Consider the following 144,179-nt stretch of genomic DNA (forward strand, 5'->3'; position numbering starts at 1 on the left):
CTTTCATCAGTCTCGGGCCCTCTGTCAGCTCTCCGCAGAACCGCCGCCGTCGATGCACAGGACCGCTGAAATCAGCGGGGCATGCCTTCCTGCTGCTGCGGCGGTGGGGCTCCCCAGTAGGCGACTGGCTCCCGGACGAGCCCCAAATTGTGAGAAACACTCCGTAGCCAAGAACTTGGGCTCAGGCGAGGAGCTCAGCGAAGCAGGAATTTATTCGCGATCGCAGTGGCGGGCGTCCCACGAGCAGGAGCGCCCCTGCTGGTTCCAAAACCCAGTTTATATACTTTTTGATGACGGGACCCTCCCCTGTTTCCCCACTGAGGGGGCGATCCAGGCTCACAATCTGTCTGATGCTTCCCAGACAATGCATGGCCTTCAGTTGCCGGCCTGTTAAATTTCGAATTTGACTTTTTTACTGGTTGAAGCGGTGATGTTTCTTCACTTACCTGACTTGACTCAACACCGTGATTTTCCCCGAATTGTTCTACGGAGTCTGGTTGTCTGCGTTTTACAAGGTCGCCTGCTAAGCGTTCTTATCGCTGCAAGCACACCTCAATACCCCATTCCTTACCTTTAAACAACGTAACTCTGCAAAAACAACATTTTTATTCCCACGAGGGGCAGGGCAGGCCCCGCGGCGCGTGGCGGCGGGGGGCGGGGGGGCCCCGTGACGGCACCGAACGCGGGGGGGGGGCGGTATGGCCTCGGGCGGCGCGACCGGTAGCGGCGCGACCGGCAGCGGCATGGCCGGCGGTGGCAGGGCCGGTGGCGGCGGGGCGCCGGGCGGCAGCCCAGGAGCCCGATCAGGAGGAGGAGGAGCAGGAGGAGGAGGAGGAGGAGGAGGAGGAGCGGCCGGCGGCAAGGTGAAGAGGCGGCGCCACCGTTTGGGCGCCGCGAAGCCCCCCTGTGCCAGGAGCAAGCGGGTGAGGAGCGGCCCCCCCACAGCGGGCCCTTCCCCCTCAGCCCACCAGTTACCCCCTTACTTACCCCCTTCCCTTACCCGCCCCTTTATCCCCTTAGTTACCCCCTACCCACCTCCTTACCCCCTTAGTTACCCCCTCGACCGCTTAGTTACCCCCTTAGTTACCCCCTCAACGGCTTAGTTACCCCCTTAGTTACCCCCTTAGTTTCCCCCTCAACTGCTTAGTTACCCCCTTAGTTACCCCCTCAGCCCCTTACTAACCCCCTCAGTTACCCCCTCAGCCCCTTCCTAACCCCCTCAGTTATCCCCTCAGCCCCTTACTTACCCCCTTACCCCTCTACCCAGCCCATTACCCCCCTCCTCCCCCTCCCCTTCACCCCCAGCCCGCTGCGCTCAGGACCCCCAGTGCCACCCCCAGGGCTTTCCCCGCTCCCTGCACCCCTCCTCAGCCCATCATCAATTCTCTGAACGTTACCTGCCAGGCTTTGCTTCTCGTTTGTGCTGTAGGGTACAGCAGGTTGACGGTGAAAGCGGTCCGTCAATTCGGGCTGTGAAAATCCCCGTGCTGGAGGGGGGACGCGCCGAGATCCCTCCCAGCAGCTCTTTGCTAAGAAATGTCAGGACGCCCAGAGAGATGCTCTGGAGATGCCCTCTGCACGTTTGTTCAGCCAAAACCTCTCCGCTATTAAATGAGCAACGTAGCTGAGGGGATTGATTATCATATGCAAAACCAAGGGAGCGCTACGCGTGGATAGCTGCTCAATTAGGTTTTTATCACTTGCAGAAATGCCAAGTCCCTTATACCATATATTGACAATCAATCTTGTCCATCTAAAGCTGGCCTGGAAGGGCAATGCAAACATTCCCCACGCTTACAGAGCAACCGTTGAAACCTCTGGCTTGAACAGTGCATTAATGTTGAAAGTGCCATAGCTTGCGTGTGCCGACACTGTGTAGCTAACTGATAAACCTTACACGTGGATTAAAAATAATCAGTGGAGATGGTTTTCTAACTTTTCCATTGTCTGTTATCTCTGCGTGTTTTCCAGTAGGTTTATTTAAAGAGTGTGCCAGAGCAAACACGTGCGTGGGGATATCTGGGGGATTCTGCACAGAGAATGGCTGCTGCACATCCAGCGCAGATCAAATTAACAGTAACTTATCGGGGAAGAATTTTAATGATTGATAAATAGACAAACTGATCGGTGTTACATGTGTGCATTTATTATAGCAGTTAGCTTTGTAACCAGACGAATCGTGCAAATGTTCATAACGTAAAAGGGCGAGCTTTGAGCAGATAGCTTGCTTAGAGCATTTGTCAATTAATTTCAGTTTATTTTCAATATCATGTCCACTCTGCAGAAGGTTCTGTGGCTTAATGTTAATTGTCTCTCAGTGATGCAGTTGGGGAGGCACGAAAGCGACCGATGCGATTTTGTGAGGTTATACCTCTGGTTCTGATCCCTACCCCGCTGTTTTTCTCATCCTTCCCCCTACAACTTTAGTCGATAAGTCGATTCTTAGAAATACTTAAATAGATGTGTTTTGTGTGCTTGTGATCATAATTACAGCCCACCAAACCCTCTGTCTCTTACCATTAAGCTCTGAAGGTGCCTGGGCACTGTAGACAGTATAGTTAGCAGCTTTGAAGTTCCTGGGAACTAGTCCTGGATCTATTTTACTTTTTTTTTCCCCCTACCTGCAGGAGGGATGATTAGCAGGATGCCTAGCTCATGATTGTCAGTTTTCTGGATATTATTTAACCGTAGTTCCTGGGGATTTCGGCCAGGTGGGAATTCTCCGATCGTACCCGATGTATGCCGCAGAGTCAGTCTTCTACAAAATACGGCAACAGCTTTAGAAGGCTCTTGCAAGAGGAGGTGCTGGTGCTATAGCTATAGCTGTGTTTCTTCCAGGACATCTTCTGGGTTAGCCTGACTGTTGAGAGCAGAACTGTTTTTTGTGCGTATAGTCACTGCAATTCAGCATTACTAAAATTGAAAATATTTAGATTCACTGATTTTAATGGGTAGTATGGTCCTGACTGTCGCAGTAGATAGTTGCTGAACTTCTGGTTTAGTTGGTTTTCACGTGAGGGTGCGAAGAGGAAGAGTCCTGGAACAAGTCTGTAGGTCAGGAGCTGTTCAGGCGTAGAGTTTCCTGATAGCCTTGCAGATTGACGACCTGCTGGTGAATTTTGGCAGAGGTTTCAAAACTTTGAACCTTGCCAAGGTCACTTGGAAGTGCAGAAAGTGATAGGTAGTTGTAAATCAATCTTAGGTGAATTTTAGGTTTACCAGAAGTGTAGCGATCCTATGCCAGGGATCAACCTCGTCGTCGTCTTGTGAATATTTGCTGTATAATATCTGTCTTCAAGGTCCGTGGAAGGTGGTATCCCAGCATATGCTGTTGACTGTGTTTCTGTAATTAAACAAGTGTTTTTTCTTTCAAGCAGGGAATAATTAGCAGAATGACAGAAACGGTGAAATATATTGTACCGGCGTGGCTGCAGAAGTATTTCAATAAGCGTGAGGAGGAGTGTGTAGACAGAAATGAATCTGCAAACCAGGAGGAGACTCCGGTAAACTATCACCACGATTATGCAGATGAAGATACCATAATCGATGAGAGATTCACGCATGAACCAGCAAGAATAAGTAGACAAGGTATGTAAAAAATCATTTGGAATTCTGGCCATCTGTATTTATTCACAGATTTCTAGTTTTGAATCTGAATTTCAAAAGGAAATTGGAATGAGGGTTTTGACAGAATGAAAAAAAAACAAACAAAAAAGTCGAAACAACTGTTTGTGAAACCGTCTTAGCTTTAAACTGTATACACAGTTACAAAGCATACATCTTATGCTCTTGGAAGGCATCAGTTAACTTTAGGTACTCTATTAGCCAGGTGCTAAATGCTGAAAATAAGTCATTTGCAAGTGTGCTGGGTTGCATTTTCCATCTTTTAAAAGATATGGAATGAAAATCTGTCTAATTGCCTAAGGCAATTAAAAAAATTAATTTGTTTTGCAGTCTTCGAAACAAAAGACTAGATGCTAGAATGGCAGAGGAAAATTCCGTCTCGTGTCCCGACTTTGTTTGTTTTGTTTTGTTTTGTTTTGTTTTGGGCTTTGATCAATTTAGTAAAGTTCCTTGTTAACTTGATGGTGAACTGGGGAACTTGTGCACGGATGTGGTTTATGAGATTATTATCCTTAAAATATTCAATAACTTTAAGGTCTACGCGGGGGGAGGGGGTGTCTTTGAAAAGGTATTTGACCGTTGGCAACGAGGTTTGCAAGTCCTTTACCTCATGAAAGATTAATTTGTCTTATATCCAGCGCCTCTCACTGTTCCTGTAGTCCTGTTGTATAAATTTGCATCTATTCTTATTTGAGTTTCTCTTAAATTAGCTGTTTTGGGGAAGTCAGCTTTTAATAAGTAAAGAAGTTTTGTCTGAGCGTGCGTAGGTAACCATAGATAATGTGGAAAGTCAGTTGCTTCTGTTGTTGGCAGAATCAAAAAATAAGGAGGAAATATCTTTGCCTCCAATCTCATCTAATTGTAAACAAGGAGATTGATGGCTTTGTGTGTAGCTGTAGCTTGGGAATGAGTTTGGAGAAAAGAATAGAGAAGGTCTTCGTGACTGAGGAACACATGTTGGCTTTCCTATGTAACTGCGTGAAAGGAGCTTTCAGTAAGAACAGCTGCACTGCAAGCTTGCTAACTCCAGGAGATCAGGAGCAGGCGGACACCCTCGAACCTTATGCAGCTTATGTTGCTGTCCGTGGGTGTTACTATGCTTAAGAATAAGATTATTTTTTTTAATTCTTACTACATTTTGAAACCAATGTGTCTCTTCATTTCTGAGGTATCATTGTGCTGGAGCCTATATTGGGTGGCCTTCCGCCTCAATAACTTTCTGTATCTCAAACGGTGCTGTCCTAAAAATCTGCTCATGGTTTGGAGAGCTAATTAGTGGTACTGCAGTGGTTATGAAGATTGAACTAACTAGTTTAAGCTTCAGTTCAAGTATCAAGAGGATAGTGGCTCAAAGTCATTTGAATTGCCCAGATTCCTGGGAGAGACAGTAGGCTTTCATCAGGCAAAATACCCATGAATAGTTCCATTCATTTAGCAAGATAGACTTCAAGGCCACCTATTCCAGGCCACTGGCATTGTTTGCAGACCTTTTGCTTCAAGAGGCAAAAATGCTTATCTGGTTACTTGGGTCAACATCCTTGTCCCTTGGGTCAAAATCCCAATAGTTAATGGGTAGATGATGTTTTGCCTCTAACGTGAGCTGATATGGAAGAACTTGGGAAAAAAGTACTGCAAACGTTCATTTTCATGTTGTGTATTCAGATTAATATAACCTTTGTTCCAATATTATGGAAGCTGCAGTGTTATCTGTAACTTACCGTGTAATCTCAAATTTTGTAAAGCTTATTGCAAGCTGTACATGGGAGAAGGAGTATATATGTTTGATTTAGTGAACGGCCAAGTCAGCGTTAGAGCATTTGAGCACGGGGTCAGAATGTGGTGTTGTAAAACCTCATAGTTAACTACTTCTGGATGCAACATTAATACTGTGTATCGCAAGCAGTGTTGTTGTTGTAGCCAGACAGTTAGATGCAACCGTATCTGGGTGAGGAAGAAGTTAAATTTGGCTTCTCTCTTTTTGCCTTAGAACTTGGCAATAGCATGGCTGTCGATAGGAAACAGGTTTTGGCTTCTGTGAGCTTGTTAATAGCAAAGCTAATTATCTCCCTGTTCTTGTCTAGAACCATCCACAAGTAGATCAGCACTGAACTTCCCAGTTGTGTTAACAAGGCCCTCTCTTCGTTTGAGCCATCTGAATTATACCATGCTGGATTCTCCTGTCCCACCTTGTCAGCCCTCGACATCTTCTATATTTGGCATTGGCAGTCCTAGGCTGTCCTTCATAAAAGAAATAGAAGATTCTACCTCTGAAAAAGACGATGATAACATCTCAACAACCAGTGATTCCTCCTCTAGAGCATCTGCTGAAGGTGATTTTTGTGTTCTCTGTTTAATTGACTTTTTTTTTAATGTGAAGTACCTTGCGTTCTTTAATATTCCACATCACCTTAGTAAATAAAATAGGTGAATGTCAACTTTGGATGCGAGAATTAAATTGAATTTTTAGTGTTTTAGAAGTATATAATCCTATCACCTTTTTAATAGAAGCGTGCTTTGGAATACGTTTATGATACCCTGATGTTAGAAAGAGTCGATGCTGAAATATACACATTCAGCTAGGTTATATGTAAATTTTGAAGTGGGACGGTAGGAAATCAGGCTGACTTGCCGTAGCTTGACAACTAGGCTGATTGTCTAGAAGAGTGACTCAGACCTTTCTTGGTAGAAGGCTTCAGCTGTCAATACTTTCATGTCTTTTGCCAAATTCATTGAGCAAAGCACACCATTTTAAAATAAAAAATAAGCATCGTGTCGATGTAGGTTGGTACCTAGGTCTTCTCGCTGAAAGGGCGAACAGCAGGTTTGCAGCTTTTTCTAGTCCCCCATAGAGACAGGGACTGACGTGTGCTCAGCAGGTTTTCCAGAGAACTTTTGTACAGCTGAGAGTAGAGTTGCTGGGCTTTAGCAATATAACCTGAGTGCACTAGAACTTTCTGGTGTGTCTTCGTAAAACATACATGGGCAGAAGATCGTTAACTCTTAGAGCAGCCTTTGGGGAATCTTCCAGGTTTAAAACCTGTGCGATTATGATCTGTGCTGGCCTCCAGCCTTTTACCAACATAGTAAAAAGCTTTGTCTGTACAAATGCACTGATGTTTATGCGGTCCTCTTTTATCTTAGCATGAAGGAAAAAAAATCTGCATTGGAAGCACAGTATTAACTTGGTAAGATTGCTGAAAACTACTTGCAGCTCTGTGAACAGTTTTCAAGTTTGTAGGTGATACTTGGTTTTCAGTCTGTACGTGAAGTTGATCTATTTAAAGAAGCTGAAGTCATGCTTATTTTTCTGTATTGAAGAACTTGAATTAGTGTGATCTTTATTGTTAAAGTTCTGTACGTACTAGAGGCATTTACATCTAGCATACGTCATTTTGGCAGATGTTGCAGTTTTAAAAAATACTTCATCGTCACTGCTCTGGCCCACAGAAGCTGAAAGAACTCATTCCCTCTCGCAGCATTCTGCAGCTAGCTCTAAGAAACCTGCATTCGGTTTATCTGCTTTTGGAGGACTGTGTCCTGTAAGTACTGCACAGTATTTCTTTTAATCAGTTTGAATGTGTACCTGTTTTTCTATCCACTTATCGTACTGTGTTTCCGTAGGCATGTGGAAGCACGTCTGTTTTTAAGGAAAAGCAGCTTGGGTTTTCTCCATTTTACCCCGGAAAGACGGCCTATGGTGGTGCAGCTGCAAGATCTAGGCAGCGAGAGACAGAACCTTATCGGGTATGAGAAAAGTAGTGTAGTGGGAAATAGTGATGGAAATAAAAAAAGCAGCACTGCCAAAGGAGCTTGGAGCAGGGAGCTGAATATGTGGTAACAGTTGCTCTTCTGCCCTCTTGGTCTACAAAAATAGACGAGATTGATTTCTGTTTAAATTCTTTTATAACGGTTTTTACCACAGGTAATACTTGTCAGAAAGAACAAGAATGGCAGTTTGGGCTAGTTGTTGGTAGTTGGGGTTTCCTCTGTTGTTAGGTCTTTCAAAAAATTCCATTTAAGTGCCATTGTCTGCCTCTGACTACATTACGTTAAAATAACTTGATGCAAAAAAACCAATGACAGCCTAACTTTGAAAACTTGTGTTTATGGTAGCAAAAGCTACTGTAGTCAAACCTGGCTAATATTTATCTGTGGATCTTCTTTTCCAAGCATGCCTACATTCATGCTATGGATATGTTGTATAAGCCTGCAGTCTTTGAAAATATCTAAAATCAACTTTGCTGATCCTTTGTTCTTCTGGTACACAGAGGCATGCAGGACTAAATGCAGTCTCAAGATAAGCAGTAACATGCTTTCTGTTTTGAACGATTCATATAGTTCTTGAAGAGAGTTATTTGCCCCCAAGAGTTCTTGGAAATAGCAAATAAAAACTGCTGACAACTCTGATTAGCTAGAGCTGAATCGAAATGGAAAATCAAATCAGGTTTGGTAGGAATGTATTTAAATGAAAGTGACTTTTATCAATAAATCAAAAGGAATTTTAAGAAAATGAAAACGCGGGTTTGCTGGCTCTGTTCTGACAGTCCATTTCTGCAACGGAAAAAGGGCAGTACAAGTACCTCACTTACGGGAAACCTTGAAACCTTGTGGTGCAAAGCTGGGAACCCTCTTTGGTCGGCTATTTTTGTTTTTTACAATATTACTGCATTATAGTAAAAAGAGGAACCAAAATACTAGGCTTTTAAAGGAGAGAGTAGCTTGCTTCTTGCTGCTTGCTGTGAATGACAGCAAGGTACTAGAGAGTCCAGCGAAGGGCCACCAAGATGATCAAGGGACTGGGAGCACCTCTCCTCTGAGGAGAGGCAGGGACTGCTGGGCCCGTTTAGCATGGAGGAGAGGAGGTTCAGGGGGGATCTTATTGGTGTATATAAATACCTGAATGGATGGTGCAAAGAGCATAGAGAGCCATTGTGTTTTCAGCGGTGCCCAGTGCCAGGTCAAGAGGCAACAGGCACAAACTGAAACGTGAGGCTCTGTCTGAACATCAGGAAATGCTTTTGCACTGTGCGGGTGATGGAGCCCTGGCACGGGTTGCCCGGAGAGGCTGTGGAGTCTCCCTCTTTGGAGGTCTTCAAGAGCTGACTTGACATGGTCCTGGGCAACCTGCTCGGGGTGGCCCTGCTTGAGCGGGGGGGTAGACCAGGCGATCTCTAGAGGTCACTTCCAACCTTAACCATTCTGTGGTTCTGTGAGTCTCACTTGTGTTTTTACATGCTGCGTGGTCTGCTTCCTGTCTTCACATCGTGTGATAAGCACAGGGTGGTTATATGAGGGGTTTAACCTGGGAAGAAAAAAAGTCACACCAAAGGAAGTTTTTGACTGATATTTGAAGTTGGGTGGTGCAAATACACAGTTTACTTTTTCAGTGTAATGTTTAGATCTGTTACAGTTTAAATCAGATCTTTATCTTTTAAGACAAAGATTTGCAGCCAACTTTAATCTTGGGGGAAGGGAGGAAGCAAGAGAGAAGTAAAACTAGTTCCTGGTTATGATTGTATACACTGATTTTAAGATGGTACACTTAGACCATCGTGAAACTCTGAGGTCTGTGTTGTTACTGAAAATGCTTTCTGTACCACCACAAGCCTTTTCTTGAGTTCTGTTTCCCTGATTACTGCTTCGGAGGCCTTAGCAGTCCTAGCATCATCCGTCTTGACCTTTTACAAGTACGGAGTTCTTTTATTGCTCGTGCAACAAGCACATGCAAGATGCACTGAGGCCCAAGGTAAACTTCATTAAACTCCGAATGTATTCTCTTCTTTATGGCTTGAACTCCCAGTGACTGCATTTTTCTCTGTCATCGGAATATATTGATTGTATCATCAGTGTAGCCTTGGGACATAAAATACATGCCTCCTTAGCTGAGAATTGACCATTGTAACACTTAAAATGCTAATTTTTCAGGCACAAAAGAGAGCGAAAGCTAGACAAGAAACTGTGCGGCCCCGCGCTACCTTAAGTACCGCTGCACGGTGCATCTTGGAGGCAGTGGAGAAGCTGTCAAGCTCTTTGTTGGTAAATAGCACATCTTTTAATCTGTTTTTGCTTCATGTGTTTATAAAACTTAGTAAATGTGCCATCAAAGGATAAAGATAAAACTATTCTTCCTTACGTTGTGGCCGGTTTAATTTATTGCGCTATTTTTTCAACAGGATGCTAAAAGAATGGCATCTCTTTTGCCGCTGTGTTGTATAAGTTGACCATGAACCCCCACATTTTTGTTGCAGGGAACCCTCTGTCTCAGGAAAAAAAAATTGCCCTCTAATATTTATGCTTTGTTTTTTCCCTTAGCCTCCGGACATAGATAAACCGGATATTACTGACTTCCAGTCCAAACGAAGAAAGGTAAGAACCAATAATGTCTTAAGCTGAGGTAGATAACTTTTTCAATGCTTTATCACTATTAGAAAAATTTTCTCAAACCTTAGTGACAACATAGACATCAAATCAAGTTAATATTGGCATGTATCCACAATAGATGATGGGCTGTGAAGATTACTCAGGTTAAGAATTATGTTATCTTTGTAAGTTGAGAGCAGCAACTCTAGAACACACCAAGTCGTTTTATCTTGTCCCCCAACTTGGGGTGAAGCTGCATATTAAAATTCCTGTTGAGGCAAGTTTTCTCTTGAAGAAATGATCACAAATAGAAAAATGGTGATTGAGTGGTCATATAGACTTTGTACAGACTTCCGTGTTCATTCGGGCACAGAAAACTAGTTTTTCTACTTTTTATCACCATTCAAAGTAAAGACGAGGAAAACCGTTAATTTCCGACGCTATAAATCTTACGCTCCTAAATTCCTATTTGGAGGTAGCACAGAACTGGTGATAATACTGTGGTAAAGCATGACTTCCTTTCATTTTGTTTAAAAAATGAAAACTAGTCATCTTTTTTTGATGACTTTAGTTAGGGGTATCCTTGGGCTTATTAAATTGCAAAACCCTTAAATGACCACTTGAAGATCAGGTGACTGAAGGAAATAACAAGATGTGCAAACTTTTCATCTTCTGTTCTAATGAGCAAAGGGACAGTGTCTCAAGAAGTTTCTGTGCTAATTCCTTGATTGGATGGATGTATAATTAAGTTTACAATCACTTCAGAGTTTACAAACATCTCAGATTTCCTGGACCATCTTTTCACCATCTGCCAAATTACAAGGGCATGGAGAAGTGAAGTATATCATAAATATTATCCAAATAACTAAAACCAAATCTGGTGTGAATTCTCAGTTATATTATAGCAATACACCTGTGATAAGGCATTAAGAAAGATCTGCCAGATTTGCAAGAGAGAGCCTGAAATTGTCAGCCACTAAATGAATGTTGCACGCAGCTGTCAGTGGGTGAAAGGAGATAGATTGTCTATTCATAATACTAGAATTCATAATGGTGGCGGGAGAAGGGTAGCCCGTGATGAGAAGCAATTATTTGCTGAGGAGACGATCGTGTGTTTTCCTGCTAAAGTGAACATGCGGTTGACGGAACACTTGTGCACTCGGGCTAAACTTCTGCAGTGGGTAGCAGTGATGTGGTATTTTTCTTATTTCAAGGAACTGTACCAGGCAGAATAGCTCTTGGTGTATTGAATGCCTAACTGGGGGATTTAATATTTTTCTTTTTTACCTTTAAAACCAGCAATGAACCATCGTTCACTCGAAGTAGATTTGTGAACTTACATAAAACATGTCTTATTCAAGGTTTCAAACTGAATGTAATATTTTTTAGAAAGATGCATTTTTGTATACTTTAGAGAGAGTGTGAATCCTATTACTAAGAGCTGGGAGATACTGTGAAATTAAAGCTGCAGCGTAAACAAAAATTTCCTGTTGGTATTGATTTGAACAATAGCATGCTTCCTAAGACTGTATTTTCTGATCCTTAAGACCGCAGGCGGAGCCATCGGTAAATCTTGTAGCCTTTAGGCTTTGTTTTCTGTCTGACAGTTCAGTTAAGTCAGTTTTGCAGAACACGCAGTGGTCTGTGTTAAAAATTAACTCTGGTCTGTGAAAATGCTTTGAAAAGGGAAGTCAAACCCACTACTTGAAGTGCATCTAATGCACATGTAAAGCATTGGATCATATTTTAATGAATGAGATTATTGTAAGATTGACAAGGTGTTTTTTTTTGAGTGTGTTCTATTGTTTGTGTAACTTTGAAGAGGGAAAATGTAGGGAATGTGAAGCCCAGAAGCCTGTATAATTAGTTGCTTAACACTTCGAATGTTAAATTAATGAATTAAGCTACTAAAAAAAAAAATCACAGTGTGGGCAGAGGAAAAGATAGGAGCATATTCTAGGAACATGGGTTATTTTAATTATGGTAGCATGAATTATTTTGTCTATGAAGCTAACTGCCAAATTTTGAAATGGAATTCAGTCAGACTTTGGCTACTTATATATAGCTTTATGGATTTCGTTACTGGTTTTCTGGTGATTTCCCTCTACAAGTTGAACGGTCTTCAGAATTTTCAAATTGTATTCACTGAGTGCCAAGACCGATGGGGGGAGGTTTATAGTTCTGTAATTTGTTTTCATCAATAAATATTGGAATTAATTTGGGTGGACGTAAGGATAAATTGATTGCTGTTTCCCTTTCAAAGCTGGAATCCCAGAATGCATTCCAGCCTCCACCTGTTAAGAGACTTGTGACACCAACGGTAAACCGTCAACCGATGCGTTATACGCCGTATTCTGAACCATCACCGACTTCAACTACTCAGTCCAGCAAAATTTGCCAGAGAGTAGACACAAAGTTCCAAGTGAGTACATTTTTGAGTCCTTATGTGCCTGTTTTTTTTTTCCAGTCTTGGAATGTTTCTCAAACCAATTGTTATCCTATCTTTGCAAAAAGTACTGATAGTATGTTTGAGGCGAGCTTTAAGGCAGTGGGAACCATTGTGAAATAGATTGAGCTTTTATGGATTTAATTCTGTTTTTGGAACACTCAGTGTCTTGTGGTTGTTTTCACGATGTCATGATGTGCTATTGAGTCATCCTGTTCTCAGTGAAAGAATATTAAAAGACAGAAATGTTTTCCTTCTATATTCTCATGTACACAAAGGTGTCACTGATGAAACATGCTCGTGTTCTGTGTAAACTATTCCAGGTGAGCTATGTGCTCCAAGTGAGAGTTCTGACAATGTGCTGAGTTATCGTTTTTGATTGCTTTGGAGTAGATGGAGTCTGATAAATTTTCCATAAAATTAAATGGGCATCTCTTTCTGCGAAAACATCTGTGTTTCCAGTATCGGTCTGAGTGTACAAATGACCACGTGTTAAGTGTATGGGCTTTTTAGGCTGGAAATCAAAGTGGACAGTAATACTGGTTGCTTATTGCTTTTAACTCTTTCAATCTCTGTATTGTTTAGCCAGCACAATCTCCATTTGGTAAAGTTCTAAAATGAATGTAGCAGCAACTGCTTAGTTTTTTGGGGGGGTAGAGTTTTTTCGGTTTTTTTTGCTTGTTTGTTGATAAATGATAGAAAACAGAAAAGTATGTCCCTTTTACGGGGTTGGTAAACACAAGTTTTGATGAAAACTCTCCCCCCCACACGCACAATTTTTGTTATTTTGTTTAAATTAATTACTTTCTTTGTTAGAGGATTTGACAAATTTGATTTAGTGTTCTATCAGTTTGTCCTCAATGCTGAGTGAAGCAGTGATGCTTACTTTAGCCCCAAAATTTAACTGAACTGTACCCACAATGCTGAATTAGGGAACAACGTTAAGTAGGTGAGGTGTATTCAGTGCTATAAAATTAAAAATAAATAAATAAAATAAAAACCAGAAAAAAACACATTAAGTGGTTGTTGGTACTTTGTGTATTCTGTACATAGTCAGCTAACTCTTGAACTAAACTTAACTTGCAGGGGATGAGAGAGAAGACTTTGCCTGCAGAACAGCGAGCAGAACCATCTGAAAGGTATGACATCTATTAATTTAAAACTTACTTGAAGGAAGAAAGAAATTTCCTTTTTCAGTACGGTCTGCATGCCTGTCTTTTTGGAAAGGTGGTGACAGTTCTCAGTAAAAGGAATGGGAAATCCAATGAAAATTTTGTATTTTGAGGGAGCTGCAAAGTCTGGATTGTGTTTGAAGATCAATATAACTTTGAGAAAATTGTTGTTTTTATGAAAGGAAGGAAGATGAGCAAGAATAAAACTACTGATACACCACTTTTTATCCCGAGTTTATCTTCTGAGTAGGATACGAAGATGGGAAACGAGGCACGTTATAATGCTGTATCCACAGAAAGGATCTTTGCTATTGGAGGCCTAATTTTTTCCTTCTATAGGAAATATGGCTCATTTTGTAGTTTAACTAAATCTGTAGCGTTACAAATTTTGCTTTGACAGATATTTCATGGTTTATAACTCAGTTTACTTATAACAAAATAATTTGTCCCTCCTAATGTTCCCTAGGGGAAAAGCTATTAGTTTTAGCTATTTAATTGCTTGCAGTTTGAAAGCTCTGTCCTAATGGGATGATTCTTTCTGAAGTATTCTTTAGAAGGTGAAGTAGGGGAAGTGAGTTACGGTTCAGGAGGATGTTTACTGATGTGTTTTTTTCTTTATTTTTTAAGCAAAAACATGGAGGAAGATTTATGATTTATTATTCTTTTTTTAATACTCCTTTCATGATGAAGTTAAGTGTCTGCTTTGAGTTCACATGAAGACCATGTGTTCTTTAGAATCATTTGAGGCCAAATGCTAACTCATCTCTAAAATAAAAAAAAATCCAGAAGAATTAATTGAATTTCTTCTTGAGGAGACTGCTTTGTGTTATACTGCTTTCTTGGTTTAGGTCAAATGAGTTATCCTCCAGATAATATTGATGGCTTTTCCTTCTGGGCAAATGGTGTTTTGGGTAATAATACTTGAGTTAAGAGACTTTGCACTGGGTTTTTAGGGGGTTGCTCTTTTCAAAGAACAGTGGCAGGGAATTTTGTTGACTCTATGCTCATCTGCCAAGCAATTCTTGTGTGACCATGGGCATTCTTTGGCTTGCAGAAAGAACTCAACACTTTGTTTTGGCATCTAAAAGTTCGACTTCACAACAACCACCTTTTTAGGGGTGGAAGCGACTGGCTTTAAGGTTCTGGTACAGGTGCAATCAGGTGCTGGGTTTTAATTATGCTTTTTTCAAACTGTTCTAAATTGTCTCTGTTAGAACTCCTTTCTACTTCTCCATTTAGGAAGGAGATACAGAAAACTCATACTGCTTTTGATTTCGTTCACAAAGTTTATTGCAATACCCTGCCTTTTGTTTGTAGAGTAGGTAGTGGGGGTAGTGTTTTTTGTGACGCTGGTCTCTGTTGGGTGCCATGTTCTGGAGCAGGAGCACCACACTGATCTGCTGGCAAGAGTCCCTTTGGACAGTTGAGTTGGAATACTCAGTAAATCTCTGGCCCACCAATGCTATATATCTACGTGTGTGTGTGTGTGTATATATATTTTAAACCTGAGTCCAATTGTAGATTAGACTTGCTTGAAGGCTGACAACTGTCTTTGCCCCCTTGAAGCTCACAGGTGTTAACAGAAAGAGGAATATGGGCTATTACGGGCAAGCGATAGTTGTCTGAATGAAGATCTATTTTGATGTAAGACTTTTTTCAGAATTCTAATGGATTGACAGTTTGGATTAGAGAAAAGTCTGAGCATATGCCTTAGGGATCTGTCTTCCTCTATGCAGTTACAGTGCTAAGCAGGCTGTTGTCAAGTATTTGACAAGTTTAGACCAGTTCTCCTCCGCAGTATTGTGGGAGTCTGACCTGGTGTCTTCCAGTGCGATCTAACGCACTTTTGTACTGACTGACTGATTGGCTGCAAGATAAGCTTTGATGTCACAGTTTTTCCAGGCATACTTCATTTTCTTGCCATAGTACTTTTGTTAGAGTTATTCCCTATTCCACTTCTGGTTTGGGTTATTTTTTCCCCATTTGCTCTTGGATTAGGATATCTTTCTGGTTTTGAGCTAGGCTTTTTTAAGTACCAGAAAAATGCCTTTGTATGCCTTACAAAAGGGATCTGTATTCATGTCTGAAAAGACTTCTGGAATGTTGGCATACCCAAACACCTCTGCTGTTCCTGCTGATGGCCACATGAAAGCCAGAGCTGCTTCTGAAGCTTAGGCCATATTACCTTGCCACACAAGTCTAAGGCGTCCCTATTCTATCAGAGCTGTTGGCAGTGTTTCCCATGTGTATGTGTGCATATGTGCACTCTTTCTGTATTTTTGTGAGCTGTTCTTTTATATCCCTGCAAAAGATACACGTGCATCGCAGAATCAGAGAACCAGTCCTATTTAAAGGAAGCACTGGAAAATAACAATCTAAATCAGCTCTTCTATTTCAGGTCTTCTGGCTTAGTCATTGTTCCCATGTGAACGGTGCACTTATGTATGTCCTTTTCATTGCTGCTGTTAATAAAGTTTTTCCTATTTAGAACATCAAGTATTTACCAGCGTTTAGCAACTTGTGAGACAGCTTTAGTTTTTTTCTGATCAGCAGGTTTCAATTCTAGGACTAATAACAGCTCTAATATCTTGAAAAAACAATTTGGCTGGTAATTTTTTTTTCTCTTGTTTCCCCCAACTTCTGTACTGTCGTGTGCTAGCAATGTGACCAGCTACAAATTCAGTACTGCTGCGTCCAATGGTCTGTCTTCAGGAGTGAGTAGCGGAGGCGGCAAAATGAGAAGGGAAAGAGGAATACACTATTTATCAAGAGCTGTACAAGAACAGGTAAGTGACTCTTAAATTAATTGCTGTCACTGAGCTTACTGAAGGAACTAGCTAAGTGTGTCAGTTTTATTGCATCATAGTAAATTATAACAATACCGCTTTATTTTTGCATTGTTTTTGTTTTCTTGTGGGTTTCAGAGCAGGCTCCAATTGATTTCCTGTGTTTGAATACCTGAACTTTGCTTATGTAATTTTGAAATTTTTAATTCTCTTACCTTGGAGATTCTTCAAACTATAACATTTCTCGTTAGCAATTGAATGAATGAGTCCTAAGAAGAGAAGTAATGTTTTGGTGAAGGTTTGTATAGTTTTTCTACAGGAATGATACTTGAAACGAGTGCCAAGTATAAAAAGAAAAAAAAAGCTTAATTTTTGGTTTCATATTTAAGTCATACAGAAAGATACAGGCCAAGAGTGTGAAAAAGAGTAGTAGAAGACAGCATTCTGCATGTCTGCTAACGATGACTCAGTTTTTGATACTCACCAAACTCATTGTGAGAGAGTTTTTTTCTCATTTTAATAGGAAAAATCTATTCCATAAAACTATGACCATGAATATTCAGATTATTTTTTCTTTTATTGGATGTTATATAAGCTGCCTGTAAGTTAATTTAAGTATTTACGTTAACATTAAGTATTTAATTAATATTAAGTTAATATTAAGTATTTAAGTTAATTTAAGTTTCAAATCATTAAATGGGACTTCCGGATGATGCAATATAAAGAAATCATAAACACTGTTGTTTATTCCTGTAACACAAATAAAATAATGGTCCAAATATCAAAAGTTCCATAAACTTTTCAAATCAAAACTGTGAAACAGATGTAAGCTACAGGATGCACTGAATATCAGTAGTACCAACTTACATCCCTGCCTAGTCATTTCTAAGTAGATCATGATAGTACTGTACAAATTTTGGTCAGATTTTCTATGCCATTTAAAACATAACTCATCCAATCTTAGTAATCAAATAAAGTAAGTGGCAGGGATGAAAACTGAAGCTGTTAGGAGGCTGTTTTCTGATTTTTATATTTGCATCCTGATACATGGTATAGACTGTATTTACCAGAACACAATCTTCAGGGCTGCTAGTCTGACTTTCTTTGGTGCTTTTTGTGTTTAGTTTGGTTGTTGAACCTACCTGCTTCTTTAAACATTACCTTTTTCCACGTTCCCTGCTGTAGTGACTTTAGAAACTTTGGCAGCTATCCTGCCTAATTTTGCAAGAGGAACACTTTCTCACTTGTCTTGAGAGTGTACTCTTAATTGAAGCCATGCGAGGGTAGTTAGAAAGGATGATGCTTCTCCAGAGCTTTGATGACTAAAGTATAGAAAAGAAAGAAAAAAAATGTGATCTGTGCCTCTCTGTTCTGCACAGGTTTTGAGTTAACTTTCAGTGTTCTTGCTGTACAGTTGTTGAATAGAGTATAATGTGGAAGCAGGCCTGCCATAAATTAAAATGACGTGGTAGACAGAGGTGGGGAGATCGGGATTTCTTCTGGAAACTTGCTTTCTCTTAATTTGTATGGATTTTTGTTCTATTTAATTTTGTTAATAAATTGGGTGCGATGGGGTGAGAAAGTAGTATGTCTTGTATAAGAAAAATTAAAATTTGCAACTTTAGGAAGTGGAGGAACCAGTGCTACCGAAAATACCCCTACCCATCAGTGCTGCATCGCTGCCTCAGTTCAATTCTAGTTTCGTTGGTAGTAGCGCTGTCTCAGCGTCACCGAGCGCTGTTTCAACAGCAGCAATGAGCACGGCAACTCCAGCAGCTGCGACGGGCATGGCAAATCCATCAGAGGTGGAGGGCATGACAGATCCATCAGAGGTGGAGGGCATGACAGATCCATCGGAGGTGGAGGACTTGACAGATCTATCAGAGGAGGAGGTGGAGGACATGATATATACAACGGCGACGTCAGGCATAACATGTTCAACAGTGCCCTCAGGCTTGACATATCCAATAATGGCGGCGGGCATGCCATATCTACTGAAGACAAAGGACAAGGCAAAGTCAACAGTGGCAACGACAAGCGTGGCAAATTCAACGGAGGCGGCAGGCATGGCAGATGCAGCAGCGACGGCAGCGGGCAAGGTAAATCTTTATGCTATAAATAATGTTTACAATGAGTATACTGCTTTATTGCGAGTTGACTTTTACTGTGGTGCTCATGAAACTAACAAATATTAGTTTCTACGCAGCTGAATGAATTGGGGTTGTATGCCAGTTTGGGGAAAAGGCATAAATGTTTTGATTCTGCTTCTCTCAGTCTTAGAGCCTGCCAACTCCCATTTAACGTGATTGTATAACTGCTTCAAATGCTGTGGAAGTCTGGGGGGGAAGGGGGGTGTGGACTTTATGCCAAGTTATTTATAGTGGTTTTGGCAGGGGTAGAGTTAATTTTCTTCGTAGTAGATGATGCTAGATGATGCTGTGTTGCAGATTTGTGAGCAAAACAGTGTTGGTAAGGCACTGGTGTTTTAGCTGTTGCTGAGCAGTGCTTACACAGTGACAAGTCCTTTTCTGTGTCTCACGCTGCCCTGCCAGCGAGGAGGTCGGGGATGCACAAGAGGCTGGGAGGGCACTCAGCCAGGACAGCGGAGCCCAGAGGACCGAAGGGATATTCCACACCATTTAGCATCGTGCTCAGCAATAAATGCTGGGGGAAAGAAGGGGAAGGAGTGGGGAGTATGTACAGGGTTATGGCATTTGTCTTTCCAGGTAGCCATTACATGCGATGAGTCATTAATGCTACCTCAAATTTAACAACTTTACTTCTTTACTTCCAGTTCTTTTCCCTGTTCCATTTGGAGGGAGTGAGCGAGTGGCTGTGTGGTGCTTAGTTGCCTGCAATGGTTAAACCACAACTTTATTTAAGTTATTAAATTAGAGGTAACGTGGTCATATAAGCCTCACATAGAATGAGCCTAGGGTGCAATAATTGGCATATTATTGCAATAAAATAAACATTAATCTGTTCCAGAGTACTTGAAATATTTTTTGTACGGTTTGAAGTAGACAGCTGCTTTAACATTTTGAGGTGTTTGCTGAAGTTCTTGGAGTATCATTGGGCTGAGTTTGCCGTTCTTCAGCTTCCTGGCTTGCTTTTCCGTGCATTTAGACCTAAGTAGCATCTCCAGCTTTTCCTCTCAGTTTCTGGAATTTGGTTTTGAAGATATTGTCCTATACCCACTTGGAAACTTCCCTGTGTTTTATTATTACTTTTATCTGCAAAATAACTCAAACATCAGGTTTTTCGACGTCACTGCGGGACTTCTGTTGGGTAGTGAATTCAGGTAGTTGTTGCTCTTAAATATAAACCTTTAATTCTTTTGAAAATACAGATACAACCAACAAGTACCGTTAGCAGTCCTGAGTTCGCGTTTTCATCTCCAGTTGTGAAATCTACTGAGGCAGAAGTGCTACCTACGTCTTCTGTAAGTAAAATAATAAAGGAGCTTGACTTTTTTTCTTAGGCATTTAGTAGGCTGTTGCAGAACACTAAAGCAGAATCTGCCTTGATGGAGAAAAGTATGTAGGCTTCTGGCTTATAATTTGTCATTCAGCATGCGTGCTACAAATGTGAAGAGCAGCTTTCAGATTTGGTTTTGTGTGTGCATTCGATTGAAGTTCCTGTGGCTTGAGAATCTGAAAAACCTCTCTTGTTCATAGCAGATTGGGTTTACATTTAGTGTTCCCGTTGTAAAATCGGCAGAACTTTCTGGACCCAGTGGTACTCCAGTGACGCCCTTTCTTACCCTAGGTAACTGAAACTTTAGCACTTCAGATCTGAAGTGCTGATTTTTCTTTTTTTCTTTATTAAATCTTCAATCTGTCCTGTCTGCGCATGCTAGCAATTCCAGGCAGTGTTGGACTTCTGCAGTATTTTTCCAGTGACAGATCTGCTTTTATAATTTTTGTTTTGTTTTGTTGCTTTTTGTTTTGCTTGTAATCATAAAGCATTGCAAAGTAAGTAGAATTTGTGAAGATTCTTATGTGAGAAGCATGAAAGCTGGAAATTCTTGTTTCTAACAAAAGTGAGTATAATCTGCTCTAACTAGGTCACATTGTGAAAGCTGTTTTTGTTTTCTTTTGTTTCAAAAGACACCACCACCTCAACCAACATCAACACACAGAAAGAGGAGGTCAAAGATTTTGCTGGTGGTCCCTTCACCACTGCCCTCGTATTAATGGAAGGAAGCGTCTTAGACGTTCTAAAAAATCCTGGAGAGATAATGAACTCCTTTTAAAAAGATGCTGCAAAAAATACGCTAGCATTTTTTATTAAAAAAAAACCAACACACGACTTATGGTTAATAGAGTATCTGCTATAAATACGAATGTAGGAGAGCATTACATTAAGCGCTGCGTTTGTTAGGGTGCATCTGCCCCCTTCTATTCTAAGTGGTGTTTGTTGCTGGAAGTAAAACTGCAAGATGAAAAGCAGATGGGTTGCATCTCCTTTACGTGTTAGGATGTAATTGTAAATGAGGTACTAAGAGAATTAGCCAGATAATCGGTGTTTCATTTTAAGTAAATACAATTTATGGAATTGAAAAGGAAATGTTTGTAAAACTCAACACTCCTGTCCCACCTCCAGCCCAGGTGAAGAAAGAATAGGAAAGAGCTTCAGTTCCAAATTCATGGCGAAAGCTGCGAATCTTTGGGCCTTAGCTTACAATGGCTCCTGTGGATTAAAATTTAAACTGCAAACAGCAGTGGAGTGTTTTACGTTAAAAACCCTTTTCTGAATTTTGTTTTTAAGCAATTGCAATTGTTTTCAACAGTTTCATAAAGTGTGTCTGTGGAAAAGATATCTTTTAAGAAAAAGGGCTTTATTGAATTTGATCTTTTCCCAAAAGTCTTCTTCTAACTTACATACTTGTTAAGAAGGCAGCACATTTCTCTACTGGAAAGAGCTAAGTGAGAGAAAATACATTGTGCATTTTGTTTAAGGAAAGACCTCTGAGTGAAGTGACATTCACTTTCTTTATCGGTTTAAAAGAAGCAGAATCTAAATCCACATTGTTCAAAGACTTCATTTTTGACTAAAAAAAAACCAACAAACAAACCACAAAACAACTATGTTCAAGGTAGATTTACAAGCAACTTGAGCTGCTGTTTAAGATGCATTTCCTTTAGTCTTTCTGTATTAGTAGCTTGTCTTTTCTGTTAAAATTGCCACCTTTTAAATAAGTAGTTGTCCTGTGTCCGATGCATTTTGAACAAAGATTATAGAAAATTAGACAGTTGTTCAATTGTCTTGAGTTTTTATTATTTAATTAATATTCGGCATCTGTGGGAAAATACCGTATGGATTGCTGCTCCGAGTACAAACTTCTGTACAGTTACTGGAGTAGATTTGAGTCATCTGCTACGGAAGGAGGAGCTTTAGAAATCTGATTCGATTGGGCATCGCGTCTTAATCAAATTGTATTATTTCCATTCCACGTTGGACTGTCAGATTTCAGTCAGCTACTGTCTGTTTGTACTTGTATCGACCAGTGAAAATGTTGATTTAAAGCTTGCTTGGAAACAAAGAGTTAAATGAAGCTTTAACGAAATGTTCTGTTGTGACCCAGTGCAGCAGATGAAATTTCATCCGTTTCGATAAGATTTCTGGGGACTTCCTGTTGCGCTCGGTCTGAATGTCTAGTTGTAACCATTGGCACCTGAGTTGAAATTTTTGCCCTCTAGTAAAGTCACTTAGTTACATGTAGTGAGGTGCTGCGCTAACAGGAAGACTTTTTTTTCTTGCTTCCTAGACTTTGGATTGTTGAAAACACGCTCTTCTACGTCTGCACAACCTACGACAAGCACAGTGGTTTATACTAGGCCTGCAATAACAACTTTTTCTGCAGGTAAAGAGACTTCTAAACAAGCATCGTACTGGCAATCTGATACATGTGACCCTTTTCTGCAAAACAAAGACATAAAGGACAAATGTGTAACTTGTCAAGCTACTAAAGCCTCAACAGTTGAGAGTATGAAACAGACAGTAAGTTCAAGTCAATGCGACACCTCAAAGCCAGCAGCGCCCCCAGCAGGGATGCTGGGCTTTGGAGACAAATTCAAAACAGTACCTGGAACGTGGGATTGTGATACATGTCTTGTCCAAAACAAACCGGAAGCTACAAAATGTATAGCATGTGAGACACCAAAACCTGGAACGGGAGTAATGCCTGCTCTGACATGACCAGTGGTCACAGACAGCTCGGTGACAGTGACATCCTCCTCGAGCAGCACTGACACAACAGCCACTCTGGGCTTTGGAGACAAATTTAAGAAGGCGAAAGGCTCTTGGGACTGTGGAATATGCCTTGTACCAAATAAGACGGAAGATAACAAATGTGTAGCCTGTCAGTCTGAGAAACCAGGTATGGTCCTTTTTTTCCTGTTGTTTCCATCCTAGCCTCTGTGGATCTTGTACAGAATAAAAGTACGTTGCATATATGGAATATTTTAAGCAACACGATTCCCAGGTACGGTTGATGGGTTAGCGGCTGTCTGCAGGATTGGTTTACAGGCACTTCAGAGGTCTCAGCCCAGGTTCCAGCCTGTCGCATAAATTGAACTGATTGTGAAATGTATTAGTACGGAGCTGGATCAATGCAGATACCCCCGGCTTTGCAGCTGGTGAGGGAAGATGGCTGAAGTGGGTGACTTAATTTAAAAACAACATAGTGATTTTTCACTGGCGAAAATGAGAACTCCATAGAAAGAGTTAAAAATGACTGCGTTTTTCTCTTTCAAAAAATAAGTAAAAAAAATTACAGAATGTGGCCAAAATGCCTCTACTCACCGTTTGTATGTAATTGAGGGGAGATGTGAAGCCAGATTTCAAGACAGTGTAGTCTTAACTAGTCTTAAGCTAAAGCAGAGAGATGCCTATGAAGGTCAGTGGTAGGCTTCAAGAAAGCGAGTGACCCGCTGGGTAACTTCTTCAGGGCAGTACTGGGTTGTTTCCCATTGTGTGTGACCATAGTTGATTTTGAGCGTGGTTGTATTGTTTTTAAAATACGATTCTAATTCTAACTTTGACTCTAAATGTCATTTAACATGCCATTACATCGAAAAACACCTGTGCAAATATATCGTGGAAGAAACAAATTAAGATGGACTAGACCGGGCTTTTGTAATCATCCTGTGCGGTAAGACTGAAATTTCCTGAGGTAAGATAATGGATTTCAGACAGAGTTGATTCTCTTGGACTTCCAACCTCTGAGCGGTCAGTCGGCATCTTTGTCTGAGGCTCTTGCCATTGCAAGGAGGAATTTTGGAAATGAGGGCTTTACTGTGACCATGGTGCAGTGAATTGCACGGTTACGTTGCACTTGTCAAGAGGAAGAGCGATGCAAGTAATACTAGGATAAAAGTTTTCTGCGTGTGCTGTGGAAGGGAAGAGCCATTCTTGTCTTTCCGGTTTTGAATTTGAAGCGTTATCTTCTGCTTCTCTCTTAAAAGGCACCTTTTTTTTAAAAGGCACCTGTCAGGCCTCTTTATGGAGGTTACACTGTGGTCAACAGCAGCAGAAGCTTGTGTGCTGAACAGAGTTGTGTGTTGTTTGGAAGCTTTGAGTTCCACTCTGTTTTTTTTGTTTGTTTGTTTCTTTGTGGGTTTTTGGTGGCTTTTATTTTTTTCAGGGGCGGGGGGGGGGGGAGTTGCGGAGTAGTTTTGAACATTTCTGTGGGATGTGACAAATCAAATTTAAAAGTTAATGTTCATTTTATAGTTCATGTTCAAACAGGATGGTTAACTGTCTTGTTTGTCTCACAGAGGGTCCAACACCTGTGACCAGTAGCAGTGCATCTGCATTTTCTGCTCCTTCTGGAGAATTTCTGGATTTAGACAAATTCAAGACGCCCGAAGGAAGCTGGGATTGGGAGACCTGCTTGGTTCAAAACAAAGCAGAGGCCACGAAGCGTGTAGCCTGTGAAAGTGCAAAGCCAAGCACCAAAGCAGAGCTCAAAGGTAATACTTAATGATTAAAACGAGGATGCATATTCTGTGATTTATTTTTTGGTTTGCTCTGATTTTTTTTATATTTTCTTACCTGTTAAGCACAATTATTTTTTCCTTTGAGGTGTGGCAAAATTATTCGTTTTTCCTGTAGGAATATTGCCTAGATAACATCTGTTTCCACACTTTTCCCCAAGAATAAGTTTATCCTTTTTAGAGAAAAGCTTTCATTAATGACGTGCTTGTTCTTTACATGCCCTACACGTTGTTCATTTGGAGTTCAGACTAAAAACATGATCTTTCAAAGAAGTTCGTATACTTTTTAAAGCCAGGTGGTGGGCAGAAAACACAGTTGTGAAAAGTTTTATGTAGAGAGGAAGCATGGGGTTTTCTTGTTTGTTTTACTGTTTGGTTGGTTGTTTTTTAAACAGTTTTGACTGGAAAGATCAGGACTAGAATGTAGTTCAAACCTTCATGTACTGCAGATACACCGTGGGTTACGGACTTGACATTCACTTATTTCTGCAGGTTTTGGTACTGCGACTGCGTCCACAAAATGCTGCCTTGCCATCATTTACATTCGGTGTTCACTCAGAGTGTTCAGGTGCAGAGTCTGCAGCTGCCTCACAGTTTACTTTGGGAAGGACAGAAGAGAAGCAGGATTCTGTCACTACTGCTGCTCCGTTAGTGTTTGGAAAGAAAGCTGACACTGAAGAGTCAAAGACACAGCCTATCTTTTCCGTTGGGAAGTCCGAGCGTACAAAAGAAGAGAGCACAGCAAAACCTATGTTCAACTTCAGTTTCGTTAAACCATCAGAGAAGGAACCTGAGCAAGCAAAGCCAGCTTTTCCATTTGGGGTCCAAACCAGTACTTCAGGTAAACAGAGTATCTTTTGTCTTCACTTGTGCGCTTATGTCCATCAAGTAAGACCTCTGAAACCATACTAGAAAAAATCTGCGGGATTTGATATGTTCATGTACTAGAGCTTTAGAAAAAGTTTAATTCCTATATGCAGCATGTCTTCTGTCCTGGTTATTGATACGTACGCAATTAGTAGCAATCCCTTTTTTGATCTCAACACTAGGTTTAGACAAAAAATTGCGACACCTTAAGGAACCTGTCCTGCATCTCATACAAGCACAGAAGTTGCAGTGTCTCAATGCTAGCAGTACAGTTGGTGGTAAAATCTTTAGTAGGGTGAAATAGAGGCCTCACACTTTTCAGAGAAAAAAAGAGATGAGAGAGAGTATCTTATTCCCACGTACTTGCAACTATGCTGCAGAGTGTACTGCTGTTACTCTAGTGCTACAAAGGTCCAAAAATCACTGAACAGTTATTAGCCAGTTTTGTATTCCTTTAATTTGTTGAAAGACTGCAGTAGAGGATTGAAGTTTTTATTGAGGATCACTGTGTGGAAAAATTCTGATTGTTAAATGTCATTTGTATGACTTAAGAACCGCGTTTTGGAGTACAGAATTCAGTATTAATTCCAGAAGGGGTAAGGGGAAGGACATTAGCTAGTAATCCCGAACAAAAGCAGTGTATAGAGCTATACTGATTTTAATCGCAGTATTCTTACAGTTGACCTGTTACTGAACAGATATGTTTTGGGGAGATATGGTGGCCAGGGAGGCGTGTGTGTTTGTGTGCTTCCTCTTCTAGTTAAGGTTCTGGGGTTTGGTTTAGTCAGGAAAATTTGATGAGGCACCTTGTGTAAAAGGAAATGTTAACCAGCATTTTTCAACACGGTGTAGTCCCTTAAAAGTGTCATAGATGAAAAGAGGCCATAAACGCTGGGGGAAAAAGTTAGTGGGAAACTGAGAGCAGGATCACATTCAGTAGTGAGAGAGCAGCAGCCTAGGGAAAGCCGATGAATGACCGTAACAGATAGTTCTATTTTAAGTGTAAAACAACACTCAGTACTTTATAATGGTGGTCTTACCAGAGGGTTCTTCTCCATGGCTCCTAAAAGCACGTCTTGAAGGCATTCGAGTGCAGTGAACTTAAGCTGTAAGAGTTGGGCTGGTAAGCTTGGCCTGATTTGAAGCTGTAGGCACGGGGCTATAATTTCTGAACAGGCTACAAAAGAAACTGTACCACTGTGCTTTTCAGTGCTCCGTTTAGCAAAGCCATCAAATTGTTGCAGGCAATTGATGTTGTTCTTCTAAGAGCACCTGAAAGATATTTTTGTTTGAAGAGTTCAGAGGTACCGGTTAATACTGGTTCAGATAATTACAGCCAGCTCTTGGTGTTTGTGACCAATAAAGTTTGTGGCTCCAAAAGGAGTGGGTTAGTGCTAACTGATTAACTGCTGTATATGCAGAAATATGGAATCTGATTACTTACGCAGAGAGCACTTAAAATGTATTGTTTTGCTGGCTCTCAGTGAGTTGCATCTTAATGCTACCAAGGAATAAGCTTTTTGCTTCTGGCCCAAGTGTTTTAATTTGGTGAAAGCCTTTTCTGTGCACGTGCACATGCCAGAGAGGTTGCTTAAGTAATAGAAGCTATAGTAGCTGCTATCTTCTGGTTTTTGTAGAAGACAGAAATTGAATTCGTTAGCTTTGTAACTGTTATGCATACCAGAATTGGTTTTCTCCCTTTTGAAAATAGTAGAGGGTATGCCTATGTCAGATTTGGTGAGCAAGGTGATCAGATGAGGGCACTGCAAGACTGCCAGAACGCACCAGGTCTGGGGGGAAAAGGAATCCGGCTGAGCATAGGAATTTCTAAAAGGTAACCAAGGAGTTGTGCATTGATACAGTTATTCTAAATAATCAGATTCTCGTAGCTCTGCCTTTGGAAAGTCTGTGGCCCTTGCTGTAGTGGCTGTACACAGGATGCAGTCTACAAAACCAGAAATGCAGAAGTCCTATGTTTTGACTCCCTGGATTCATCAACCTGCTTCAGGATGGCTGGGGGAATCCAACTGTTAAGTCTAGCCAGACAGCGCAACTTGGGCTTAGCTGCCATTGTAACCAGCCTTGTTTCTCAACAGCAGCAAAGCTGAATGCATTGGAAAATATTTTCAGGTTTGGGCCTGCATAAGGTAGAAGGGACAACAAGTGGTTTTATATGCTAGGGAGTTCTTGTTCTTAGAGCTTTCCCTCTAGTTTGAGAGAAGCACATAACTAGTTTTATAGTGGGTTGACAGGAAAGAAGTGGGGGGGAAAAATGGGAACGCAGGGAGAAAGCCAAAGGCGTTATTACTAGAACAGGTTTAGAATGCTATTCTTTGCTTTTCATGAGCTTAGGGCAATGGGGAGTTTAAAGCTTAGCACTTCCTGAGAGGGTTTCTTACTCTACCGGCTCAGTTCTATCACTTATTTAAGGCAATTCAGGTCTCTGAACGGTTAAAGAACTGATACCAAATTTGATGAACTTTGATCCAGGATACTGACAAAACAGGACTTCATATAAACAATTTCAGTATGTTCATGAGGTTAGCTTGTGTGTTCTGTTAAATAGTAAAAAATGACACTTCTGTTTCTGTTTACCTAGCATAATTCTGCAAATGTTGCCTCCTTCTGCTTTAGAATGGAAATGCTCTTCTCCAAGAGAGCACTGTCCAAACTTCTTTGCCAAAATTTTTTGATTAAATTAATATTGTTTTATTTTGAAAACAAGAATAAGCCACAAACATGTTTTCTTGCTTCGGCTATCCAGAAGAACGTCAACAGTATTTTCAGATTTTCCTTCCCTACACAACTGTATGTAGGAAGAGTGCAGTTGGAAGCAGAAGACCTAAGATGATGTATCTTCTGTTTGTTTACTACAGTAACAAGACAATGGATTACCTCTTTATTAGAACTTGTGTAGCTTTGCAGTATTGAAACAAATGTAGGTATTAAAATACACATCAGTAATACGTTTCTGAATGGCTGAGTACCGTGCTCTCTTAGCATTGAAATACCCAGCCATTGGATTAGTTTGTCCCTCATGTTTGCTTAGTTTGGAAGCTATTTCAGAATGCCTTCAGCTTGTATTCTTCCCCAAAAGCATAGAACTCACTTCTCTGCATCCCCAATTCAAGTGAGAGAAACTGGGCACTGCAAACACAGGAGGTCTGCCTGTACAGAATCAGTGAAGACAAGTCTAAACAGCGGATTTTTTTGAATATGCAGCTGGGTTATCTGAATGTTCTTTATGCAGTGTACCTCAGTTTTAGTACAGATAGCACTTGTCTTGGTTCTTGTCATTAGTCTGAAGCTGCCCCTGAGAAAATCTTGAAAGGGAAAGTAGTGAAAGCTAATCAGCTGGCCCTTTCTTCTTAAGAACCAGTGTATTTTGTAATTCTCCCACTAATAATAAGGCGTCACGCTGGAGAATCGCGATTGTGTTGTTAAGCAAGACTGACTTCACCTGAGCGGTATAGTTGGCAGCTGTTGAATGTTTAATGGACTTTAAACAAACAAAAAAACTGAGCAGGTGGAGGTAGACATGGCAAACTGACAGGCGGTGTCAGATGCTTCTTTGAAATGGATAATCTGACTCCATTCACTTCTTTCTGGAAATAAGATCTAGTAATTAACCAAACAAAAGATAGAAGGGTTAAGACTGCATCTTTAAAGCAGCTGTGCTTGATAAATGTCTCTGGTCTTAAATCAATCTTTAGCAAAGCACAGAGACTTAGCAGCAGCTTGCTTATGCCAACGCTAAAAATACTTGATGTGTACAGGTAACCATGTCAAGGCTCTGGAGTTAATCCATGAGAACAATTCCTTCTGGTATTGGCAAAGGTGAGGATGCTTGCTTCTATAGAAATGAGGTTTTGAGCTGTGACTTAAGCTGTCACTTAGGTGACTGTTTAGGAAAGCTTCCTTTTAAGTTTTGAAGTATGTAAGCTGACAAATTGTTTAAGTTCAGAACTGGGTTTACAGTCTCTTGTTCTCTGACTGTATGCAACTTCTCATGTTTCAGACTGAAAGCAGAATTGCAGCGGTACCAGTCATACAACTATAATGCTTATTGCCAAGATTACCAGAACTACTACTCGCAGCGGAGTTACGATGCTTACGCTGACTACAACTACAGCTCCTATGCTCCCTATGACAGCATGCAAGCTGTTGGAGACTGCTCTTTAGGAGATTCTTTAATGGCTCCAGCTGTTTTTGAGGTAAAGATAGTGCACGCTTGCTATAAAGAAAATATTTCACAGATAGTATGTTGTACAGATTTGTGTGAATCAGCAAAAAGAATCCGAAGTTGAAAACATGCTTTCTGCTTAGTGTGAAGTTAAAAGAGCAGATTCCATTCAGAGGTGTTTGTATTTAAGTGCTTAAATAGTAAATCCATAGAATTAGTGATTTATACACCATTATTTGTTCACGCATACCAAAGAATGGTTTTGACAGCATAATTGCGTACGCTTCTTCTGTTCCTGTTCTTCTGATTTGCTTTGCTTAAAGCAAATTAAACAGTTGTTGTAAGTGGTCTTATCGTGGTCAATGTATTAGTTGTGACCTCCGGAGGTCCCTTCCAACCTGTACTGTAATATTGGCTTTCTTCTAAAAATAAGTAGATAAAATGCCATCTATCCTTGTAGTTGTAGGAAGAAGGAATGGATTGAGACTGCAGCACTTTGAATCTGTGATGCTTTCTGAAATGAGTTATGATTAACCTTAGCCTTTTCTGTCTTTCAGGAATCTTCAGTTATGACTGCAATCGGTGATGACCTAATTACTGACGGTAATAAGGGTTCTATCATTGTCACTTGAGTTTAGCCATCCTTGTGCCTTTTAACAATACAAGCCAACCTCTACTGGATGAAGAACATCTTGAAAATTCAGCTGAGGTCAAACCTCTGTGGGGTTGATCTGCAATCAGCTGGGGTTTTAAAGCTGATACAGCATACACTGACCGCATCAAGTAAAACGGGACACTGTCAATGCTTCGCAGCAGGTTTCTTGTACCTGTGCCTTCATTCCCATTTGAAAATGGTCTAAGACAGAATTTTGTTCTTTGTATTGGTTCCGCTAAACAGGTTTTATATTAGAAACTCAGTAATATGCAAAAGCTTTGTTCTCCACCCTGAGGTAAAAGCTTATGTTGCAGATTCCAAAAGGAGGATTCAGCTTGCACTTACAAATACGGTACAAAACATATTTGTGTCCTGTGTGGAAGGTTTGCAAAGTTCCTCACGTGGAGGCATTTTGTGTTAGTGTTTAGAAACTATCCTATGTAACGTGTATTGCCGTAGAAGTGAATTAAATGACTCTTGGGAGGGTTTCATGGCTGATTATCCTTAAACGTTATCTTTACTATCTTAAACATTGTCTTTGTCTTTATCTTGAAAGACAATTCTAGTCCCAGCCTTCTAATATACAAATTCCCAAAAGTTGGAGTTGTGAGGCTCAAAATTTTAGAGGACTAAATACCTCACTAAAATTAGTAGATCTAATAGCTTATTACACTTAGCTTAAAATACATTTTGTTAGCCATTTCACATGAAGTTTTTTTGTGTGCATGCCTCAGATTTGATACTTGTACTTACCAGGCTTTTATTTTCAGATCCACAGCTCTACTTGGATGTTGATGAAATGAACAGACAATTCACGGAGACAAGCGAAGAACTCTACAATTCACTCCTGAATTGTCACTGGCAACCTCTGGATACGGTCACTTCTGAAATCCCCTCTGCTATTTAAGTGTCTTCTAGAGCATGACCGTTAGGACCAAAGTGCTAAAACTACATTTCTTCTACATTATTCTAGCTCATAAGTTTTAAAGCACAATGATAGGTTGGGGTTTTTTTGCTATGCTTTTGACAGTTTCTGTAATCTTTTTGTTCATCACTCTCTTCTTGGAGCATCATGAAGTCATGTAAATATTCGAGAAATGTAAAGAGGTAAATGGGGTCTAAAGATAGACTTGCCTGTGTAAATAAAAAATTTGTTTCTGCAAACCTGCCAGCAAGGGATTTTACTTGTACCTGTGTGCAGCACGTTCTCTTCCGGCTTATGGAATTTAACAAGGTAGTAAGGGTATTTCATCTGTCTTTATTTTTATATGGGCATTAGGACACAAGCAAAATCTAGCTTTCCCTTGTTTTCCTGGTTCCTTAGGTAAGCGACAAGCCAAGCCTTTCATGTGCTTGCTTAGACTGGAAGTATGTATGGGAGACACTCACAGGCCTTGCTATGGAAACACCTGTGCCCACTTTTTCCTGCAGGCTGCTGGCTCTAACTGTACTACTGATACATGCTAGGTCAGCTAAAATTGGCTTATAAATAGGGTATGTTAAGCATATGGAAGTGTAGACTTCAACTGCCATAGCTACAAACATCCCGTGGAATGAGGATGATGTCTGCTGGCACTCTCTGCATCAGCATTCCGTTTTCCCTTGCCCTTCTTACTGTTAGACTTCTCAGCTGACGCTTTACAGCGAAGAAATTGCTACAACATAATCCGTGTTCTTAAACCTAAAAAAAAAATATTGGAGAAAACAACTTGCTGGTTTTCCCTCCTTGCTGGCAAGGAGAAAAATAGTCCACCAGGAACAACAAAAAAATCCTGGTAACAGCTCCTTAAGTTATACCCTCTGCTACCCTCTCTGATTGCTATGGTCTTCCTTCATTCATGGTAATGAAGTTTTAGAGCTCTGGTAGAAGGATGACAGTACTCAAGTCAAAGGAGATGAGAGCAATGAGGAAAGCTTTGCTTTAAGCTAGAGCAGTCTTGCGAGTTGCTGCCTTTATGCTGTTCTTATCTTGAAGGGTACAGAGTCTTTTGAGTCTTTTCCAGTCATAGGGACTCCATAACCCTATGAGTATGGAGAAATAGTTGCTAATTAACAGTGTGTATAAGTGAGTAAGTGAGGCTGGAAACAAAAGAATATTCCTCCAAGAAAAAAAAGGAAGCAGAAATTACTGTACTTAATAGCTGGGGAAGCTGTTAAAGCTAGTTGACACAGTTCTGGTACTGCCGTGTGTGTTTTGGGGGCAACATAAACCATAATTGCTGTGATGGCAGGTAAGAATCCAATTCTTTTTTATGGCTTAGTGTAGTCAGTGAAAGCAGTGGTCCTAAGCTGCATGCTGTTCTTAAATGTAATGCAAATTCTCTTTTGTGACTCCTCAGTACTTCCAGGTTACTTGTAGCTGATCACCAGCAACTGCTTCTGTTAGCTATTAGCTGTTGGGTTTTTGCTAGGAATACTTTCAGTCCTGAATTGAAATGATGACATCCTGAAACAGAAGAGGCTCTTGGAGTATTGTAGGAAGCACATTCTTCCTGGTTCTAGTGCAGGTGTACACGTAGGAGGGGACAGAAGGCAAAGAACCTCACATAGGTGGAGGGGGTGAGGTGGCATCACAGTTAGAGCTGTCGCAGTTAACTCTTCCCAAAGCATGAAAGCAACGTGGCGGGGAACAGGGATTTGTTGGGTTGCTTCTTTGTGTGAGCCAGGGAGTCTTTTGAGGGGCAGATTAATAAGAATATGACACAAGGTAGAGGTGGAATAGATGAAGCAAAGAATCTGGGTGGGAAAAGGGTTGCTTGTACGTGTCTATGGAATTGTTTCAGGGGACTGAGCCGGGGCAAATTCAAGATAATAGATGCAGCCTCCTTGAATTTGGATGGCAGTGCTGAAGCTTCAAAACCTTACAAGGTTTGATGCCACTTCAATTGTAGTGCATAGCTGTGGTACTTGAGCTCAGAAGTGCAAACTGCACAGGATTTTTTTATCTATTTTCTTCAACGTGAGCAGCAAAACATCTTCCAGGAATGTGCCTGGGTGCTACGCTGCTTTGACACGGCTTGCTTTGCATCACCAAACACAGTAGTTAGGTTGCATCGAGTACTTTGTGGAAACATTCATTGTGTTGTCACCCAGAAATGGGATGCTACAGATATGTGTTGGCCCGGCAGTATCAGTGCTGTTTTTTGGCCTTTGAGAGGTTGGTCCATAACATGTGACCTGTGTAATGAGGGGCCCACATAGATTGGTGACTTCATTAAGTCTGATACTGTGGTGGTGTGTGACCCAAGGCCCTGAACGTCAGAAAATCAGGCTGTGGCCACCTATTTTATGCAGACTTTGCCTATTAACAAGGTCTCTACACTGTACGTTAGAGACGTGCGCCTCCTTTTCCGGACTAGATAGTGAAAATACCAGTTTTGTAGTTCAGTGAATGAGATTGGTTGGGCTGTTTGTTCTCCAGAGCTGAAAAATGTTGGGAGTGTATTCTCTTGGAGTCCACAGAAATGAAAATGATGAGAGGAAGAGAACGTTGGTTGCAGCCCGCGTGCTGCTGTTATAAAGTAGTTCTCTGATGTCTTTTTCCCTCTGCTGAGACTTATCAGCCTATCGTCCTTTCCTGTTAGGAGCGCATACCTGGCTTGGGATGGTGTGCGCAGTGCAGATTCTTTACCGTAAGAGCACAGTGAATGCCAGACTTCTTCCTGTACTGCCGTGTTAACCATGAGTCACAAATTCAGGAAGCAGTGATTGCATCGGAACTGCTAGAATGCTTTGCGGAGTCTTTTTACTGGGTAAACTTCACAGCTGCAGTTACAACTTCCAGCCTGTGTTAGCTGAACACATCGTACTGGTGCCCGCCATCAGTTTGACAAAGATGGGATTGCAGTAGGGACTTGCTTTCTTCCTTCTTTTTAATTAAACAAGTCTTTGAAGCAACTTTTCCAACACCGCCATACTTCACTTCTTCCAGTTATTTTCTGTTTTACTTAACTGAAATGTTTTTTTTTCTTCCAAGCTTGAGGAAGTTTTCTACAAGAATGTCCCGTAATGATTTCATAAACTCTTTTCGTTGTACCTAGCTGCAACAGAGAGTGCTTTTATTCAAAAACCTGCTGGTTTTCTTTTCCAAGAAGTAGTGGGGTTTTTCCTATCTCTTCACTGATGGGAAAGGCTGTAGGACAGTAGCTTGAGGGGCTACTAATGCTGTCATCAGTGAGCCGGGAAAAGGCAGGAGTCCGAAACGGGTAAAAAGTACTTAAAAGGATACCAAAAGAGTAAACGGTACTTAAGCCGTGGATGTTTCTTTTTGCAGGGATGCTCTGGACCAACCGCTTCGTTCTAGCGCTACCTCAAAGTAACTTGCAGATAGAACTCACAGGGAAGGTTGATCAAATGGTGATGATCGCTGTCATTCTGCTGGACACGCAGATACTTGCCTTTCGTTTTGGCTCATTTTTAATACCAATTAACTTCAGTGCCTCGCGTTAATAGACACCGTTTGACTGCATCGGCAAATGTTTCTGAGTCGTGAGTGTCGTTAAAGGCCTGTCACCTGTTGTGGTTTAACCCGGCTGGCAGCTAAACACCACACGGCCGTTCGCTCACCCTCCCCCCTCCCTCTCTGGGATGGGGGAGAGAAACGGGAAAGTGAAGCCGGTGAGTTGAGATAAAGACAGTTTATTAAGACAGGAATATAATAATAACAATAATAGTAATAATAGTGATAATGATAATAGTATTAACAATAATAATGTGTAAGAAAACAAGTGATGCACAACGCAATTGCTCACCACCCGCTGACCGATGCCCAGCCTATCCCCGAGCAGCCGGCCCCCCACCCCGGCCAGCCACCCCTATATATTGTTTAGCATGACGCCAGATGGTATGGAATACCCCTTTGGCCAGTTTGGGTCAGCTGTCCTGGGTCTGTCCCCTCCCAGCTCCTGCTGCACCCCCAGCCTGCTCGCTGGCAGGACAGAGCGAGAAGCCGAAAAGTCCTTGGCCTGGTGTAAACACTGCTCTGCAACAATTAAAACATCAGCATGTTATCAGCGCTCTTCTCATCCTAATCCAAAACATAGCACCCTACCAGCTACTATGAGGGAAAATTAACTCTGTCCTAACTGGAACCAGGACAAACTGCTTCAGCACTTTTGATCTTTTACAAACTCAGCTAAATTATTTAAGTTCTACTTTGGGCACCGTGTTCCTTCATCAGCCAGGATTTTGTGGATAGAGTTGAGTCTTCTTATCACGCGAGGCCAATAAAACAACTGAGTAATTTAAACCTTTGTGGCTGCTCCCACCCCCAACACTTTCCCATTCCCATGACGACTTCTCATCCCCCAAATGACTTCTCACCCGGGGACCCGAGGTCTCACTCGGGGACCCACCACCCGCAGCCGCTCCCCATCAGGAGCAGACATCCCCAAACCAATTGGCGACGCGGGCAGCGGCAGAGGGCTGCGTTCAGCCCCCACCCCCCCCACCCCCCCCCGCTGACCGATGCAGGAAATAAGTGCAGGCAGAGGCTTTGCAGGGTGGAACAGTTTGTAATTTATTCCCGGGGTAATTAATTGTGGCTGCCACCCCCAGCCCGTCCCCAGGTGAGGCCCGGCCGCCTGCTCAGGCGGGGGGCCCGGCCTGCTGGCCCGTGCGGTCTCCGGCCCCCGGCTCCTCCTGCCTGACCCTATGCAGCCAGGACGTGTCCCCGACGTCGTCGTCCTGCTGGGACCTTGGCAGTCTGCGCCCCACCTGCCCCGCGTGCCAGGAGAAGCTCCTGACGAGCTCTCCTGCCATGGAGGGGCTGCGCTCCCTGCGCCGGGGCGAGACGCTGCGGGAGCGGTAGCTGGAGGGGCTCGTCTGGCGCTGCTGCTGCTGCTGCCGCTGCCCCAGCCGTGCGTTGCGCTGGAACCTCCTGCGTGGTCGTCGGGCCAGGCGCACGATGCCAATGATGTGCCCGCGGCACAGCGGGCAGGTGTCTCTTTCGGCAGCCCAGACGTGGACACACTCCAGGCAGAAGATGTGCCTGCAGGGGTCGATGCGAGCCGCGCTGGACATGCGCTCCAAACAGATGGGGCACGTCTCCTCCTCGGGGGCCTCCTCTGGCTGCCGCCGTGGCCGCCAGCTCATGATGCCTGTGGCCGCCGCAACGTGGAGCTGGTTTTCGTCTGGGGGAGGCTGCCCTGGTGCCAGGCACTCAGCAGCAGCCTGGGGTCTTCAGCACCCCCCGGGTCGCCGGCAGGACCTCGATGCCTTGCGTGTCGCTGTCTGGATCTCGACGCTTGGCGTGACACCAGCAGGACTACTGCAGATAGGAGCAGGAAGAAAACATTGCAGCAGCAAAGAGACATCAGCTTTCTAGGTTCAACCAATTGTCTAGAGTACTGTAGCGGTAACTGTTCTGTGTATGGATTGCAGACATTGCCGTTAGAATGGCAAATCTGCTTGTGGTAGGTTATACATGGCAAGACCGCGCTTAGGACAGACGAAACAGATAGATGTCTATAGATTTGAGAACATTACCGAAGGACCTCGATGGCTCGGGTGCAACAGCAATGGCTTCTCGTGTGCCTCTCGGCACACCTCCGCCTCTCTCTTTCCTTCCAGCCTTAGGACCTCGAGCTTTCGATACCACCAGCTGGACTGGCCGCAGGCGCGCCGCTCAGGGCATTTATAGCCAGCCACCTTTTGTGAGGCAATAGGGTGACATCACCAGGGTCTCGGGGTGCCCATCAAGCACTGACTTGATGGGAGTCTCACGTATTTGAAGTGACACTTCATTCTTGATACCTTAGGGCCCACTCCTTGGCCCACTCTTGGGTTCGGTCTCTTCCGAGATGGCTTTTCTTAATTAGCCTGATACCGCTCTCCTTGCTTGGCTTCTGTCAGCATGGAGCAGCCATCTCACATCAGCATTTTCTCGCAACAGTCAGGTGACCTCTGTCAGTGCTGCCAACAGGGGCACCCCGAGACCCTGGTGATGTCACCCTATTGCCTCACAAAAGGTGGCTGGCTATAAATGCCCTGAGCGGCGCGCCTGCGGCCAGTCCAGCTGGTGGTATCGAAAGCTTGAGGTCCTAAGGCTGGAAGGAAAGAGAGAGGCGGAGGTGTGCCGAGAGGCACACGAGAAGCCATTGCTGTTGCACCCGAGCCATCGAGGTCCTTCGGTAATGTTCTCAAATCTATAGACATCTGTTTCGTCTGTCCTAAGCGCGGTCTTGCCATGTATAACCTACCACAAGCAGATTTGCCATTCTAACGGCAATGTCTGCAATCCATACACAGAACAGTTACCGCTACAGTACTCTAGACAATTGGTTGAACCTAGAAAGCTGATGTCTCTTTGCTGCTGCAATGTTTTCTTCCTGCTCCTATCTGCAGTAGTCCTGCTGGTGTCACGCCAAGCGTCGAGATCCAGACAGCGACACGCAAGGCATCGAGGTCCTGCCGGCGACCCGGGGGGTGCTGAAGACCCCAGGCTGCTGCTGAGTGCCTGGCACCAGGGCAGCCTCCCCCAGACGAAAACCAGCTCCACGTTGCGGCGGCCACAGGCATCATGAGCTGGCGGCCACGGCGGCAGCCAGAGGAGGCCCCCGAGGAGGAGACGTGCCCCATCTGTTTGGAGCGCATGTCCAGCGCGGCTCGCATCGACCCCTGCAGGCACATCTTCTGCCTGGAGTGTGTCCACGTCTGGGCTGCCGAAAGAGACACCTGCCCGCTGTGCCGCGGGCACATCATTGGCATCGTGCGCCTGGCCCGACGACCACGCAGGAGGTTCCAGCGCAACGCACGGCTGGGGCAGCGGCAGCAGCAGCAGCAGCGCCAGACGAGCCCCTCCAGCTACCGCTCCCGCAGCGTCTCGCCCCGGCGCAGGGAGCGCAGCCCCTCCATGGCAGGAGAGCTCGTCAGGAGCTTCTCCTGGCACGCGGGGCAGGTGGGGCGCAGACTGCCAAGGTCCCAGCAGGACGACGACGTCGGGGACACGTCCTGGCTGCATAGGGTCAGGCAGGAGGAGCCGGGGGCCGGAGACCGCACGGGCCGGCAGGCCGGGCCCCCCGCCTGAGCAGGCGGCCGGGCCTCACCTGGGGACGGGCTGGGGGTGGCAGCCACAATTAATTACCCCGGGAATAAATTACAAACTGTTCCACCCTGCAAAGCCTCTGCCTGCACTTATTTCCTGCATCGGTCAGCGGGGGGGGGTGGGGGGGGTGGGGGCTGAACGCAGCCCTCTGCCGCTGCCCGCGTCGCCAATTGGTTTGGGGATGTCTGCTCCTGATGGGGAGCGGCTGCGGGTGGTGGGTCCCCGAGTGAGACCTCGGGTCCCCGGGTGAGAAGTCATTTGGGGGATGAGAAGTCGTCATGGGAATGGGAAAGTGTTGGGGGTGGGAGCAGCCACAAAGGTTTAAATTACTCAGTTGTTTTATTGGCCTCGCGTGATAAGAAGACTCAACTCTATCCACAAAATCCTGGCTGATGAAGGAACACGGTGCCCAAAGTAGAACTTAAATAATTTAGCTGAGTTTGTAAAAGATCAAAAGTGCTGAAGCAGTTTGTCCTGGTTCCAGTTAGGACAGAGTTAATTTTCCCTCATAGTAGCTGGTAGGGTGCTATGTTTTGGATTAGGATGAGAAGAGCGCTGATAACATGCTGATGTTTTAATTGTTGCAGAGCAGTGTTTACACCAGGCCAAGGACTTTTCGGCTTCTCGCTCTGTCCTGCCAGCGAGCAGGCTGGGGGTGCAGCAGGAGCTGGGAGGGGACAGACCCAGGACAGCTGACCCAAACTGGCCAAAGGGGTATTCCATACCATCTGGCGTCATGCTAAACAATATATAGGGGTGGCTGGCCGGGGTGGGGGGCCGGCTGCTCGGGGATAGGCTGGGCATCGGTCAGCGGGTGGTGAGCAATTGCGTTGTGCATCACTTGTTTTCTTACACATTATTATTGTTAATACTATTATCATTATCACTATTATTACTATTATTGTTATTATTATATTCCTGTCTTAATAAACTGTCTTTATCTCAACTCACCGGCTTCACTTTCCCGTTTCTCTCCCCCATCCCAGAGAGGGAGGGGGGAGGGTGAGCGAACGGCTGTGTGGTGTTTAGCTGCCAGCCGGGTTAAACCACAACAGGTGACAGGCCTTTAACGACACTCACGACTCAGAAACATTTGCCGATGCAGTCAAACGGTGTCTATTAACGCGAGGCACTGAAGTTAATTGGTATTAAAAATGAGCCAAAACGAAAGGCAAGTATCTGCGTGTCCAGCAGAATGACAGCGATCATCACCATTTGATCAACCTTCCCTGTGAGTTCTATCTGCAAGTTACTTTGAGGTAGCGCTAGAAAGAAGCGGTTGGTCCAGAGCATCCCTGCAAAAAGAAACATCCACGGCTTAAGTACCGTTTACTCTTTTGGTATCCTTTTAAGTACTTTTTACCCGTTTCGGACTCCTGCCTTTTCCCGGCTCACTGATGACAGCATTAGTAGCCCCTCAAGCTACTGTCCTACAGCCTTTCCCATCAGTGAAGAGATAGGAAAAACCCCACTACTTCTTGGAAAAGAAAACCAGCAGGTTTTTGAATAAAAGCACTCTCTGTTGCAGCTAGGTACAACGAAAAGAGTTTATGAAATCATTACGGGACATTCTTGTAGAAAACTTCCTCAAGCTTGGAAGAAAAAAAAACATTTCAGTTAAGTAAAACAGAAAATAACTGGAAGAAGTGAAGTATGGCGGTGTTGGAAAAGTTGCTTCAAAGACTTGTTTAATTAAAAAGAAGGAAGAAAGCAAGTCCCTACTGCAATCCCATCTTTGTCAAACTGATGGCGGGCACCAGTACGATGTGTTCAGCTAACACAGGCTGGAAGTTGTAACTGCAGCTGTGAAGTTTACCCAGTAAAAAGACTCCGCAAAGCATTCTAGCAGTTCCGATGCAATCACTGCTTCCTGAATTTGTGACTCATGGTTAACACGGCAGTACAGGAAGAAGTCTGGCATTCACTGTGCTCTTACGGTAAAGAATCTGCACTGCGCACACCATCCCAAGCCAGGTATGCGCTCCTAACAGGAAAGGACGATAGGCTGATAAGTCTCAGCAGAGGGAAAAAGACATCAGAGAACTACTTTATAACAGCAGCACGCGGGCTGCAACCAACGTTCTCTTCCTCTCATCATTTTCATTTCTGTGGACTCCAAGAGAATACACTCCCAACATTTTTCAGCTCTGGAGAACAAACAGCCCAACCAATCTCATTCACTGAACTACAAAACTGGTATTTTCACTATCTAGTCCGGAAAAGGAGGCGCACGTCTCTAACGTACAGTGTAGAGACCTTGTTAATAGGCAAAGTCTGCATAAAATAGGTGGCCACAGCCTGATTTTCTGACGTTCAGGGCCTTGGGTCACACACCACCACAGTATCAGACTTAATGAAGTCACCAATCTATGTGGGCCCCTCATTACACAGGTCACATGTTATGGACCAACCTCTCAAAGGCCAAAAACCAGCACTGATACTGCCGGGCCAACACATATCTGTAGCATCCCATTTCTGGGTGACAACACAATGAATGTTTCCACAAAGTACTCGATGCAACCTAACTACTGTGTTTGGTGATGCAAAGCAAGCCGTGTCAAAGCAGCGTAGCACCCAGGCACATTCCTGGAAGATGTTTTGCTGCTCACGTTGAAGAAAATAGATAAAAAAATCCTGTGCAGTTTGCGCTTCTGAGCTCAAGTACCACAGCTATGCACTACAATTGAAGTGGCATCAAACCTTGTAAGGTTTTGAAGCTTCAGCACTGCCATCCAAATTCAAGGAGGCTGCATCTATTATCTTGAATTTGCCCCGGCTCAGTCCCCTGAAACAATTCCATAGACACGTACAAGCAACCCTTTTCCCACCCAGATTCTTTGCTTCATCTATTCCACCTCTACCTTGTGTCATATTCTTATTAATCTGCCCCTCAAAAGACTCCCTGGCTCACACAAAGAAGCAACCCAACAAATCCCTGTTCCCCGCCACGTTGCTTTCATGCTTTGGGAAGAGTTAACTGCGACAGCTCTAACTGTGATGCCACCTCACCCCCTCCACCTATGTGAGGTTCTTTGCCTTCTGTCCCCTCCTACGTGTACACCTGCACTAGAACCAGGAAGAATGTGCTTCCTACAATACTCCAAGAGCCTCTTCTGTTTCAGGATGTCATCATTTCAATTCAGGACTGAAAGTATTCCTAGCAAAAACCCAACAGCTAATAGCTAACAGAAGCAGTTGCTGGTGATCAGCTACAAGTAACCTGGAAGTACTGAGGAGTCACAAAAGAGAATTTGCATTACATTTAAGAACAGCATGCAGCTTAGGACCACTGCTTTCACTGACTACACTAAGCCATAAAAAAGAATTGGATTCTTACCTGCCATCACAGCAATTATGGTTTATGTTGCCCCCAAAACACACACGGCAGTACCAGAACTGTGTCAACTAGCTTTAACAGCTTCCCCAGCTATTAAGTACAGTAATTTCTGCTTCCTTTTTTTTCTTGGAGGAATATTCTTTTGTTTCCAGCCTCACTTACTTATTATACACACTGTTAATTAGCAACTATTTCTCCATACTCATAGGGTTATGGAGTCCCTATGACTGGAAAAGAGTCTGTACCCTTCAAGATAAGAACAGCATAAAGGCAGCAACTCGCAAGACTGCTCTAGCTTAAAGCAAAGCTTTCCTCATTGCTCTCATCTCCTTTGACTTGAGTACTGTCATCCTTCTACCAAAGCTTTAAAAACTTCATTACCATGAATGAAGGAAGACCAGAGCAATTAGAGAGGGTAGCAGAGGGTATAACTTAAGGAGCTGTTACTAGGATTTTTTTGTTGTTCCTGGTGGACTATTTTTCTCTCCTTGCCAGCAAGGAGGGAAAAACAGCAAGTTGTTTTCTCCAAGATTTTTTTTTTTAGGTTTAAGAACACGGATTATGTTGTAGCAATTTCTTCGCTGTAAAGCGTCAGCTGAGAAGTCTAACAGTAAGAAGGGCAAGGGAAAACTGAATGCTGATGCAGAGAGTGCCAGCAGACATCATCCTCATTCCACGGGATGTTTGTAGCTATGGCAGTTGAAGTCTACACTTCCATATGCTTAACATACCCTATTTATAAGCCAATTTTAGCTGACCTAGCATATATCAGTAATACAGTTAGAGCCAGCAGCCTGCAGGAAAAAGTGGGCACAGGTGTTTCCATAGCAAGGCCTGTGAGTGTCTCCCATACATACTTCCAGTCTAAGCAAGCACATGAAAGGCTTGGCTTGTCGCTTACCTAAGGAACCAGGAAAACAAGGGAAAGCTAGGTGTTGCTTGTGTCCTAATGCCCATATAAAAATAAAGACAGATGAAATACCCTTACTACCTTGTTAAATTCCATAAGCCGGAAGAGAACGTGCTGCACACAGGTACAAGTAAAATCCCTTGCTGGCAGGTTTGCAGAAACAAATTTTTTATTTACACAGGCAAGTCTATCTTTAGACCCCATTTACCTCTTTACATTTCTCGAATATTTACATGACTTCATGATGCTCCAAGAAGAGAGTGATGAACAAAAAGATTACAGAAACTGTCAAAAGCATAGCAAAAAAAACCCAACCTATCATTGTGCTTTAAAACTTATGAGCTAGAATAATGTAGAAGAAATGTAGTTTTAGCACTTTGGTCCTAACGGTCATGCTCTAGAAGACACTTAAATAGCAGAGGGGATTTCAGAAGTGACCGTATCCAGAGGTTGCCAGTGACAATTCAGGAGTGAATCTCAGAGTTCTTCGCTTGTCTCCGTGAATTGTCTGTTCATTTCATCAACATCCAAGTAGAGCTGTGGATCTGAAAATAAAAGCCTGGTAAGTCCAAGTATCAAATCTGAGGCACGCGCACAAAAAAACTTCACGTGAAATGGCTAATAAAATGTATTTTAAGCTAAGTGTAATAAGCTATTAGATCTACTAATTTTAGTGAGGTATTTAGTCCTCTAAAATTTTGAGCCTCACAACTCCAACTTTTGAGAATTTGTATATTAGAAGGCCGGGACTAGAACTGTCTTTCAAGATAAAGACAAAGACAATGTTTAAGATAGTAAAGATAACGTTTAAGGATAATCAGCCATGAAACCCTCCCAAGAGTCATTTAATTCACTTCTACGGCAATACACGTTACATAGGATAGTTTCTAAACACTAACACAAAATGCCTCCACGTGAGGAACTTTGCAAACCTTCCAGGACACAAATATGTTTTGTACCGTATTTGTAAGTGCAAGCTGAATCCTCCTTTTGGAATCTGCAACATAAGCTTTTACCTCAGGGTGGAGAACAAAGCTTTTGCATATTACTGAGTTTCTAATATAAAACCTGTTTAGCGGAACCAATACAAAGAACAAAATTCTGTCTTAGACCATTTTCAAATGGGAATGAAGGCACAGGTACAAGAAACCTGCTGCGAAGCATTGACAGTGTCCCGTTTTACTTGATGCGGTCAGTGTATGCTGTATCAGCTTTAAAACCCCAGCTGATTGCAGATCAACCCCACAGAGGTTTGACCTCAGCTGAATTTTCAAGATGTTCTTCATCCAGTAGAGGTTGGCTTGTATTGTTAAAAGGCACAAGGATGGCTAAACTCAAGTGACAATGATAGAACCCTTATTACCGTCAGTAATTAGGTCATCACCGATTGCAGTCATAACTGAAGATTCCTGAAAGACAGAAAAGGCTAAGGTTAATCATAACTCATTTCAGAAAGCATCACAGATTCAAAGTGCTGCAGTCTCAATCCATTCCTTCTTCCTACAACTACAAGGATAGATGGCATTTTATCTACTTATTTTTAGAAGAAAGCCAATATTACAGTACAGGTTGGAAGGGACCTCCGGAGGTCACAACTAATACATTGACCACGATAAGACCACTTACAACAACTGTTTAATTTGCTTTAAGCAAAGCAAATCAGAAGAACAGGAACAGAAGAAGCGTACGCAATTATGCTGTCAAAACCATTCTTTGGTATGCGTGAACAAATAATGGTGTATAAATCACTAATTCTATGGATTTACTATTTAAGCACTTAAATACAAACACCTCTGAATGGAATCTGCTCTTTTAACTTCACACTAAGCAGAAAGCATGTTTTCAACTTTGGATTCTTTTTGCTGATTCACACAAATCTGTACAACATACTATCTGTGAAATATTTTCTTTACAGCAAGCGTGCACTATCTTTACCTCAAAAACAGCTGGAGCCATTAAAGAATCTCCTAAAGAGCAGTCTCCAACAGCTTGCATGCTGTCACAGGGAGCATAGGAGCTGTAGTTGTAGTCAGCGTAAGCATCGTAACTCCTCTGCGAGTAGTAGTTCTGGTAATCTTGGCAATAATCATTATAGTTGTATGACTGGTACCGCTGCAATTCTGCTTTCAGTCTGAAACATGAGAAGTTGCATACAGTCAGAGGACAAGAGACTGTAAACCCAGTTCTGAACTTAAACAATTTGTCAGCTTACATACTTCAAAACTTAAAAGGAAGCTTTCCTAAACAGTCACCTAAGTGACAGCTTAAGTCACAGCTCAAAACCTCATTTCTATAGAAGCAAGCATCCTCACCTTTGCCAATACCAGAAGGAATTGTTCTCATGGATTAACTCCAGAGCCTTGACATGGTTACCTGTACACATCAAGTATTTTTAGCATTGGCATAAGCAAGCTGCTGCTAAGTCTCTGTGCTTTGCTAAAGATTGATTTAAGACCAGAGACATTTATCAAGCACAGCTGCTTTAAAGATGCAGTCTTAACTCTTCTATCTTTTGTTTGGTTAATTACTAGATCTTATTTCCAGAAAGAAGTGAATGGAGTCAGATTATCCATTTCAAAGAAGCATCTGACGCTGCCTGTCAGTTTGCCATGTCTACCTCCACCTGCTCAGTTTTTTTGTTTGTTTAAAGTCCATTAAACATTCAACAGCTGCCAACTATACCGCTCAGGTGAAGTCAGTCTTGCTTAACAACACAATCGCGATTCTCCAGCATGACGCCTTATTATTAGTGGGAGAATTACAAAATACACTGGTTCTTAAGAAGAAAGGGCCAGCTGATTAGCTTTCACTACTTTCCCTTTCAAGATTTTCTCAGGGGCAGCTTCAGACTAATGACAAGAACCAAGACAAGTGCTATCTGTACTAAAACTGAGGTACACTGCATAAAGAACATTCAGATAACCCAGCTGCATATTCAAAAAAATCCGCTGTTTAGACTTGTCTTCACTGATTCTGTACAGGCAGACCTCCTGTGTTTGCAGTGCCCAGTTTCTCTCACTTGAATTGGGGATGCAGAGAAGTGAGTTCTATGCTTTTGGGGAAGAATACAAGCTGAAGGCATTCTGAAATAGCTTCCAAACTAAGCAAACATGAGGGACAAACTAATCCAATGGCTGGGTATTTCAATGCTAAGAGAGCACGGTACTCAGCCATTCAGAAACGTATTACTGATGTGTATTTTAATACCTACATTTGTTTCAATACTGCAAAGCTACACAAGTTCTAATTAAGAGGTAATCCATTGTCTTGTTACTGTAGTAAACAAACAGAAGATACATCATCTTAGGTCTTCTGCTTCCAACTGCACTCTTCCTACATACAGTTGTGTAGGGAAGGAAAATCTGAAAATACTGTTGACGTTCTTCTGGATAGCCGAAGCAAGAAAACATGTTTGTGGCTTATTCTTGTTTTCAAAATAAAACAATATTAATTTAATCAAAAAATTTTGGCAAAGAAGTTTGGACAGTGCTCTCTTGGAGAAGAGCATTTCCATTCTAAAGCAGAAGGAGGCAACATTTGCAGAATTATGCTAGGTAAACAGAAACAGAAGTGTCATTTTTTACTATTTAACAGAACACACAAGCTAACCTCATGAACATACTGAAATTGTTTATATGAAGTCCTGTTTTGTCAGTATCCTGGATCAAAGTTCATCAAATTTAGTATCAGTTCTTTAACCGTTCAGAGACCTGAATTGCCTTAAATAAGTGATAGAACTGAGCCGGTAGAGTAAGAAACCCTCTCAGGAAGTGCTAAGCTTTAAACTCCCCATTGCCCTAAGCTCATGAAAAGCAAAGAATAGCATTCTAAACCTGTTCTAGTAATAACGCCTTTGGCTTTCTCCCTGCGTTCCCATTTTTTCCCCCCACTTCTTTCCTGTCAACCCACTGTAAAACTAGTTATGTGCTTCTCTCAAACTAGAGGGAAAGCTCTAAGAACAAGAACTCCCTAGCATATAAAACCACTTGTTGTCCCTTCTACCTTATGCAGGCCCAAACCTGAAAATATTTACCAATGCATTCAGCTTTGCTACTGTTGAGAAACAAGGCTGGTTACAATGGCAGCTAAGCCCAAGTTGCGCCGTCTGGCTAGACTTAACAGTTGGATTCCCCCAGCCATCCTGAAGCAGGTTGATGAATCCAGGGAGTCAAAACATAGGACTTCTGCATTTCTGGTTTTGTAGACTGCATCCTGCGTGCAGCCACTACAGCAAGGGCCACAGACTTTCCAAAGGCAGAGCTACAAGAATCTGATTATTTAGAATAACTGTATCAATGCACAACTCCTTGGTTACCTTTTAGAAATTCCTATGCTCAGCCAGATTCCTTTTCCCCCCAGACCTGGTGCGTTCTGGCAGTCTTGCAGTGCCCTCATCTGATCACCTTGCTCACCAAATCTGACATAGGCATACCCTCTACTATTTTCAAAAGGGAGAAAACCAATTCTAGTATGCATAACAGTTACAAAGCTAACGAATTCAGTTTCTGTCTTCTACAAAAAACAGAAGATAGCAGCTACTATAGCTTCTATTACTTAAGCAACCTCTCTGGCATGTGCACGTGCACAGAAAAGGCTTTCACCAAATTAAAACACTTGGGCCAGAAGCAAAAAGCTTATTCCTTGGTAGCATTAAGATGCAACTCACTGAGAGCCAGCAAAACAATACATTTTAAGTGCTCTCTGCGTAAGTAATCAGATTCCATATTTCTGCATATACAGCAGTTAATCAGTTAGCACTAACCCACTCCTTTTGGAGCCACAAACTTTATTGGTCACAAACACCAAGAGCTGGCTGTAATTATCTGAACCAGTATTAACCGGTACCTCTGAACTCTTCAAACAAAAATATCTTTCAGGTGCTCTTAGAAGAACAACATCAATTGCCTGCAACAATTTGATGGCTTTGCTAAACGGAGCACTGAAAAGCACAGTGGTACAGTTTCTTTTGTAGCCTGTTCAGAAATTATAGCCCCGTGCCTACAGCTTCAAATCAGGCCAAGCTTACCAGCCCAACTCTTACAGCTTAAGTTCACTGCACTCGAATGCCTTCAAGACGTGCTTTTAGGAGCCATGGAGAAGAACCCTCTGGTAAGACCACCATTATAAAGTACTGAGTGTTGTTTTACACTTAAAATAGAACTATCTGTTACGGTCATTCATCGGCTTTCCCTAGGCTGCTGCTCTCTCACTACTGAATGTGATCCTGCTCTCAGTTTCCCACTAACTTTTTCCCCCAGCGTTTATGGCCTCTTTTCATCTATGACACTTTTAAGGGACTACACCATGTTGAAAAATGCTGGTTAACATTTCCTTTTACACAAGGTGCCTCATCGAATTTTCCTGACTAAACCAAACCCCAGAACTTTAACTAGAAGGGGAAGCAAACAAACACACACGCCTCCCTGGCCACCATATCTCCCCAAAACATATCTGTTCAGTAACAGATCAACTGTAAGAATACTGCGATTAAAATCGGTATAGCTCTATACACTGCTTTTGTTCGGGATTACTAGCTAATGTCCTTCCCCTTACCCCTTCTGGAATTAATACTGAATTCTGTACTCTAAAACGTGGTTCTTAAGTCATACAAATGACATTTAACAATCAGAATTTTTCCACACAGTGATCCTCAATAAAAACTTCAATCCTCTACTGCAGTCTTTCAACAAATTAAAGGAATACAAAACTGGGTAATAACTGTTAAGTGGTTTTTGGACCTTTGTAGCACTAGAGTAACAGCAGTACACTCTGCAGCATAGTTGCAAGTACGTGGGAATAAGATACTCTCTCTCATCTCTTTTTTTCTCTGAAAAGTGTGAGGCCTCTATTTCACCATACTAAAGATTTTACTACCAACTGTACTGCTAGCATTGAGACACTGCAACTTCTGTGCTTGTATGAGATGCAGGACAGGTTCCTTAAGGTGCCGCAATTATTTGTCTAAACCTAGTGTTGAGATCAAAAAAGGGATTGCTACTAATTGCGTACGTATCAATAACCAGGACAGAAGACATGCTGCATATAGGAATTAAACTTTTTCTAAAGCTCTAGTACATGAACATATCAACCTGGAAGACACCAGGTCAAACTCCCACAATACTGAGGAGGAGAACTGGTCTAAACTTGTCAAATACTTGACAACAGCCTGCTTAGCACTGTGACTGCATAGAGGAAGACAGATCCCTAAGGCATATGCTCAGACTTTTCTCTAATCCAAACTGTCAATCCATTAGAATTCTGAAAAAAGTCTTACATCAAAATAGATCTTCATTCAGACAACTATCGCTTGCCCATAACAGCCCATATTCCTCTTTCTGTTAACACCTGTGAGCTTCAAGGGGGCAAAGACAGTTGTCAGCCTTCAAGCAAGTCTAATCTACAATTGGACTCAGGTTTAAAATATATATACACACACACACACACACACACAAACACACATAGATATATAGCATTGGTGGGCCAGAGATTTACTGAGTATTCCAACTCAACTGTCCAAAGGGACTCTTGCCAGCAGATCAGTGTGGTGCTCCTGCTCCAGAACATGGCACCCAACAGAGACCAGCGTCACAAAAAACACTACCCCCACTACCTACTCTACAAACAAAAGGTAGGGCACTGCAATAAACTTTGTGAACGAAATCAAAAGCAGTATGAGTTTTCTGTATCTCCTTCCTAAATGGAGAAGTAGAAAGGAGTTCTAACAGAGACAATTTAGAACAGTTTGAAAAAAACATAATTAAAACCCAGCACCTGATTGCACCTGTACCAGAACCTTAAAGCCAGTCGCTTCCACCCCTAAAAAGGTGGTTGTTGTGAAGTCCAACTTTTAGATGCCAAAACAAAGTGTTGAGTTCTTTCTGCAAGCCAAAGAATGCCCATGGTCACACAAGAATTGCTTGGCAGATGAGCATAGAGTCAACAAAATTCCCTGCCACTGTTCTTTGAAAAGAGCAACCCCCTAAAAACCCAGTGCAAAGTCTCTTAACTCAAGCGTTATTACCCAAAACACCATTTGCCCAGAAGGAAAAGCCATCAATATTATCTGGAGGATAACTCATTTGACCTAAACCAAGAAAGCAGTATAACACAAAGCAGTCTCCTCAAGAAGAAATTCAATTAATTCTGCTGGATTTTTTTTATTTTAGAGATGAGTTAGCATTTGGCCTCAAATGATTCTAAAGAACACATGGTCTTCATGTGAACTCAAAGCAGACAATTAACTTCATCATGAAAGGAGTATTAAAAAAAAGAATAATAAATCATAAATCTTCCTCCATGTTTTTGCTTAAAAAATAAAGAAAAAAACACATCAGTAAACATCCTCCTTAACCGTAACTCACTTCCCCTACTTCACCTTCTAAAGAATACTTCAGAAAGAATCATCCCATTAGGACAGAGCTTTCAAACTGCAAGCAATTAAATAGCTAAAACTAATAGCTTTTCCCCTAGGGAACATTAAGAGGGACAAATTATTTTGTTATAAGTAAACTGAGTTATAAACCATGAAATATCTGTCAAAGCAAAATTTGTAACACTACAGATTTAGTTAAACTACAAAATGAGCCATATTTCCTGTAGAAGGAAAAAATTAGGCCTCCAAAAGCAAAGATCCTTTCTGTGGATACAGCATTATAACGTGCCTCGTTTCCCATCTTCATATCCTACTCAGAAGATAAACTTGGGATAAAAAGTGCTGTATCAGTACTTTTATTCTTGCTCATCTTCCTTCCTTTCATAAAAACAACAATTTTCTCAAAGTTATATTGATCCTCAAACACAATCCAGACTTTGCAGCTCCCTCAAAACACAAAATTTTCATTGGATTTCCCATTCCTTTTACTGAGAACTGTCACCACCTTTCCAAAAAGACAGGCATGCAGACCGGACTGAAAAAGGAGATTTCTTTCTTCCTTCAAGTAAGTTTTAAATTAATAGATGTCATACCTTTCAGATGGTTCTGCTCGCTGTTCTGCAGGCAAAGTCTTCTCTCTCATCCCCTGCAAGTTAAGTTTAGTTCAAGACTTAGCTGAATATGTACAGAATACACAAAGTACCAACAACCACTTAATGTGGTTTTTGGGCTTTTTTATTTTATTTATTTATTTTTAATTTTATAGCACTGAATACACCTCACCTACTTAACGTTGTTCCCTAATTCAGCATTGTGGGTACAGTTCAGTTAAATTTTGGGGTTAAAGTAAGCATCACTGCTTCACTCAGCATTGAGGACAAACTGATAGAACACTAAATCAAATTTGTCAAATCCTCTAACAAAGAAAGTAATTAATTTAAACAAAATGACAAAAATTGTGCGTGCGGGGGGGAGAGTTTTCATCAAAACTTGTGTTTACCAACCCCGTAAAAGGGACATACTTTTCTGTTTTCTATCATTTATCAACAAACAAGCAAAAAAAAACAAAACTCTCCCCGCCCTTAAAACTAAGCAGTTGCTGCTACATTCGTTTTAGAACTTTACCAAATGGAGATTGTGCTGGCTAAACAATATAGAGATTGAAAGAGTTAAAAGCAATAAGCAACCAGTATTACTGTCCACTTTGATTTCCAGCCTAAAAAGCCCATACACTTAACACGTGGTCATTTGTACACTCAGACCGATACTGGAAACACAGATGTTTTCGCAGAAAGAGATGCCCATTTAATTTTATGGAAAATTTATCAGACTCCATCTACTCCAAAGCAATCAAAACCGATAACTCAGCACATTGTCAGAACTCTCACTTGGAGCACATAGCTCAACTGGAATAGTTTACACACAACACGAGCATGTTTCATCAGTGACAGCTTTGTGTACATGAGAATATAAAAGGAAAACATTTCTGTCTTTTAATATTCTTTCACTGAGAACAGGATGACTCAATAGCACATCATGACATCGTGAAAACAACCACAAGACACTGAGTGTTCCAAAAACAGAATTAAATCCATAAAAGCTCAATCTATTTCACAATGGTTCCCACTGCCTTAAAGCTCGCCTCAAACATACTATCAGTACTTTTTGCAAAGATAGGATAACAATTGGTTTGAGAAACATTCCAAGACTGGAAAAAAAAAACAGGCACATAAGGACTCAAAAATGTACTCACTTGGAACTTTGTGTCTACTCTCTGGCAAATTTTGCTGGACTGAGTAGTTGAAGTCGGTGATGGTTCAGAATACCGCGTATAACGCATCGGTTGACGGTTTACCGTTGGTGTCACAAGTCTCTTAACAGATGGAGGCTGGAATGCATTCTGGGATTCCAGCTTTGAAAGGGAAACAGCAATCAATTTATCCTTACGTCCACCCAAATTAATTCCAATATTTATTGATGAAAACAAATTACAGAACTATAAACCTCCCCCCATCGGTCTTGGCACTCAGTGAATACAATTTGAAAATTCTAAAAACCGTTCAACTTGTAGAGGGAAATCACCAGAAAACCAGTAACGAAATCCATAAAGCTATATATAAGTAGCCAAAGTCTGACTGAATTCCATTTCAAAATTTGGCAGTTAGCTTCATAGACAAAATAATTCATGCTACCATAATTAAAATAACCCATGTTCCTATAACATGCTCCTATCTTTTCCTCTGCCCACACTGTGATTTATTTTTTTAGTAGCTTAATTCATTAATTTAACATTCGAAGTGTTAAGCAACTAATTATACAGGCTTCTGGGCTTCACATCCCCTACATTTTCCCCCTTCAAAGTTACACAAACAATAGAACACATTCAAAAAAAAAAAGCAACTTGTCAATCTTACAATAATCTCATTCATTAAAATATGATCCAATGCTTTACATGTGCATTAGATGCACTTCAAGTAGTGGGTTTGACTTCCCTTTTCAAAGCATTTTCACAGACCAGAGTTAATTTTTAACACAGACCACTGCGTGTTCTGCAAAACTGACTTAACTGAACTGTCAGACAGAAAACAAACCCTAAAGGCTACAAGATTTACCAATGGCTCCGCCTGCGGTCTTAAAGATCAGAAAATACAGTCTTAGGAAGCATGCTATTGTTCAAATCAATACCAACAGGAAATTTTTGTTTACGCTGCAGCTTTAATTTCACAGTATCTCCCAGCTCTTAGTAATAGGATTCACACTCTCTCTAAAGTATACAAAAATACATCTTTCTAAAAAATATTACATTCAGTTTGAAACCTTGAATAAAACATGTTTTATGTAAGCTCACAAATCTACTTCGAGTGAACGATGGTTCATTGCTGGTTTTAAAGGTAAAAAAGAAAAATATTAAATCCCCCAGTTAGGCATTCAATACACCAAGAGCTATTCTGCCTGGTACAGTTCCTTGAAATAAGAAAAATACCACATCACTGCTACCCACTGCAGAAGTTTAGCCCGAGTGCACAAGTGTTCCGTCAACCGCATGTTCACTTTAGCAGGAAAACACACGATCGTCTCCTCAGCAAATAATTGCTTCTCATCACGGGCTACCCTTCTCCCGCCACCATTATGAATTCTAGTATTATGAATAGACAATCTATCTCCTTTCACCCACTGACAGCTGCGTGCAACATTCATTTAGTGGCTGACAATTTCAGGCTCTCTCTTGCAAATCTGGCAGATCTTTCTTAATGCCTTATCACAGGTGTATTGCTATAATATAACTGAGAATTCACACCAGATTTGGTTTTAGTTATTTGGATAATATTTATGATATACTTCACTTCTCCATGCCCTTGTAATTTGGCAGATGGTGAAAAGATGGTCCAGGAAATCTGAGATGTTTGTAAACTCTGAAGTGATTGTAAACTTAATTATACATCCATCCAGTCAAGGAATTAGCACAGAAACTTCTTGAGACACTGTCCCTTTTCTCATTAGAACAGAAGATGAAAAGTTTGCACATCTTATTATTTCCTTCAGTCACCTGATCTTCAAGTGGTCATTTAAGGGTTTTGCAATTTAATAAGCCCAAGGATACCCCTAACTAAAGTCATCAAAAAAAGATGACTAGTTTTCATTTTTTAAACAAAATGAAAGGAAATCATGCTTTATCACAGCATTATCACCAGTTCTGTGCTACCTCCAAATAGGAATTAGGAGCGTAAGATTTATAGCGTCGGAAATTAACAGTTTTCTTCGTCTTTATTTTGAATGGTGATAAAAAGCAGAAAAACTAGTTTTCTGTGCCCGAATGAACACGGAAGTCTGTACAAAGTCTATATGACCACTCAATCACCATTTTTCTATTTGTGATCATTTCTTCAAGAGAAAACTTGCCTCAAGAGGAATTTTAATATGCAGCTTCACCCCAAGTTGGGGGACAAGATAAAACGACTTGGTGTGTTCTAGAGCTGTTGCTCTCAACTTACAAAGATAACATAATTCTTAACCTGAGTAATCTTCACAGCCCATCATCTATTGTGGACACATGCCAATATTAACTTGATTTGATGTCTATGTTGTCACTGAGGTTTGAGAAAATTTTTCTAATAGCGATAAAGCATTGAAAAAGTTATCTACCTCAGCTTAAGGCATTATTGGTTCTTACCTTTCTTCGTTTGGACTGGAAGTCAGTAATATCCGGTTTATCTATGTCCGGAGGCTAAGGGAAAAAACAAAGCATAAATATTAGAGGGCAATTTTTTTTTCCTGAGAGAGAGGGTTCCCTGCAACAAAAATGTGGGGGTTCATGGTCAACTTATACAACACAGCGGCAAAAGAGATGCCATTCTTTTAGCATCCTGTTGAAAAAATAGCGCAATAAATTAAACCGGCCACAACGTAAGGAAGAATAGTTTTATCTTTATCCTTTGATGGCACATTTACTAAGTTTTATAAACACATGAAGCAAAAACAGATTAAAAGAAGTGCTATTTACCAACAAAGGGCTTGACAGCTTCTCCATTGCCTCCAAGTTGCACCGTGCTGCGGTACTCAAGGTAGCGTGGGACCGCACAGTTTCTTGTCTAGCTTTCGCTCTCTTTTGTGCCTGAAAAATTAGCATTTTAAGTATTACAATGGTCAATTCTGAGCTAAGGAGGCAGGTATTTTATGTCCCAAGGCTACACTGATGATACAATCAATATATTCTGATGACAGAGAAACATGCAGTCACTGGGAGTTCAAGCCATAAAGAAGAGAATACATTCGGAGTTTAATGAAGTTTACCTTGGGCCTCAGTGCATCTTGCACGTGCTTGTTGCACGAGCAATAAAAGAACTCCGTACTTGTAAAAGGTCAAGACGGATGATGCTAGGACTGCTAAGGCCTCCGAAGCAGTAATCAGGGAAACAGAACTCAAGAAAAGGCTTGTGGTGGTACAGAAAGCATTTTCAGTAACAACACAGACCTCAGAGTTTCACGATGGTCTAAGTGTACCATCTTAAAATCAGTGTATACAATCATAACCAGGAACTAGTTTTACTTCTCTCTTGCTTCCTCCCTTCCCCCAAGATTAAAGTTGGCTGCAAATCTTTGTCTTAAAAGATAAAGTTCTGATTTAAACTGTAACAGATCTAAACATTACACTGAAAAAGTAAACTGTTTATTTGCACCACCCAACTTCAAATATCAGTCAAAAACTTCCTTTGGTGTGACTTTTTTTCTTCCCAGGTTAAACCCCTCAAATAACCACACTGTGCTTATCACACGATGTGAAGACAGGAAGCAGACCACGCAGCATAGAAAAACACAAGTGAGACTCACAGAACCACAGAATGGTTAAGGTTGGAAGTGACCTCTAGAGATCGCCTGGTCTACCCCCCCGCTCAAGCAGGGCCACCCCGAGCAGGTTGCCCAGGACCATGTCAAGTCAGCTCTTGAAGACCTCCAAAGAGGGAGACTCCACAGCCTCTCCGGGCAACCCGTGCCAGGGCTCCATCACCCGCACAGTGCAAAAGCATTTCCTGATGCTCAGACAGAGCCTCACGTTTCAGTTTGTGCCTGTTGCCTCTTGACCTGGCACTGGGCACCGCTGAAAACACAATGGCTCTCTATGCTCTTTGCACCATCCATTCAGGTATTTATATACACCAATAAGATCCCCCCTGAACCTCCTCTCCTCCATGCTAAACAGGCCCAGCAGTCCCTGCCTCTCCTCAGAGGAGAGGTGCTCCCAGTCCCTTGATCATCTTGGTGGCCCTTCGCTGGACTCTCTAGTACCTTGCTGTCATTCACAGCAAGCAGCAAGAAGCAAGCTACTCTCTCCTTTAAAAGCCTAGTATTTTGGTTCCTCTTTTTACCATAATGCAGTAATATTGTAAAAAACAAAAATAGCTGACCAAAGAGGGTTCCCAGCTTTGCACCACAAGGTTTCAAGGTTTCCCGTAAGTGAGGTACTTGTACTGCCCTTTTTCCGTTGCAGAAATGGACTGTCAGAACAGAGCCAGCAAACCCATGTTTTCATTTTCTTAAAATTCTTTTTGATTTATCGATAAAAGTCACTTTCATTTAAATACATTCCTACCAAACCTGATTTGACTTTCCGTTTCGATTCAGCTCTAGCTAATCAGAGTTGTCAGCAGTTTTTATTTGCTATTTCCAAGAACTCTTGGGGGCAAATAACTCTCTCCAAGAACTATATGAATCGTTCAAAACAGAAAGCATGTTACTGCTTATCTTGAGACTGCATTTAGTCCTGCATGCCTCTGTGTAACAGAAGAACAAAGGATCAGCAAAGTTGATTTTAGATATTTTTGAAGACTGCAGGTTTATACAACATATCCATAGCATGAATGTAGGCATGCTTGGAAAAGAAGATCCACAGATAAATATTAGCCAGGTTTGACTACTGTAGCTTTTGCTACCATAAACACAAGTTTTCAAAGTTAGGCTGTCATTGGTTTTTTTGCATCAAGTTATTTTAACGTAATGTAGTCAGAGGCAGACAATGGCACTTAAATGGAATTTTTTGAAAGACCTAACAACAGAGGAAACCCCAACTACCAACAACTAGCCCAAACTGTCATTCTTGTTCTTTCTGACAAGTATTACCTGTGGTAAAAACTGTCATTAAAGAATTTAAACAGAAATCAATCTCGTCTATTTTTGTAGACCAAGAGGGCAGAAGAGCAACTGTTACCACATATTCAGCTCCCTGCTCCAAGCTCCTTTGGCAGTGCTGCTTTTTTTATTTCCATCACTATTTCCCACTACACTACTTCTCTCATACCCGATAAGGTTCCGTCTTTGGCTGCCTTGATCTTACAGCTGCACCACCATAGGCCGTCTTTCCGGGGTAAAATGGAGAAAACCCAAGCTGGTTTTGCTTAAAAACAGACGTGCTTCCACATGCCTACGGAAACACAGTACGATAGGTGGATAGAAAAACAGGTACACATTCAAACTGATTAAAAGAAATACTGTGCAGTACTTACAGGACAGAGTCCTCCAAAAGCAGATAAACCGAATGCAGGTTTCTTAGAGCTAGCTGCAGAATGCTGCGAGAGGGAATGAGTTCTTTCAGCTCCTGTGGGCCAGAGCAGTGACGATGAAGTATTTTTTAAAACTGCAACATCTGCCAAAATGACGTATGCTGGATGTAAATGCCTCTCGTACGTACAGAACTTTAACAATAAAGATCACACTAATTCAAGTTCTTCAATACAGAAAAATAAGCATGACTTCAGCTTCTTTAAATAGATCAACTTCACGTACAGACTGAAAATCAAGTATCACCTACAAACTTGAAAACTGTTCACAGAGCTGCAAGTAGTTTTCACCAATCTTACCAAGTTAATACTGTGCTTCCAATGCAGATTTTTTTTTCCTTCATGCTAAGATAAAAGAGGACCGCATAAACATCAGTGCATTTGTACGGACAAAGCTTTTTTCTGTGTTGGTAAAAGGCTGGAGGCCAGCACAGATCATAATCGCACAGGTTTTAAACCTGGAAGATTCCCCAAAGGCTGCTCTAAGAGTTAACGATCTTCTGCCCATGTATGTTTTACGAAGACACACCAGAAAGTTCTAGTGCACTCAGGTTATATTGCTAAAGCCCAGCAACTCTACTCTCAGCTGTGCAAAAGTTCTCTGGAAAACCTGCTGAGCACACGTCAGTCCCTGTCTATATGGGGGACTAGAAAAAGCTGCAAACCTGCTGTTCGCCCTTTCAGCGAGAACACCTAGGTACCAACCTACATCGACACGATGCTTATTTTTATTTTAAAACGGTGTGCTTTCCTCAATGAATTTGGCAAAAGACATGAAAGTATTGACAGCTGAAGCCTTCTACCAAGAAAGGTCAAAAAACAGCCTATAGCTTATGTCAGAGTAGTTTCTTTATCTTCTCTTGCTGAAACACAGGAAAACATCTCGTGTTCCTATTTGTCACCTGCACTTATTCACATTTAACCAGCTGTCTGTTAGATATTCTGAGTCACTCTTCCTTCTAGACAATCAGCCTAGTTGTCAAGCTACGGCAAGTCAGCCTGATTTCCTACTGTCCCAGTTCAAAATTTACATATAACCTAGCTGACTGTGTATATTTCAGCATTGACTCTTTCTAACATCAGGGTATCATAAACGTATTCCAAAGCACGCTTCTATTAAAACGGTGATAGGATTATATACTTCTAAAACACTAAAAATTCAATTTAATTCTCGCATCCAAAGTTGACATTCACCTATTTTATTTACTAAGGTGATGTGGAATATTAAAGAACGCAAGGTACTTCACATTAAAAAAAAAGTCAATTAAACAGAGAACACAAAAATCACCTTTATCAGATGCTCTAGAGGAGGAATCACAGGTTGTTGAGATGTTATCATCGCCTTGTTGAGAGGTAGAATCTTTTATTTCTTTTATGAAAGAGCGCCTAGGAATGCCAATGCCAAATATAGAAGATGTCGAGGGCTGACAAGGTGGGACAGGAGAATCCAGCATGGTATAATTCAGACGGCTCCGATGAAGAGAGGGCCTTGTTAACACAACTGGGAAGTTCAGTGCTGATCTACTTGTGGATGGTTCTAGACAAGAACAGGGAGATAATTAGCTTTGCTATAGACAAGCTCACAGAAGCCAAAACCTGTTTCCTATCGACAGCCATGCTATTGCCAAGTTCTAAGCGCAAAAAGAGAGAAGCCAAATTTAACTTCTTCCTCACCCAGATAGGGTTGCATCTAACTGTCTGGCTACAACAACAACACTGCTTGCGATACACAGTATTAATGTTGCATCCAGAAGTAGTTAACTATGAGGTTTTACAACACCACATTCTGACCCCGTGCTCAAATGCTCTAACGCTGACTTGGCCGTTCACTAAATCAAACATATATACTCCTTCTCCCATGTACAGCTTGCAATAAGCTTTACAAAATTTGAGATTACACGGTAAATTACAGATAACACTGCAGCTTCCATAATATTGGAACAAAGGTTATATTAATCTGAATACACAACATGAAAATGAACGTTTGCAGTACTTTTTTCCCAAGTTCTTCCCTATCAGCTCACGTTAGAGGCAAAACATCATCTCCTACCCATTAACTATTGGGATTTTGACCCAAGGGACAAGGATGTTGACCCAAGTAACCAGATGAGCATTTTTCCCTCTTGAAGCAAAGGGTCTGCAAACAATGCCAGTGGCCTGGAATAGGTGGCCTTGAAGTCTATCTTGCTAAATGAATGGAACTATTCATGGGTATTTTGCCTGATGAAAGCCTACTGTCTCTCCCAGGAATCTGGGCAATTCAAATGACTTTGAGCCACTATCCTCTTGATACTTGAACTGAAGCTTAAACTAGTTAGTTCAATCTTCATAACCACTGCAGTACCACTAATTAGCTCTCCAAACCATGAGCAGATTTTTAGGACAGCACCGTTTGAGATACAGAAAGTTCTTCAGGCGGAAGGCCACCCAATATAGGCTCCAGCACACTGATACCTCAGAACTGAAGAAACACATTGGTTTCAAAATGTAGTAATAATTAAAAAAAAAAATCTTATTCTTAAGCATAGTAAGTAACACCCACGGACAGCAACATAAGCTGCAAAAGGTTCCAGGGTGTCCGCCTGCTCCTGATCTCCTGGAGTTAGCAAGCTTGCAGTGCAGCTGTTCTTACTGAAAGCTCCTTTCACGCAGTTACATAGGAAAGCCAACATGTGTTCCTCAGTCATGAAGACCTTCTCTATTCTTTTCTCCAAACTCATTCCCAAGCTACAGCTACACAGAAAGCCATCAATCTCCTTGTTTACAATTAGATGAGATTGGAGGCAAAGATATTTCCTCCTTATTTTTTGATTCTGCCAACAACAGAAGCAACTGACTTTCCACATTATCTATGGTTACCTACGCACGCTCAGACAAAACTTCTTTACTTATTAAAAGCTGACTTCCCCAAAACAGCTAATTTAAGAGAAACTCAAATAAGAATAGATGCAAATTTATACAACAGGACTACAGGAACAGTGAGAGGCACTGGATATAAGACAAATTAATCTTTCATGAGGTAAAGGACTTGCAAACCTCGTTGCCAACGGTCCAAATACCTTCTCAAAGACACCCCCTCCCCCCACGTAGACCTTAAAGTTATTGAATATTTTAAGGATAATAATCTCATAAACCACATCCGTGCACAAGTTCCCCAGTTCACCATCAAGTTAACAAGGAACTTTACTAAATTGATCAAAGCCCAGAACAAAAAAAAACAAAACAAAACAAAGTCGGGACACGAGACGGAATTTTCCTCTGCCATTCTAGCATCTAGTATTTTGTTTCGAAGACTGCAAAACAAATTAATTTTTTTAATTGCCTTAGGCAATTAGACAGATTTTCATTCCATATCTTTTAAAAGATGGAAAATGCAACCCAGCACACTTGCAAATGACTTATTTTCAGCATTTAGCACCTGGCTAATAGAGTACCTCAAGTTAACTGATGCCTTCCAAGAGCATAAGATGTATGCTTCGTAACTGTGTATACAGTTTAAAGCTAAGACGGTTTCACAAACAGTTGTTTCGACTTTTTTGTTTGTTTTTCATTCTGTCAAAACCCTCATTCCAATTTCCTTTTGAAATTCAGATTCAAAACTAGAAATCTGTGAATAAATACAGATGGCCAGAATTCCAAATGATTTTTCACACACCTCGTCTACTAATTCTTGCTGGTTCAGGCGTGAATCTCTCATCGATTATGATATCTTCATCTGCATAATCGTGATGATAGTTTACCGGAGTCTCCTCCTGGTTTGCAGATTCATTTCTGTCTACACACTCCTCCTCACGCTTATTGAAATACTTCTGCAGCCACGCCGGTACAATATTTTTCACCGTTTCTGTCATTCTGCTAATTATTCCCTGCTTGAAAGAAAAAACACTTGTTTAATTACAGAAACACAGTCAACAGCATATGCTGGGATACCACCTTCCACGGACCTTGAAGACAGATATTATACAGCAAATATTCACAAGACGACGACGAGGTTGATCCCTGGCATAGGATCGCTACACTTCTGGTAAACCTAAAATTCACCTAAGATTGATTTACAACTACCTATCACTTTCTGCACTTCCAAGTGACCTTGGCAAGGTTCAAAGTTTTGAAACCTCTGCCAAAATTCACCAGCAGGTCGTCAATCTGCAAGGCTATCAGGAAACTCTACGCCTGAACAGCTCCTGACCTACAGACTTGTTCCAGGACTCTTCCTCTTCGCACCCTCACGTGAAAACCAACTAAACCAGAAGTTCAGCAACTATCTACTGCGACAGTCAGGACCATACTACCCATTAAAATCAGTGAATCTAAATATTTTCAATTTTAGTAATGCTGAATTGCAGTGACTATACGCACAAAAAACAGTTCTGCTCTCAACAGTCACGCTAACCCAGAAGATGTCCTGGAAGAAACACAGCTATAGCTATAGCACCAGCACCTCCTCTTGCAAGAGCTTTCTAAAGCTGTTGCTGTATTTTGTAGAAGACTGACTCTGCAGCATACATCGGGTACGATCGGAGAATTCCCACCTGACCGAAATCCCCAGGAACTACGGTTAATAATATCCAGAAAACTGACAATCATGAGCTAGGCATCCTGCTAATCATCCCTCCTGCAGGCAGGGGGAAAAAAAAAAGTAAATTAGATCCAGGACTAGTTCCCAGGAACTTTGAAGCTGCTAACTATACTGTCTACAGTGCCCAGGCACCTTCAGAGCTTAATGGTAAGAGACAGAGGGTTTGGTGGGCTGTAATTATGATCACAAGCACACAAAACACATCTATTTAAGTATTTCTAAGAATCGACTTATCGACTAAAGTTGTCGAAAGGATGAGAAAAACAGCGGGGTAGGGATCAGAACCAGAGGTATAACCTCACAAAATCGCATCGGTCGCTTTCGTGCCTCCCCAACTGCATCACTGAGAGACAATTAACATTAAGCCACAGAACCTTCTGCAGAGTGGACATGATATTGAAAATAAACTGAAATTAATTGACAAATGCTCTAAGCAAGCTATCTGCTCAAAGCTCGTCCTTTTACGTTATGAACATTTGCACGATTCGTCTGGTTACAAAGCTAACTGCTATAATAAATGCACACATGTAACATCTATCAGTTTGTCTATTTATCAAATCATTAAAATTCTTCCCCAATAAGTTACTGTTAATTTGATCTGCGCTGGATGTGCAGCAGCCATTCTCTGTGCAGAATCCCCCAGATATCCCCACGCACGTGTTTGCTCTGGCACACTCTTTAAATAAACCTACTGGAAAACACGCAGAGATAACAGACAATGGAAAAGTTAGAAAACCATCTCCACTGATTATTTTTAATCCACGTGTAAGGTTTATCAGTTAGCTACACGGTGTCGGCACACGCAAGCTATGGCACTTTCAACATTAATGCACTGTTCAAGCCAGAGGTTTCAACGGTTGCTCTGTAAGCGTGGGGAATGTTTGCATTGCCCTTCCAGGCCAGCTTTAGATGGACAAGATTGATTGTCAATATATGGTATAAGGGACTTGGCATTTCTGCAAGTGATAAAAACCTAATTGAGCAGCTATCCACGCATAACGCTCCCTTGGTTTTGCATATGATAATCAATCCCCTCAGCTACGTTGCTCATTTAATAGCGGAGAGGTTTTGGCTGAACAAACGTGCAGAGGGCATCTCCAGAGCATCTCTCTGGGCGTCCTGACATTTCTTAGCAAAGAGCTGCTGGGAGGGATCTCGGCGCGTCCCCCCTCCAGCATGGGGATTTTCACACCCCGAATTGACGGACCGCTTTCACCGTCAACCTGCTGTACCCTACAGCACAAACGAGAAGCAAAGCCTGGCAGGTAACGTTCAGAGAATTGATGATGGGCTGAGGAGGGGTGCAGGGAGTGGGGAAAGCCCTGGGGGTGGCACTGGGGGTCCTAAGGGCAGCGGGCTGGGGGTGAAGGGGAGGGGGAGGAGGGGGGTAATGGGCTGGGTAGAGGGGTAAGGGGCTGAGGGGATAACTGAGGGGGTTAGTAAGGGGCTGAGGGGGTAACTAAGGGGGTAACTAAACGGTTGAGGGGGTAACTAAGGGGGTAACTAAGCGGTCGAGGGGGTAACTAAGGGGGTAAGGAGGTGGGTAGGGGGTAACTAAGGGGATAAAGGGGCGGGTAAGGTAAGGGGGTAAGTAAGGGGGTAACTGGTGGGCTGAGGGGGAAGGGCCCGCTGTGGGGGGGCCGCTCCTCACCCGCTTGCTCCTGGCACAGGGGGGCTTCGCGGCGCCCAAACGGTGGCGCCGCCTCTTCACCTTGCCGCCGGCCGCTCCTCCTCCTCCTCCTCCTCCTCCTCCTGCTCCTCCTCCTCCTGATCGGGCTCCTGGGCTGCCGCCCGGCGCCCCGCCGCCACCGGCCCTGCCACCGCCGGCCATGCCGCTGCCGGTCGCGCCGCTACCGGTCGCGCCGCCCGAGGCCATACCGCCCCCCCCCCGCGTTCGGTGCCGTCACGGGGCCCCCCCGCCCCCCGCCGCCACGCGCCGCGGGGCCTGCCCTGCCCCTCGTGGGAATAAAAATGTTGTTTTTGCAGAGTTACGTTGTTTAAAGGTAAGGAATGGGGTATTGAGGTGTGCTTGCAGCGATAAGAACGCTTAGCAGGCGACCTTGTAAAACGCAGACAACCAGACTCCGTAGAACAATTCGGGGAAAATCACGGTGTTGAGTCAAGTCAGGTAAGTGAAGAAACATCACCGCTTCAACCAGTAAAAAAGTCAAAAGAAATTCGAAATTTAACAGGCCGGCAACGGAAGGCCATGCATTGTCTGGGAAGCATCAGACAGATTGTGAGCCTGGATCACCCCCTGAGTGGGGAAACAGGGGAGGGTCCCGTCATCAAAAAGTATATAAACTGGGTTTTGGAACCAGCAGGGGCGCTCCTGCTCGTGGGACGCCCGCCACTGCGATCGCGAATAAATTCCTGCTTCGCTGAGCTCCTCGCCTGAGCCCAAGTTCTTGGCTACGGAGTGTTTCTCACAATTTGGGGCTCGTCCGGGAGCCAGTCGCCTACTGGGGAGCCCCACCGCCGCAGCAGCAGGAAGGCATGCCCCGCTGATTTCAGCGGTCCTGTGCATCGACGGCGGCGGTTCTGCGGAGAGCTGACAGAGGGCCCGAGACTGATGAAAGAGGCAGGATCCGTGAAGGAGTGGGGAAGGGAAGAAGGCAGGCACTCCGGGTTTGAGAATCGATCCGGTAACTCTGTGCACAGACCAAGGTAAGAAATAGGAAGTATTGCCTTGGGGGTCGGGTGAGACTCTGTGTGCCGTGGGATTGAGACGTACTTTTGTACGGAGCGAGTGTGGAGTCCTGATCCGCGGTTCCGCAGCTCCGCGAGGGGCGCGGCCGGAGACGGACGAAGCGTGAGCTAAGGGAGAGAAAGGAAGAGTCTCGGGAAATGCGGTGTATGGTAAGCCCTTGCACGGGGAAGTGCTTGGCAATACACCAGGGAAATTTGGTGTGCGGTAGTCCTTGCACAGGGAAGTGCTTGGCAGTACACCAGGGAATCTGGTAAACTCATAGGTGTGCGGTACCCCTTGCACGGGGAAGTGCTTGGGAGTACACCCTCATTTTCCAGAATCGGAACGTTAGTGTGTGGTACCCTGCAGGAGGGAAATTTCTGTAGCAGCACACTGACAAGGGCTAGGAAAAATGGGAAATATGAGTTCCAGAGGACAGGGAAATATCCCTGGGGGAGTGCCTACCGAAAGTTCTTCCTGAAGAATTATAAGAAATTGGAAAAATAATCTCAAAATTAGAGGAGATGATAAAAGAAAAAAAATGGTTAAATATTGTGTATTAGTCTGGACAAAAGAACCAATTAAGGAAACAGCAGTATTTTGGCCAAAATACGGGCCTGATGAAAATTCAGGCTTTAAATTTATGTGTAAACAATAAGATTCCTTTTTTTTTTTTGAGGAGGAGTCAACTTATGCTCCCTGTAATCCTAATATTGCACCGGTGGCAGCAGCAGTCGCTCCAGGAAGGGAGACAGGGACTGCAATTAACACTGTCCATAGAGAAGAGCGTACTCTAGGCTCTGGCAAGAATTAGAACAAGGTAGAAGAGGCACTGAGAATTTTGCCTTCCCTGATACTAACAGTACTAGCACTAACTGTGTATCCTCTTAAGTGAACTTCCCCCCCTCCTTACCAGCAGAGAGGTTAGGAGTTTTAAGGAGATGAAGTCTTTAACTGAGGACCCCAACAGGCTAGCTGAACTATTAGACCAGTTCCTAGGACTTAACTTATACTCTTGGGGTTGGGGGGGGAATTATGTATATAAATATGCTGTTTACAGGGAAAGAAATGGGAATGATCAGGAGGAGAGCTGCTATACAAAAATGGGAAAGAGCTCATCCTCCAGGACCAGGGGTAATACCGGCAGGGCAGAAATAACCACTTGCTGATCCTGGCTGGAATACTCTTAGCGTGCAACACAGAAATCATATGAGAGGCTTGGGGTCAGAATGAGAAAGGACTTGAGGATGAATCCTGAGGCCCCTGTATCCCGAGGGCCCTTGAAAGTTCATTTTGTGATTAAAGCCTGGCAAGATACCCAGAAAATGCTCCAGAAGGTGGGGGGATGTAGTGAACAGTCACTGGGGGGCCCTCCTGCGGGAGGCCCTGAAGGTGTGTGTCAGGAGGGGAGATGAGAAGGAAAAGCAGAGAGTGAAACTAATGGTCTTGACAGTGTAGCAGGGAGTCAGGCAGAGGGTTGGAGAAAGAGGAAGAAAATCTTCAGGGGGAGTCAGGGCCAGGATGGAAAGGAGAGGAAGAGAGATGAAGGAATGGCAGGCAAGGAAAGATCAGGGACAGCCTTTGAATAGGAGGAGAGAAGGAAAATGGGAAAGCACAGGCTGGAGAAAGATGACAAGAAGTGTTAAAAAGGGTTATTGAAGGTGTTAAAGGTGTGGTACGTAATGTTTGACAGAGCTGTTTTTTGAATGAGTTGGGGAAGTTGAATGAGCAGGGAAAGAGGATGTAGGCATTATCCAAGTAACAGTCTAGAAGTTTTGGTATATTTGCTGTGGTGTTTGGTCAGTTTCCCAAGTATCGAGAAGGGGGGGGTACGGGGGGGCAGCCTGCTCCACCAGGGGCCTCTCCACAGGCCGCAGGGGGCTTCGGCTCCAGTGCCTGGAGCGCCTCCACCCCCTCCTTCTGAGCTGACTTTGGTGTCTGCGGGGAGGTTTCTCACTCCTCGCTCTCCCAGCTGCTGTTGAGCAGCAGATTTTTGTTTGTTTGTTTGTTTGTTTGTTTTCGTGGATGTGCTCTCACAGAGGCACGGACTGTGTTGCTCATGGCTTGGCTCTGGGCAGCGGTGGGCCCCTTTGGGGCCGGATGAAATTGTCCCTTATCTGCCACGGGGCAGTTTCTGGATTCTCCTCGTGGGGGCTGCCACTGCAGTGCCCTAACCCCGAACCTTGCCATCGAACCCAGTCCACTGGGGCAGCTAGGTCATTACTGGCCTGTAAAGTATCAGGGATTAAATTGACTAATGAAGCCCTAAAAAGTGATGGGGGTAGAAGGGGCTGGGATAACAGTGCCACCTGTGGGGGATACCAAGCTGAGACTAGGGGATAAAATGATCTCTGGGCAATTATTGTATGTACCCAAGGCAGGGACTAACTTGTTGGGAAGGAATTTGATGATGAAATTGGGCATTCAAATAGTAAATTGTTAGACTGGAATAACAGTGTTATTAATGGAGTGCTCTCAGGCCCTGAGAGCAAAGATATATTCACCTCTGACTGGAAAGACTCTGAAGTGGGGGCGGAAGCAACAATACATATGGACAGTTTTACCTCAGGGGTTTACAGGGTCACCGATTTATTTGGGCAAAGTTCTAGAACAGATTTTGGAGCAATTCCAACCTCCCAAGGAGGAATTACTGTTACAAAATGTGGATGATCATTTATTGTAAGGACAGGAGAAAACAGTTGTGAAGGAAGCTACTAACAAGATATTCAACTTTCTGGGAAAGCAGGGCTTGGGAGTATTGAAAAATAAATTACAATATGTAGAAAGAGAAGTCAGGTATTTAAGGCATCTAATGTCTGAGGGAAAACGGATACTCCGTGATGGGAGAGAAATGCTGAATAAAGCACCAATGAGGCAAATATGATGTTTTACACCAAGAGAGTCATTGGGAGGTGCAAGCAATGTGTGATGTTGTGCTAAGAAAGTATGTCTGTGTGGGAATATACACTTTAGTGAAGCAAATATGCAGAGGATGTACCATATGTCAAAAGGCAAATAAAAAGGTCATCCGTAACTCACCTAGAGGGGGACAGGAGCCAGGGATTCGACCTTTCCAAAGTGTACAGGTAGACTTTACTGAGTTACCTAAAGCAGGGAGACTTAAGTACTTGTTTGTCCTAGCTGACCACGTGACTGGATGGGTGTAAGCTTTCCGCTCTGTGTCTGCCACTGCAAACACGGTGGCTAAGGTATCGCTGGAGCAAATAGCCCCTAGATATGGGATAGCTGAAAACATTGATTCAGATCAAGGAAGTCACTTCACTTCACAAGTACTGCAAGGGTTAATGCAGGCCTTAGGGATTGAGTCGGATTTTTACACCCCCTGGCACCCCTCCTCTTCTGGGAAGGTAAAGCAAATGAACCAGACATTACAGAAGCACTTAACTAAATTAGTGTTAGAAACCCAGCTTCCTTGGGTAAATTGCTTACCTTTAGCACTCCTGCAGGTTCAAACAGCACCAAGAAACGGTATAGGAATTTCACCGTATGAGATGCTGTTCTGATTCCCCTATCTGGGCAGAAGGGATGAGATACCACAATTCGAAACAAGAGCATTTTCTTAAGCACTGTATTCTGGGGTTGTCATCTCTCAGGACCCATGGGAAATTGGGTCCTGATTCAGACCTGGCGAGGATCAACTCCGGCCTGAATGGGAAGGACACTTCCAAGTACCACTAACCGCTGAAACAGCCATAGGAACTGTGGAAAAAGGTTGGGCTCACTATACTTGAGTGAAGGCATCCGTCGACCCTAGTGCCTGGGAAGCTGTTCCTACAGAAGACTTGTTGGAAGCTGAAATGGAAGAGAAAAAAATCTCATACTGGACTCTGAGCTGGATAAAAGCTTACAATTATAAACTAACCTTTTATTTTCACAGGTAGCTAGTGAGTGTGACTTGTGATTGAGAGAAAGGACAGACCTATAGTGAATTGAAGTGCTCCCAAGGGGGGGTTGTTATAGTAGTAGTGTACATCTTATTCTTTGTACTGATAGTTATTTGGAAACCTAAGTTTTAAAAATAATGACAGGGAAAAATCAATTATTAATTTTGTTTTTAGTGATCGTAGGCTTCAGAGAAAGCCTTGGTCAATTGGCAACTTGGAAAAGGCATGACCAGATAATAGTAAGACGGGATACCCCGTAAAAATATGGGTGAATGTGACAGAGGGTTATGTACCACAATCTGTCACGGTTGATGCTTGTGAGGTGTTAGCTTGTGGAGATTTAAATGCCCAATGACAATTGAGCAGAGAGATCAAATAACTGGGAGAGACCCAACAGCCAGACTGAGAATAGCTGTATGGAAACGATCCTCTATTTCCATCAGAGAAAGGGAGAAACTCAAGGAGAAAACAGGAGAGAAAAGGAGGCCCTCTTTGAAATGCGGCAGTTCAAACATTTGAGATTGAAACAGGGTATGGGGATGTGAATGCCTGGATGGAATGGGTCAAATATACTGTCCAGAGTCTCAACCACAGCGATTGCTATGCTTGTGCCTCGGGATGACCGATTGCCCAGATAGTGCCCTGCCCATTGAGGTGGACCAAGGATTCCCAGGGGATGCGATGCATGATTGCATTGTACCAAGAAAAGACTGCCTGGGGAAATGAGGCCTGTAAGTCTCTCTCTTTGCTGTTCCCTTCCTTGCGTGGTAGCAATACCAGGGTTCCCCCTGCATTCTCTACAGCTCTAGGTAACCATACAGCTCGCCTCTCACGGCAGGGTGTGAGTGCTACCCGGCATCTGGGAGAATTTGCCTTGTGCACGAGGACCTTGAATGCTACCAAGGACTTGATGGGAAACTGCTCAAGACTTGAGATCCCCAGGGCAGATCTCTGGTGGTACTGTGGAGGGAAGATCTTACGGTCCACCCTGCCATCTAACTGGGGAGGCACTTGTGCACTTGTTCAATTAGCTATACCCTTCACCCTGGCATTTGAAAGAGAAACATCACAAATACCCAGAAGAAGTAAAAGAAGCTTAGGAGTATCACTTGATGATAGAGCGTACATAGATTCTATTGGGGTGCCTAGAGGAGTACCCGATGAACAGGAAGCCAGGAATCAAATTGCTGCAGGGTTTGAGTCACTGCTCTGATGGGTAACAATCAATAAGAACGTGGATTGGATTACTTATATTTATTATAATCAGCAGAGATTCATAAATTATACAAGGGATGCGGTAAGAGGAATCGCTGAACAACTAGATGCCACCAGCAAAATGGCTTAGGAAAACAGAATAGCATTAGATATGATGCTTGTGGAGAAAGGAGGTGTGTGTGTGTGATACTGAGCAACCATCGTGGCACTTTTATACCCAACAATACTGCCCCGGATGGCATAGGAACTAGTGCATTGCAAGGGTTTACCACCCTTGCCAGTGAATTGGCACAAAAATCAGGCATATTTACATCCTTGATCGTAGTAGCAGGAGTTTTGACAGCCGTTGGTTGTTGCATTATCCCCTGTGTAAGAGGACTAGTACAGCGGTTAATTGAAACTGCACTATTGAAACAAATGACCACGAAGCCCCCACCTTACTCAGATAAGGTGATGATAGTAGAGGAGATGGAAAGCAAAGAAGGTGAAGAAGAGGAAGGTATCTACCAAATTACACCTTAGAGAAAAGTTTTCCAAAAGTCAACAATTTATAAAAAAAGAAAAGGGGGGAATTGTGGGAATAAAAATGTTGTTTTTGCAGAGTTACGTTGTTTAAAGGTAAGGAATGGGGTATTGAGGTATGCTTGCAGTGATAAGAAAACTTAGCAGGCGACCTTGTAAAATGCAGACAACCAGACTCCGTAGAACAATTAGGTGAAAATCACGGTGTTGAGTCAAGTCAGGTAAGTGAAGAAACATCACCGCTTCAACCAGTAAAAAAGTCAAAAGAAATTTGAAATTTAACAGGCCGGCAACGGAAGGCCATGCATTGTCTGGGAAGCATCAGACAGATTGTGAACCTGGATTACCCACTCAGTGGGGAAACGGGGGAGGGTCCCGTCATCAAAAAGTATATAAACTGGGTTTTGGAACCAGCAGGGGCGCTCCTGCTCGTGGGACGCCCGCCACTGCAATCGCGAATAAATTCCTGCTTCGCTGAGCTCCTCGCCTGAGCCCAAGTTATTGGCTACGGAGTGTTTCTCACAATTTGGGGGCTCGTCCGGGAGCCAGTCGCCTACTGGGGAGCCCCACCGCCGCAGCAGCAGGAAGGCATGCCCCGCTGATTTCAGCGGTCCTGTGCATCGACGGCGGCGGTTCTGCGGAGAGCTGACAGAGGGCCCGAGACTGATGAAAGAGGCAGGATCCGTGAAGGAGTGGGGAAGGGAAGAAGGCAGGCACTCCGGGTTTGAGAATTGATCCGGTAACTCTGTGCACAGACCAAGGTAAGAAATAGGAAGTATTGCCTTGGGGGTCGGGTGAGACTCTGTGTGCCGTGTGATTGAGACGTACTTTTGTACGGAGCGAGTGTGGAGTCCTGATCCGCGGTTCCACAGCTCCGCGAGGGGCGCGGCCGGAGACGGACGAAGCATGAGATAACACTGCTTTTGTTCGGGATTACTAGCTAATGTCCTTCCCCTTACCACTTCTGGAATTAATACTGAATTCTGTACTCCAAAACGTGGTTCTTAAGTCATACAAATGACATTTAACAATCAGAATTTTTCCACACAGTGATCCTCAATAAAAACTTCAATCCTCTACTGCAGTCTTTCAACAAATTAAAGGAATACAAAACTGGCTAATAACTGTTCAGTGATTTTTGGACCTTTGTAGCACTAGAGTAACAGCAGTACACTATAGCATAGTTGCAAGTACGAGGGAATAAGATACTCTCTCTCATCTCTTTTTTTCTCTGAAAAGTGTGAGGCCTCTATTTCACCCTACTAAAGATTTTACCACCAACTGTACTGCTAGCATTGAGACACTGCAACTTCTGTGCTTGTATGAGATGCAGGACAGGTTCCTTAAGGTGTCGCAATTTTTTGTCTAAACCTAGTGTTGAGATCAAAAAAGGGATTGCTACTAATTGCGTACGTATCAATAACCAGGACAGAAGACATGCTGCATATAGGAATTAAACTTTTTCTAAAGCTCTAGTACATGAACATATCAAATCCCGCAGATTTTTTCTAGTATGGTTTCAGAGGTCTTACTTGATGGACATAAGCGCACAAGTGAAGACAAAAGATATTCTGTTTACCTGAAGTACTGGTTTGGACCCCAAATGAAAAAGCTGGCTTTGCTTGCTCAGGTTCCTTCTCTGATGGTTTAACAAAACTGAAGTTGAACATAGGTTTTGCTGTGCTCTCTTCTTTTGTACGCTCGGACTTCCCAACGGAAAAGATAGGCTGTGTCTTTGACTCTTCAGTGTCAGCTTTCTTTCCAAACACTAACGGAGCAGCAGTAGTGACAGAATCCTGCTTCTCTTCTGTCCTTCCCAAAGTAAACTGTGAGGCAGCTGCAGACTCTGCACCTGAACACTCTGAGTGAACACCGAATGTAAATGATGGCAAGGCAGCATTTTGTGGACGCAGTCGCAGTACCAAAACCTGCAGAAATAAGTTAATGTCAAGTCCGTAACCCACGGTGTATCTGCAGTACATGAAGGTTTGAACTACATTCTAGTCCTGATCTTTCCAGTCAAAACTGTTTAAAAAACAACCCACCAAACAGTAAAACAAACAAGAAAACCCCATGCTTCCTCTCTACATAAACCTTTTCACAATTGTGTTTTCTGTCCACCACCTGGCTTTAAAAAGTATACGAACTTCTTTGAAAGATCATGTTTTTAGTCTGAACTCCAAAAAAACAGCATGTAGGGCATGTAAAGAACAAGCATGTCATTAATGAAAGCTTTTCTCTAAAAAGGATAAACTTATTCTTGGGGAAAAGTGTGGAAACAGATGTTATCTAGGCAATATTCCTACAGGAAAAACGAATAATTTTGCCACACCTCAAAGGAAAAAATAATTGTGCTTAACAGGTAAGAAAATAAAAAAAATCAGAGCAAACCAAAAAATAAATCACAGAATATGCATCCTCGTTTTAATCATTAAGTATTACCTTTGAGCTCTGCTTTGGTGCTTGGCTTTGCACTTTCACAGGCTACACACTTCGTGGCCTCTGCTTTGTTTTGAACCAAGCAGGTCTCCCAATCCCAGCTTCCTTCAGGCTTCTTGAATTTGTCTAAATCCAGAAATTCTCCAGAAGGAGCAGAAAATGCAGATGCACTGCTACTGGTCACAGGTGTTGGACCCTCTGTGAGACAAACAAGACAGTTAACCATCCTGTTTGAAACAGAACTATAAAATGAACATTAACTTTTAAATTTGATTTGTCAAATCCCACAGAAATGTTCAAAACTACTCCGCAACTCCCCCCCCCCCCCCCGCCCCTGAAAAAAATAAAAGCCACCAAAAACCCACAAAGAAACAAAGAAACAAACAAAAAAACCAGAGTGGAACTCAAAGCTTCCAAACAACACACAACTCTGTTCAGCACACAAGCTTCTGCTGCTGTTGACCACAGTGTAACCTCCATAAAGAGGCCTGACAGGTGCCTTTTAAAAAAAAGGTGCCTTTTAAGAGAGAAGCAGAAGATAACGCTTCAAATTCAAAACCGGAAAGACAAGAATGGCTCTTCCCTTCCACAGCACACGCAGAAAACTTTTATCCTAGTATTACTTGCATCGCTCTTCCTCTTGACAAGTGCAACGTAACCGTGCAATTCACTGCACCATGGTCACAGTAAACCCCTCATTTCCAAAATTCCTCCTTGCAATGGCAAGAGCCTCAGACAAAGATGCCGACTGACCGCTCAGAGGTTGGAAGTCCAAGAGAATCAACTCTGTCTGAAATCCATTATCTTACCTCAGGAAATTTCAGTCTTACCGCACAGGATGATTACAAAAGCCCGGTCTAGTCCATCTTAACTTGTTTTTTCCAGGATATATTTGCACAGGTGTTTTTTGATGTAATGGCATATTAAATGACGTTTAGAGTCAAAGTTAAAATTAGAATCGTATTTTAAAAACAATACAACCACGCTCAAAATCAATTACGGTCACACACAATGGGAAACACCCCAGTACTGCCCTGAAGAAGTTACCCAGCGGGTCACTCGCTTTCTTGAAGCCTACCACTGACCTTCATAGGCATCTCTCTGCTTTAGCTTAAGACTAGTTAAGACTACACTGTCTTGAAATCTGGCTTCACATCTCCCCTCAATTACATACAAACGGTGAGTAGAGGCATTTTGGCCACACTCTGTAATTATTTTTACTTATTTTTTGAAAGAGAAAAACGCAGTCATTTTTAACTCTTTCTATGGAGTTCTCATTTTCGCCAGTGAAAAATCACTATGTTGTTTTTAAATTAAGTCACCCACTTCAGCCATCTTCCCTCACCAGCTGCAAAGCCGGGGGTATCTGCATTGATCCAGCTCCGTACTAATACATTTCACAATCAGTTCAATTTATGCGACAGGCTGGAACCTGGGCTGAGACCTCTGAAGTGCCTGTAAACCAATCCTGCAGACAGCCGCTAACCCATCAACCGTACCTGGGAATCGTGTTGCTTAAAATATTCCATATATGCAACGTACTTTTATTCTGTACAAGATTCACAGAGGCTAGGGTGGAAACAACAGGAAAAAAAGGACCATACCTGGTTTCTCAGACTGACAGGCTACACATTTGTTATCTTCCGTCTTATTTGGTACAAGGCATATTCCACAGTCCCAAGAGCCTTTCAGCTTCTTAAATTTGTCTCCAAAGCCCAGAGTGGCTGTTGTGTCAGTGCTGCTCGAGGAGGATGTCACTGTCACCGAGCTGTCTGTGACCACTGGTCATGTCAGAGCAGGCATTACTCCCGTTCCAGGTTTTGGTGTCTCACATGCTATACATTTTGTAGCTTCCGGTTTGTTTTGGACAAGACATGTATCACAATCCCACGTTCCAGGTACTGTTTTGAATTTGTCTCCAAAGCCCAGCATCCCTGCTGGGGGCGCTGCTGGCTTTGAGGTGTCGCATTGACTTGAACTTACTGTCTGTTTCATACTCTCAACTGTTGAGGCTTTAGTAGCTTGACAAGTTACACATTTGTCCTTTATGTCTTTGTTTTGCAGAAAAGGGTCACATGTATCAGATTGCCAGTACGATGCTTGTTTAGAAGTCTCTTTACCTGCAGAAAAAGTTGTTATTGCAGGCCTAGTATAAACCACTGTGCTTGTCGTAGGTTGTGCAGACGTAGAAGAGCGTGTTTTCAACAATCCAAAGTCTAGGAAGCAAGAAAAAAAAGTCTTCCTGTTAGCGCAGCACCTCACTACATGTAACTAAGTGACTTTACTAGAGGGCAAAAATTTCAACTCAGGTGCCAATGGTTACAACTAGACATTCAGACCGAGCGCAACAGGAAGTCCCCAGAAATCTTATCGAAACGGATGAAATTTCATCTGCTGCACTGGGTCACAACAGAACATTTCGTTAAAGCTTCATTTAACTCTTTGTTTCCAAGCAAGCTTTAAATCAACATTTTCACTGGTCGATACAAGTACAAACAGACAGCAGCTGACTGAAATCTGACAGTCCAACGTGGAATGGAAATAATACAATTTGATTAAGATGCGACGCCCAATCGAATCAAATTTCTAAAGCTCCTCCTTCTGTAGCAGATGACTCAAATCTACTCCAGTAACTGTACAGAAGTTTGTACTCGGAGCAGCAATCCATACGGTATTTTCCCACAGATGCTGAATATTAATTAAATAATAAAAACTCAAGACAATTGAACAACTGTCTAATTTTCTATAATCTTTGTTCAAAATGCATTGCACACAGGACAACTCCTTATTTAAAAGGTGGCAATTTTAACAGAAAAGACAAGCTACTAATACAGAAAGACTAAAGGAAATGCATCTTAAACAGCAGCTCAAGTTGCTTGTAAATCTACCTTGAACATAGTTGTTTTGTGGTTTGTTTGTTGGTTTTTTTTTAGTCAAAACTGAAGTCTTTGAACAATGTGGATTTAGATTCTGTTTCTTTTAAACCGATAAAGAAAGTGAATGTCACTTCACTCAGAGGTCTTTCCTTAAACAAAATGCACAATGTATTTTCTCTCACTTAGCTCTTTCCAGTAGAGAAATGTGCTGCCTTCTTAACAAGTGTGTAAGTTAGAAGAAGACTTTTGGGAAAAGATCAAATCCAATAAAGCCCTTTTTCTTAAAAGATATCTTTTCCACAAACACACTTTATTAAAGTGTTGAAAACAATTGCAATTGCTTAAAAACAAAATTCAGAAAAGGGTTTTTAATGTAAAACACTCCACTGCTGTTTGCAGTTTAAATTTTAATCCACAGGAGCCATTGTAAGCTAAGGCCTAAAGATTCGCAGCTTTCGCCATGTATTTGGAACTGAAGCTCTTTCCTATTCTTTCTTCACCTGGGCTGAAGGTGGGACAGGAGTGTTGAGTTTTACAAACATTTCCTTTTCAATTCCACAAATTGTATTTACTTAAAATGAAACACCGATTATCTGGCTAATTCTCTTAGTACCTCATTTACAATTACATCCTAACACGTAAAGGAGATGCAACCCATCTGCTTTTCATCTTGCAGTTTTACTTCCAGCAACAAACACCACTTAGAATAGAAGGGGGCAGATGCACCCTAACAAATGCAGCGCTTAATGTAATGCTCTCCTACATTCATATTTATAGCAAATACTCTATTAACCTTAAGTCGTGTTTTTGTTTTTTTTTTTTAATAAAAAATGCTAGCATATTTTTTGCAGCATCTTTTTAAAAGGAGTTCATTATCTCACCAGGATTTTTTAGAACGTCTAAGACGCTTCCTTCCTTTAATACGTGGGCAGTGGTGAAGGGACCGCCAACAAAATCTTTGACCTCCTCTTTCTGTGTGTTGATGTTGGTTGAGGTGGTGGTGTCTTTTGAAACAAAAGAAAACAAAAACAGCTTTCACAATGCGACCTAGTTAAAACAGATTATACTCACTTTTGTTAGAAACAAGAATTTCCAGCTTTCATGCTTCTCACATAAGAATCTTCACAAATTCTACTTACTTTGCAATGCTTTATGATTACAAGCAAAACAAAAAGCAACAAAACAAAAAAAAATTATAAAAAGTTCTGTCACTGGAAAAATACTGCAGAAGTCCAACACTGCCTGGAATTGCTAGCATGCGCAGACAGGACAGATTGAAGATTTAATAAAGAAAAAAAGGAAAATCAGCACTTCAGATCTGAAGTGCTAAAGTTTCAGTTACCTAGGGTAAGAAAGGGCGTCACTGGAGTACCACTGGGTCCAGAAAGTTCTGCCGATTTTACAACGGGAACACTAAATGTAAACCCAATCTGCTATGAACAAGAGAGGTTTTTCAGATTCTCAAGCCACAGGAACTCCAATCGAATGCACACACAAAACCAAATCTGAAAGCTGCTCTTCACATTTGTAGCACGCATGCTGAATGACAAATTATAAGCCAGAAGCCTACATACTTTTCTCCATCAAGGCAGATTCTGCTTTAGTGTTCTGCAACAGCCTACTAAATGCCTAAGAAAAAAAGTCAAGCTCCTTTATTATTTTACTTACAGAAGACGTAGGTAGCATTTCTGCCTCAGTAGATTTCACAACTGGAGATGAAAACGCGAACTCAGGACTGCTAACAGTACTTGTTGGTTGTATCTGTATTTTCAAAAGAATTAAAGGTTTATATTTAAGAGCAACAACTACCTGAATTCACTACCCAACAGAAGTCCCGCAGTGACGTCGAAAAACCTGATGTTTGAGTTATTTTGCAGATAAAAGTAATAATAAAACACAGGGAAGTTTCCAAGTGGGTATAGGACAATATCTTCAAAACCAAATTCCAGAAACTGAGAGGAAAAGCTGGAGATGCTACTTAGGTCTAAATGCACGGAGAAGCAAGCCAGGAAGCTGAAGAACGGCAAACTCAGCCCAATGATACTCCAAGAACTTCAGCAAACACCTCAACATGTTAAAGCAGCTATCTACTTCAAACCGTACAAAAAATATTTCAAGTACTCTGGAACAGATTAATGTTTATTTTATTGCAATAATATGCCAATTATTGCACCCTAGGCTCATTCTATGTGAGGCTTATATGACCACGTTACCTCTAATTTAATAACTTAAATAAAGTTGTGGTTTAACCATTGCAGGCAACTAAGCACCACACAGCCACTCGCTCACTCCCTCCAAATGGAACAGGGAAAAGAACTGGAAATAAAGAAGTAAAGTTGTTAAATTTGAGGTAGCATTAATGACTCATCACATGTAATGGCTACCTGGAAAGACAAATGCCATAACCCTGTACATACTCCTCACTCCTTCCCCTTCTTTCCCCCAGCATTTATTGCTGAGCACGATGCTAAATGGTGCGGAATATCCCTTCGGTCCTCTGGGCTCCGCTGTCCTGGCTGAGTGCCCTCCCAGCCTCTTGTGCATCCCCGACCTCCTCGCTGGCAGGGCAGCGTGAGAAACAGAAAAGGACTTGTCACTGTGTAAGCACTGCTCAGCAACAGCTAAAACACCAGTGCCTTACCAACACTGTTTTGCTCACAAATCTGCAACATAGCATCATCTACTATGACGAAAATTAACTCTACCCCTGCCAAAACCAGTATAAATAACTTGGCATAAAGTCCACACCCCCCTTCCCCCGCAGACTTCCACAGCATTTGAAGCAGTTATACAATCACGTTAAACGGGAGTTGGCAGGCTCTAAGACTGAGAGAAGCAGAATCAAAACATTTATGAAAATTTATGCCTTTTTCCCCAAACTGGCATACAACACCAATTTATTCAGCTGCATAGAAACTAATATTTGTTAGTTTCATGAGCACCACAGAAAAAGTCAACTTGCAATAAAGCAGTATACTCATTGTAAACATTATTTATAGCATAAAGATTTACCTTGCCCGCCGCCGTCGCTGCTGCATCTGCCATGCCTGCCGCCTCCGTTGAATTTGCCACGCTTGTCGTTGCCGCTGTTGACTTTGCCTTGTCCTTTGTCATCAGCAGATATGGCATGCCCGCCGCCATTATTGGATATGTCAAGCCTGACGGCACTGTTGAACACGTTATGCCTGACATCGCCACTGTATATATCATGTCCTCCACCTCCTCCTCTGATAGATCTGTCAAGTCCTCCACCTCCGATGGATCTGTCATGCCCTCCACCTCTGATGGATCTGTCACGCTCTCCACCTCTGATGGATTTGCCATGCCCGTCGCAGCTGCTGGAGTTGCCGTGCTCATTGCTGCTGTTGAAACAGCGCTCGGTGACGCTGAGACAGCGCTACTACCAACGAAACTAAAATTGAACTGAGGCAGCGATGCAGTACTGATGGGTAGGGGTATTTTCGGTAGCACTGGTTCCTCCACTTCCTAAAGTTGCAAATTTTAATTTTTCTTATACAAGACATACTACTTTCTCACCCCATCGCACCCAATTTATTAACAAAATTAAATAGAACAAAAATCCATACAAATTAAGAGAAAGCAAGTTTCCAGAAGAAATCCCGATCTCCCCACCTCTGTCTACCACGTCATTTTAATTTATGGCAGGCCTGCTTCCACATTATTCAACAACTGTACAGCAAGAACACTGAAAGTTAACTCAAAACCTGTGCAGAACAGAGAGGCACAGATCACATTTTTTTCTTTCTTTTCTATACTTTAGTCATCAAAGCTCTGGAGAAGCATCATCCTTTCTAACTACCCTCGCATGGCTTCAATTAAGAGTACACTCTCAAGACAAGTGAGAAAGTGTTCCTCTTGCAAAATTAGGCAGGATAGCTGCCAAAGTTTCTAAAGTCACTACAGCAGGGAACGTGGAAAAAGGTAATGTTTAAAGAAGCAGGTAGGTTCAACAACCAAACCAAACACAAAAAGCACCAAAGAAAGTCAGACTAGCAGCACTGAAGATTGTGTTCTGGTAAATACAGTCTATACCATGTATCAGGATGCAAATATAAAAATCAGAAGAGAGCCTCTTAACAACTTCAGTTTTTATCCCTGCCACTTACTTTATTTGATTACTAAGATTGGATGAGTTACGTTTTAAATGGCATAGGAAATCTGACCAAAATTTGTACAGTACTATCATGATCTACTTAGAAATGAGTAGGCAGGGATGTAAGTTGGTACTACTGATATTCAGTGCATCCTGTAGCTTACATCTGTTTCACAGTTTTGATTTGAAAAGTTTATGGAAATTTTGATATTTGGACCATTATTTTATTTGTGTTACAGGAATAAACAACAGTGTTTACGACTTCTTTATATTGCATCATCCAGAAGTCCCATTTAATGATTTGAAACTTAAATTAACTTAAATACTTAATATTAACTTAATATTAATTACATACTTAATATTAACGTAAATACTTAATTTACAGGCAGCTTATATAACATCCAATAAAAGAAAAAATAATCTGAATATTCATGGTCATAGTTTTATGGAATAGATTTTTCCTACTAAAATGAGAAAAAAACTCTCTCACAATGAGTTTGGTGAGTATCAAAAACTGAGTCATCGTTAGCAGATATGCAGAATGCTGTCTTCTACTACTCTTTTTCAAACTCTTGGCCTGTATCTTTCTGTATGACTTAAATATGAAACCAAAAATTAAGCTTTTTTTTTCTTTTTATACTTGGCACTCGTTTCAAGTATCATTCCTGTAGAAAAACTATACAAACCTTCACCAAAACATTACTTCTCTTCTTAGGACTCATTCATTCCATTGCTAACGAGAAATGTTATAGTTTGAAGAATCTCCAAGGTAACAGAATTAAAAATTTCAAAATTATATAAGCAAAGTTCAGGTATTCAAACACAGGAAATCAATTGGAACCTGCTCTGAAACCCACAAGAAAACAAAAACAATGCAAAAATAAAGCGGTATTGTTATAATTTACTATGATGCAATAAAACTGACACACTTAGCTAGTTACTTCAGTAAGCTCAGTGACAGCAATTAATTTAAGAGTCACTTACCTGTTCTTGTACAGCTCTTGATAAATAGTGTATTCCTCTTTCCCTTCTCATTTTGCCGCCTCCGCTACTCACTCCTGAAGACAGACCATTGGACGCAGCAGTACTGAATTTGTAGCTGGTCACATTGCTAGCACACGACAGTACAGAAGTTGGGGGAAAAAAGAGAAAAAAAACTTACCAGCCAATTTTTTTTCAAGATATTAGAGCTGTTATTAGTCCTAGAATTGAATTCTGCTGATCAGAAAAAACCTAAAGCTGTCTCACAAGTTGCTAAACGCTGGTAAATACTTGATGTTCTAAATAGGAAAAACTTTATTAACAGCAGCAATGAAAAGGACATACCTAAGTGCACCGTTCACATGAGAACAATGACTAAGCCAGAAGACCTGAAATAGAAGAGCTGATTTAGATTGTTATTTTCCAGTGCTTCCTTTAAATACGACTGGTTCTCTGATTCTGCGATGCACATGTATCTTTTGCAGGGATATAAAAGAACAGCTCACAAAAATACAGAAAGAGTGCACATATGCACACATACACATGGGAAACACTGCCAACAGCTCTGATAGAATAGGGACGCCTTAGACTTGTGTGGCAAGGTAATATGGCCTAAGCTTCAGAAGCAGCTCTGGCTTTCATGTGGCCATCAGCAGGAACAGCAGAGGTGTTTGGGTATGCCAACATTCCAGAAGTCTTTTCAGACATGAATACAGATCCCTTTTGTAAGGCATACAAAGGCATTTTTCTGGTACTTAAAAAAGCCTAGCTCAAAACCAGAAAGATATCCTAATCCAAGAGCAAATGGGGAAAAAATAACCCAAACCAGAAGTGGAATAGGGAATAACTCTAACAAAAGTACTATGGCAAGAAAATGAAGTATGCCTGGAGAAACTGTGACATCAAAGCTTATCTTGCAGCCAATCAGTCAGTCAGTACAAAAGTGCATTAGATCGCACTGGAAGACACCAGGTCAGACTCCCACAATACTGAGGAGGAGAACTGGTCTAAACTTGTCAAATACTTGACAACAGCCTGCTTAGCACTGTAACTGCATAGAGGAAGACAGATCCCTAAGGCATATGCTCAGACTTTTCTCTAATCCAAACTGTCAATCCATTAGAATTCTGAAAAAAGTCTTACATCAAAATAGATCTTCATTCAGACAACTATCGCTTGCCCATAACAGCCCATATTCCTCTTTCTGTTAACACCTGTGAGCTTCAAGGGGGCAAAGACAGTTGTCAGCCTTCAAGCAAGTCTAATCTACAATTGGACTCAGGTTTAAAATATATATATACACACACACACACACACACACACACACACATAGATATATAGCATTGTTGGGCCAGAGATTTACTGAGTATTCCAACTCAACTGTCCAAAGGGACTCTTGCCAGCAGATCAGTGTGGTGCTCCTGCTCCAGAACATGGCACCCAACAGAGACCAGCATCACAAAAAACACTACCCCCACTACCTACTCTACAAAGAAAAGGTAGGGCACTGCAATAAACTTTGTGAACGAAATCAAAAGCAGTGTGAGTTTTCTGTATCTCCTTCCTAAATGGAGAAGTAGAAAGGAGTTCTAACAGAAACAATTTAGAACAGTTTGAAAAAAACATAATTAAAACCCAGCACCTGATTGCACCTGTACCAGAACCTTAAAGCCAGTCGCTTCCACCCCTAAAAAGGTGGTTGTTGTGAAGTCGAACTTTTAGATGCCAAAACAAAGTGTTGAGTTCTTTCTGCAAGCCAAAGAATGCCCATGGTCACACAAGAATTGCTTGGCAGATGAGCATAGAGTCAACAAAATTCCCTGCCACTGTTCTTTGAAAAGAGCAACCCCCTAAAAACCCAGTGCAAAGTCTCTTAACTCAAGCATTATTACCCAAAACACCATTTGCCCAGAAGGAAAAGCCATCAATATTATCTGGAGGATAACTCATTTGACCTAAACCAAGAAAGCAGTATAACACAAAGCAGTCTCCTCAACAAGAAATTCAATTAATTCTTCTGGATTTTTTTTATTTTAGAGATGAGTTAGCATTTGGCCTCAAATGATTCTAAAGAACACATGGTCTTCATGTGAACTCAAAGCAGACAATTAACTTCATCATGAAAGGAGTATTAAAAAAAAGAATAATAAATCATAAATCTTCCTCCATGTTTTTGCTTAAAAAATAAAGGAAAAAACACATCAGTAAACCTCCTGAACCGTAACTCACTTCCCCTACTTCACCTTCTAAAGAATACTTCAGAAAGAATCATCCCATTAGGACAGAGCTTTCAAACTGCAAGCAATTAAATAGCTAAAACTAATAGCTTTTCCCCTAGGGAACATTAGGAGGGACAAATTATTTTGTTATAAGTAAACTGAGTTATAAACCATGAAATATCTGTCAAAGCAAAATTTGTAATACTACAGATTTAGTTAAACTACAAAATGAGCCATATTTCCTATAGAAGGAAAAAATTAGGCCTCCAATAGCAAAGATCCTTTCTGTGGATACAGCATTATAACGTGCCTCATTTCCCATCTTCGTATCCTACTCAGAAGATAAACTTGGGATAAAAAGTGGTGTATCAGTACTTTTATTCTTGCTCATCTTCCTTCCTTTCATAAAAACAACAATTTTCTCAAAGTTATATTGATCTTCAAACACAATCCAGACTTTGCAGCTCCCTCAAAATACAAAATTTTCATTGGATTTCCCATTTCCATTGCCAAAATTATTCTTTACCCCTTGTTACTGGATACAGTGCACATGACATGAAACTGTATAACCAGTAGCACTGATTTATAAAATATTTTGGAATATTTCAATGTGAAAAGCTCTACAAATGCAAGAAAATAATCCTGACTATTCCAGGCTGTTACTATTTAAAGACAAATTCTCACTAGATGCAAAACTAAAATTCAAGCCAAATCCAACGTAATTCAACTAACTGATCTTTAATTTAAATAATGCTGCATCTGTTGTCATGGGAAAAACCGTTTTGAATTGGGGAATAAACCAATTTATTGCCAATTGACATAAATATTTAACTACTCATTTGGGTACTGAGAACAAAAAAGACACGCTAAAACACTTGAGGAAAACACCTTCACAGGCCCAACCAGCTGTCCTCAGCCATGCTCTGTGGTGGGGCTTGGTTTGGCCGTGGCCAGCACCGGGCAGCCCTGGCCTCGACTCACAGAGGAGCCCCGCAGCCCCTGACAGCACCTGGGCACCGAAAACAGATGCATCTCTTTTGTCTGCTCTCCTGATTTTCATATGCAGTGTTCATTTTGTTAGGTCAGCACTAGTGTTTTTTTCTAGCATTTGTGATTTCCCAGCTTAACCACCAGCCTGATGGATTGCATGCCTCACACCCCTGATGATTCCCCCTGAAGAGCTTGTTTCCATGGGTAGCATTCAACATCACACCAAAATGGAGTGGCATATTAAATAGGATGAAAGTTTTACCTAAAATGAAATTTTTATTATTTTATTATAGTCTAAATCTTTAATTATTATTATTATTATTATTATTATTATTATTATTATTTTTAATTTGTAAGAGGTTTGCAAACTTGAAGTATTGTAATCTGTCTTTGCACTCTGGTGGTTTTGCAGCTCTGGCAGTTCAGCTGCAAAATCTATTCACTCCAGGAAGTCTCTAGCTTTTCTATTTTCCATTACCTACAGAAAGTCTCATATTTGTTTATTATGACATTTCTTTTAATTCGATAAATCAAAAGGGTTCCCAGTATAGTCCAGACTGGAAACCATGAGGTGAATCTCTGTAAATTACAGTTGAAAACAAATTCTGTGTTTTCAGTCAGGAAGGAGAAGGATGAAAATTGATATCTTCCTGAAAGTAGATAGTATAAATAATTTATCTGTTGATTGAGTTAACTATTTTTAGACACATGGCAAATAGTATTCTCCAATAATTTTGCAGAACAAGAGATGTTAGCAGGACTGCATATTCTGATAGATAGTAATATGTGGCTACCCCACTGAAATATAAATTTTTCAAACAACCTTATGTATAGTGCTAACATTTAAAATTTATGACATAATATTGTTTTCACGTGAACAACAAAAATCTGTAGTCAGGCAGTAAAGGCAAGATTTCACTGAAAGGAAATCCTAGCTTAGAAGGAGTATTAAAGTAAACTTAGATGAATGGAGGTATTTCCTTTAAATATCAAAATCAATTCCAGTAGTTGAAGATGTATCTAAGTACCATCTATTATCCAATCATTTTTTCTCTACTTTTCATGTATAAATATGGAAACTTTCAACTCTACATTTTTTGTTATTTTCCAGAACAACTGTTATTTTGACAGATTGACATTTGTTGCCCAAAGATGAAATCTGGAAGTGAATTTAAACATGTCCAAGAATACCCTAACTTACATAAACTTCTGGTTTTACAGTAAATACATTAATCAAGTTAGATTAAAATGGAGATTTATTTATTTTTTAGTTTTTGGAGGGAGGTTCAAGGTCCTGACTTGTAAATTAAATATTTTCTAAGGTTGGTAGTATAAGCCAAAGTCTGAATAAATGAAATAATAAAAAACTATGTGAAATCTGCTACCTTGCCCTGTTTATGGGAAAGAAAATGTTTCTGTTTACACTCCCCACAAAAAACATTTGCTTTATAAGTGATTTTATTTAATGCATTCTTCTTTACTGTTCCTTCCCCACCTGACAATGTCCAGAAGTGTTTGAATCTCCCATACCTGGTGTGGTATATCTGACAAAGATCACATTTCAAAAATAGATGATCCATTTGCTGTGTATGGATCCCACACAGTTTACACAGAATGTGGGTTTGTTCCAGTGGTACTGCACTTAATCTCTCTTATTCTTGTGGAGGAGTATTCTGGCTGGGACGTATTTCTCCTCCACATTTAAATCAATGTTTTACAATTCTCTGGGCAATTATACTAATTTTGTTGCACGCAAGAAGGAGGATTTTCAGACGGCTTAAACCTCCAGCACCTTACCTCTTTATGCAATATTGAGTGGCATTTTCCCTAACTGAGGTATGTTGCTCTCCGGAATTTAAGTTTTCAGACTCTTTCCTTCAGAATATTGTTGCTAGGTCCACTCTCAATGAAATGCTTGAAGTGACTGTGTTAAAACTTGCCAGAGATCTTTTCTGAGTGCAGACACTGAGTTTGATGATCCATCTTTCTGTCTTCTCAGACCAGGAGATGGAATACAAGAAAGTTCTCAGAATGACAATGAAAACATTTAAGGAGCATTAAATGTTTCAGGCAGAGCTAAGCTTTCAGTTACAGCAATTTGTACAAAATCTTTAAAAGCTATGTCTTTTTAAATCTTTTAAAAATCTTTTTAAATCTTTTTAACCTTTAAAGCTTTTTAAAACTTAAGTCATACTTACACATGTATGGATATTTACACAGAACTTTTTTTTTTTTTTTTTTAAGTTCACTCTTAGCTTTCACCACTCTTAGTCCACTGCATTTTTTTTGTCTTTTCCAGATGCATAGCATGGAGAAGTCTTACAGTCTACATAAATGGAAAACTTCAGAGCTTTTAGTCATGATTTTTTAAAAAGAGTGAAGTCAGTCTGTCTAAATTCATTTATAAAAATTAAATGTTTTCAGTTGCATTAAGTAGTAAAAAGTAGTAAAAAGGAATGATGAAAATCCAGGTCACAATGAATTTAATGAAGTTACATGTTCTATTGTTGCAAGTTAGTATATTCTTAAGCTCTCTCTTACATTTTTCTTACAGAGTATTTAGAAAGTGTCCTATTACATTTATCCGTATATAATACGGAACATTCTGTAAGTGCCAGAATAGTTATGTAGTCGTCATTTAGTAGTGGTGTTGTATATAAACACAGATAACATGTTGAGGATTTTTAATTCAATTGATCATTCAGATTTCTTGATTTTTATTTTTTATTTATTTTTTGAAAAGGAAAAATTCATTTATAAGGTTATCATAATAATGGATGTTGTAAAATGAACATTGCCTTTCATGGGCAACACGGTAACCTGCAATTTATGTCAGTAAAAGATATAACACATAATTTTGTCTTCTACTATATGTTTTACTGTTAAGAAGCATTCTCTGAAACATAAACAATCCTCATTAAGGCAACAATATGTTTGATTTCATTTCATGACTGTAAAGATTGTGAGGATATTTTAATCTCTTTCTAAAACTGATACTTGAGTTTACAAAAGCAGCAATCTTAAATGATGTTTCAAGTTATTGTGGTAAGCAGTTGAATGGTAAAAAATATGTATGTATTTATATGTCAGGAACAAATAAAGCAGGAGGAAAGCTGGTGAAGTTACAGCACTGACATGAACCAGCCTATACACCTAACAAGAGTTGCAACTCTTTTAATAAGTATAATACCAAGTTATCTGGGAATTGTTCTGTAATGATCATTTTAGGATATACTAATATTTTTAATTATTTTTATTTTTGCCTTCAATAATTTTGATTCTGCTGGAGTTTGATAGGAAGATAAGGTCTAAGTCTTTGCTTTATATTGAAGTCACTATAAAAAGGGGACATCACCTGGAAACAAGATGAACTTTCTACAAAAACAATTACATTTATCCCAGGATTCACTCTTGAGGCTGACAGCTTGTCTGCTCCATTGAGATCTATCATGCGAAGAGAAAACAGTTCACAGAAATAATATAGGAAAATTCTATGAAGACATTTAAGATGAACAGTAAGTCTTGGCACATAATTCAGAATTATCTGGGGAGTTAGTAAAGATAGTAAAACACAGACCGGGGATTTATGATCAGAGGAGCTATATCCTTAGTAGATGCAGAATTGTTTAGGAACATAAAGATGAATCTCCAGTTTGTAAATGATCTAATTGTGAAAACCAGAAATTTTCTGCCCAGGTTGTTCATTCATGTCTGTAGTCATCAGTAATTATCAGTTCAGTGAAGTGTGTTGCCAGCCTGCTCTGCTTTCTGGCTCAGCCCTGTTGCAGGCTGAGCTGCTCTGCCAGATTTTTTTCAGAGCTAGCTGTTTGCAGGCACCACGTTTTGATATGATTTTAACACAATGAGCTAGTATTAAGTAATTCATCTAACCGGTAAGAAACTAGAGTTGGCAAAGTTTCATCCAGCCAAAGAAATCTGAATGAGTTTAATCATAATGAAGATAGCAAAGAAATCTGACTTGCTGTGTTTTTAGAATAAGATTAACTTCTGCTACTTGATCTTTTATTTTGTTTGCTTAGATTTCTTGCTGCCTCATCTAGATTACAAAAGTGGTAAGCATAGACAGAAAATAATTGCTCTTAAATAGTGGTAGAGCATCATGTCTCATCTCCATCTGTGGTGAAAGCAGATTATTTTTTTCCAAAGCTTTGAGTAGCTTAGCTCTATTGCATTAATTCAGATAGCCTAACTGTTCTCAGTATTTCCTACTACATATTATTTTGGGTTGTCTTATTTTTAGTTTCTCTTCCATTTTTTCTATCAGTCACTAGTTACAGGTCTCCATATACTAGCACTCTTGTGAAAAAAAATCTTTCAATAAAGCCTTCTAGGTATTTTAATGTAAAATAAGAATATACCGTTATATCAGGCATTTTCTTAGGCATTTTCCATTTTGGCTCCATAATATCTTTCTAAACGTATTTGTCAATTCAGTAGTAGATATGACTGAATTGAAACAATACCTATTTCTCACATGTCCCTTGCAAGACAAATTAAAGAAACAATAAAAAAGATATTAGTAAGTAGTGCTATTGTTTGAGATGGTTTTTTTTCATCATTTTATGTTATGTTTTATGTTATGTTAGAGCAAAATATGCTAACAGATAAATGCTATAAATCCCTTTAGAATTTATATACCGTGGGCCACAAAAATGCCCACACCATATTGAACTTTTCCTGCACTTGAATGTGAAGGAAAAACATTGGAAATCAACTACAGAGCCAGAAATGCAGTGAACAACTGCCTAAGGAAATCCTAAGAAGAGCCTTAAGCAAGAGTTACCTATCATTTTCACGACTGTAATTATTTCTGAGAGTCTGATGGTGTATACAGAAAAAAAGGCTTAATCATCTAAGATACAATGCGTTTTATCAGTGGATCATCTTTATGCAGAAACAGTATAGAGTGTTAATAAAGTAATAGCATTTTATCATTAATATATGGACAATGGTGCAATTTGACTGCTTTCCAATAAAACAGTTTTACAGTTAGACTGTTTGCTAATGCTGGCACAACTCTTTCCTAGGTCTGTGTGGGTAGTTTGATGGTGGAACTCAATGAAACAGAAGAAAATGTCGCAGAGAGTCACTGCTGATTGGAATTACACTTCTGGAGTGCAAGGCTTACAATCCTCAAATGCTAAATATTATATCAAATTCAGTGGATTTGTTGTACCTTTTTTTTTTTTTAAATCAGAACTTTTATTATTTCTCTTCCTTTTGTTTACCTTGTTATATGCTAAAAACATCTGTCTGCATAATTTATGGGAAACATTCCAGTGAGAAACCTCGAAGATATGGTGATATTGAGACATTGAGGTAACTGCACCTTATCCCTCTGAAACAATGGCAGTAATTATTACGCAGTAATTGAGGGTGGAGGTCCTTTGCTCTTGCGTCGAGACATTCAGCTTGTTTGGTCATCCAGAAGGCCAGATTTGGGCTGAAATCTCACCTGGAGAACCTCAGTGTGGCAGAAACTGCTTTTCTTCTCTTGCTCCTATGAAATATGGGACTTTCTGCTCCCTGCCTATGGGAGGTGTGGGGATAACCCTATCTATCCCCACTCACACCTAGTCACACCCCTTCTCCCCCAGCACCTGGAAAGAAAGAGTCCTGCTTTCAGAGAGTGAGAGGTTGTGCCTCAATTTCAACCCAACTTGTTAATGTGGAGAATAGCAGCCGCTATACAGGTAGTGGTGCTGGCCCTGCTTTGGGAAGAGAGAGATGTGGAGGCAAAAGATGGGTTGGTGCAATGCAACAGTGCACAGAACTATTTGTAAACAGGCACTGGACTTATGTTGCCCTTCTTATGCTGAGACCTTGAGCACCCTACAATTCTGGTATTATTTGGATGTAAAACTGTAATGCTGCCATGGGTCTACTGCTCATGTTTATGGGAATAATACACAAATGGTAAGAGGAGCTGCAATATGTCTGCCAAGACCTTTGCACAATGATTGCTTTTTGTAACATATAATACTGATTTTTCACACAGTTGAGATAACCAGTGAAAGTAAAACAAAACATCAAAGAAAGGTCCATGATTTACTCAAATTAATCACGAGCAATTCAATTTGACTCTTACTATAAAGGGACCAAAATATTACAATACCATTAAGCACTGCAATAACAGTGAAGTTTTATGCAAAGCGTGACTGATGTTTTGGAGAACACTTCAAGGAGCCAGAGAAGCAGCTACTTGAATGCATCACCTGCTATAAATAATATGCTAATTTTGAAAGAGGAATATTCACTGCCAGACCAATATGTGGATGACAATTTTCAAAAACACCCCATGAGCAAAGAATGTCACTGAAGGCTGTCTATCTATAACCTATGCGCCTATATGTATATATATATGTATAACCTATATGCATAACCTATGCAACCTATGTGCCTTCAAAAATACACTTCTTCAAGATAAATTCGTATAATGCAGCACATAGCAACCATGGGTGTAGCTTTTCAGTGTTTGTTTATGGAAAGGGCTCAGACAGCTGTTTATGAACAGTCTCAAACAACATGTTTGTCTTACCTGGAGGAAAACAATAACAAAAGAAAGATCTTCAAGTATAAATAAGTGTAATATGGAAAAAATGAAAGTGTGCAGATGTCTATGATTCTGCAAGTTATTCCTTTTTTTTTCTCATAAACTATGATTTCTTGATTTCTTCATATACTTTACTCAAACATATTTATTTTATTTAAATGAACATTAAAAAATTAACAAACAACAACAAAAACACACACAAAGCCACCCAGAACCACCAATGTACAGTCTCTCCCATCAGCAGGCTTGACTCTGCTGCACTGCAACTCAAAGATAATAACTGGATGTTTTTTAAATGTGAAGGTGGAATTGCCCAATCTTGCTGCTTGGAATGTGTATCTCACTGCATGTTTAGGCTGTTAAGTGGTAAGCATGATGAATAAACTACAGTTCCTCTGGCAAATACTCCCTAACATTGAAAATCTGTAGGTAGGCAGCTGCTGGTGAATCTTGGTTAAACATATCTAGCTTTAGGTACTCAAATCCTCTGGTATTTTGGGTTCCACAAACTTTTTGATCTTAAATGGCTGGATCTGCCCCTTTCAACACCTATGCTCTGGCTATTACCTCCCTGTAATAATGTCTACACAGCACTCCACTGTAGTCCTGTGAAGGCCCCAGAAAGATAAAGATGTACATGATATTATTACCACTCTTTTTTATCCAGTAACACTGAAAAGACATTTTCTTGTGATATTTTTGTGAAGACTTTCCCGTGAAGTACATCGTTTTCCATGGTGTTCTTCAATCCAGTATAAGCTTAGAGTGTTCTGCAGCCTGGTCTGTCCCTGAGAGCCCTCTGAGTGCGTTCAACATTTTGTAGCATCTAGGTCTACAGTTTTCTCTCTGGAAGCTTTTGCTTTATCCCTTACCAGGTTGCGATGAGATCAGCGAAGCACATACAATAACAGCATACAGCACCAACAACCAATTATTTTTAGCTCTACTAACTTTAAGCTTTTAGCTCTACTTTTGCTTATTATAATACAATCTGCCCATGATGTGGAATGATGTTCATATCTCTAAAGGAAACCTTTGTATTTGTTTTGATTTTTTATAATGTCAGCAGTGTAAGAACATTTTTACTTTCAAAAGATACGCAGTAACTGAGGGTTCTCTTTCAGCGTCTCCCACTTCAACCTATACTGAGAAAATCAATGTTAAACACTGAGAACATGAAGAGTTTCTGTTCAAATAAATAAATAAATAGTATCAAAAAGCCAAGAAAACTACAATTAGAAAACTGCTAAACCCTATAAGACAACTAACTAAGATTAGATAATTGAGGATGTAATGTGTATTATTATTATTGTGGGTGCAGTTCACGTTCCCGTAGTTTATTTGCATGAGTGGACTTCCCCCCCCCCCCCCCCCCCACTGGGACATAAAATTAGCCATCCAAATCTGTTCTGGGCTGAAACATGGCTTACAGCAGTACACCATCCAGTGCCAACAATGTTTTTCCCCTACATCAATAATAAAAGCTTCATTTTCTCCTGAGTATTGTGTTATGTGATTGGAGCACACGTTGCATTGCTTAACTTGCAGCTGATGCTGAAAGACACTACCATTCCAGAATTTTCAATTAACTGAAATAGCAAGCAAACACGCCAGTATTTCATGTTACAGATCCTTGAAAATTGACTACAAATCTAGAGTTACAACTGCTAATGCTAGTGACAAAAAAAAATATGTTTGCTGCTTGTTTCATCCAGTTAACATTTCTGTACCAACTCAGGTAAAGATACAGCTGTACCTGAGCAAGAAATAGTTTGGATAAGGACTGGCTGTTTCATTGCTGTGGTTAGAGGTAGCCACTAGACAGAGAAACTCAGCAGCCCATATTTCATGTGGGTTAACATCAAGCATACAGCTGGGTCCCCAGCAGATTTGTACTGAAGTCCATTCCTTAGTTCCATTTTGCATGGCTACCCAGGTTGCCAAGAGAGAGCTGGTGAGGGGACAGGTAACATGCCTATGACTGCAGTAATCACATGCAAACTGGATTCAGCTAACAGCCCTGACTCCTCCAAAACAAACACAGCTGCAGGGCCCAGATTACGGAGGACAGCCAGCAGTGCCCAGGTGAGGCAAAACACCTGTCAGCATCATATGGTTAAGTCAGAATCCTCTTGGACCTCATCACCATGCCCCAGGGAAACCCAGCAACACTACTACAGCACTGCGGCATGCTTGCAGGATGCCATAAGAAGATTGGAAAAACCCTTTTCTGTGATGGTAAATGATTTTGACTTAAGATTATACTTTCTGTGGACTAGTCATGAAGATAAACAGTGAAAGATGATTCTTTACTGACAGGAAAGGAGATGAAGCTCTCTAAGGATTGAAATGGGGTTTCGCTTCTAGATTTGTGACTAGTAATTATTTTTCCTCAGACTTTTATTTACAAAATTGGAAATAGTCTGTATATGCAATTAGTTTGTACATAGGAAAATAGAACTATCTTGTGCGCATTTGTTAATAAACAGGAAAATGTATAACCTTCATTGTGTTTTTGTCTATGTTTCCATATGTCACCATGCCATGAATTAAAGCCTTTCTGCTTTATTTAAATCGGTTTTGAAACTTGCTATATTGCTGCAATGGATCTGGCTGGGATTAAGTCAATTTTCTTCAGAGCAGCCCCTACAGCCCTGTGTTTTGGAATTGTGACCAAGAATGTTCATAACACAACAGTGTTTTAGTTATTGCTGAACAGTGCTTTTACACAGTGTAAAGTCTTTCTCTGATTCTGACTCTGCCATTGCTTCTCACTCAGAGAATAGGTGGGTGTGCTGGTGAGTGAGTCCATCACTTGTAGTGTCATGCCCTACCCCCTCCTTTAAGTATTAAACTGTCTTAATCCCAACTCACAAGTTTTCTCTTTTGCTCTTCAATTCTCTCCCCCATCCCACTGGAGGGAGGGAACGAGCAGCTGTGTGGTGCTTGGCTGCCCATCAGGGCTAAACCACAATTACATAGATACATCCACAGCAGTTCTGTGGAGAAGTAACCCTAAAAGATGAGAAACAGAGGCACACTATGAACTATAGCTGAATTTCACAGGTGAACATTTTGTGGTATTGATACCACCTAATACCTCTGCAGCCCATCTCAAACAGTGGACACTGCAAATGTCTCCACAATCAGATGCTCCCACAAATCTTAGAAGAAATGTCTTCTCAGGGTGGTTTTGGTTTTTGCTCCATGTTAAACTCACTTTTAAGAGTCATTTCCTGGACAAGTTCCTCAATAGGGATCTCTTCCCATCCTTTGAAATCATTGTTTTTCAATTTTGATATACAATTAGATTTTAAGTTCCGGCAAGAAAGTCAATATTGGCATTCTAGTGTGCTCCTAACTAGGGTTTGTGTCTCAGTAGCAGCTTCATTAAGAACCCATGGTATTTGCTATGGCAACCTTTCCTCTTTGCCATTGTTGTGTTTCTCAATTATTTTCCTTATTAGTGTCCCTCAGTTTTACACTTGTAAGGCAACATTAATATCACAGGTAAGCAGATGTGTGTATCATGCCCATAATGTGTAACATCTAATTTTTCACAAATGGGTAAGAAAAAACATCTGTAACAACAGATTATTCCACATTTACCTACCACTTCTTTCTGTGAAGCATATGTTACTGGCTTCAGGATAGTGTACATAACAGACTGTATTCTAATTTGATATAGCAATATCTATGCCTCTAATTCGGCTGAAGACTGCATCCCTGAGCTGGAGACAGACTATAGTTTTGTCATTTCTTCACTGGATGCAGGGTGGCAGCAAACATGGCCTCTGATTTGGGGCAAATGCTGGGAAAAGGCTGGAGGTTTTATGAATTGGGAGGTATCCTGAATACCAATTATACCACTTGCTATGAAGGCTTGTACAAAAACCAGAGATTATGACAGAGTAGACTCTAACAGTGGTGCAACACAATTTTATGACATACATAATTTCTCTTGAAATCTATAATCAATATGTGGAATTCACACCAGGATGTTTTTGTGGGAAAAAACAAAAACAAACAAAAAAACTCAAAACTAAATACCATCCAGTAGATTCATCTGTATAGATAGGGCCTCATGACTGCATCATGTTTTCTCACACACATTTGCAATGAGACTGTCCTGCAGTCATGAACCTCTTGTTTGACTGCGGAGCCTGTTGAAGCCTATTCTGGGGAACACAAACCCCAACCTCAAAAAAACAAACAAAAAACAAACTATTTTTTTCTGAGAATTTTTGAGCCAATCTTGCCAAATTGCTTACTTAACCCAGTACTCACTGGAAAAGCTGTATCTTGTCTCAGACTCAATATCTGTTTGATGTTTGTCCAGAATTTCTCAATGTCCTCAAATTACCTTTTTACGACACCCCTCTGAAGATTGTAAGGTTCTGCCTTTATCAAGACTCTGAAAAGAATGAGCATTATCAAGCACATAGATTTGGTGTATTCTGTGCCATGCTGTGGGACTGGAGTTTACTCATTTGTCTCAGTATCTCAGTTTTGGTTATTTTAATTTTGAAATAGGTTGGGCTCTGACCATCTTATTAGCTAAATAACAGGTGAGAAATTAGTTTGGCAGATGTCATTTTTCTAATAATTATAGAATATCCGGAGTTGGAAAGGACCCGCAAAGATCATGGAGCCCAACACCAAATATATATACATATATATATAATATATATATAATATTATATTATATTATATATATAATGTCATATATGCATTATATATATGATTATATATGACATTGATATAACATATATTGATATTATGTCATAATATCATATATAATATAATAAATATAATATGTTATATTGATATTATATGACATATATATATTATATGATGTTATCATCATGAAGACTTAAGAGCTTGCAACACTAAGAAGAAGCCTGGGTATCTTTTAAAGGACATGGCATTGTTTAACTTACTCACTGTGATACATGGAAACTGTAGTAAAGAACCTGAACCCACATTTTTTCATCTTCTAGGTTTATGCCAAGAGCACAAGTCTCTAGTCTATTGTGGATTTTAATAGCTAGCAGACATTTAGCAGGATAAAATAGTTATTTTGAATTGAGAAATGAAATGAAGGACTGCAGTTTTTGGCATATACATTCAGCTGCACTGAAAAATCTTGTTGTCCCACTCCTAATTCTTAACTGCTGTCCTTCAGGCACTAGAAGATGTGGGAATAGTGCCTTTTTATTTGTTTGTGTATTTGTTTGTTTTCAGACTTCCTTGCCAATATTCTAATCTTTTCAGAATCCCAGTTTCCTAATTTTCTTTTGGAACTCTCCACACCTAAAAATGAAAAAAATATATATTGTTAGTTTAAAAATATATTAAGCAATACAGTAAAGTAGAGTATCCTTTTATGAATGAGATATTGATATATTAGATGAGACATTGAGATATGAATGAGATATCTCATTGAGTTATGAGATAACTGCTAAGAAAATGAAAAATGTACTGTGTTGTTCTTTGTGCTGTTTGTATCCTGGCTTGTATGAGAAATAGTGTGGCCAGAAGGGCTAAGGAAGTGATTGTCCCCCTATACTCAGCTCTGGTGAGGCCTCACCTCGAGTACTGTGTTCAGTTTCGGGCCCCTCACTACAAAAGCAACGAAGCTGGTGAAGGGTCTAGAGAACAAGACTTATGAGGAAGTGCTGAGGGAGCTGGGGTTATTTAGGTTAGAGAAAAGGAGGCTCAGGGGAGACCTTATCGCTGTTTACAACTACTTCAAAGGAGGTTGTAGTGGGGTGGGGTTTGGTCTCTTCTCCCAAGCAACAAGCAATAGGACAAGAGGGAATTGGCCTCAAGTTGCACCACGGAATGTTTAGGTTGGAAATTAAGAAATGTTTCTTCACTGAAACAATTGTGAGGCATTGGAACAGGCTGCCCAGGGAAGTAGCTGAGGCACAATCCCTAGAGGCATTCAAAAGACGTGTAGACGTGGTGCTTAGGGACCTGGCAGTGATAGGTTAGTGGTTGGACTTGATGATCTTGGAGGTCTTTTCCAACTTCTTCTAAGTAATCATATGATTTATAAAATATGTCATAATCATATGATTTATAAAAATAGCATAAATATTTCGTAACAGTACAATGATAGCAAATAGCTGTTAACAATGGGTTAATTATGACTTTTTTTGTCAGAGTAGTTTAATACAATCTTGAATAAGTAATGGGGGGAAAAGTTCATTTTCAAAAGTGTATTTTCAAAGGTTCATTTTCATCAGTAGAAGTTAAGCTGTTCTACTGCATGGGAATCTTAACATCATTTCTAAAATTGATTTTCAGGAAGTGAAATATGAATGAAGGGCACTGTAGCTCACTGCTACAGAAAACCCTTCACTGAGCTCAGCTCATGATTTATTAGATCTCAAAGTGACAACATATCTTGGAAAAGAAGGCCAGTTTTTAACTCAAATAATTATCTGTTCATACATAGACCTCACTTATTTGAATGCTGTGATGTAACTGTAATGGCAATTATACTCTATGAATTAAGCCCATACAAATAAAAACTATAAGAAAACAACTTTAAACTGTAGCTGTGACTAATCCTGCATGAAAGCCTTCACTAAAGAAAGCAAATTTATTTAGTATTTCTATTTCTTGACATGGGAAAAAAGGAAAAGTGGGAAAAGTAAAAGTAAATAGTATGAGCAGAAGAAAATAAATATTGCAAAACAAAGTAGGATGACAGGGGAAAAAACACGTGAAGAAATGAATAAGATGCACAGGTTATATTAAGAGATGTGGTTGACGTAGCAATGTCTGAAATAAATTGTTGTTTTTTTATTTTCCTTTAAAAAAAACACACACAAAAAAACAAGAACCCTCCAATAAATCAACACTGTGACATTCCTAGAAAGTTCTTCAACCTACCCCACTTCCTCAAAGTCTCCAAAATGTTAAATACGTCACAACCTTCCTGTATTAAAGGAAGTTGCATATGTAAATAATGAACATTGTCATGTTAATTATATATGCATTTGCAAGCACTGTGCTTGTGTATCTGCATTGTACTTTGACATTTTTTGCATTTTGTTGCTTTACTGTATACCACTTGACTTCTTTTGTGCAGCATCTAAGCTGTGTCTCATGGGGTTCATACTCTGACTGGAAATAGATACAAACCAGAATTATAAAATAGGATAGAGAGAATCTACTTTAGAAAACATATCTGCAATGTATTTTGGCAAATACGGTTCCCTCCAGATCTATCTTCACAAGATTATACTAGTGGATATTGTCAGTGTAAAAATACTTTTATAAAATGTTATACATAGGCATGTAGGCATTTTTATTTTGTTGTGACATAAGCAATATACACAGCACCAAGTTAAAAAGATGCTAGTAAGCAAGGTTTTTATTTTTATTTTTGAAGGTAAACCTGATATCTAAAACTCTGCATTTCTGCTAGGGTACTGTTACTCTTACTGTGAAATGGAAATTCTTCTGAAAAGAAGAATTGAAACCCCAAATAATTTTCATATTCAAATATAAACCAGCCTTTGCCTTTAAAGCATTAGCTTCTTAAGGAAAGAAACAGACCTACTGCTTGTTCTTAAGTTATCTAACCATAGGGGTAGCTTATGTGAGAGGAATCCAGAAGCTGCCCCGTGTTAGATAAGGGCCCCACCGCTGGCCAGAGCCAAGCCAATAAGGAATGTTGTTTGTGCCTCTGTGAGGTCAGATTTAAGACGGAAACAAACAAACAAACAAACAAACAAACAGACAAATAAAAAACTGCAGTGGAACAGCAGCTGAGAGAGAGGAGTGAGAAGCAGCCCTGCAGCCCCCAAGGTCAGTGCAGCAGGAGGGCAGGAGGTGCTCCAGGCACGCAGCAGCAGTTCCCCTGCGGCCTGTGCAGGGAGAGGCCCCTGGTGGAGCAGGCTGTCCCCCTGCAGCCCATGGGTCCCACACGGAGCAGATCTCCACGCTGCAGCCCGTGGAGGAGCCCCCGGTGGAGCAGGTGGATGTGGCCTGGAGGAGGCTGCGGCCCATGGAGAGCCCCCGCAGGAGCAGGCCCCGGGCCGGAGCTGCAGCCCGTGGAGAGGAGCCCACGCAGGAGCAGGGGGTCTGGGGGGAGCTGCCACCCGTGGGGGACCTGTGCTGGAGCAGTTTGCTCCTGGGGGATGGACCCCATGGTACGGAGCCGTGTGGGAGCAGGTCTTGAAGAGCTGCTGCCTGTGGGAAGGCCACACAGGCTCAGTTCGGGAAGGACGGCATCCCGTGGGAGGGACCCCACGGGGAGCAGGGGCAGGGAGTGACCGTGAAGGAATGGCGGAGGCAAAGTGCTATAGACTGACCACAGCCCCCATTCCCCCATTTCCCTGCCCCGCTCTTGGGGGGAGGAGGAGGTGGAAGAGGGTAGATGGGGGAAAGGTGTTTTTGGTTTCTTTCCTTTGTTTCTCATTGCTCTAGCTTGTTAGCAATAGGCAATAAATCTTACTGTCTCTCTGTGTTGAGTCTGTTTTGCCCATCACGATAATTGTTGAGTGATCTCCCTGTCCTTGTCTCAACTCTTGAGCCCTTTCCATTGTATTTTCTCCCCCTTTCCCTTTGAGGAGGGGGAGTGAAAGAGCGGATGAGATGGAGACAGCTGCCCAGCAGGGTAAAACCAGCACAGCAGTCTAGATGAATAAATAGTATAAAGAACAAAGTCTGTTTTTCCCAATGTAGGAAAAAAAAAAATCAGAATAAACAATTATAAGAAGTTAGAAATTATAAAATTATAGAAATGTAAAAGAAAGAGAGTGGCAATTAGAACTATATAGGAAGAGAAGTGGAATAGGAAAGACAAGGGCTAAGTAATATACATAAAATGTAACCTTACAAGTACTTTCAAGTTCTGGAGAGACAACATGCAACTCAATTTTTAAATACTTTCTCTGGCTAGAGGAAGTTTTTCAGACATACAAATTTCCTGGATAATTTTTGGTTCCTATAACATTTTTCTACAACCAAGATGAGTTTCCATTTTGTATCTTACTGAATGTAAGATCTTACTAAAGCTCAGTTAGAATTGCAGCTGGCCACTGTGGAGGGGACAAGAAAAAGGGCTTTCTAAAATATATTAACAGCAAAGGAGGACCAGTGTTAACATTGGTCCATTATTTGATGAGGTTGGTTACCTCATGAATAGGGACGTAGACAAAGCAGAGATGTTTAATGCTTTCTTTGCCTTTGTCTTTAGAACTGTTGATAGACCCTGCGACCCCTGGAGCCCTGAGTTGGAGGACTGTCACTGCAGGAATGATAAACTCCCAGGAAACTCTGAACTTTTGTGGGATTTGATGTTCCAGTTGGATGCACATAAGTCTACAGGGCCTGATGGGATTCATCCCAGAGTACTCAAAGAGCTGGCTGATGAGACATCTCAATAATTTTTCAATGGCCTTGGGAACCTAGAGAGGTCCCAGTCAACTGGAAGCTGGCACATGTCCCAGTTGTAAAGAAAGGAAAGAAGGAAGACCCTGGTAATTACAAGTCCCTCAGTCTCACTTCAGTGCCTGGAAAAAATATGGAGAAGATTATTCCTGGAGTTACTGAAAAACACTTGAAAGACAACGCAGTCCTTGGCCACAGCCAACATGGGTTCATGAGAGGAAAGTCCTGTTTAACAAACTTTGTTTCCTTTTATGACAAGGCAGTTGATGTAATCTGTCTGGATTTCAGCAAAGCTTTCAACACTGTTTCTTACAGTATTCTTCTGGACAAAAGCTCCAGCATACAGGTAGCAACTGGGGTTACATCAGGCTGGCAGTCAGCCACTAGTGGGGTTTCCCAGGGTTCCATTTTAGGGCCAGTTCTCTTTAATGTTTTCATAAATGACCTGGACCCAGGACTCAAATGCATACTAAGTTTGCAGATGATACTAAATTAGGAGGAACGAGCTGCTACTCCTTCGAGGGTAGAGAGGCCTTGCAGAGAGATCTTGACAGACTAGAGGGTTGGGCAATCACCTACTGCATGAAATTTAACAAGAGCAAGGGCCAGATTCTGCACTTGGAATGGGGCAACCCTTGTTACACGTACAGACCGGAGGACAAGAGAGTGGAGAGCAGACCCATGGAAAGGGATCTGTAGGTTCTGGTTGATGGCAAGGTGAATATGAGTCAGCAGTATGCTCTGGCAGCCAAAAAGGCCAACTGTGTCCTGGGGTGCATTGGGCACAGCATTGCTAGCCGGTTGAGGGAAGCAATTGTCCTGATCTACCTTTGCTGGTGCAACCTCACCTTGAGTACTGTGTATGGTTTTGGGAGCTACAATATAAGAAGGAAATAAAACTATTAGAGAGATTCTAAAGAAGGGCTACTAAGGTGGTGAAAGGTCTACAGGGCAAGACGTATGAGGAGCAGCTGAAGTCACTTGGATTGTTCAGCCTAGAGAAGAGGAGATTGAGGGGAGACATCATTCTGGCATACAGCTTCCTCATGAGGGGAAGTGGAGAGGCAGGTGCTGATCTCTTCTCTCTGGTGACCAGCGATAGGACCTGAGGGAATGACAGGAGAAGTTCAGGTTGGATATTAGGAAAAGGTTCTTCAATGAGAAGGTGGTTGGGCACTGGAACAAGGTCATGGTACCAAGTCTGCTTGAGTTCAAGAAGCACTTGGGCTATGGTTTCATACATATGGTTTGATTTTGGGGTGGTCCTATATGGAGTGAGGAACTGGACTCGATTCTTTATGGGTCCCTTCCAATTCAAGTTATTCTATGATTCTATGAACGCAAGAAGACTAGGAGGGGATTAGTCAAAGAAGGCTTTGGATGGCCTACTTTCAGCTTCAGGTAAGGCTGATCTTAAAACCTAAAACCTGTGACCTTATCCACAAGACCACCAACAATAATCAAATGGTAAATGTTTATACTCGTATCAAAAGCTATAAGTTATATGCAAACAAGAATAGAAAATTTGTAAGTGAAACAAAAACAACAACAAAAATACAAATCAGAAGCACTAAGGGCAATGCAAAGAAACTTTTAAGGATTAAGGAAAAGGTAATAGGCCAGTGGTACCAACCAATCATTAAGTAAGGATTGTGGAGTTCTCTATAATAATTCAGAGTTTCAGATTTTTCTTTTAAATTTACGCTCTGCATTTGGGAAAAAGCAAACAGGTGATGTATTCCTGTTGAATAATGTTGAATAAATATATTATAACTAAACTGTCACTCATAATATGTTGATAAATAAAGACAGATGTTTAAAAAACCAACAGTTCCAGAAGGGCTTCATTCAAAAGCTGTCCAAGAAGCTTTTGAACAGAAGGAGCAGGCAGAAAACTAGCATTGCACCAACAGTCAACAACATGGAGTAAGGTAACATAAAAAAGCAATTAGTACATCAGCTGTGATACTGATCTTGGATAAAATGAGAGTATGGTTACTAATGGAGTTGTTTCCTGATGAGACTGCAAGTTTGGTTGATAAAGGTAATATTTTTGATATAGCACACTTGTTTCTGTAAGGTATTGACTTAGCGTTGCATGACTTCTTGATCAATTGTCAGAGTAATACAAAATCAGCATGGCACTAATGACTTTAGGGCTGATTAAATGACAAGTACAAATAGTAATTATAAATAAGGAATCATTATTGAGTGATTGTGTTTCTCATGGCATCCTGCAGAGATCAGTTCTTTGGCCTCTGCTGCTTAATGATTTTATCAGTGTTTTGAAAGGAAGTCTAACATCAGTGAAGAAGTTTGCAGTTAAGCTGGAAGAGTAACTGTTTAATTTGAAGGGTTTTGGTTATGGAGATCATGTATTCACAGTTCTCTATTTCTGCATGTGCTGTGAAATGCAGTCTATCAATAACTAAAATTAGAGGAGTGGGTTGTTCCCTGAAGATCTATAAAGTACAATTTAAAAATAAGATGGTATGATTGAGGTGGGACCGTGGTTACTGTGCTTGATACTTTGAAGCTTACTTAACTTCTTTTTCCATATTTAAGCACTGTAAATCTAGCTACAAAATTAATGGTTTTCTGCTGGTTTAATAATCTGAAATGGTTCACTGCTGGCTGATGAGTGCTAGAGCCAACAAGGAGACAGTGTGAAAGCATGGCAGAGAAACAGTGCTGGTAAGGGCAGAACCGTGGTGGCCAAAAACCATGGCAGCTCCTCTGTCTCTTCCCAGAAGGTTCCTCAAAACCATATCCACAATATAAAATATAAAACTTCATAATTCTATTTTATTTACCCATGGGGATAAATGTATACAATAAATGAATGCAAAACTAACCCAGCTCCCATTTGAAAGCAAAGCCAAGATCATGGGTTCAGTCTGGATTGTGAGTGGCACATGCCCAAAAATGTATTTTGTCACTTTTTCCAGATGCCAGTTCATTTAAGGGGAAGTATAATAGAGTGCAAGGAAGGAAATAACATTTTTTTTTAGTAATAAGTATATACTATAGTATATACTATTACTATTTTTAGTAATAAATATATACTATATAAATATGTACATATATATGTATATATATATAAGTACATATATAAAAATATGTACTATATTTCTAGTACAGATTTAAGGAATCTGGGCTCTTGAAGAAGCTGTAGGGATTATTTTAGGAAATTCTGAAATGAAGGGAGAAACTGAAAGCATGCATTAAAACCTGTTAGATTTTGATTGGCTGTCTCTTATTCGCTCCCAGTTCTTTAAATGAACCCAAATGAAAGAAAAAACAAGGTACGTGCCTTAAGACTCAAATTCAAAGTTTTGGTTTCAGTCCCAAACTCAAAGTCAGATTGCTTCATTCAGTGCTGCAACATTCAAGCTTTCAAAATTGCCAGACTCCTAATATAACAAGTTGCCTCATTCTGTGGTGTCAGAACACAGCAAAGGTTCCCTTATAGATTTGTTTAAACCTTGGTGCACTTTTTTTTTTCAAACTCTTCTCTGCACTTATATAGGCAATAAACCTTCCTTAAATATTCATAAAATCCTTGACAATTGATATTCTAAACTCATTGCTCTGAAATACTTGGTCTGTATGAAGAAAACATGGTGAAAATTAATTTTTACACATTATAGATGGCAGCCATTGCTACCTGATAGTTGGTATTCAGTAAGGGCTGAGTTTTCAGGTATGTAATTTGTCTGGTTCCACCTTTTTCTTCACCGGAATTAATTTTCATAGAGTGTTAGGAGTCTTTCTCAGTTTTGAGTTTGTGTCCAGAACATTCCAAGATATGTTCAAGGCTCCTTATGAAATGAAGGAACAGATTTGTAGAAGAGATCCTAGATCTGGTCCTAGAATTGATCTAATAGTAGTGTTAGACACTAGAACTGCAACTCCTAATTTTATGTTCTTATATCATTGAAGGAGCTGAAATTGGCATATCAGGACATCAGATTATTGTGAAAACGCACTTTTCTTCCATAGCATTCAGTGTGTCTCTTTTAGCAGTGACAAAATATAACTGGTGCTAAGATCACCATCATTAGTTACAGGTATGAACATTTTATTCCTATTTTTGTAAGTAAATGTAAGTAAATGTGTAATTGCTTAAATATATATAGTGTTAATCTAAATTATTTCTCCCTAGAGAAACAAACAAACAAACCAAAGAGAGCTGTTTAAAAAAATGCATGCTCTTTCACTGTAAATCTGAGAAAATATTTTCTTTATTAGGTGTTCATAGTTCTCTTAGGCTTCTGTTAAATCTTACTGGAAGAGCTGTGGAGACAGAAAGCAAATGACATAAGATGAGCATATAGCATTAAGATGGTAGCTTGTGCAACTCAAAAGGTTTGTTTGCCTGTGGGAGTTTCAAAAACTCTTCAGCACTCGAGCAGCTTCATGTGCTAAGGCAGTACAAGTGGAGTCATTTAACCAAACAGTCACACTCACAAAACAGAAGTTTATTGTCGGAAAGCTTGAGGAATTTTATTTGATGTGTACTAAAGCATTTAATGATATCCACAGTAAATATCTATATTTTTTCCCAAGTATATATTGCAAACACTTTGCTTTTAGTTATGATTGTGCCAATGAATTACTCTTTAAACAGTGACTTGGTGTTTGACTCCATGTTACAAGCAACTACATAGAGTACCCTCTTGCTGAAAGCTGCTCACTTTCACAATGTACCTCTCCTTCCCCATATACTTGTGGTGTGCTCATATTACATCGTCTTCACTCTCAAAACTCTAAATTCCGGCTTTGGAACAGGAACTGAAGATCTCCATATTTCCAGAGTGACCCAGCCAATATATTTTTAACTGTACTCAATAAAAAGAATAAGATCTGGATGTTTAACAGAGGATACTGGAGTTTCTAAATGTTACAGGATATTTAAGATAGCTACTGCTGAGGATGCTTTCCTTCCTATAGAACTAGGTTCCAGAGGTAAGTGTAACTCTTAATTCCCACAGGGTTTCTTTCAGTGACCTCTGCAATCAGTATTCAGCTGCAATTCCACAGAATCTATCTTAGATGAAACTAAAATTACATAGGAGTCTTAAATTAAATGTACCTACTTACAGGACTTTCTCCAGTACATCAATGTTTTTCTTGGTCTTAGGATCCTAAACTAGACACTACATGAGAGGTAGCCTCAAATGCTTAAGAGAGAAGAAGAATCACTTCCCCACAAGGGATGGTAGAAAGACAGCAAGCAACTAGACCTGCACTCTTGCTGATGAAGTCCAGGATGCAGTTGGCTGTCAATGCTGCAAAAGCACACTTCACACAAATTCAACTTTCTGTCAGCCAGGACCTGTTCTGTGTACTTGCTTTCCAATGAGCTGTCCCCAGCCTGTCCTGTTGTACAGGATTATTCCATCCCAGGTCCAGGACCTTGCATGAGCATTTTGAGATTTCTCATGAGGCTTTCGTGAGCAAATCTTTTTCAAGCCTGCCTAGATTCTGCTGCCTGTAGTTTGGTAACCATGAACATACTGATGTTGCACTTTATTCTGTTGTCCAGATTGTTAATAAAGATGTTTTAAGTACTGGTTGCAGTACTGACCCCTGAAGAATGCCACTGGTGTCTCTCTGACAGTGGAACTTCATGCCACTGTTTCAAAACTTGGAGCTGGGCAGCCTGGCAATTCTCCATGCGTCAACCAGCAATTTGCTTGTAAGTGTGAAATGGTAAAAAGTCTTCATAAAGTCAAGTCAAATTTCTTGGTGAGAAAACATAAATTGCTGTCCTCTTTTCAACAGAGCTAGTCACTTCATAGAAGGTCATCAGGCTGGTCAGGCCCAACTTGCCTTTAGTAAATGGAAGCTGGATATTTCCAATCATTTTCTTTTTCTTCTTGTGCTTGAACATGGTTTCCAGGAGGATTTTTCTCCATAACTTTCCAGAGGATCAGAATACGTCTGTAGCTCCCTGCATCCTCCCTCTTAGAGATGGGTAAGGTGTTTTTCTTCTTCCAGCTGTAAGGAAATAAAGGAAACTTCAGTTATTATTCACCTTTTATTCACTTGTGTAGCAATTGCATCAGAAACCATCTTCCTGCTTGCTCCATCCACTCTCTACTGAGGCACCATGCTCTGTGCAGAGAAAACAGGCATATACCACAGGCAACTGTGCTAGAGAACAAGAGCCCTGTACTGCAGTCCTGGCATAAAATGTTTGGATCTGTCTGTTTTTCAAACTCTCTTCTAATCCAGTGTGTGGCAGACTAGTTCTGCAGGCACTGTGTGAGTACAGAGGATAAGACAAGGCTCCAGGTTACATGTAGAAATAGTTCTACTTATATTAATATGTAATATTAAAGATGAATGTTGTGATTGCTTTCTGTATGAAAGTGCTGGAATCCACTTATTAGCTTCCAGGCTGTGAACGAACTATGGATAAAGTACATACAGGTTCATCTCTGGGCTTAGTGCTCTAGCTCTGTATTTGCAGAGATTGCAGCCTGACTCCATTTGTGAGAGGCACAAGACATGAACTCACTTTCCACCAGGCCATTCTCACCCATTGTTAATAGTTTAAGGACCTGAAGCCTTAATGGGGCATAAAATGGTGTGCATATCAAGTTTGCAATGATTTTGTACAAGTCCCTTATGTCTTGTGGTTCAGTACTGTTGAAGACATTCAAGGGGATCTTGGGAGGGAAATTGGACCTTTCTGTCATCTCCCTAAAGGTAATGAAGATATATTCACCTCCAGGCAGCTGAAGTACAGGAGAAGGATTTGGAATTATACTGAACCCATTTGTCTTTTTTTTTTTTTTTTTTCCCCTCACAAACAGTCAAGAGGGATTCTTGTTTTTTAAATTGTTCCTCACTCATTCTTGAAGTAGTCTCAAGTTATCATGAGAGGAAATCAAATGAGTTCAGAGAATACTTGCCAGGATTTCACCATGGTAATTTCAAAAATGCTGCTTTACAATTCTTCTGTCATCCTTGGCAAAGCTCTAATGTTTTACATTGAGAGCAGAGGAAAGGTGTATTAAGCACAATGCTATGAATTGCTGGCTTGTGGATTAAAAACTAGAAACCATAGACTGAAAGATACTCAGAGAGAAGCTGACCTTTGGAAATATTTAAGATGGTATTAAAGTAATGTATTATTTTAATCAAGAAAGATACAAAACTCCCAGTCAAACTCGTATCTTTCTTGTGTACTTGGAAGTTTCACAGAGACAGGGCATAGTTGCAGTAAAACACACAGAGATGTGTCATTGAGGTTTTGACACACCAAATATGATATTTTGAACTTATGCAACTGAGGAACTCATGCAACTGAGTAACTTCTATAGTAAGCAAGAGACCATAAATATAATAGGTTTTTGGAAAGAATTCATCCATGTTCTTGTGCTCTCATGGAATTTATGGTTACGTTGAACCTCAAGACAACGAGTTCTCTTCAAAATATAGTGCTGCTGCCTACGTAGATACACAGATATAATCTTTTCAGTTGTCACCTGGATTTTGGGTCCTAAAGATTTATATCTTCAATTTCCTTTGCAACTGCAGTATGAAAGTATGAAAGACCTTTTTTGTTTGTTTTTGTTTTTATTTATGTAACAGCAGACACAAAAGCCATTTTTCTGAGTGGTTATATCTTTTTATAGCTCTTGGTTGCAATTAAACTAGATTTGGCCAGCCTTGTCTTAAAAATATCTCAGCTCAGTCTTGAGTTGACAGGACAAATTTCTACCCTTCAATCAGAAACAGAACAGATTTTAATGTCTTCTTAGTGTCAGGAAGTAAATATACAGCATGACATGTCATTTTAAAAGGCATTAATAAGGAATTTTAATACTTATATATATATATATTTGTTTTAGTTTCATTTGAAACAAAATAAAACTCTCTGAGTTAGTGTTAAATTGTCAGGTCCAAACTGTATGTTAGTTGCAAAGTAATGCTAATGAATATTTACTTCAAAAATAATAATCTATGAAAAAGCATAGCCAGGCTTGAAGAGCAAAAATTATCTGAATCCAGGAAATACTGTGTCACTACTGCCATCTTCTGGGACAAGAAACAAAGACATGTCAATACTACATAACAAAATGCTACTTGTCATAGCAGAAGAGATACAGCTTGTTAGACAGACATAGAATAAACAGAAACTCTTTAGGGCTGGCTCACTTGTCAGTGTTTTGTTTTTGTTTTTGTTTTTGTTTTTTTGTAAATTCCATATTCCTGTTCCAGGTTTACATTTGACTTCTAAACACTAGGTTAACATTATTTTATAAATACAGCAAAATTACACTCCTATAATTTAAGATGTGGGGAAGATATTATAAGCATTTGTTGTATTCTACTTCTGAGAGAGCAATTGCACTGGAATAGTGGTGGTTTTTATTTTTATTTTTCAGTTTTCAGTTATAGTGTGACGATTCAAGTGGGTTGTCACAGTTCATGATTAGAGTTTACAGAAGTACTGTGATAATACAATAATTATCTATGTCACCAAAGTTCTATAATACAACACTTGTTTTTGTGAAATTCCAGGGTTATGTCATAGTTTACAAAAACGCTTCAAATGTTTATCACTATGACAATCCACAGAAAACAAAATGCATCTGTTATGCTTGTTCTTTTGGCACACTACTCAATAGAATTTTTTTTTAATATTTATAATTCAGCATTTGCACTAATTGCTTCATTTTTAACTGTGAGATTTTGTGTGTGTGTGTCTGTGTGTGCGTGCGTGTGTGTGAGAATATTGACAAAAAGAAAAGAAAGTGTCCAGTCAACCAGTGTCAAATAAGTTTTTACCTTAAGCACTGATTTTTCTGGTAGTGAGCAGTATTTTGCAGATTGTAGGTTTCATAACTATATGGACACAACCTGTCCTCTGTCAGAAAGTGTTATCCAAGTTACGAAGTGTTCCTAGGTGTATTGGATTTTACATTCAAGGTTTTGGTAGTGAGGGGCTGCAGGGGTGGCCTCTGTTTGAAGAATCCAGAAGCTGCCCCATGTTAGATAAGGGCCAGTTTCAGCGAGCTCCAAAACTGACCCCGCGGCTGGCCAGAGCCAATCCAATGAATGATGTTGTTGGGAGACAGGAATGAGAAGCAGCCCTGCAGCCACCAAGGTCAGTGCAGCAGGAGGGCAGGAGGTGCTCCAGGCAGGCAGCAGCAGTTCCCCTGCGGCCTGTGGAGAGGCCCCTGGTGGAGCAGGCTGTCCCCCTGCAGCCCATGGGTCCCACACGGAGCAGATCTCCACGCTGCAGCCCCCCCCGTGGAGGAGCCCCCGGTGGAGCAGGTGGATGTGGCCTGGAGGAGGCTGCGGCCCATGGAGAGCCCCCGCAGGAGCAGGCCCCGGGCCGGAGCTGCAGCCCGTGGAGAGGAGCCCACGCAGGAGCAGGGGGTCTGGGGGGAGCTGCCGCCCGTGGGGGACCCGTGCTGGAGCAGTTTGCTCCTGGGGGATGGACCCCGTGGGACGGAGCCGTGTGGGAGCAGTTCTAGAAGAGCTGCTGCCTGTGGGCAGCCCCCACAGGCTCAGTTCGGGAAGGACGGCATCCCGTGGGAGGGACCCCACGGGGAGCAGGGGCAGGGAGTGACCGTGAGGGAGCAGAGGAAAGGAAGTGTTGGGGACTGACCACAGCCCCCATTCCCCCATTTCCCTGCCCCACTCGTGGTGGCAGGAGGTGAAGGAGGGTGGGTGGGGGGAAGGTGTTTTTAGTTTGCTTTTAGTCTTCACTGCTCTAGTCTACTAGTGATAGGCAATAAATTATATTAATATCCCTTATGCTGAGTTTTGCCAGTGATAACTGTTGAACGATCTCCCTGTCCTTATCTCAACCCTTGACCTTTTTCCATTGTATTTTCTCCCCCTTTCCCCTTGAGGAAGGGGAGGGAGAGAGTGGTTGAAGTGGAGCTCAGCTGCCCAGCTGAGTAAAACAACCACACTAGGAAACATGAAATACAATATAAATGCATAGCAGAGTAAATGACTTAATAACTTGTTACCTTTGAATGCTATGCAAAACTGTTCTTTACATTCTCATATTCATGTTTTTAACAGTTATTACTGTGTTTGCACCATTGCTGTTTAGAGGGAGGAAGGCAATTTGCTGCTTCAGGCTGTCCCAACATGTTCTCTTGTATTTATAACAAAGCCAGGTTAATTCTCACTGTGTTTCCAAGTGGAAGACATACAGTCTTTAAGATCATTTATCAGGGATCTTTGAGCCACCATGGTAGTATAGCGCGTAACATGGTTGCATAAAAATATGTACATTCTTTGAAAGCTCTCTACATTCTAAAAATATTGAGATACACATCTGGTATATTAGTACAGAAATGTGTGTGGTCTTTATTTTATTCAGTTTTGTATAAATGAGAAAGGATACAAGAACTGGAAAGCTCATTCATTAAAATTTGCTGAAAATAGATAGGAGTAGCCCAGAAGCCGCAAATCATCGTGCCATCCCTCACTTGCCTGTTGCCCCACAAGAAGCAGTTGTACTTCATAGAGAATGTCTGGCTGTTGAAGCCTGAGCTGCTCTGACAGGGTGTGGGGCCAGTCCTGGTTTCCAAGTAGGCAGTCTCATTGTTGGTAAATGATACCATTCAGCCAAGATGGGTCATGTTCAGGGAACACTGCAACATCTTCTCACACTAAATATTGAAGGTAACATTCTGTAAACAATTCATATGCTTGGTTTACTTGCTTGAAAGAAAAAAAAAATAAGGAAAGGTGTGTGTGTGTGAAATGAATGTTTTTGGTTGTTGTTTCAAAGTTGCATATCTGGTGAATAGTGAGGACTGTCTATTCAGTATTCATGTGTGCATGGTGGGGAGTCTGGGTGCCAGCAAATGGAGTCAGGCCACAGGTTGGAGTTGCCCGTGTGCCTGTGTGACAACCACTGGAGAGACTAGAGCAAGTGACCAGAGAGGGACTGTAGGACACAGCGGACCCCGTGTCCATGTTGCTGCCAGTGGAGTTTGCATGCGTGGAGAGACTGTAGTGTCTATGGGGACCCTGGAAATAAGTCTCATCTGCATGTGTATGGCTACTGCAGGACCAGGGCAGTCCTGGCCAGCTCTGGGTGTGAGCACATGTGTATTCATGTATGCTGGTGAGATGGTCTGCACCAGCAACTGGAGTGGAGCCATGGCCTTGGGAACTAATATCTTCAGGTGCCAGCAACTGGGGAGACTGGGATCCACCTTGCACACATGGGTATACCACCAGTGGACCTCCATGCTGCACAGTAAAATCTGATGTCTTCTGCTCTTCACCTGGTGTTTGTCCTTTGCTGCTCTTTTGAAAACATTATGCTAAAAAGCACTGATCTGGTAACAGATCAGTTTAAAAAGTTAAGTCTATCCAATTTCATGGTTATAGGAGAAATTGAAGTCTTGCAGCTCTTTCTCCACTAGAGGCCTCTATGGACAACACTAAGAGTCTTAAAGTAACTGCCACAGGCAATGGCTGCTGATTTTTATGTTTGTATTTGCGTAACTGCATACAAGATGGTTGCTGCACTACTGCTTTATAATTGTAATATAATTATGTTCCAATTTCCCTAATATTGATAGGTAAGAATGTTTAAATGTGACTGATTGTTTTATGTGATATTGCACCAAGTGAGAATTTCAATTGCTGTCTTCAGTTAGAAAGACTAATTCTGATTTCATGAGTATATAAAAACAGAAGGAGCAAATAATAGCCATTCTAAAAAAAATAATAGTTTTACATTTTTATTTCCTAAGAAAGAAAGAAATAATACTTGAAGAACAAATCCTTTATCCTTAAAAGATCCTGATTTCATACTTTTAAATTCTGTTAATTTTAGTGAAGAGATAATGGTGACTTGAACTGGATATACTGGGGGTCCTCCCATTCTCATACCTGTACAACTGCACTTGTTTATGTGATGTCTCCAGTAAGGCCAGTCATATTTGACGAATGCCTCACATACATACTTTAACTTCATACATTTTTATTTATATAACTAAGCCTGCTTTACTTAAAAGAACATCACTATAAAGTGGAATGTGGACCCGAGCAGTAACAGTTCCTGCAAACTTCAGGAAGATGGGATAATCTGTCTCTGTAGAACTGAAATTTAGATTTTCTATTTATTACTGTATGCAAGTGTTCTGTTTCTGATTTAATTTACAAAACTTAAAATTTCACTAAATTCTCTAGTCTCTCAAATTTAGGATTGCTGAGTAAGCACCAGAAACAAGCATGTCCTTCATAAGTGGGACAGAGTAATGCCCTAAGCATATAACAGTGGAAAATGCACTACAGCAAAATTTCTGAGGGATAAGTCATTTGCAAAAACCCTTTGGTTACATTTAAACCAGAAGACTGCTGCTCTGACTTTGCTGAAACCTGGGTGCATTAATAAACCCCTGCTGGGCCTCTAGTGCCTTGGTTTCCACTGGAAGGAAGGTTGGATGTGTAGGCTGAGGATGGATGGACCTTGGAAGCCCTGAGGGAGACTGTGGAGCACATCCAGTGATCAGGTTTGATGTAGCTTTTGACACTGTTGAGGCAATTGCAGAGAAGACAAGAAAAATAATCCTTTCAAATACAGCATCAGTCGAGTTAATGTTGTGGAGGATTTGGGTAGTGATTAAAGAGGTTAGGTACAGGGACATAACCTCCTGTGGAGTCTGTGATTGCAGAACCGCTCAGAAAGAAACAAATCCTCACACAGCTACTTTCATTGAACCTCTGGAGCTGGTACTTTGTGAGCAGGGTCTACTGGAGGAGAGAACGTGACTAGAATACAAGACCTGCAGAGTTTACCTCTTGTTCAAGAGCTTGCAATTTCTGGTGTCAGGGTATTCTGAATTACTAAAAAACACCTTTTCTACTATGATAGTATATGTGTTCAAGTTGCTCAGTGACTTCCAGAATACCTTCGGTTTTTTATAGAGGAAATCCATTGTGGTTCACTGGACAACAGGGACCATAAAACTGTATGACATATTTTTTATTTCTATAGTTGCAGAAGTCTTACTAATAAGTCTTACTTATTACTAAATATCTAAATACTACTTCTACATTCTGGAAAGTTTAGGTGTAACATTTTCTTGATAGACTTGTGAAAAGTAATTTGCCAGAAAGGGTTTTGGATCATAAGGGAACTCATCATGCATATAAGATATACATAAGCTCATATTGTCCTCAAGATAACTTCTGGTTTAAAAGAGCTGTATGGAATATGCAGTTATAGGGTCCTGAACGATTCCAGTCATCTCCTTTACTCCCAGAGCAGTCTAACTAGCAAACATATAGTCTAAAGCGGATATTATCAAAATTTGTATAAGATGGATTCCTGCAGTTTTGTTACTCTCATAACTCCAAACAAAATTATGAGTATTTTACAGTGATTATCAACAGAAATCTATGGATTTCTTACTGAGAGTATATTTACTTATATTTTGCCAAAAAGAATAAATTACACCATTGCTATCTTCAAAGTCAAACTCAGCCACATTGAATTTAGTGTAATTCCAAAGACAATTAGAAGAGCAAGTAATCTTACTGCTACGTGATGTATTTAAGTCCTGATTCAGCAAGGTGTTTAAACCTAATTATGACTAAATGTGGTTGCCTTCTTCCATTGGATGCCCATAGATCTAAACATAAATGTGGTTTAAATACTATTCTGAAATGCAACCACTGAGCTGTGTCTATGCCATTGAAAAACAAAAAGCAAATTGCTCTGAAGATATAGAAGTTGTGTTATGTTGCTATGCGTGCTAATTTTTAAATATCTTATTTAGAAAGAATTGCACAATATCTGATACAGAGAAAGAATCCTCCTGTAGTTATAGGCAGCATTTCTCCATTTTAAATATGCATATTCATATTATCCTTTATATATGTATGCATCACATCTTTCTTCTCATTAATGAAGTTTGACAATTTGTGACAGGACAGAAAGGGAATTCATTATATTTAGTAATAGAAAACCCATTTCTCATTTTTCTAGCACCAAGCAGCTGCAATGAAATTGCCTAAACCACTATATCACAATTCCCCACCTTTGTGGTTCTTAAGGTCACCCTCAAGGGTCTTCAATTTCCTTATGTTCACAGCTTGGCACCTGGTAATTTTCAGAATCGGGAAATATAAGGAAGCTATATATTTTTATTCTAAGAAGGATTTTTTTTGTTGTTTTGAGAAGAAATAAATCTGTCAGGTTGAAAATATTAAAAATCAGAAGCTTGACTGTAATAATCACAGCAATGTCAATGCCAATTTTGTTTAGAAAACTTCGGAATGAAAATTTTCTTCATGACGAAGAAACTTACCCTCTCCCTGAAAGAAATTGTCAGTGTGTAAGGGAAATGGAATTTTTATTTAAAAAATAAAAGGAGTTTAAGAATAATTAGTGGTAATGAGATTGAAAGGGACCCAGTGTTACTTTTCCTTAAAAAGTTACTCAGTATTCTTGCTGCTACCAATTTCAGTGGCCTATGTTGGCTAAAGTGAAAGAAGACAAAGTCATTTTCTCTCTCTATAGAATGGTCATATGCTTTGTATACCTGTATTAATTATTGAGGAAATACAATAATAGACAATAATACAGAATTAAACTGATTTCATTAAGAATGTCTTCAGACAGGCTCCAGGCTAATAAATTGCATCAGCATAAATTAGAAAACAAACAAATAATCCCACTTGCTTTGGGCTCTGCAATGGCTTTTCTTTTCATCTGATTTTTTTCTTTTTATCTGACTTTATTTCTACTGAAAATATAATTCCTAATTCTTTCAGTATATGACTTTGATTAAAGTACAACAAATATTTCTGTTCCAGTTAACATTTTGTGTTTAGTGGAAAGAGAGGATATTCTGAATATGAAGACACTAAATAAGAGCAGTAAAAAAAATGATAAATAACATATTGAAAAGCAAACTGCTTTGTATTTATTCACTTTACTCCCCAAACCCTCCAGAGTTTTCATGCTTCCATATGTTCCCGTTGAAAACTAATCTGTTTTATCATCGTGGTAAATTTATGTGATACAAACTGATTCACAAATGTAGTCACTAATATCACCATGTTGTTGTTACAATATCAGTTTTGTGCTCTGCTGTGTGTTTTGTGCTCTACGCTGTGCAATCTAACCAGCTCAGCCTCATTAGGATTTGCCTTTCCTCAAATCTTCTGTTCCCAGTTCTGGGTCAGCACCTTCACAGCATCACATAAAGGTGTATAAAGCATGCGAATAATTGAAATAGAAGAAGCAATGCAAAGAATTGGAATGAAGAATGGAGATTTTTCTAGTTTGGTGGAAAACAAAGCTTTTCATAGCTGCATCAGGAAATATAGAATTATTTAGACAAAAAATACAGTGGTTTCAGTACTATTGTAATTACATAGTGTTTATGTTTGTTTGTTTGTTTGTTTTTCTAAGAGGATTTGGAAAACACCTGATGTATTCCACCAGTTTATGATTCTTATGAAGAAGACTGAAGTAGTATACCAGAAAAGTTAAGTTCGTATTGAAATACCGTGAACTGTCTGACCAAATGTGAGTTTGTAATTATAGTCGTAATCATCTAAACATCAGAATAAATAGTAAGTACCTTTCTTACCCTGATATAACTTTCATTACTTCTGATATTATAAATCAATACCCAGATTTTTAATTTCTACACTATATAGGATTTGCCAATATAAGATGTTATTTAAAAAGTCCATTTTGAGTATGGTTTTTGTTTTATTACAAATGGTTAGATTTCAGACCAGAATCAGGGAAGTAATTTCTTAATATGGAGCTAACAAATTTTTTAGTCCATCTGGATGTTCCCTGTGACTTTGAGCTTTGCTTTTTGTCTAAACTGAAAGTGGGCAGGAAACATCTGTGTAATCATAAAGAGGCTGGCTCAGTGGTTATCTAATAATTTCATTCTCAATTATAAGCTTCTTGAGTGAATTTGGGAAGGCTCTGAGAATGTTTGCCCTGAAAAACGGAGTATAAGGCAGCAATCTCCAGATTAGAGAGATGTTTGTTAATAACACTGTGCAGTGTAACACAGCTGCCCAGATGCTCTGGTATTACTGATGTGCTGTGGCTTTTCCAGGAGCTGTTTCCCAAGTATGGCATTATCCTGATTTTTTTTTTCCCCTCTTGATTTCTGTCTGTCATGCTAATAATTTGGACTATGGAGGTATTGTCCCATGCACAGACATACAAAAGCTGAAATGTTCTTTGCTCACTGAAGGAAGCAACATTGGTGAACAATTGTTATTTCCTCCACAGGGCATATCCTTCTAAGATAATCCTTCTGTATCAGTCATGGAAGGAAATTTTATGTTTTATGTTTTATGCTATTCTAGTACTAATACATAGAACTATCACTGTACTTCACGGTTGCTTCTACACTGACCATCTGTGACCATCAAGGGGAAGCTTTTGTCTGTAAGGGCATCATGATGCCAGTGGTCATTCTGCATGAATTATGTAGGTGGTCATTAGTGCCAGTATAATCCAGATTTGGATGCGGTTTAGCTGTAGGTGAGAAGTGTGGCAATAATCACTAATTCTTTGCAATATTTAATTTCAAAAAGGTTGATTTGAGAATTATATTTTTAAATTGCTGCTGTTGTTTTGGTTGTTATCGTATCAAAATCCCTTTATTTTCTGGAAAAGTCAGCTGCATGCCTGCTCACCTTTGATACTTTTTAAAAAAACTGTAATTTACTAGCTAGCTAGCTCAGCTGGGCAAGGAAACAGCTGAACATGTAAATACACATCACATCACTAGATGTCCTCCTCCCACAAAATTTTTTCTCCTCATCAGTTAACAAACTGAAAATATTCTCTTAAAAAGACCTGGAATCCTGTACAGCACTAAAAGATCGCCAGTGCAAACTCATGTAGTCATAAACGATCTGCTCCTGAAAACCAACCTCAAGGTAGGTCAGAGATCTGCAGTTGTAGAATATATTTTGTTATGCATATATTGCGCCTCTAAGGACTGCAAAGGAATTTTGGCATAGCAAATGTTGCAGAAGCAGGGCTGCTCTGAGGCTATCCCCTTGCTGGTGACATAAAAACCTGGAGTGCATAGATATCTCAGACTGTTTTTTGAATAACTAATATTTTTCGCTATTTCAGTGCATTGGTGCAGAGGTGCTCTCTGCGCACACGTGTGTAAACTTTTAAGATAATTTCTTGTGTGTTACACTGTCCTGTTTATTTTGTTTGTTTGTTTTCTTGCTGAGGAAGCACAGACAGCTTTAGCTGGTATTTGGTGCTATGTGAACATGGCTTTTGGTTTATTAAAATTTCCCAGAGTGTGTTACATGAATGCATCCATCCTGCCCCTAGAAATGGATACAAGTTTGTAGTCAGCCAATGCGGGCAATCTGCAGGGCCTGCTGCAGGCACAGCAACTGGGACAGCTTTCCTGGTGCCATCCAGCCCATCTGCTTGGCGCTCCTGGCGGCTGGAGGGTAGCTGGAAGGGGCAGGGGATGGGAAGAGGATGCGATGATGTGTGGTAGACTCCAGCAGGGGCAGAGGGAGAATGAAATGTACCTTGGGACTGGGAGAAGAATGGTATTTTAAAGGCATTTTTGTTATTTCTGGATGTTACTCTGGGACACTGGATAAAGAAAGTTTTCCAACAGTTTACAACTTAATCTGAAGAGGAAGTAAAGTCAAGATGGAAGAAAGAGAGCTGCAGTTTAAAACAGGCTATAGGCTTTTTGAGGGCTACTTTTACAGCTGTTAGATTTTCCCCAAGAGCTAACATGACATATGAGAAACTGCATTTCACAGCATGCTTAAGGGTATTAAAATAAGGGTATTAAAAGGGTATTAAAATAAATGGGATAACTGACTAGAACAAAGTGACTGAAGTAACATTTCCAGAGCACTTTCTGATCTTCAAGAAAGAGACACTTCTCGTCTCTCTTAAGAGTCTGGGAGAGCTCTTCTAGTGTATGACATACATATAAAGCACGGTCTGAAATACTGGGACATGAATTCGTAGCTGAACTTATACCCTACTTATCCTCGTTTTCTAAGGATTCACTGGTCCATTATTGGCCTGAAGGGATGGCTGCCTGTGAAAAGCCTTTTGTGGGTTTACTCAGATTAATAGCATCTGGAGAGAGAGAAGGTTGGTAGCTTTTGCTTTAAGTAAGAAGAAGCCTGTAATGAGTCTGTCTCATGGGAGAGGATCAAAAGATGTGTAACATTGTGAACTATATGATTTTTTCAGCTTATGTCTGATCTAGTGTCATTTAGAGATGGAGGAAGGATTTCAGTCTTTTTCAATAGGCATTGTACAGGTGTGTTTTTTAGAATCTTTAATTAAAATTTCAGTGAACTGCTGAATTTTGTTGAGATTCCAATAAATATGCATGATTTTTCAACAGGGATTTGCTGTGACATGATTTTCAGACCTTTATATATAGTTTCATTAATATTCCTAAGATGCCTCTTCATAGTTCATAACTATATGCAATGGATACTTAGTATGGAAGTTTACTTTAGTTTGAGACATATTCTAAACAGATTAAACAGTTTAGGCCCCATAAATGAATGAAACAAGATAAAAACATCAATTGTGATTCAGGGATTTCAGGAAAAATTAACAACCAGTGTCGAGAGACTATAAAACTGCTACAGAATTGCACAACCTGAAAGCAGCTTTTATTCAAAGATCACTTCACTGACCTAAGAATAAAAGGGGACAGAGAGGCTCATTAACATCCAGGAAACTGTCCCTGGAAAGAATGGGAAAGAATAGGAAGAAGTCTGTGTAAATTTAGAGATGAGAGATAAAATTAATTTTGTGAATCATAAAGTTTTTAACAAAAGAAATTACAATTTTCATGTTGAGACACTCAGCTTTTGGGGCACAGGCTATTAAGAGATGGTCTATAAAGTCAGACCTTAAGTAAATTCTACAAAAATGAGTCATCTTACCCCAATTATAGTACTAGTTCCTGAATTGTTACCTACCTATATCTCATGAAATGTATGCAATGAAATGTAGATCCTGCAATATGTTTGGAAATCTCCCTAATCAATTTGGTGAACCTGTGTATGGAATCTCTGTTCCGTGGCTCATGAGCCAATGAGAAGTTCTTATAAGTTAGCTGTTCAAAAGCCCAGTATGATAAATCTGTGTAGAATCATATATTTTGCTTTTGAATCAGAGTTTTTAGTTTTATTATATTCTTCTATATATTCAATGTATTAAATATCTATATTCAATCTATTCAATCACTTGCATCTTATCATCATGTCCATCATTTACAAATTCAGGGATTCACAGGTTGATGTTGTGTTAGCTCTGAACATCAGTCTTGGCTTTGTAGCATTAATCATTACCTTATTCATTATAATTAGAGTGAGGAATAAAATCTACAACAATTAAAAAACAAAAAAAAAGCAGTGCAGGAATTAAGCACTGAGCACAATGAGCTACACAAATTCAAAGCAATGCTAAGAGAAGCCTGTAGTACTGACCATACCTGTTCTATCAGATCATTTTCCTGCAAAGTAAAGCCAGCATGACTTCACTGACTGATTTTTGAATTATTTGCATACAAATGCATTTAGAATCACTTGGAAATTTTTGTATGCATATAAGCAACTTTGTGTGTATGGGCATTTCATTTAGTGGTACATCTGCCCCCTTTGTTGTTGTGTTGTTGTTGGTGTTGTTTGTTTTTTTTTCCTTTTTTTTCCTTTTTTTTTTTTCCTTTTTTTTTTTTCCAAATGTTTCTATTCTTTCTGGAATCTGACAAGTCGTTCCTAAAATTATGTGGTGATTTCCTCACCATAACTTTGACCTGTTACACCCATTGTTTGGGTCACCCACCCACTATTTTTGTGTATAATCTGTAACATCACCCACCTAACAGACTGATCTAGAAGCTCCCAACTGACAGTGGTTATAATTTCCATGCTGACTTGTTAGACTTGAAGCATTACAGCTGGAGAGCTTACAATCTTTACTAAGGAGGCGCTTGCTTGCATGCATGTACCATCCAAGTGCAGTGTCTGCTCCACCCATTTCTGCTTCCCATTGTGATAGTTCCTAGTAACTGGAGAATTTTTGCTAGCACTGACAGAATCTTCCTTCAGGCCATCTCTCCTTCCTTCCTTCTATCATCCTCTTCTCTGCTGATTCATTGCAGATCACAGGCATGATAATATTCTTGTTTGCAGTGCTCACATTTCAAACAAAATGTTTTTAAATAGTGGAGAATAGCTGGTAATAATATGGTACATAGCAAAAATTTATTCACTCAAAAGACTAATACCACAAACTTTGCTGCAGTACAGTCATAAAGTACCTACTCATAGGCACAAATAGTTTCACGGGCTTTCCGTTTTGCTTTATTCAACGAATGCCTGAGTTTTGTATGTTTTTAATATGAGAAAAAGGAATAAAATACAATAAGGAAGACCATGTTTTTCAAAGGTTAGTTACTTGCTCAGCATCACTAAATGAATGGGAACTATTTCCCTTATCAAGTACTATCCAGTTCAAGCCAGACTCACAGATTCTGGCATTGAACCATCTTGTTGGCTAAAGTTAATATAGAAAGTAATACTGTACTTGGCAGGAAAAAATTACTTGGGCATTTAGGTAAATATGTCACATCATAGCATACAGGAGTTTGTTGCTCTTATCCAGTCATGAACCTTGGGTCACTTACACTGCTCCCTGGAATAAGGCTAGCGACATTATGCAACAACTCCAGAAGATTTTGCCTTTGCTATTATATATGCTTCTGCCCTGGTGCTTATGAAACATGAGAAGTGGAAGAAAATACACATCTTATACTGTTGTATCATCAGTGTTCCTTCCTAGATTTGATTATTGCCTGCACTGTGGGACTAAGAGTTATTGTCTCACTTGCCCAAATACTTTGGGGGAGATGAGATTACCCCAGATTTTACAAAACAATCTGTGATCACTTTAATACAAAATATTTAAATAGTTCCTGCTATTTTAAATGCAAGAATTTGCAAAAAAATCACTTTTCCATAATGGATGCAGTAATATGTGAATAGCTAGACAGTTAATCTGACTAAAATTATATTTTGTTACAGTATACAAAAATTAGATACTTAGTTTGAAGGTTTATATCACTTCTTTTTTCCATGTTATGTCATAGAACCATAGAATGGTTTGGGTTGGAAGGGACCTTAAAGATCATCTAGTTCCAAACCCCTTGCCATAGGCAGGGACACCTTAGTTGCTCAAATCCCCATCCAACCTGGTCTTAAACACTTCAGGGATGGAACATCCACAAATTCCCTGGGCAACCTGTTCCAGTGCCTCACCACCCTCTGATTAAAGAATTTCTTCCTTATGTCTAATCCAAACCTACCCTCCTTTAGTTTAAAGCCATTCCTCCTTGTCCTATCACTCCACTCCCTGACAAAGAGTCTCTCCCCAGCTTTCTTGTAGGCCCCCTTTGGGTATTGGAAAGTTGTTACAAGGTCTCCCCAGAGCCTTCTCTTCTCCAAGCTGAACAACCCCAACTCCCTCAGCCTGTCTTCACAGGAGAGGTGCTCCAGCCCTTGATCATCCTCAGGGCCCTCCTCTGGTCTTGTTCTAATAGGCCCATCTCCTTCTTGTGCTGGGGGCCCCAGAACTGAACGCAGGACTCCAGTTGGGTCTCACGAGAGCAGAGTAGAGTGGGACAATCACCTCCATTGATCTGCTGGCCATGCTTCTTTTGATGCAGCCCAGGATGTGGCTGGCTTTCTGAGCTGCAAGTGCACATTGCCAGCTCATGTCAAGGTTCTCATGCCAAGTTTGACAAGCATAATGATGATATATTTCATTTCCCACTTGTTATTTGAAAAATAAGGACAAATGCTTACTAAGGTAAATATATCTCGTTCTGTGAAGAAATGCACATGCAAATATTTCTCAGTCATTTTATTCAGTTCATTTTATTACTAATAAAATGGTCATTTAAAAAAATGACAGTAATTAACTAATGGGACAAGTTTCCAGGAATCATGGAAAAGTCTTCATTGATTAAGGACTTTAACTCAGTTTGAAGTCTGTCTAAAGGATGATCTTCATTTACAAATAATTTTGCCGCTGGAGGAATCGCTGGGTTAAATTTTATTTCTTTGTTATCTAGGGAGTCCAAGGGAATGGGCACAATTCTAGACGATGAGTCTTTGATTCTTAAGAAAATTGATTGCACTTCTGCAACCTTTTTCATAATGATTTTTTTTTCTTTTTCCCTTTTTCTTTCATAGGTGGAACAGATGGCGACAAAGCAGAATAATGACAATTACAGCCCCCCCAGCTCCCATCCCTTTTCCTTTTAAATTGTGTCTGCCACTTGTATATAGCACGGGTACAATCAAATAGAAAGGGGGTATTGCTTGGGAAAAATCAAAATATATTTAAAACACTCTTCCAATCCATGGCATAAATCAATTACTTTAATGCTCCTTCCCCTGAAATTGTGAGGAACTTGCACTTGTGGGGGGTTCTCATTGTAGTTTTTCTTTAACTTAAGTTGTGGCACAAATGTGAAAAAGTAACAACAAATTTTGCTACAGTAGAAAAAGATTTGCTCTTCAGTCTTGGAATTTAGAGGTATGTTCCAAGTCATACCATAATTTCAAGAGTTTTCACTGTAAAGTATTACATGCACATAAGAGTATGTGTTCATGAGAACAAACTTTAGTAATACTGCTACTAAATGGTAACATACTTTTGGATGCTAGCAGTTCAGTTGCAAAAAGACTCTGAACATATATATGAAAAACATTTTTTTTTGTTGTGTTGGTGATGGTGAGAAATAACTGATAGCATTAAGAGCTCCTTGATTTTTGCTCTTCTTTGCTAACTGTCCAAGCTGTTTGTGACAGAAGGTGGCTGGAGGAGGAAAGTGTGCAGTGCGAGTGCTGGCACATGGGAGTCCTAGTTGCTCTTGCACTGAAAATGGGCAGCACTTCAGGCTGAGCTGTGTACTAACTTCATCTCTAAGCTTTATCCTAAGCCAAAAAAAAATAGTCACCAAGTGCAGGGTGCTGCACCTGGATTGGAGCAATCCCAGGCAGGAGTACAGACTGGGAGAAGAACTCACTGAGAGCAGCCCTGCAGAGAAGGATTTGAGGGTTCTGGTAGATGAGAAGCTCGACATGAGCCAGCAGTGTGTGCTTGCAGCCCAGAAGGCCAACTGCATCCTGGGCTGCACCAACAGAGGCATGGCCAGCAGGTCAATGGAGGTGATTGTGCCCCTCTGCTCTGCCCTTGTGAGGCCCCACCTGGAGTGCTGCGTCCAGGTCTGGGGCCCCCATCACAAGAAGGATGTGGGGCTGTTAGAGTGGGTCCAGAGGAGGGCCACAAAGATGATCAGAGGGCTGGAGCACCTCTCCTATGAAGAGACGCTGACAGAGCTAGGGATTTTCATCCTGGAGAAGAGAAGGCTCTGGGGAGACCTCATTGCGGCCTTTCAGTACTTAAAGGGTTCTTATAAAAAGGATGGAGAGGGACTCTTCACTCGTGTAGATAATGATAGGACAAAGGGAAATGGTTTTAAACTGAAAGAGGGAAGATTTAGATTGGATGTGTTAGGAAGAAATTCTTCACTCAGAGGGTGGTAAGACAATGGAACAGGTTGCCCAGGGAATTTGTGGATGTCCCATCCACGGAGGTGTTCAAGATCAGGCTGGATGAGGCCCTGAGCAACCTGATCTAGTGGGCAGTGTCCCTGCCTATGGTAGGGGGGTTGGAACTAGATGATCTCTGAGATCCCTTCCAACCCAAGCCATTCTGTGATTCTATGATTCAATAAAAGGAAGAATGTGATAATGGAAAATTCTGTAATTTCCATTATTCTGCTGAGTGGCGTTTTGTTCTACTTATGGAAATCAAGAAGGGAAAACAAAACAACAACAACAAAAAAAAACACTAACAACACACTTTTCCATTGTCAAGAAAGTAACACAAGTGCACTTGACTTTAAGAAGCAAAGGATCCTCATTTTTCCCTGGTCCCACGAAGACATATAACAAAATCAGGCCTTAGGGGTGTGGAGTGTGCTCAGAGCAACTTGGCTGTTACACTTATAAGCCACTCATCAGCTCTCCTGGTACAGTTGGGGCTGTGACGTTAAATCTTCTGTAGGAGGTTTCATGCTGTGCCCATTAATGAGGAAGCGGTTGGTCTCTTTCATAACATTAGTTGTAGTTCAGTTTCACCATAATTGACACTCTCTTGGCTGTAGTGCCTTTCAGATGATAGACAGTTTAAGTGTGTATAATGTACATGTTACTATGGGAGTGAAATTAGCAGCCCTTCAGGCAACCAGGGCATTTGTCCCCACAACAGCATTTTCCTGCAGGTGACCTCAGAAGTGCCAACTCTTTTGGACACAGAGCTGCTTTCTTTTTTAAGTATTTTGTGGGAGCTGATAAATTATAATTGTATTAATGAGTCAGCAGTGTGTCCTGGTAGCTGAGAGGGCAAACTGCATTCTGGGGTGTACTAAACACAGCACAGCCAGCTGGACAAAGAGATGATTCTCTTGCTATATTTAGTGATGTTGCATCCTCACCTCGAATATTGTGTGCCGTTCTGGGCTCCACAATACAAAAAGGATGTTAAGGTCCTTGAAAGATGAAGGCAACAAAGTTGGTGAAAGGACTGGAAGGCATGTCCTGTGAGGAGAGGCTGAGGACACTTGGGTTGTTTAGTCTGGAGAAAAAGAGGCTGAGAGATGGCCTCACTGCTCTCTACACCTTCCTAAGGGGGGAAATGGAGAGGGAGGTGCCAGACTCTTCTCCGTGGTAAACAAGGACAGGATGCACGAGAACAACACAATGCTGTACTAGGAGATGTTCAGATTGGGCATTAGGAAAAAATTCTTTAGTGTGAGGTTGATGAAGCACTGGAACAGGCTTTCTAGCAAGGTGACTGATGCCCCATGCCTCTCAGTGTTCAAGAGGCATTTGGATAATGCCCTCATTAATATGCTTTAACTTTCAGTTATGTCTGAAGTGGTCAGGCAGTTGGACTCAATGATCTTTAAAGTCCCTTCCAACTGAACCATTCTAATAAAACTTGTCACCATGGCTTGCAAGTACTTCTGGGTTAAATCAATGTCTGTGTTACTCAGGTTGGTTTTGAATTTGTATTATGAAAATGCAGATGTTTGTGACTCCATCATGCTTTGTATGACAGACTGACAAAGGCCTGTGAGGTTTGATGCTTGGCACAGCCAAGGCTTGGGTAGTCTGGTTCATATGCATCTTGGAAAAGTTTGTATTAAGAGTACTGGTATTGATAAGAGTTTACAGTGAGCCAAAAGCTTATTGTGGGTTTTCAGGTTTCCAGTTTAAGATGTGTGAGAGCTAAGTGGATGTTTGGTTATTCATGCCCCTTTCAGGAATAGATGGGATGTGATCTTTTAATTATATTCAAAACATTTAAATCATAGAATGGTTTGTGTTGGAAGAGACCTTAAAGATCATCTAATTCCAAATATATGTCTGTGACAAAGCTGCTTTAACTGTTCACATGGATGGCACCATCCATGGCACCATGGATTGGTTCTCTTAATTATCTTTATCAGTGGTCCGAACAAGGGGATCAAGTGCACCTTCAGTAAGTTTGCAGACAACACCAAGTTGGGTGGGAGTGCTGACCTGCTTGAGGGTACAAAGGCTTTAAATTGGGATCTGGATAGATTTGATCGATGAGCTGAAGCCAACTGTATGAGGTTCACCAAGGCTAAGTTCTAGGTACTTCACTTGGAGCAAAACAAACCCCTGCAATGGTACAAGCTGGGGCAAGAGTGGCTGGAAAGCTGCCCAACTGAAAAAGAGCTGGGGGTATTGGTTGATAGCCAGGTGGATATGAGGCAGCAATGTGCTCAGGTGGCCAAGAAGGCTAACAGCATCCTGGCTTGTATCAGAAATAGCGTGGCCAGCAGGACTAAGGAAGTGATTGTCCCTCTGTACTCAGCTCTGGTGAGGCCACACCTCAAGTACTGTGTTCAGTTTTGGGCCCCTCACAACAAGAAGGACATTGAGGTGCGGAGCGTGTCCAAAGAAGGGCAACAAAATTGGTGAAGGGTCTAGAGAACAAGTCTTATGAGGAGCAGATGAGGAAGTTGGGGTTATTTAGCTTGGAAAAAAGGAGTCTCAAGTGAGACCTTATCGCTCTCTACAGTTACCTCAAGTAGCGTGGTGGGATTCAGTCTCTTCTCCTAAGCAACAAGTGATAGGACAAGAAGAAATGGCTTCAAGTTTCGCCAGGGGAGGTTTAGGTTGGATATTAGGAAATATTTGTTCACTGAAAGGATTGTGGGGCATTGGAACAAGCTGCCCAGGGAAGCAGTTGAATCACCATCCCTGGAGGCATTAAAAAGATGTAAATGTGGTGCTTAGGGACCTGGTTTAGTGGTAGATTTGGCAGTGGTAGGTTAACGGTTGGACTTGAGGGACTTTTCCAAACTAAATGATTCTATGATTTAGGCTTGATGTACTCTTAACTGCAACAAGGACACGTAACTTACCTTTCCCCAATGTAGTACTACTCTTTTTTGCCTTCTTGGGAAAAAAGTCCTCTCTCATTCTCTGTTGTGCTCTTAGGCATTTTCCTCATTCCTTGTCCATTTCCTTACAGGTATTCTAACGTATCTAGATTACATTTTTACTTGAGACTCACAAGAAATAAATTCGTCTGCTAAGTCATAATTGCATCACAAATGCAACTTCTCTAGGAAGGACTGAGAATAGGGAACCAAATAATCACAGCAGCATTGCAACACTCTGTAGCAGTGTAATTGTCAGTTCTACAACTGGAAGTAATTGTTATTTTATGTAGTCAGTTAATGTTTTTACCTTTAAACATTATGATGAAGTACACAAGAAGAATTATGAAGAATAATTAGTTAATTGTGAAGAATTATGTAAATATGAAGCCTATAGGTTGTTTGGCAAAGAGAAATGAAGGAAAGAAGTTGATTTTTTTCAAACCTCTGAAGTACCTATGATTGCTATGTTGCTTGTTCAGTGACACAGTTCATTCATTGTACTAAACTACATATAAATGAACCTTTTTTTTTTTTTTTTTTTTTAATAAAAGCAGCCTTTCCAAAAAACAGTTTGAACTGGGAAAAAAGTTTCTTATCTCAATGTTTCTGCTTAGGCAATAATGATAAAAATTAGACCTACAAGGAAAACGCTTTTTAACCTTTATTCTTAGCATAAATCAAGAGGCTCATTTTTCACAGTCTCTTTCTATAGAATTCAATTAAAGGTCAGATTTGTAATGGGGGATCCTAATTATTAATGTATTGCCTATTTTGAATTATTAATGAGTTGACATATTTGCATAATGGGTAAAGAAAATGCCTAAGAACAACTTTTATAGCATATGAAAATCCTTCAAAAATATTTAATCAAAGTCTTTTTCCATGTCCTGGAGGTAATTTAACTTTTTATCACTATGTCAATACTTAGAAAATCCATTCAAAATATTTTACAGTTAAGAATTAGTGCAGTTATATATCACTAAGGGAAATTAATCTTGTTTTGAGCTGGTATACCAGTCATAAAATTGGGAGTTTCAGACTGGGCACATCTTCTGTGAAAAGAAGATGCCATTGCATGCCAGACTGATCATTTTGGTTCTTATTATGAAGGGCAATAGTAGTTTAAATATAATAGGACTTGTAGAGCCATGACAATAGCGAGAATTATAATAAGCATTTGTCTAATATTTTGTGATTTACTGTATTTAAATTTTACTATATTTATGCTATTAAAATTGCCTAAATATTTTACAAGTCTAAACAATTTTTGCTTTGTGCAAAAAGCACGGAAAGGTAAACAGGAAATAACTAAGCTGCTGTTTCTGATAAGTGAGTGCATAATTACCAACATTTTAAACTTATTTAACAAATGGAAGATCAGGCAGATAGCGACTTGCAAACGTAAAAGATAGTAAATCAAAATGATACTGATGAAGTGGGCATCCAGAATGTCCTTTGCATTCTGTGTGAGTGTGTGAGTGGAAAACACCCATTCTGCTGGGTACTTCCTTAAATAACTGCAAGCTTCTGATTTCTAACTTTCATTTCAAATTCAGATTATTTCTTTTCTGACTTTGTGTCTCTAGGGTAGTAGTAGTAATGTAAAGAGTGAGAACAGGCAAATGGCCCAGCTCTTCCAGGGAGACTCATGTTTTATCATACCAAATTTGTCATTTCAGTATATTAAAATTGTGATGGACTTCATTTGACTAAGGCTAGGGACTGGTATCATGTAGCTAGTTATGCAGTTATCATTTTATTTTTATTGAAATTTATGATCTGTTCATCGATCTGTTTCCAATGTGGCAAAAGAGATTACTATGTTCTTGCACCAAAGCTTACCATGAATATCAAGAGGCACCAGCATATTGAAAACTGATGCTTGCACAGTTAAAATGATTAACTATAGCAGAGACATACAATTTTTCTCACCTGAAAAATTATGCAAGGTATCATGCAGAGCAAAGGGTATATTTTGGCCATAACTAACTACATACTTTGCTTTATTGCCTTGCTAGAAAGCTGCTTTATAGACAGATCAAAGTCCATTCTTAATTTTTGCTCTTACGACTCAATTTACTGAAGTCGATGATTGTACAAATTTTGCCTCCCTGCTTTGCATAAAGAGTTTCTTGTACAAAACTGATATTGAGGAAAATAAAAATATGAACTTATGATTGGACTTCTAGGTAGAGGGCTTTCCATATTTACACAACTGAGACATTAATGGATGCTAGATATGTGGACAAAACATTTTAATACAGTTTTACTATAACTTTGTAAAGACATGCTTTACAGAATCAAGACACTTTTGCAAGATCAAAGTAGTGCAGATTCAAGTGCAGATTTTTTATCTTATTTCAAACTAACAAATTCAAAATCTCAGATTTGTTTACCTATATCTATTATCCTTCTATTCTAACCATTAGCCAGTGAGTAACACTCTGGCTTGAAGCCACTGGGAAGATCCTGTTTTGCGGTTACTGCTACCACAAACCACATTATCACTAAATGCCAAAGTCTATCTATAGGTCAAGGTCAGGCCAGAGAGATGACTAGGGAAGAAGGTAACTGTCATGGAGCAGTCAGAGTACTCATTTGTATTACATCGTCAAAGAAATCAAGTTGAAGGAAGGAACTAAAAACCCTCTATAAACTGTAATGGTCATGTATAATGAAGGAGTCTCACTTCTAATCAAGTGGACTTTCAGTTAATGTTTAATAATTGGTAAAATTGCAGTCCTGTCTTCTGTCCATTCATTGGCAGACATCTTACACAGCAGGACCAGTTTGATTAAATAGCACCTTTTGCACTTGACCTTGTGTAAGTAGGAGACATTTCACAAAGTGGACTGCATAGATGATTTTATAGATGGCATAAAGACTGTTCAGTTTTCACTTCTGGTGGCAACAATTCAGGATGCAATTGTCCCTTGGCATAGTATTCAGCCATAAAGAAGGACCGTTGCATATAGGAAAGACACCAAGGAACTCAATGACACCAAATCCATGCATGTCTCATTTGTGTACTTCTTCCAGATATTAGTGTCCTGTAACTTGTATGCTGCTCAACATCTCCTTCCAGGGCAGAGTTGTCTGTTTCTTATCTGAGCATATTGTAATGACATCTTAAGTAATGTGACTAGTATTTGTTTCAAATGGTTCAGTCACAGGATGAGATAGGATGAGAATAATGCAGTCAACAAAACCTGTGATGCAAATTCCAATTTCTTCAATGGTGATGTGCTGCATGAAACATTGGATATTTTTATGAAAGAAATAAACATGATATTTTCAATAATCTCTATCAGTTGAAAATAAAACAGAATTCTATTTCCATTTCACTTAGGAATCATGGAAATCAGTAGTGAAAATTTCCATCACCTGTTATCATGATTCAAAGAAGACATTCTTTGTAACACTCTGCCAAACTTTACCTCACCTCGTTTATTTAATGAACCTCACAATATTATTCCATAGGTCTCAAATCCAAGTAACTTCTTTTACTGATACTTAACAAATTCTTACACTCAGCAGGTGGTATGAGGATATTTAATTTTCTTGTTTTTAATTACATCTGGTGTTCTAAATGAAGTCATCTTACTCATTATTTTTTGCCCTTCAAACAAAACCTCCATATATACAAAATGTCCCACTCTTCTTGGTAGTTTCCATAAACTTGTTTTAACTCTTGATGACTTGTCTAATTCATCTGGTTATTGAGGTTCCCAAACCTATAAAAGAAAACAAAAATGTTGCTACTGATGTCTAGAGCAGGCTTCTGAAAAATAAGCTACTTAAACTCCTATAAAATATTGAATATAACACGAAGGATTTTCTATACCAGACCCCAACTCGTGTGAAGCTACAGCAGCAGGACAAACTTGGAAAAACACATGGAAGGAATAAAATAAATTAATAGGATTGAGAAGGTGATCTTCAATATGTTTACAAGGCAAACAAAAACTCCCCAAGTGCTAGGTAAAAGGCTTCCTGATACAGAGACTGTACTGTTGGATCAGTGTTTTATTTGCCTGGGGTCTCAGGAATGGAAAGAAAATTTAGTGATTAGTTGTAAACACAAAAGATCATTACCTTGGTTCATATTACTAGAACTCCGAGACTCAGTACCAAGTTTCACAAAGTAGTAATTAACCCTCTTTGGCAGACAGAAAGCTTGAAGGACAGGGAAGATTTAAGAAAAAATGTGAACACAAATGTATACTCATTATATGACATACATTAAAAAAAATATTTACAGCTGAAAGAAGAGACCAGATCATGAAAAAAGCTGATCTATGCTAGAATACAGCTGAGAAAGCACAAAACGTATTTGAGCTATATCTGAGTCAGTGCATGGTTGGCTAAAATTGCAGTGATCTAAACCATGTAATTAGCTGGGATCTCTTCTTTTTGTGACCATTTACAACTATTTCTGTTTTTGTCCACCACCTCCCAAGAAAAAAAAAAAAAAAAAGAGGGAAAAAGCAAAACTTGATATCTCCGGAAAGGAAAATGATAATGATATTACCTCCTGGTGGAACTTATACCACCTTGTTATACTTGCATGGTAAATATATTCCATTGCAAGAAATGTTCCACCAAAGAGTATTCTCTTCAGAGAAATGATAACGATCTCAAAAAGCCTGGTCAGTGACAAACGTGCTCTAAAATCCCACAGCACTGAGCTGCTGTAGTTTCATTTACACTTGCTGCCCATCAATAGTGAATGCACTGAGTTAATCACCGCCCCCACCCTCCATCCTGATGAGGGCTGTTGCTATTCCATAATTGCTATTGAAAATTAAGGGCTCAGTTATTAAGCTGTTGATTTTTTTGTTTGTTTGTTTTTTGTTAACTCTGACCTTGTTTGATGAGAGCAAACACTGGTAGAGAAAGACAAACAGAAATGCTTGTATGTAGCATCTTTCCATAACAGAGCCCTGTCCTATAAATGACTGAGGAACCAAGAGAAACTTAAGCTGCTGGAGTAGCACTCACACAGTAGCTCTCAGTAAATGACTTGTTAAAAATTTAATTCTCTGAATGCATCATGTGGTTTAGTAAGACAACATATTCTAGAGCAGTCTCCCTTCCTTATGCCACTTCTTCCAGAGGACAACACATGCAGCTCTGGAGCTTTGTTCTGAATGCTGCTGTCTGAGGTTATGGAGTCTCAAAGACGGTGGCATTATGAGGACAAGAGCCCCTGTTGGGGTCTCTTGAGAAGTATGAAAATGTAGAAACATTGGCAAGTACTTTAAACTAGTAAGGATAAAAAGAAACAAACCTGTTTTATAGCTAAAAGCACAAATAGCATGCAACTTTACTACAAATGTAAAAATAGATACATGTTGATTATACCAGAAACCCAAATTAATATTTCTACAAGGCACAGACACTGCAAATGTGTATCGTATAAGAATGAGGAATATATATCAATATATAATATATAATCAGTTGATATATATCTATATCAATAAGAATGAGGAAAAAAAAAAAGAAAGAAAAAAATGGATCACAAACCTTGTTGCATAAGCAATATATTTTGGTAAGTAACTAAGCTGACACTTGTGAAAAGTAAAGAGCCAGCACAGCAAAAATAGCAGAAGTATGGACTCTAGCTCAGGCTTAACCCATGCAAAGGGTCTGTGGTTTTGGAAGGAGCTGGGATTAACATCCAGTGGGTTTATTTTGTGATTGAGATTATCTTGAAATTGTTGGCAATGTTTTTCATTACTTGTATTGGAAATGACTACTTTCATGATATTCCACTTTCCTACTAGGCACGTGGCTGGTGCCACAAGATGTAAATTGGTTAATATGTTTTCTGATCATTACCAGCAATTTTAGATTTTTTATCTTCATTTCCCTCTTGTTTTTTTCTTAATCTTTGTGTCTCCTCTTCAACAGAGCTTCTTGTGACAGCCACAAGGATCAGTGAATACTAATGCAATGTAATGTAATACTTTAGGACTTGGGAGTTGTAGAACGGTATGGGAGGATAATGAGGTGGGTTTAAAAAGCCTCTGTGATAACACATCCTTAACACTGGTAATCACACTAGTAATTATTTCTGAATGAGTAGGGATAGAAGATAGCATTATTTAGAGAGTAGATAGCTATATCCCCAAATTTATCTCTTTGGAGAAAGAGTTGTAAGGAATCATGCCTTTTACAGATCAGAGAAGCAAAACGTTTGTTGAATATTGTCAGGGTGGGTATCTTACGCTTATAAAATATGTTTTCTCTGCATCTACAAGTTCCTGTAGGAATTTTTGAAATTCAGCTTTGCATCTGTGTTTGAAACATGCAGTTTTAAACTGCAATGGATCTGTAAAATAGTCAGCAGTTAATCCATCACAAAGTCAGGGACAACTCAAGACTAAAATTGGAAAATACTTTTTGAAATTCTTCTCCTATGCCCAAATTCAAGGTCCTGATCTATATGGACCTGACATAAGGAATTTACCTGTGAGAAACAAACTACTTTTGATTGTACAATGTACAAAACTAGGATGTACAACATCAGGATTTGCTGATTTTGGATGTTAATCTTTTGTACTAAAAAAGTTAAATGGAAGCAATGATTACTTAATGATTACTCTTTCTGCCCCCCCCAACAGTTAATAACTTCCCCTACTAATCATAACTATGTTCATTTGTTAATCATAATTCAACATCATAGTTTCTTAAAGTAGGTATTTTAGGGACACTAATACTTCAGAAATAAGCAGTCAATTCATGAAGCAGCTCACAGATTCACCTGTTTTTTTTTTCCTTCTCCTGGCCACTAGAGGGCAAAAGACGTAGAAATAATTTGATCACCGTACTAGAGGAAAAAATAACAGCAACGACAACAATCCTTTTACATGGTTTATGGTTTTATGTTATGAATATTGCAAGCTAAAAGAAGAAGGCAGAGCTGAAGTAGTATCTGAAACGGTGTGTTTTTTGTTTCTTCTTTTTTCTTTTTTTAGATTAATTTCAGATATCTAATATGGGATATATAAGCTTGCTGTATGGGACAAATTTGCTGTCTTCTCACAAGCTGAAAAGAGATTTAAAGTTGATGATTGTTATTTTCTGGATATACTTAACTGTATTTATATGCATTATAAGATGATTATGATTTCAACACTGTGGGTGAAAGTGTAGTTGTCACAAACTTAAGGGTAATGTCTCTTTGAGATGTGAACAAGTTTTCAAAATCTTCTTTGATAACTTCCTTGAGAGGTGAGTGTGGTGCCTATCACCTGCATATGTCACCTTGCTTCACAATCTTTCAGCAATTGATCAGCAAATAGTTTTTGAATTCTGCTTTTCCAGCAATAACATGTGAAGCTTCTACAGTTCACCAAATCGAGTTCTTGAAAAATGGCTTTGAATTTTCTAAGCGTTTTAGAAGAATCTTTCATGTGCTAGTATAAGTAATGACTTCATGAAACATTAGCTTCTTATGCTGCTTGTTACTTACTGTCTGGCAGACATGCAAGCTGCAGGTAACAGCTTTCCTCTCAAGTTTTTGAGAATTTGGAAATGTTCTGTAGTAACCTTGCTGACCACAATTCTTAGATTTGTAGTCTGAGTTACATAAAGATTCTCTAGAAGTATTTCACATACCTTCAGGATCAAATATTATTTTGATATTTATTCTTTTCTCTAGAACACTTATTTTTGTCATTATGTGTATCATTACATCTATCAAAAATGAATGTGATCCATATCCCTGAAATATCAACTTTTCTTTATTTTAAATTTCCCAAGCAATATGGTAGTTTTAGGTTCAGCACGGTTAATATCTGTGTATGTTCAAGTCCAGATGAAATCCTGTGTGCAAACATCTTGTTTTTCTACTGATATTTTTGATCTTCAAGCCTGCTTCATGAAATAGACATCAGAGTAAACCATAGGACGGGATAGTGGCCCTTCTTCTGTGTCATCCTTCACATCTCCGTTTAGTACTTCATATTTCCTTCTTACATGCTCATACCCCTCGCCCCCCTTTTTTCCTCTTTGCTTTTAATTTTCATTTGTCTCTCATATTCTTTCTACTCATTGGTGCATTTTCTGTTCTGTGTTCCAGTTAATTGTTTATCTTATGTCTCTTCATAATGAGCCTGAATTTCCTTACTGGAGTGATTACAACACAACAGGCCCAAAGTTTCGCTTCCTTGTCTCTCGCAGCCTTTTCTTGTAGCTGGACCTTTGCTCTCCTGCCCTAGTTGCTGTACCTTGGGTAGATTCAAGAACAGGGTGAAGATGGAGTGTGTGCTAGGTTGGGAGACTGACAGCACAGTAGCATTAGGAGCTCTTGCAAAGGCAGGCAGCAAAACCTTTCTGTTTTCCTGGACTATCTGCTTTGCCCCCGAGTTGTGGTACTGCTAACCCAATTGGTTTGCTTTAGTAAAGGTGACAGATAGCTAGATATTCTCCTGTAGTGAATTATAGAAATAGCTATTATATGACAAATATCTGGGGCAATTGCAACTCCAACAGCAGAAAGTCAGAACTCTCTGTGTGTCTTTCTCTGTGTCCTTATCTGCTGTAGTTTTCCTGTTGCTAACCATCATTAAATATCCCTGTGCTCTCTAAAGCAGTTAAAGAGGTTAATATATTAAGCCATTCACACTGTTCACGAGGAATAGTTCCCCAAGACCTATCCATAGATATTGGGTTCAGAGTACAACTAAAGAACAGCATGGATTACTTTCTTCATCTTGCTGAGTACCTTCTTAATCATGTTTTCCTCACTAATTTGTGGGAAGGAGATTTTTCTCTTCTGTCTCCATTATTTGCTCCGATTTTAATTAAACATATGCTATGACTGGGAGGTGGGTAAAAGGACAGTTGTCTTGCCATTTGAAAAGAGCAAGCTTGCTCACTCGGCCAGTTTTCCCAAGCTTTCAGAGCTCTAATTAAAATCCACTGAACACATGAGCAATGTTGGCACAGTACTTTTGAAGTGTTTGTTACAACAGTGTCAAAGAGTAGATAAGGTTTTTAGAAGATTAGTGTAAGGTGTTTTGTTTCAGGTGGATTATTTCTAATGAACAGGTCCTCTTTCTTTTCTTCTGTCTAGAGAAAGGGGCTTGTTTTACTTTTTACTTATTTATTTGGTATTTGAACACTTAACTTAGTGAACAAAATAATTTTCCTGTTTGTTATCTCTATGGTATTGTTTAAAATATTCAGCAATTAAGCTTCATATTTACATTCCTGATTAATAATAAAAGCCTTTGAAACTTTCTGTGAGTCTTTGAAAAACAGAATGTAGCCAAACACACTGGAGGCAGTGCTGTAATATCCAAGGAAACCTTATATACGTTGGCAAATGAAGAAAACCAGAGGGCTCGTTTGCTGTGTAACTCTATTCACTTTGTTCATTATGTGAACGAGATGTGAAAAATAATTTCCCGCATCTCCAAGGTATCATTGTTCTGAATGGACCTCTGGCTCCAAACCTTGGAAAATAACAGCAATGTTGCCCACCTCCTCACTTTCAGTGTGGTTTGTCCTGGGCCATTGTACTTTAAACAAGGAGGGAAAGCTGAGTATTTGATATCAGGAAAGAAAAAATCTATTTTACTGGAAGAATTTAATGAGCCTTTGTTGTATATTACATTTTAAGCTGTATCTTTTAGCCTTCAAAATCATACTGGCTAATTAGAGGTATGTGATCAGTGTAATTATCTTGTGGCAATAAATCACAATACATATTCATAGTTGCATGGATTTCATCTTCTGTGAAATGGTCCTTATAAAAACAGTAATAGTTAGTATGTCATTAGAGCATATCAGCAATTAATCCTCAAAATGATCAATGGACAGAATGTCCTTTTCCCTCTCTCTCTGGTTTATTTATGTGTTCCCATTAATTATGCCTAATTTTCTGTTGGCACTTTTCTTCTTAATGTAATTCAATTTAAGCATATCTTTCCAGAGACTTATTAATAGGTAGGGTCATTTATATTGTGTAGCACAAATATTTTATAATCCACTAATCTTGACAAAAAGGCAATGCCTTCCTCATAAAAAATGTATGAGGAGTAATGGTTCCCTATTAATAACTTATTAGGCCAGATCACACAGTTTGAAGTGTCTATTACACTTTAATTTTATCAAATTTCTTCCTCTGGAACCTGCAACTCTTTCTTTATCTTTTATTGAGATTATTTTTAACCCAACAACTGGATCCCGCAATAAAAACAGCTTCCTGTGGCTGTTCTGTCTGTGTAATACGAGGTAAGCACAGGGTTTTAGGTACAGGGCTTTGTGGAAGCTGAGTGTTAAAATGTGAACTTGGATCACTTTTGCACTTGAATTTTCTATTTTCTATAGAAATGATATGCTGATGCCACTGCCTAGTACAGTTTTCCTGGTGAGGCAGGATAGAGGCTAGTCACCACAGTTCTCTCTTGCTCATTAACCTCTCTATACAGTGCCCTGTCTGAGGATAACAAGTGGGAACTTCTTCATGGGGCATGTGTCTTTATTTCTAAAGAGAAAACTTGAGATACACACACTGTAACTTTAACAATTTGAAAAAGGCTGTTTCCTCATGGATCACTGAGCCTATCTGCATATTTGTTCCTGAACAGGCTGGCCAGAGACCCTCCTTACTGGGGGCACTTAAGCATAAGCCTGACTGTGGCTCTGCAGTGTCCAAGTGCACCTCAGGGGAGCTGAGGGGCAAGTGGTACTTTGGTCTTCTTTTCTCCCAGTTTGAGTACCCATCTCTGTGAGCCACTGGCACCTATGTCCCTCCGGGGCTGGATTTGGGGCCCATAGCTCTCCGTCTTCCAAGCAGTATGCATGGAACAGGCTCAGCTGTTTGTCACCTGCAAGCCCTTTTAATCTGGGGACTTGTAACGGTGGCTGACTCAAAGAGTCAAAAACAGCATCTTCAAAACAAAGCATTATTTATTCATTTACCCAAAGGTACATAGCATGCAAAGGGAAAGGCAAAAGCAATAAAGGTTTACACAACTATTTTCCCTTTCTTAATGCTTTCCCTTTCTTTCTTTCATGCAACAGCATAAGCTGCAACTGGCTGGCTGGAAATCAGCTGTTTAGAAAAGGATCTGGAAACTGGACAAGAAGACGAACGTGCACCCCTGCAGCAATAAAATGCAACTGCATATTGGGCTGCATTAGCATGAGCGTGGCTGGCAGGTCCAGGAAAGTGATTCTTCCCATGGGTTTAGCATTTGTGAAGCTGTGTTTGGAGTATATTTACTTTTGGACCTCACCAGTGCAGGGGATATATTGACATGCTAAAGGAGAGAGCCATGAAGCTGGTCAGAGGACTGGAACACGCAAAGTAGAAGCAGAGACAGGGAGAACTAAATTTCTTCAGGCTGGAGGAAAGATGGCAAAGGGAAGACATTAGTGATGTCTACATGACATTTTGGGTGGTTGTAGAGAAAGCAGAGCCAGATGAGGAAAATAAGGGACACAAGTTACAGCAAGGAAAGTTCTGCCTGGATAAAGGTCAGATTTCTTCATCATAAGAGAGGTTATGCCCTGGAATAATTTGAGACTGGGAGCTCAGTCCTATTCAAAATAATTGGAGAAGGCGCTGAGCAGTCTGATCCAGATCTGAAGAGAGCTCTGCTCCTGTGGCTGATGATGACATCAGTTTGTCCAGAAAAGAGATGTGGAGTATGTATGAAGGGACAAGGACATGTCAGGATATAGAAGTACTTTAACCAAAATGCTCTAATCCTCCTGCCTTTTATGCCGATGCCATACCAGTTCCCCCCTGAATTCTCAATTCAGACTGCCAATGCCAGGGGTTCTTACTGTGTGTTCCAGCACATTTATACATAGCCTATCAAAGAGGAGCTCCAGCTGAGGTCAAAATGGCATCACGTAATTTGTATGTATTTTCAAATATCCAGAACTTGTGCTAGGAAACTGTTAAATTTTCTATACCTTACACAAACAGTGTTTAATCAAATGTAAGAACAAGACAAGCAGTGATCATAATTAGACACTAGAAAATGAAAGGATAGTTCAACTTCTCTGTCACTGACTGTCTGGTTAGGTCATTGATCTCAAGATAAGTTTGTGTCAAAATTATCATAGCAAGAAGTAAATTTTTTATCTCTTGATAATTCTGTGATAAAAATTCTCAGTATTCTCTTTCTGGTTGGAGCAGGCCAAACAAAAAGTTTTGTAACTCTAGCCCTTAAACAATGATATGGGGAGACAATTCTACTGCATGATAGGTGGAATAAAAGCATTTTTTGGTGTTTGCAGCATCAGCAGCTGCAGGGTGATGTATTCTCCTTTCTGTTAAATGGAAGCAGTGGTGTAAAAATAGACACTGGTATCTATTGGAAGCTTAAGACTTCTGAAGTTTTACAGATTTAGAAAGTTCACTAATCACTACCAATTAAAAAGGTTGCTTCACTGTTGCATAAAGTAATCAGGATGATGTACTCCGTTGCAGGGCCTGCTCAAAATATTTGTTTGAAAAAGTGCTACCAGATTTAATCTGCCTGGTACCTATAGTAACAGTCGAGGTTTTTAACTTTATGCTTACAACTATTTTTCTAAATATCTCATAAACTCAACTAGATCATGTAACCAGTGTTTTAACATCTGGTGATTGCAGAATAGGTTCTGAAATGCAGGAACAGAAAAGCAGTACTTAAAATTTACTTTGAATGCTTAGAAAACTGTAAGCAGGTGGCATTCCCATGAGACTTTTTTTACATTAAAGATTATGACTGAAAACAAAAGATTTTGTTCCACATTATTGAGAGAGAAAGTAACACAATGTTTACCCAGTATTCTGTTCCTGCAAATCCTTGGATATAAGTAACATCTCTTGGATGTAATTCATCTCTAGATTTATGCCAATGTTAATTTATGGCTCTAGATTTATGCCATTTCATTTACTGTATGCTTAACATTCAGAATATTTTCAGGAAGAGAAGCTGCATGCTTTAGTTCTGTACAAGTGATGGTGTTTTTTTACAGAGCTTTTCAGAGGTTTGTACAGATTCTTATTAAGATGCAGAACTCATAACTGTTGTTTTCCATCAGTTATTTTTTCAAAGGCTTCTTAAAAATGGTCAAAGGCAGGAGGACTATGTGCTTGTTGAAGTGAATTGTGTTAAAGCAGAGTCTGTGCACAAAGACAAGCAGGTTAGTGAGAGTCAGAACTCATGCACTTTTCTTGGACATTTATTTAAAACAATCCTTCGAGGATGGATGCCATGGGCTACCAAAGTGAAAATGCTGCTATGTTTGCTTACAGTGCTAAGTGGAGCCAAATCATTTGAATTCTTCATTTTCCTACCTCTTCAACTACAACTATTCTCACCCCTCTAAAATGGCTCTTTGAGGGAAAATAGAAATGGTACATGCATTTATTAAAGAAAATTAAAATTGATAAAGATTTTCTATTAGAAAATGTTGCAGATTGTAAAGATACAAAGTCATTTTAAATCACAGACTTTAACTATGTAAAATTCATTTACCTGAAATGAGCATGTATTAAAAACAGCCCTTTCCTGTCACCCATTAGCAGCTTTTAACATTATAGATTGACCTAAACCTAAATAAATAAATAAATAAATAAATAAATGAAGGACAGAATAAAGATGAGAAAACATGTAAGAAAACAACAGCTTTTGTAAACAGTACTGTGGTACTCAGGGAGAGCAGCTTCCATGAAAACTGCGTGAGTTTCAACACTTATAAATAAAGGCAGGTAGTTAAAATAGTTTTGTAAATTATCATGAATCATTTACTACTGTAGTCTGCTTTCCATCATAACAATGAAGAAAAACGAAAGATGTTTTTCACATCTCGTTTCGCAAAAGGAGTGCAGCCATATAAGTACAGTTTTCCATTATTAATTTATAGGCAGATAAAAATGAATATACTAACCCACATAGTAAAATTGCATAGCTCAAAATATTTACAAATCTTGATGATCATGACCAGACATCTGGTGGATTAAAACATTGTATTTTTTTTTCTATAGCCATTATTATAGGAAGCTGCCAACACATAAAAACGTTTCAAGACAAGATGGAATTGGATCAAAGCATATGTGTAAGAGAAAGAGAAGGAAGACGAGAAAGAATAAGATCCTCTATACGTCTTTTGGGCAATTAAAGACTAGGATGTGCAGGGTAAATACAATAAAATGGATCTATTATCTCTCCTCACAGTAGGAAGACAGGAATGGAGCCTGTCCTGGGTCACTTATCGGTGCACCTGCTGGCCAGGCTTATCTGATAAAAGAACAGTCAGTGCAACACTGAAGCAAATTATTTATTCCCTTTCTTCCTATGCTGGGCGAGTGCCTGCGTATAGGGTATTTGGTATATAGGTCCACACTACTTAAGGATGCAGCACTGGGAAAAGGGGTGATGTGAATGTGTCTGCCTTCCTGGGACCATATCCTGGGAACACAGGGGTAGGTGAGGCTGAAGGTTTTTACGCAGAATATACTTGTTTTAAATAATGCTCTTTGGATTTGCTGGTATATTTGCTATAGGTAACATTTGTTTTAGAAAAAAAGAAATACAAGGCAAGTTTAAGCAAGGAAGAATTGTTTGCCATAGCGTATCATTCATTTTTCCTATTTCACCTGCCCTCAGAAATACTGTCCAGTAACCTTACACTGTTAGTCATCATTTAATATGGTGCTTATTATTGTAAGACATACCAGCATACCATCACTTTTTGAAACCGGTCACTACTTAATACAATTCAAACTACTGTCTTGAACTTCCCCCTTCACAGAATCAATATATAGCAAGTTTCTGTGATCTGTTCAATCTACTTACATAATAAAATGTTATTTTCAATGCTTTATTAGAAGTAGAAATAGGCATAATAAGTTAACCAACTTAAAAAAAAAAAAAAAGAACTGTGAATAACAGGCCGCTTCTTTATTCATGAACCCCAAATCACAGTCACATACATTTTATGTCGAGTCCCTACTCACTACCCAGTTATGTGTAAACACGAACAAAATCAGCAATGATTCCTTCTGTTTTATTTTTTAGTTTTCTTATTTGCATCATTTTCTCCTTACTTGATTGCAAGGACTCACACAATCCTTTGTAGTAACTGTATCTTTAGTAGAGAAAGTGTCAGACATGAAGCGTAAACTAGGAATATTTCACTATCTCTTTATGTGTTTTGTAATTGGCTTTTGTAAATATGGGGATGGGATCCAATTGATCAAATATTCATTTACGATACCTGAGATGATTTGCTAGACTTTCTTTAGATTTCATTTTTCCCTCTGGAAAAATGCCCTATTGTGTGATTTCTCACATCATAAAGTAGTTGCCTGCAGTCTTTCTACTGTTTTAGAGGAATTTGGGTATCATTGTGTTAAACAGACACACTTTTAGTTTTCTTAAGGCTGGAATCTTCCTGTGAATTCAGGATTAATAACATTTACAATACTTAGTGTTGTTTTGCAAAGGTTTGATAAGTTCAAATCAATCTCTCCCTTATTTGTTTAATGAATAATGAAAGTTTGACATGCTACTTTGAAGTAAGGTATTCGTGGTAAGACTGAGGCAACTTAAACAGTCTGCTCAAGTAGTCTGCTAAACGAGGTAAAATATATTTAATAAGATTCATGTTAGGTATGGTCCTACAGATGCTTAATATTGAGGGGTATGCCTGTTATGTCTATAACCCTCCAACTTTATTAACCTTACTTTACAATCAGAAGGAAATTACTGGGTATAAATTGAATTATAATGGCAGGGAATTTAGCTTCAAAAGATGACACCACCTCCCCCTAAGACACTAAGTCTTATGATTTATGATAGGTATCACTGCTACCTAGGTGTTAATATCTGTGTGTGTGGTAAGTAAGGGTCTGTACAATTGAGTGTATGTATGGTTAGTGTAGCTGTGTTGGGTTGAAAACCTCCTTTTCCCCCAAATGCTGTACAGGGTATGGTCCATATGATGGCAGCATTGTATCAACCTAGAAGAGCAGAGCTGCACTCAAAGGGTTTCTGACTCAGAACTGATTTCTCTCCATTTTTCTTAAAATAAAAACACACAAAAACAGTCGAGAAAGAGCAGCTGAAATCTGGAAACACAGTGCAAACAAATTTTACACTGAATTTCTCTATCTAATGCAAATAATACAAAGAAATGAAAATATTTGAGATGCCATGAATAGATCACGAGCTTACTATTAGACAAAGATGATATTTTAATTTCATGAAAAATATTTTTCCTAGTAATTGTAATAATAAAGTGAATGTGGTATATGTGAATCACAAGCCCAGAATACCGGCATTAAAACATGTATTTCACCAGCAGGCGTTTATTAAGTTACAGGTAGTTTTTTTCCAGTGTTGAAATAACCAGTAATTAATCACTATTTGGATAGACTTTCAAGTGGAAGCATCTCAAATCTCTAAGGGCTTCCGCTTTTCTGATATCTCCAAGGTGTTTTAAGGAGCAAGACTATACCGTTAACCTTTAGCACACAGTAGTGAGCAAGTGATATATTTAAAAAAAAATAAATCAAACTTCAATATTGTTTTCCTGTAAGTAGTAAAATAAAATAAAAAATATATTGAATAGTTGCAGTGTATATGCTTACAGTATGCTTAAATAAGTTAATAAATAATATAAAAATTACTCTTTCTCTCAAACTGTTTTATCTCTCAGTTCTCTGAAGAGAACGTAGGAGTGCTATCAAATAAACCCATCAATGCTTACACCCACACTGTCCTCCTTTGTAGGGAGGGCAATGTAAAATCAACTGCTGAGCTTTCTAGAGAAAATGGAAGGATTGAAACACCGAGTTTGTCCTACTGTCCTTCCATGCACATGCATAATTCCCTTCTTGCTTGGTGACTGGGAGTTTGGGACCAAGAACCACAGTTTCAGCAGAAAGAGGATTCCTTGGGACCAGCTCTGCCACGAGTGCCAATGCTTGCTTATGGTTTTAAAACATGGGAAGACTTGTAGAACTGCACTGAACAGAGCTCTGTATGAAATGATCTAAAAACATGCAACACTTAAAGTGAATTCTCTATTTATTTGTAATTCTCCTGTGAAAGTATATGAAAATTATCATATTTTGGAATTACAGTAAGATGTATTTTCTATGAAACTCTATATGATTCATCTGTGAAGGAGCAAAAACCACATCCTACTATCCTTGCATTACAAGAGTTTCCTTGGTTTACAGTTTAAAGTTAATTTTGGCTTGGAGACACCTGTAGGTTAATACTTACACAAGTCTTGGACAGAAATGTTGGTTACTGATTGCATATTTCATACCTTCAATGAAATTAAGAAATAATAGCAGTTGTATTCAACTGAAACTTTGTTCAAAGCTACTAAAACAGATTCTTTCATTTGAAATAATCTTGCTGGGGAGCTGTGTCCTCCACTGGAGTGTTCATTGGCCAGAGGTTCTTTCCCAGTGACCCTATCATTTTCAAATGGCCAGTCTGAGCTGCAGATGTTGATTGAAAAATAAAATTAAAAAAATAGAAAAATAAATGCATGGATAAGCAATGACCATAAGAATGGGGAGAGAGTCTAAGTTTTTTAACAAAGTAAAAAAGAAATTACTTTTGAGATTTCCATTTTGAACTAATCATACAAGATAACCAACAAATATACCTTTAAAATCATAAATAGTCCTAAATGGGTTACCAGTTTAATTGGTATTCTTCACACTAAAGAGATGGGAAATCAGATTATTGGCTAGAACATAACAATGAGGAAGAAGTGCATGAGTTTGAATTTGCTATGACTAGATTTGTCTGTGTAGATAGGAACAAGCTCACTGTGTGCAAGCTTTTTGTCTTAGTATTTACCCACAGGGGCAAAGATTAATTAACAATATTTGAAATGCTTTGAAAGACCTTCTTGCCACATGAAGAAAATCTGGTGTATGATTGCTATTCAAAACCGAACACTGTCTATACTTTTCCACAAAATAATTTTAAATTTAAAACAGCATGGAAAGGAACTGTACATCAAAATGCTAAATACCCTTTTTAATAGCCACTACAGTATTCATTACTGTTGATGTGATTGAAAAGTGTGGGTGATAGATATTAGGTGGCTTGGGAAATGTTTCCAAGGAGATTCATATCATGGTTAAGAGCAATATTCTTTGAATTGTCATTGATAATGCTCTAAAAAGTCTGCCCAGCATAATTTACTCTGTAGAAATCATCATTCTGTTGTACTCTGGTGTCTTACTCTCACTTTCTTCTTCCAATATGGTTCCAGACACTTCAGTATTAAATTAAGCTAGAGATTGGCACATTGTG

The 144,179-nt window shown here is 40.2% G+C and overlaps 3 protein-coding genes and 1 long non-coding RNA gene across 26 annotated transcripts; 1 reads left to right on the forward strand and 3 right to left on the reverse strand.

The window, feature by feature from the left end:
• Positions 1–390: 390 nt before the first annotated feature.
• On the forward strand, positions 391–31,911 carry LOC310895673 (nuclear pore complex protein Nup153-like). Of its 14 annotated transcripts, none has more exons than XR_014580857.1 (20): positions 393–923; positions 3,375–3,588; positions 5,706–5,954; positions 7,024–7,163; positions 7,246–7,368; positions 9,550–9,660; positions 9,937–9,990; positions 12,248–12,406; positions 13,517–13,569; positions 16,262–16,388; positions 18,014–18,487; positions 19,738–19,830; positions 20,066–20,156; positions 22,159–23,565; positions 24,170–24,364; positions 24,881–25,229; positions 28,020–28,193; positions 29,274–29,469; positions 29,996–30,041; positions 30,864–31,910. XR_014580857.1 is itself a non-coding variant. In XM_083827234.1 (14 exons), exons 1-14 carry the CDS (start codon positions 699–701, stop codon positions 20,641–20,643), a joined length of 2,259 nt encoding a protein of 752 aa, XP_083683360.1. In that variant the 5' UTR covers positions 391–698; the 3' UTR covers positions 20,644–21,359. The 14 variants fall into 14 exon arrangements, 5 of the variants coding, with proteins under 5 accessions (XP_083683360.1, XP_083683361.1, XP_083683362.1 ...); XR_014580860.1 differs by lacking the exon at positions 28,020–28,193 and having other exon boundaries at positions 22,159–22,770; positions 23,497–23,565; positions 30,864–31,908; XR_014580861.1 differs by lacking the exon at positions 28,020–28,193 and having other exon boundaries at positions 22,159–22,770; positions 23,497–23,544; positions 30,864–31,908.
• Positions 31,912–41,905: 9,994 nt separating this feature from the next.
• LOC310895675 (nuclear pore complex protein Nup153-like) lies at positions 41,906–73,028 on the reverse strand. Of its 10 annotated transcripts, XM_083827242.1 has the most exons (13): positions 64,122–71,291; positions 63,039–64,038; positions 60,464–60,677; positions 58,097–58,345; positions 56,755–56,894; positions 56,550–56,672; positions 54,258–54,368; positions 53,928–53,981; positions 51,510–51,668; positions 50,350–50,402; positions 44,320–44,515; positions 43,748–43,793; positions 41,906–42,929 (listed from the first exon to the last, which is right to left on the reverse strand). In XM_083827242.1, the coding sequence occupies exons 2-13, from the start codon at positions 63,261–63,263 to the stop codon at positions 42,862–42,864; spliced, it is 1,638 nt and encodes a 545-aa protein (XP_083683368.1). In that variant the 5' UTR covers positions 63,264–64,038; positions 64,122–71,291; the 3' UTR covers positions 41,906–42,861. The 10 variants fall into 10 exon arrangements, 7 of the variants coding, with proteins under 7 accessions (XP_083683368.1, XP_083683369.1, XP_083683370.1 ...); XM_083827243.1 differs by having other exon boundaries at positions 60,464–60,674; positions 63,039–71,291; XM_083827244.1 differs by having other exon boundaries at positions 56,755–56,846; positions 63,039–71,291.
• A 1,205-nt stretch (positions 73,029–74,233) lies between these two features.
• LOC310895688 (uncharacterized protein) lies at positions 74,234–80,294 on the reverse strand. The gene is made up of 4 exons (XM_083827283.1): positions 80,132–80,294; positions 78,046–78,519; positions 76,702–76,794; positions 74,234–74,373 (listed from the first exon to the last, which is right to left on the reverse strand). Exons 1-4 carry the CDS (start codon positions 80,180–80,182, stop codon positions 74,359–74,361), a joined length of 633 nt encoding a protein of 210 aa, XP_083683409.1. The 5' UTR covers positions 80,183–80,294; the 3' UTR covers positions 74,234–74,358.
• A 48,317-nt stretch (positions 80,295–128,611) lies between these two features.
• Positions 128,612–130,603, reverse strand: LOC310895458. The gene is made up of 3 exons (XR_014580705.1): positions 130,409–130,603; positions 129,973–130,053; positions 128,612–129,611 (listed from the first exon to the last, which is right to left on the reverse strand). It is a non-coding gene; the product is annotated as an uncharacterized lncRNA (long non-coding RNA).
• Positions 130,604–144,179: the final 13,576 nt, after the last annotated feature.

The sequence above is a fragment of the Anser anser genome (genome assembly GCF_964211835.1).
Source record: "Anser anser genome assembly, chromosome: 2".
Taxonomy (NCBI): domain Eukaryota; kingdom Metazoa; phylum Chordata; class Aves; order Anseriformes; family Anatidae; genus Anser; species Anser anser.

Bases quoted from the DNA above. Each gene is read 5' to 3' on its own strand.
- LOC310895675 (XM_083827242.1), bottom strand. From the start codon at position 63,263: ATGGCCTCGGGCGGCGCGACCGGTAGCGGCGCGACCGGCAGCGGCATG. The intron at 58,346-60,463 runs GTGTGTGAAAAA...GTTCTTGTCTAG, and splicing joins AGCAAGAATTAGTAGACGAG to AACCATCCACAAGTAGATCA. The intron at 42,930-43,747 runs GTAATAAGGGTT...TTTTATTTTCAG, and splicing joins TGATGACCTAATTACTGACG to ATCCACAGCTCTACTTGGAT.
- LOC310895688 (XM_083827283.1), bottom strand. From the start codon at position 80,182: ATGAGAAGGGAAAGAGGAATACACTATTTATCAAGAGCTGTACAAGAA. The intron at 78,520-80,131 runs GTAAGTGACTCT...TTGCAACTTTAG, and splicing joins CAAGAGCTGTACAAGAACAG to GAAGTGGAGGAACCAGTGCT. The intron at 76,795-78,045 runs GTAAATCTTTAT...TTGAAAATACAG, and splicing joins CAGCGACGGCGGCGGGCAAG to ATACAACCAACAAGTACTGT.
- LOC310895673 (XM_083827238.1), top strand. From the start codon at position 699: ATGGCCTCGGGCGGCGCGACCGGTAGCGGCGCGACCGGCAGCGGCATG. The intron at 12,407-13,516 runs GTGAGTACATTT...CTTAACTTGCAG, and splicing joins GAGTAGACACAAAGTTCCAA to GGGATGAGAGAGAAGACTTT. The intron at 19,831-20,065 runs GTAAGTAAAATA...TCTTGTTCATAG, and splicing joins AAGTGCTACCTACGTCTTCT to CAGATTGGGTTTACATTTAG.